The 144,179-nt window shown below is 39.2% G+C and overlaps 1 protein-coding gene across 1 annotated transcript; it reads right to left on the bottom strand.

The window, feature by feature from the left end:
* Nucleotides 1–12,141: 12,141 nt before the first annotated feature.
* LOC111888502 (uncharacterized) lies at nucleotides 12,142–13,065 on the bottom strand. Its single transcript, XM_023884666.1, has 3 exons — nucleotides 12,842–13,065; nucleotides 12,415–12,755; nucleotides 12,142–12,329 (listed from the first exon to the last, which is right to left on the bottom strand). The coding sequence occupies exons 1-3, from the start codon at nucleotides 13,063–13,065 to the stop codon at nucleotides 12,142–12,144; spliced, it is 753 nt and encodes a 250-aa protein (XP_023740434.1).
* Between the last annotated feature and the right edge of the window lie 131,114 nt (nucleotides 13,066–144,179).

The following is a 144,179-nucleotide window of genomic DNA, read 5'->3' as shown; positions in this document are numbered from 1 at the left end:
AATTAATGATTAGAACGAATGAATTTGTCTCGACATTAGAGGTCTGCGCTCGAAAAATTTGATTTTGACTTTTAATAGTCAACAGAGCGTGTTCTTCAGCTTAAACAACCAAGATGGTATAAAATTTTCAAAGTTGGTCCCTATTATTTCAGAATTTAACTGGTTCTACCCTAGTTCCAAATTTCTTTACAATTTTTTCGGTTTTTAACCCCTTTCTTTCAAAATATTTTCATTTCTAATCCTATTCTTTGGTCTTGTTCTTTTCAACCCCTTCTAAATAATTGCTTCTTGTTCTATTCTTTTTTTTCTAAATTTAAAAATCGAAAAATACACAATTAATTTTTGTTATTTTTTCGGTTTTGATTTTTAAGAATTAGGTATATTCCAAAAGGCATTTATTTCATCAAATCTGACAGGTTTTGAAGATTTTTTTGGCAACTCGGGATAGCGGAGTTTGTTGGTGATTCTTCTTAACTTTCCGGATTCTCTCCATGGTATTTGTTGAACATTCAAGGGGAAGTGTTGAGTATTTGAGATATTGAAACTGATTCGACATGTTTGGTTGTTTAGGGAAGCCGTTTTAGGGTTAATCGTTTTATGATTCTCTATGGTGCCTTTATAGTAGAAGTTCTTCATCAAGCTCTTCTAAGGCATTTGTTTTATATTTATGGTAAATATTTTATGTTCTCTGTACATAATCATTAGGTTAGCTTTTGATATATGCTTTTTCCTGATTAGGGTTTTCTTTATACGTTTATGTCATAATCAATATACACAAAACATTTATTCGATTACTTGCATATTATGGTGATTGATTGTTGATTGTTCTTGATATTCTGTATTCGTTATCTCGAATTTTGTTCCTAACATCTTCAAAAAGGATTGCATAGATTTGACATTTGTAAAAAGGGTCTTTTATATGTTTTATAATTGTAGTTTTAAAAACATATGATATCAAGGTTATTACATGAATATAATAAACCATGGTACCAATTTTCAAAAAGAAAATCACTTTTAAAGGTTCTATATAAAAGCTAGTTTTTTATATAATTTTACACTATTCAATTTTAATAACTGGTATTATGTTTGAGTGTATTTGAACCTTTTTATATCTTTAATAAAACTTTATTTTATTACTTATATATTTGGAGTTTGTCTAAGTTATAAAAATCACCATTTTAAAACGTATATTTGAGTATTTCAAAATTTGACGTTATTAACGTTTTTATAAAACCGGATTTTATTTTAAAACAATAACTTGTTAAATCTTATGTCCACATTATAAATTTTGAAAACCAAACTCCATGTGGTGTTTATTTTGTCTAAATTTATTTTAGCATTTGAAAAACCAATTTATCAACCACACATAATAATTGCATAAAATAAACAACACAAACATGCATAAAATTATATGTGCATAAACATAATCAACTAATGACATTTTTTGTGAGCCAACACCAAAAATATCAAGTCCATTCCTAAAGGGACATTTTAAGGGACTAAAAGTTTTCTTGTAATGTTGTTGTAGAAGCTCCCACTTGAATAAACATCATTTGCTTGCAAAAGATTTGAATAACTTCTTGAAAACTAAAATTCAGCAACTGTCGCTAAAAGTCCAACAACTTGTTAGAAAACAGCTTTGGTGACAGTTTTAAGAAGCTGTCACTGAAAATCCTGCATCATTTTAATTTCGAAAATGACTCTTTTGTCTTCAAAAAATGGCTCAAACTTCATCTCTTGTTATATTTTTGTACAAATAAATTAATTTTAAAAATTAATCTATTACTTACAAAAATAAACCAAGAAAACTAGTCTATTTAATTTGTTGCATACCATACGAATAAATAAATTATTACAACTATTTTTATAAAACAACCAACACAACAAACACAATGGTCCTTGGCTAGTTTATCCACATCATACATATAACATACACATTAAACGACATTTGTTTTTCTAAGACCTCTTTAAATAACCAAAGATGCATGAAAACTTTTATCACATAAAATAACAATTATAAAGTTTTCATTGAAAATATGTATGTACTTGTTTTTATACAAAACCAAGTTATCCATATTCTCCAAAAACTAAGATTTCCAAAAATCAAAAAATATAACCAAGATTGCAAGGTTGCTCTAATACCAATTGTTGGGTTTTAATTCAAAAACTAGTTTCAAATACATAATTTTTAGAAACGGAAGACTTGATCATTTTTTAATAACATAAAAAGTTAAACCCACTAAGGATCTACTTGCAAAGTTTGGAAATAAAACAAACACAACCAAAGAAGAAGAATAACAAATAACAACATTTGTAGTTCTTTGGATACTCTTGGGAGGCTTGGAAGTTGATGAAGAATGATGAACTTTAGAGACACCAACAAGAAGCCAATGTAGATGATATTCTAAAACTCTCTACTCTTAAGCTTGTTCACAACCACAGTATGAACTTCAAGAGAGTATAAAAGCAAGTAATATTTTCAAGAGATAATAAAAAGTGAGAGAACATGCATCATAAGATGCATGTTACGGTTTTAAATCTTAAGAACCAAATAAGTGAAAGCCTTTCTTTTATTTATATAGCATGTACAAAATACATTGGTCTTTAACCATTAAACACCCATGCTTCTACTAGCTAGATTTGTCCCCCATGCTTCTTAAGATAAGCCATACATTTATTTAAATAATCAAAGGACATGTCTTTCTTTTGTCCAGCCATATTTTCGAGAATCGAAACAAAGAAAAAGACAAAAGCCTTTTATATTTTATAAACCAAGTTTATAAAATATAAACTTTAACTTTTGGTAAAAGACAATAGAACTTATCTAGTCCAAAATGTTGTGCATGACTTATTAATTCATAAAATTTGAAATAATGTGTTACTTGCTAATGAAAATTATTATTTCCTAGAAATAACTAGTTTCCAGTTAATTCTAAGAGTTTATTGAATATTTATTAAAATAAATTTCTAATAAATAATCAATTATATAAATTTGTTAGTTTGACCCTTTAGTATTATATGTTAATTACCAATATCACTTTAATATGATTCTTGAACATAAAAGATCCTTCAAAACCAAGATAGATCATAGATCTATGCATAAAACTGAATAAAATAGTAAATTTATAGCTTACAATGTAAATGAATAGGATATAAGGTGGATTCTTCTCTGGACAACGATCCTTCAAGCTTCCCTAGCTTTCTTTTCCCTTCAAAAACCTCATAATCATCTCATAACTCTCTCACAAGCACAAAGGGCTAGGGTTTCCGTCTAAGGAGGAGGAAGATAAATATATTTGAAAAACCCTAAAAGTTAACATCATTATATATGGCTTAAAGTCCGAGTACTAGGTTTTGGGCCCTGGTGGCATCACGTCGTAGACCAATAGCCACTGTGTCACTACTTATCGATATGTCACACATCTCGACCATGAAGAAGTCATGGTGCGTCACACCAAAAACCCCAAATCAACAGCTTAGACAAACCACCAAGAATTAATACATACTTGAAAAAAGGGTGTTATAACTACTCATTAGATTTCTTTACTTATCTTTGCAAGCTTTGGCATCCGAATATGTTCATTTTCAATCTTTCATTCTCGTTGAAGATTCGTCAAGTAATTTAATGGTTGTCAATGCTTGTGCTACATAACGGAACCCAACGATTATACAACACTGCAATTTGTTTGAGATTTTGATTGGCCTAATGAAAGCTTGACGCAATAAATGGTGTCTCTTATATATGGAAGAAGGAGATACAATATTGAGAAACCATCCACATTTGTATTGTTAGTTGGTGAAATTTGCTCAAGATTTGGATCAAGAAACAATGTCGAATCGGATGATGCAAGGTGTATGATCAATGTTTGGTTCAGTAAAATATGAAAAGTTTGTTAATCAAGAAAGAATGTCTTACGACCACTTAGTCACCCCACAATTGACCATGCTCATCCAAGAGACACTTCCACTGTTTGTTTTTCATTTTTATTTTTATTCTTATTTATTTATTTTTGACACGTAAGTCATCCTACCCTTATACACGATGCAATTAATACGTAAAATTGACTAAAATGGAAAGATCATGTTTTCAAAAAATTAGAATTCAGAAGAAATTAATATACCATATTTCAACACATTCATGTGACTCATTGGATTTGTACATTTGTGTTAAGGCTAATTTCGCAAACATTACAAATGATGAAATGTACTATTGCATTTGAATTGTTTTGATATCCCCGATATGGAAAAAAGTTATATAAAGTTTTAGATTACATAATAACCACTTATAAAATAAAAAACAAATAATTTTCGATGTCCTTCAATAATACGTCGAATAATGTTGTTAGTTGGACAATTCAAATGTAAATATAAACCGATTTGAAATAACATTTTTCACATACTCTGTTAAAAAGTAATATTATGTGCAAACTTATCATTTGAGTTATTTGTTGTTTGGGTATATTTTGTTGTTTATTATTTTCTAACAGTATTGTGGTATATCTTGTAAATGCAGGTGAAGACTTATGTGCGGGTTACTATGTGCCCTGGGTATTTAATGTTGAGGTGCAGTTCATTTGGAGATAGATTAAAAGCTAAACTCTCGTTGTATTCTCTCTAGATTAGGGTTTCAGTTCAGGTTGATTCAGAGCTTTGATCTTGTATTAACTTGTTATCAAATGTTCATTTGAGAGTGAGGGTGATTGTAGTGAGATTTCTGTTGTATTTGTTTTATGTAAACCAATTGTTTCATAGTGAATGAAATGTTGATGTTGGGAAAATATTGAGTTCATACTTTCGTACATGGTATCAGAGCTGTAGGCTCCGTCATCTTCTTCGTTGGTGTTCTTCGGAGGTTTTATTTTCAGACGATGTCATAAAAGGTTGTTTCTAACCCTTTCCGTGTCTTTTTTCGTCTTTACGAGTTTACGTTGATCTATAGGTTTTATAAATCTTTTAGATCTTTCACTAAAACTGTTTCATTTTAGTTGATTGTTTTGTTTTTTGATTTTGTTCAAGATCCTAGTACCGTGAGGGTTTTTTTTCGTGATCTCTTGCAGAATCGCTTCATCTGTTGGTTGTGTTGATCGCTTGCTTCTTGAAATTCGATTGATTAATCTGTTTGTCTGAAATAACTCTATAGGGGTCGAATTTCATCACCAATAAACCCTAAGTAGAGAACGGACAAATAGAGTTGATCCTTCGTTGCTTCATCTTAATTGCACTGTGAGCGATTTCTTGTTCTTTTTCCCTTTAATTCGTTTCTCATATCTTGTGATTGGGAGATTTCGTTGTCTTGTACACCAGTTATTATTGTTTATTCTTGTTCTCGTTGATTTTAAACTCTTTATTGATTGTCTTGGGCCCCAACAAACGTGGTGACCATCTGGACTTTAAGTCAATACATGAGTTTTTATTTTGTTTATTTTGTTTCATTGAATCTTTCCTTGTTTGACTAGGTTGATTCTTTGTGATTTGCTTGTTGTTATTCTTTGTGAGCCTTGTCTGTGACTTGTAGTTCTTTGTTGTGTTATGGTTGGTCCTACTGATCCTCTAGGAGGAAGTGGAAAGGATGACTCAATTAATTTTGATGATCCTCTCTATGTCCATCCTTCTGATAATGCTACTACAACCATTGTTACTGTGAAACTATCTGGTAATGAAAATTTTCGTATTTGGAGGAGTTCTATGTCTAGGGCCCTTAAAGCTAGAAACAAACTAGGGTTTGTTGATGGCACTTTTAAAAAAGATAAAGTTGAAACTAATAAAGAATCAAAATGGGAAAGGGCTAATGCAGTTGTGTGTTCTTGGTTGTCTTCAATTAGCGATTCAATATATGCTAGCCATGCTTATTCTGATAATGCTCAAGAAATTTGGGAAAATTTATTTGAAACTTATAATAAAACTGATGGATTTGTAGTTTTTAATGTTCATCAAAGAATTAATTATTTAAAACAAAATGGTTTGTCTGTTTCTGATTACTTTAATAAACTAGATACTTTGTGGAATGAAAAATTGTTTTCTTCTCTGTTAGTTTTTGGTTTTGTTCAAAGTATAAGTGATTACTCTTTGTTTGTTAGATCAAAAAAAATACCATTGTTATCTTGCTAGTTTATGTAGATGATATAACTCTGACTGGTAATAGCAATGTGGAAATTAAAAATGTTAAATTGTTTCTTAAATCACAATTTAGGATAAAAGATTTAGGTATATTGAAGTATTTTTTGGGAATTGAAGTATTACCCACAAATAATGGTGTTAGTTTGAATCAAAGGAAACATTGTTTAGAGTTATTACATGAGTTTGGTATGCTGGGCTGTAAACCTGTTAAAACACCTTTGGACGTTAATTTTGTGTTTAATAGAGACTGTGATGATAATTCAGATCTTGTGAGTAATATAACTGAATTTCAAAAACTCATAGGGAAACTGATTTATCTCACAGTTACTAGACCTGATAGTAGTTATGCAGTTCAAGTAGTAAGTCAATTTATGCATAAGCCCAGGAAGTCACATCTAAATGTTGCTTTTCATATTGTTAAGGTATTTAAAAGAGTGTCTTGGAAAAGGTGTTGTGTTTTCTAAGTCTAATGTTTTTGATGTTGTTGGTTATGTGGATGTGATGGGGCCAAGTGTTTGTCAACTAGAAGGTCTGTTTCTGGATATTTGGTATATTTGGGTAGTTCTCTTATTTCTTGGAAAAGTAAAAAGCAAAGCACTGTATCTAGATCCTCAACTGAATATGAATATCGAGCCTTAGGTTCTATTACATGTGAGGTGTTGTGGATCTTAAATTTTTTAAATGATCTTGGATATAAAGATTTAACTCCTGTTAAATTGTTTTGTGATAATGAATCTGCTATTAAGTTAGCATTAAATCCAATTTTTCATGAGAATACAAAACATTTTGAAGTAGATGTTCATTTTGTGAGAGAAAAAAATTGAAAGTGGAGTTTTAAAATTAGTGAAAGTTGATTCTTCTAATCAAAATGCAGATATTTTAACTAAGTCCTTGACTTCATTTCAACATGAGTACTTGTCTGAAAGACTTAGACTTTTAAACTTGTTTTCTGGAAAATAAGTTCTTCAAATGATAACTTTGAAGGGGGTGTTAAAAAGTAATATTATGTGCAAACTTATCATTTGAGGTATTTGGTTGTTTGGGTATATTTTGTTGTTTATTATTGTCTAGGTGTATTGTGTTATATCTTGTAAATGCAGGTGAAGACTTATGCGCGGGTTACTAAACCCGAACCCGTTTCTGATGTGCCCCGGGTATTTAATATTGAGGTGCAGTTCATTTGGAGATAGATTAAAAGCTACACTCTCGTTGTATTCTCTCTAGATTAGGGTTTCATATTAGGGTTTCAGTTCAGGTTGATTCAGAGCTTTGATCTTGTATTAACTTGTTATCAAATGTTCATCTGAGAGTGAGGGTGATTGTAGATTTCTTTTGTAGTTGTTTGATGTAAACCAACTGTTTCATAGTGAATGAAATGTTGATGTTGGGAAAATATTGAGTTCATTCTTTCGTACATACTCGATATGTTGGACACACCATCAGCCTAATCGTGCAAGACATACCTAAATCTATCAAAGATTAAAAAAAAACTTTCAAGCAACTACTACCAAATTTTTTTGTATTAAAAACTTTGGATATCGTAAATATATAAAGTTTTGTAAATACCCATATTCCAGTTAGTTAGATCCGAATTGGGATATACCTACTCGACTAAATTTATCATTTAACATGTTTGAAAATTCTTTATGCAAAAACAAATAATAAAAATAAAAATAAAAACCACCTTGTCGAGCATAAGACGGTTGCACCGGTTTGAGCTAGTTTTTTTTTCTTTTACAACTAACTCACACATTCTAAATTCGATTCTTAAACTAAATATTTATTCATCACTGGACTTGAACACGCATGCACATGGGGAGAGACACCTTAAGAGCACATTTGATACAGCTAGACCAAATGACCTTTGATCCCGAACCTATGTTGATTATTTATCAAACAACTAACCGAGATAATCAGAGTTTTATACAAACAACTATTGTATTGTTTACCAAGTGTTTATTATCCTACAATTAATGTGGTCTCTATACACATCCTCCCTAACAAATAAAGATCTTTTTGCCACATTTACATTCTTATTTAATTTGTCACATGTAATTTTGTGGTTATTTTAAATTAATTTTTATTCTAGATGTCATTTTATGAGTTTTTCATTTTCTTAAATTCTAGATAATATTAAAATACAATAATAAATGCATATCAATTTCATTAATTAATTTTCCTTCTAAAATTAATAAATTAAAGATTCATTAATTTTCTTTATTTATTTATCTAAATTATTTGTTTAAATTTACAAGAGAAAAAAACATTTTAATTTTTATAATTCAATATTTTCTAAATTTTTTTATAAATTTATACTTCTCAAATGTTTAGAATTTTGCATTTAATTTTTCTTTTAAATAAACTCATGTAATACATGAGTCTCACACCTAGTATTTTTAATATATCCAAAATTAAACGGATTTGAGATAAAAAAAAAAAACAAAAGGTTTATGAAATGATAGAACCAATAAATTAAGCGCTTTTGTGAAATTTTTAGAAAATCTTAGCTATTATTACTTGTTCCATCGCATTCAACATGATGATAAATATTTGCGTGGTTGAAACTTTACTTCAAAATATATCTTATGATTTGAGTTCCTTGTATGACGACATAAATGAGCTCAAAACACACAATAAATTTAACAATGTTTTTAATAAATTATTTGAAATTTATATAACGCAATATGGTTAAACGCATATATATATTTATACGTAACTTATAAGAAACACATTAGGTACATCTAGCTTTTGTAATAACAAAACAGTTAGACATAATACTTAACCATAAAGCTACTAATTGGACACGAAGTAACAATCCTAGTAGAGAACTTGGAAGGTATAGTGAAAGTGATTTTTCTATCACATCTAACTATACAACAATTTCGTATGCTCACCCCTAATGGCTTGTGATCTACTAAGTGTCCAACCTTATAGGGTAGCTTCGAAATCCATTTTTTCCCTTGATGGCAGGGTAATATTTCAAAGAATAACAAAGCTTAACTCAATAGGTAGAAGTATGACTTTGCTTGAGCATAATGCATCACCTAAAGGAAAATTGACAAAACATCGAACAACAAATACATGGGGAGAAATAAAAGAATGTTGGTTGAACATACCGCATAAGAACTCACCTTCATAGAAGCATACAATATTGACGACTACACTCTAAACAACGAGCAATCACTACAACTACCACCAAAAACAGCCACATCAACGTCTATTTCTATTAGATATTTTTAGAGTTAAAGAAGTATTCTATTTTTTTATAATGTTTAAAATCACAAAAAAATGCGGTTTTTTGCAATCTGGTTTAAAACTAAGGGTTTTATCATAAAAGCCCCCAAATTTACATAAAAAATCGGTTATGCCCAAAATTGATTTTTTTTTGCCACTGATGACTAACATTTGCCCCTCATGTTTCATTTTAATGTTTTTTACCAGTTCCCCTTTACCAACCAGTTATATCCACCCTTTTAACCCCCAAACATCATCGTCTTCTGTTAACATCGATCCAAAGTCTTTCCCTCCCCTGTCTTCTATTCTCTCCCCCGTCTTCTACCCTAAGTATTTGTAAAATGTCGACTTCGTCTGCCAAATCAAGCTTCCAAGGTGGTCCAACATCGAGATAGAAAAGAATAGTTAGATGTAGCTGTGGAGATGTGTGCAAGATATCTGTTGCTCGAACACCTGAGAACTATGGAAAGAAGTTTTACGGGTTCCCTAATTACAAGGTAAACAATATGCCTTAATTTGTAAATTTCTTGAGAAACCTTGGAAAAAGGTATGTAAGTCATACAAATTATTGTTTTTTCTAGGTGGAAGAAGAAGATTGTGTTTTTTTCAAATGGTACAATGAAGAAGATGGCCACATTATTGACCCAACTCACACAAAGCAGGGGTAGGGGCAGGGGCAGGGGCATGGATAGTGGAAGACTTTGGTAGAAATAATTGTAGGTCTCTTGGTTCGTATTTTTGTAATGGTGATAATAGTTGTTTTGAAGATGTAAATCATTTTGGATTGGCTTTTGGTAGAATGTTTGGATTGATTTTAGTTGCACATGGAAGTACAATGCTGAAATTGGCTAGAAACTATTGTTTTGGATGAAGATTTTAGATACAAATTATTTGTGAAATGCAAATGGTAAACTACAATGATGAAGTGGTACAATGTTGTGAAATGGTAAAGTACAATGAAATGGTACAATGCTATGAAATGGTACAATGCTGTGAAATGGTAAAATACAAATTATCTGTGAAATGCAAATGGTAAACATAACAAACATATGGTTCATAATATAGATTTAAATTGCTAAATGGTAAAGTACAATGCTGAAATTGGGTAACTGTAGTTACACATGATACATAATATAGATGCCAATGGTATGGATCAAAAAAACATAATACATAATATAGATACCAATGGTATGGATATAAAAACATAATATAAAATAACAAACATAACAAACATAACAAACATATTATAACCATAATGAGGGGATTCATTACATCATATTCGTGTACCATTACAAAAGATTACAAAAGATCAACTAACATGTACCATCCATCCATTTGTACCAAATTACCAAAAATATATCCAAAAAAGGCAACCCAAAAGGTACATGAGAACAACTGGATGAAAGGTGCACTTAGTGGGTGTATAAACTAAGATGTACAAAATGTACCAAAAAGGGCTTCCTGTGCAAATGCCCAAGTATACCATCTCCACCTAAATCCACCATATACATAACTAACTACTCCAGATTCACTAGATCTGAACATGTGAAACCACCCCCATCTTTATTAAAAACTGCCTTTTTCAGCTTTAGTTTAGTGATCCTCTCTGGTGGCTTTCTTTTCCTTGTCTTAGGCATTATCAGATGACCTTCATCATCAGCCACATTCCCAACATTAGCAACCTCATTATTTAGAACATCACCAACAACCTCATTCCCATGATTAACACCTTCACCTTCAATCACATCACCATCATCTTGATTTTCAACACATTCAACTTCAATCACATCACCATCATTTAGAAAGTCAGCTTCACCTTCATCTTCAATCACACCACCATCATTTAGAACATCATTTACAAAGTCAGCTTTATCTTCATCAACATCAGGCTCAACCTTATTTAAGTCCTGATGCAAGAAATAACAAGGTTAAGAAAGTACCATATCATATAAAGGGGAAAAACATATATTTAAAATTAAAATTACAAGGTGAATAAATTACTATCTCAACTGGTGGAGTGTCATCAAATTCAATTTCCAACTACCCCATGCTTTCAATTTCAGCCATGGAATATCCAGCTTCAAGTAAATTTACTATTCCTTCAACACTTATCTTGATTTTATTTGGGAGAAAATCTGATGCCTGTCCTTCAGTGAATTCAGGTTCTGCACCACCTTCATTCACCAATAGAACATCATATGCATCTGATGCCTTTCCAAAACCAAGAATTTGATCAATTGCATCTCCAACTTCATCAAGACTTTGCTTTAGATCTTGAGCAACCTTTACTGGAACATCAGCTGCTTCTTCTTCTAGCATCATAACTGCTTCTTCTTCTAGCACCATAATGCCATCTTCCTCTTCATTCACCTCATTCACCAAAGGAACATCATTAACAACAGGAACTTGAGCAACATTATTTGGAATATCAGTAACAACTGGAACTTGGTTATTGACCAAATGAACTTTATTAAAAACTGGCTCTGGCATCTTCACTGACACATCAGTTTCTTCATCTCCTATCATCTCATTCACCAAAGGAACGTCATTAAGAGTATGAGCTTGAGCAACCTCATTCGGAACCTAGTTGTTGACTTCATCCTAAAATTTGGTTGTTGACTTCATATTTAGACTTCTTACAACCAATTTCTTCTTTCTAACATCTGGGAAAGTTACTTCACTTGACTTAGTATCCACAGATGCAATGTCACCAACTCTGAAACTTGGGCCTCTTAAACCTAATTTCCTCATTTTCTTGTCAGTGTTAGAACTTGAAGCATGTAGACTGCCCTATTGACTTGCTTGTTGACTAAGTTGAGTGGTTACAGTTGATGTCACAGGTGGTTGACTGCCCTGTTGACTAGACTGAGTGGGTATAGAAACATGTGGAATGGATCCAGCTACATCATGTTTCCTAGGCCTCCCAATATTCTTTGGTGGCATAGGAATTGGTACCTTTTTTTTTTCATTCTTGCAACCTTTTTTTATTATGCCCATACTCAAGACAATTAGCACATCTTACTGTCCTTGGGGGTTTCACCCTTGAAGTGGAACTAAACTTACTCTCTTTCTCACTTGCATGCCTCCTTCTTTTGGTTCTGGGCCTACCAACAAGTGCCAAAGGCTTGTTGTATCTAGTTAGAGGCCACATATTACTCCCATTCACAAGACTGATGTTTGTAGAGTAGCATTCCCTAAATTTATTCACTGAAAAGTAGTCACTAATATATCCATCTGGAGTTTGATGGATATAATTAATGGCTGTTGTGGCATGGAGACAAGGAATTCCAGAAAAATCCCATAATCTGCAGGAACAAACCCTACCATCCAAATCTACCTTGTAACTAGCACATATTGTTCTCACTTCAAATACATTTCCTAAGCTATGCACTACTAACCAAAGCCTGCATGAAGACAAAGAGTATGTATTAGTCATTATATATCAATTGTAATGATAGTTAGAAAAAGAAACAATTATTTTGTGTCTTACCTAAAGTTCTTTCCAAAAAGATTTATCTTCTTAATCACCTCTGGACATATATTACCTTTCCATTTACTACATTCATCATTCATAAAGGAAAACATGTCCATTATGTATATGCTTATCTCTTCAAGCATTGTAATCAAAGGTTTTTTCCTAGCTTCTACAATTATGGAGTTGAAACACTCTGAAATACCATTCTCCACTGCCTCACAAGCAAACCCTACACTCATGTAAGCTCTGCACCATGTTTTGGGTTCTTTTAACATTAGATACTCATATGAACTAGGGCTTATGGTCTTTTTTTTCCATGTTTCTCAAGAAGTCACCTTCAACACAACTCATTGCACAAGCCCAAAACAGCTTCTTCAACTCCAGTCCAGAGAAAGCTTTATTAAAATTTGCATAAATGTGTCTAGCACATTGCCTGTGCCCCACATGTGCTCCAGAGAAAGATTTATTAAAATTTGCGTAAAAGCTTCTTCAATTCCATTCCAAGCCCAATTAGCATGTAATTAGACCACAAAGGCCCAATAGCTTGTTAGAGGGTAATTTGGGCCCAATAGACATGTATATGCGCCACAAAAGCCCAATAAACATATAGTCCATAACTTAGGCCCAAACATATAGTCCATGTACCGGTGACAACCGATGGGTCCTGCACTGCTTCACCCTGAACCATTGTCAATACTCTCCCTACTGCTCATGTCCCCTGATTGTTCGCGTTGGGGAAGTTTCGCCTAATACTCCCAGTTTTCCCACATCCGTAACAGGTATAGCTAGCTCCAGTATTGGTGTTGTTGTTGTTTGTCATATGGTTCTATTGAAGTTGAGTCCTACAATACTTCATTGTATGGCATTTCCGATTACACCGTGATGGTGGAAGTTGCATTTGTTACACTTGTGGAGATTTCCCGAGTACTGCTTGGAAGCATTTGGCGTGGATAAGGCTAGAGCATGTGGTGTGGCAGTAGCTTGTATTGCAGCATGGATAGACATTGTTTGTTGCTTCCTAGATGATTCCGAGTTTTGCATCCCTTTTCGCTTGTTGTTTTTCCCCTTCTTGTTCTGTTCTTCCTTCTGAAACTCTACATTCACAGTCTTGGCACCCTTCTTACTGCCATGATCTTATAGTTTCTTGGCCAGTCTTTTGGCACTGTCAAACATCTTAGGGTTTGCTGCAATGACATTCCCTTGGGTAGGTTCAGTCAGTCCCCAGATAAACCTTTCAATCTTTTTCTCTTCTTAGGTGATCATTCCGGGACACAAAAGAGATAGTGTAACACCTAGAATCAGGAAGACCAAGAACAGAAAGGAAAAGCTCTAAGTCAAGAGTCAACTCGTCAAGTCTAGAGAGGAACTCAACGAGTCGGAGCGGGATCCGGGGCATAGAGTAAGTAACCAACCCGGCGAGTCGGCTAGTGGACTTGGCGAGTCTGGTCTGGACAAGAAAAACCCTAATCCTGGGGGTTGTGCGCTATTTAAAGAACATTACATCCCTTCCCCAGCCTCTTTACTCCCCTTTTGAGGTCCAAAAACCCTAAATCGTGAGTGAGAGCCCTTGGAAGAAAATTGGGACATAGATAAGGGGGTTTTAAGAAGAGATTATGAAGATCAGGAAGCTTGGAGCAAGGGGATTTGCAGAGATATGGATTATTCTTCAGTGGGAGGTGATCCTTGTGGTAATAAGCTGTTTCTTTGGCTTTATTGCAATTAGATCTATCTTATGTTTGAGATTTGGGACATTTTAGGCATGATTGAGATCCATGTCAAGTTAGAGGCCTAGATCTGAGGTTGCTACCTCAGATCTAGACTTGTGATGGTCCAGAAGGTCATAAAGCTTATGTTAATAAGTTGTTGGTGAAGCCCCTTTGTTAGAAACCCTAGCCCTAGAGTGTTTTGGGCCTATAGCTCCTTGGTTTCACGTAAAGTTTGTCACTTTACGTAAGGGATAGACTGTAGAAGAATGGATCTATGGATTGGAGCCCCTGTATGGCTCGGAAAGCCAATATATGGATTGAGATATGAAGAGACTCGGCGAGTCACATGGGTGTACTCAGCGAGTTTTATGAGCATGAGCATGGACTCGGCGAGTTGGAAGAACAACTCGGCGAGTCTGTTGAAGATTGCCAAGGACTCGGCGAGTCTGTTCTTGGACTCGACGAAGAGTCGAGTCAACTGGAAGGTTGACTTTGACCAGGACTTTGACTTTAACCAGAGTTGGCTTAGTTTGACTTCTAGAGTTCAGTTTGGAACTAAGTGTTATATTGATATTAGTAATTCGGGGAGCTAGTGGAGCAGCGGTTCAGAGAGTTGTTGGACAGCAGCCAGAGGGTTATCAGCAATGTTCAGCAATGCAGGTGAGTTTTCCCTTTTGTGTGAATGGGTCTACGGCTACTATGCCGGCCCATGTAGTTGTGAGTAGGAAGTCCCGGGGGTTAGCCCTAGGCCCAGTATGCTAGTATAGTATTCAAAACCAAGGTCCAATGATAGCAGGCGAGTGCCCAAGGAATGTTTTATATGATAGTTTATACTTTTATCTATGTGATACATGTATGTTCCTGGTAGGGAGGTGAGTGTGGGCGAGGTCTCGTATCTTACCAAAAGCATAGAATGGACAATGTTCCATATCTCCTTAGCAGCAGAGCAGGGGCGAGACACAAGTTAGGAAAGGAGTGAGTGGGGGATGGGCCCGTATCTCACTATTAGAAGGAGTGTAGACGAGGTTCCACGACTCATCAGTAGCAGGACAAGGGCGAGGCCCAAGATATGCGAGGCCTTAGAACAGGATTCAGTAGTATATGTTCAGTTATGTGTTGTGGTATGTTTATGTGTTAGTATATGTTAGCGGGCGGGGCCTAAGAGAAACATATATGTATCCGAGCGGGGCACGAAGCCAGGCAGGGCATGGAGCGGCGGGGCCGTTGTAGCAGGCAAGGCCCGAGGTAGTGGGCGAGGCTCGAAGTAGTGGGCATGGCCCAGTATATACAGTATGTGATTATGCAGGGTATGTCGTAGGTTAGGGAACTCATTATGCGTCCTGCTTCCAGTTTCCAGTTTTAGTTTCAGGTACTTCTGGTAGCGGAGGGAAGAGCTCGGGATGATCGCATGGCACACACCATAGTTAGTCATCCTGGGATGTTTTACTCTGATAATAAGAACATGTTTTGGAATTGATACTCCAAACTTATGTTATGACTTATAATATGGTTTTATAAATATGTTTTTGTAATGTTTTAAAGGAAATTTTTAGTCTTGATTTTTGGGTCGTTACAAGTTGGTATTAGATCCTTGGTTTGAGGGATTCGGACATACTTTCGGGTGTGTCTGAACTCAAACTAAGGAATTGGTATAGAAATTTTCAAAAGGTAAAATCATTTTTATAAAGGAGCTTTGAATAGAGAAAAGAGTTTTAGAAAAAGCAAAAAGAAATTTGATAGAAAAGAACTTTGAAAGGAGAAAAGGGTGTGGTGCATGCAGTCAGCTGAGCTCAAGTAAGTTTGTAACAGCTCAAATTTTCAAATAAAATTTTTTATTTAAAACAAAACATCATTATTCGACAAAAGTGTTTATTCCAAGTTTAATGCAAAAGTATAAATAGTAAATCTCCAAGATCTTCAACAATGGCAGTGTGTACGTGTCACGCCGGCGCCTTTCCACGGTCATCACTAGTACCTGAAAAACATAAACACAACTAGTAAGCATAAATGCTTAGTGAGTTCCCTAGTATACGACTTACCCACATACGCCTTCCGGCCCGGACCTTTCGGTCCACATAACGTTGCCTTCCGGCCCGTAACATAATCGCCTTCCGGCCCATAATATATATCGCCTTCCGGCCCGTATTAGATTGCCTTCCGGCCCATAGTATTTTGCCTTCCGGCCCACGATAGTATAAAACATAACACATGTAACATAATACACATAACACATAAATCATACATCATACCGTCCTTTCTATCACATAGAGTCCCGCCTTCCAGCCCGTATAAGCATACATCATATATAAGCATACATCACATATCAAACATCTACCTCACTAGCCATAGCATAAATATAACACATACGCCCTTCCGGTCTCACAATCAAACCCTTCCGGGTAAAGTATAGTGAGAAGACTCACCTCGAATATGCAAGCTATACCCCTTTGAGCTACTCGCACTCGATCCGCTAATCCGCAGGTTCCCTATAATACCACATACCTCTATTAATGATCTTATCAAACAAGACAATTGACCCTACTAAGTTACATACAGGCCAACGGTCGTTCTTGACCGGACTCGTCGAGTGAAAAGGGCAACTCGGCGAGTATAGACACCCCGACTCCACTCGCCGAGTCTAAAGGACGACTCGACGAGTTCTAATAGATCTTCAAGCTACTCGCCGAGTCTGAAGAACAACTCGGCGAGTCCTAGTGAATCTTCAAGCTACTCGCCGAGTCTGAAGAACAACTCGGCGAGTCCTCGCCATGCAGTCAATCCGCTGCCTCCTGTATTTCGCATGATTTCGAAGTATATAGATATGGGGCTTCCTGGACTTTCACATATACTATTACAGGGGTTTTTTTAACACTTATAACAACAATATAATCCAACAAATCCTTAAATGGGTTTCCTAAACCCTAAACTCGTGTACAACGTAAAAGCTACGGATTTCGATCCGAATATTACCTGGAAACGTGTTCCCTGCGTCTCCAAACCTCCAGTCCTCGATTCCTTTGATCACCACCTTGCTCCTCCTTGTCTAACAATCTCTTCAAGCCTTCTCAAATCCTCTCTCTTGCTCCAGATGCTCACACACTCCCAGGGGATCTTCAACCGGCCAAAAGACGCGACATGACGGCCATAAGATCGTTATATACGGTTCAGAATCGAAACGGCTAGGGTTCAGCTGAACAGCGTCGACTCGCCGAGTCCCTTATTGGACTCGTCGAGTCCAGTCGCGCATCTGCGACCAAGACCATGGCCCTACTCGGCGAGTCGTGCACCAACTCGCCGAGTCCCCTCCTAAATGTGCCCCAAAAATAATTTAAAGAAATACCTGAAATTCCGGGCTGTTACAACTCTCCCCCACTAGAACTAGACTTCGCCCTCGAAGTCTCTCATTCTGCGAATAACTCCGGATGCTGCTCCCGCATTTCTCTTTCCGGCTCCCAAGTCATCTCCGACCCTTTCCGATGTTGCCACTGAACCAACACCAGAGGTATTTCCTTGTTCCGTAGAACCTTGATCTTCCGATCCCTGATAGCTATTGGTCTCTCAGCGTAATTCAGGCTCGCATCTACCTGAATATCTTCTAACGGAACCACAGCTGCCTCATCGGCTATACACTTCCTCAGCTGCGACACGTGGAAGGTATTGTGAATCTGATTCAGCTCCGCTGGCAACTCCAACCGATAAGCTACCCGACCTACCCTTGCAATTACCCGAAATGGACCTATGAACCGAGGCCCCAATTTGCCCCTCTTCCTGAACCGAATCACCCCTTTCCAAGGAGAAACCTTTAGGAGAACGAAGTCGGCGACCTGAAATTCGCGCTCGGACCGGCGTCTGTCCGCATAACTCTTCTGTCGGCTCTGGGCGGTCAATAACCTCTGCCTCACCCGTTGGATCTGTTCAGTCGTTTGAAGTACGATCTCTGTACTGCCCATCACTCTCTGTCCCACTTCTCCCCAACAAATGGGAGTCCGACACCTCCTACCATACAACAACTCAAAAGGTGGCATACCAATGCTCGAATGATGGCTGTTGTTGTAGCAAAACTCAGCCAGCGGCAGATGCGCATCCCAGCTACCCCCGAAGTCTAACACACACGCTCTAAGCATATCTTCCAATGTCTGAATCGTCCGCTCGCTCTGACCGTCGGTCTGGGGATGGTATGCGGTACTAAAATGCAGTTTAGTACCCAACTCCTCATGGAATTTCTTCCAGAACCTGGAAGTGAAACGTACATCGCGGTCCGAAACAATCAAGGTCGGCACTCCATGCCGAGATACTATCTCTCTCACGTATAACTCTGCTAACTTCTCTGCTGATGAACTTTCGCTAATGGCAAGGAAGTGTGCACTCATTGTTAGCCTATCCACAATCACCCAAATTGCATCGACTCCCCTGGCAGTTTTTGGCAATTTGGTGATGAAATCCATCGTGATCTGATCCCACTTCCACTCAGGAACCTCCAAGGGTTGCAACTTACCGTGCGGTCTCTGGTGCTCGGCCTTAACCCTACGGCAGGTCAAACACCTCTCAACGAACCAGGCAACGTCTCTCTTCATGCAAGGCCACTAGTACTCCTTTTTCAAGTCCAAATACATTTTCGTAGCACCGGGATGGATCGAGAATTTTGATCTATGTGCCTCCTCCATCAAAGTAACACGCGTACCTCCCATGAATGGCACCCAGATCCGACCCCGAAATATCAGAAGTCCCCGCCCATCCGTAACAAACTCTGAAATCAACCCGACGACCCGCTCCTGTTTCTGCATCCCAGACTTCACGACCTCGGCCTGTGCCCCACGAATAGCATCTAATACCGGAGTCATCACCGTCAATCTCAAACACACGTCCCGCAATGGAGTACTCTCCGCCCTACGACTCAATGCATCAGCTACCACATTAGCCTTGCCTGGGTGGTATAGGATCTCACAGTCATAATCCTTAACCACGTCTAACCATCTCCTCTGACGCATGTTTAGGTTGGGTTGATCCATCAAATACTTCAAACTCTTATGGTCCGTGTATATGGTACAACGAACCCCGTACAGGTAGTGACGCCAAATTTTGAGGGCGAACACTACTGCCCCCAACTCTAAGTCATGCGTGGGATATCTCGCTTCGTGAGGCTTCAGCTGCCTCGATGCATAGGCTATCACATGGCCCCTCTGCATCAACACTGCACCCAGTCCTGAAATCGATGCGTCGCAAAATACGACAAAGTCCTCCATCCCTTCCGGAAGAGCCAGTACTGGTGCTTCGCACAGTCTCTGACGTAGTGTCTCGAAGGAAGTCTGCTGCTCGGGTCCCCATGAGAATATAACACCCTTTCGGGTCAATTTGGTAAGTGGCACCGCGATCTTGGAGAAGTCCCTAATGAACCGTCGATAGTACCCTGCCAACCCAAGGAAACTCCTGATCTCCGAAGGTGACTTCGGTGCCTCCCAACTCATCACCGCTTCCACCTTGGCCGGATCGACCAATATCCCTGCCTGATTTACAACGTGCCCCAGAAATTGAACTTCCCGCAACCAGAAGTCACATTTGGAGAATTTTGCATATAGCTTCTCCGACCTCAGTACCTCAAGGACCTCCCTCAAATGTCCCTCATGCTGCTCCCTAGACCGTGAATACACCAGAATGTCGTCGATGAATACAATCACAGACCGATCCAGCATCGGCCTGCATACCCTGTTCATGAGATCCATGAACACTGCTGGGGCATTGGTGAGCCCAAAAGGCATCACCACGAACTCGTAATGCCCATACCGCGTCCTAAAGGCTGTCTTCTGGACGTCCTCATCCCGCACTCTCACCTGATGGTACCCTGATCTCAAATCAATCTTGGAAAACCAAGATGCCCCTTGCAACTGATCAAATAGATCATCGATCCTCGGTAACGGATAGCGATTCTTAACTGTCACCTTGTTCAGTTCCCGGTAATCGATACACATCCGGTGTGAACCATCCTTCTTCTTAACGAACAGAATCGGTGCTCCCCACGGCGAGCTACTTGGCCGAATAAACCCCTTCCCCAACAACTCTTGATGTTGCGAGGACAATTCTTGCATCTCTGGAGGTGCAAGACGATAAGGCACCTTCGCAATAGGCGCAGCCCCTGGAACTAGATCGATATCAAACTCCACTTGTCTCGCAGGAGGTATTCCCGGCAAATCCTCGGGAAAAACATCTGGAAACTCGCGCACCACTGGAACCTCCTTCAATGTCTTCGGTCTCTCGGAACTCTCCCGCGTATCCATCACATACGCCACAAAGCCGTTACATCCCCGCTGTAGGCATTGCCTCGCCCTAGCGGCCGAACAAAAAGCTGATCTCGAACGGGTACCCTCGTCGTACACAGTAAGAACTCCCCCACTAGGGTCTCGTATAGTCACCAACTGACGCTCGCAGTCGATGACAGCGCTGAATCGGCTCAACCAGTCCATGCCTACGATGACACAGACATCACCCATCGCAATAGGAATTAGGTCAATCGGAAATGCGACCCCGAAGATCTCTAGCACACATCCCCGAAAAACCTCCGTAGCACAAATCACCCTCTCAGCCGCAATGGAAACGCTCAAAGGCCGACTTAACGGCTCACGACTAATGCCGATGTGCTGACTAAAAGCTAACGATACAAATGATCTACTCGCACCCGAATCAAATAATACTAGAGCAGGCATAGTGTTCACAAGGAAAGTACCTACACATACATTAACATAAGCATAACATTTCGACCTTTAATTAAATACATGAATGATAACATACCTGCCACAACATCGGGCGCAGCGCGGACCTCCTCCGCAGTCAGCTGAAAGGCTCTCCCGCGAGCCCTCGGGGCCTCGACCTTCACCGGTCGGGTCTCAGTAGTCCGGGTAGTAGGTGTAGCTCCCTGACGAAGTTGCGGGCACTCGGCCTTCCGATGGCCTGTCTGGTTGCAGTGAAAGCAAACCATAAACCCCTTAGGGCAATCCCTGGCAATATGTCCCTCTTTGCCACACTTGTAACAACCACCAGCTCGACACGCCCCCTCGTGACTCTTGCCGCACTTCGCGCAAGTGCGACCTTTCGAACCTCCCATCCTCGAATCAGCGAACTTAGTCCGCTTGGATGCCGGCTGAGACTGGGCCGGCCGTCGATCCACCTGCCGAGACTCAGCCTCCTCCCTCGCTTGAGTCTCTAACTCGATCTCGCGCTTCCTGGCGTTCGCCTGAAGCTCAGTGAAAGTACGATAGGTGGAGTTTGACACAAACTCCCGGATCTCCCTCTTCAAAACACCCAAATAGCGGCTCATCCGCGACTGCTCCGTAGATACCAGCTCGGGGCAGAACATTGCCCTCTCATGAAACTTCCGTGTGATCACTGCCACGGAATCAGTACCCTGCTTAAGGGTCAAGAATTCCTGAATCAATCGCTCCCTCTCTACCGGGGGAACGTACTCATCCCTGAACATCTCCGTAAACCTCTCCCATGTCACCGCCGTAATCTCTGCCTGAGTGAAGTTCGCCGTCACGAACTTCCACCAATCCTTCGCTCCCAGACGGAGCTGGTTCAAGGCGAACCGTACCCTCAAGTGCTTCGGGCATGAGCAAGTATAGAAGCACCCCTCGATGTCGGCGATCCACCTCATGGCTGCAATCGGATCCTGCGTCCCATCAAATTCAGGGGGTTTCGTGTTGCTGAATTCCCTGAATAGTAATGAATCACTCCCTTGCGGCCTGGCAGCAGCCACCGCTGCGGTAGCGGCAGTAACTGCAGCTTCAGTAAGTGCGGCGTACCGCTCCTCAAACTCCTCCATCAACGTGGTCTTAATAGACCCAAACATCTCCGGGATCTCAGCCCAGACCGCCGCAGCTACCTCTTCCTGAATAATCTGACGAATCTCCTCGTCACTCGCACCGCTCGAACTCGCCCCATTGCGTGTGATAACCATGATGTCTCTGAAATACAACATAAAATCATCAGAGACTCCACCAGGTACAATTGTACTCGGTACGCGCCCTACCCAGTCTCCGATTTCCAGGGATTCTTACTTGAGTCTTCCACTGATCCGGTGCCTTCGATAGTACGGGCCCAATACTACCGACCACACCGTATCAGTTTTCGTCCCAAATCTTCCTCCCCAAACCCCGAATAATGAGTACTCTACCTCTAGTATGCACTATCTACTTGCACGCTACCAAATATCTCATATAAGCAATCTCCCTAGACTAAGGCATCACAAAACAGGCATTTCTAGTCCTATCATGTACACCTAGTCTTCTAGCATGCATAACAGTTCATAATTCGATGCATAACATAACATTGTAAGGTATTCTGGGGATCTTTACCGTTCGGACGCTGGCTGCTCGTACACACTGTTCCATCCTTGTTTTACCGCCTTACCGTTTATAAAATGTTGTGTCCTTATTATTTAAAAAGGTTTTTCCTCAAATCCCCGGTCTGAGTTCAGTTGCACCCAAAAGTACACCCGAATCCCTCAAACCAAGGCTCTGATACCAATTGTAACAGCTCAAATTTTCAAATAAAATTTTTTATTTAAAACAAAACATCATTATTCGACAAAAGTGTTTATTCCAAGTTTAATGCAAAAGTATAAATAGTAAATCTCCAAGATCTTCAACAATGGCAGTGTGTACGTGTCACGCCGGCGCCTTTCCACGGTCATCACTAGTACCTGAAAAACATAAACACAACTAGTAAGCATAAATGCTTAGTGAGTTCCCCAGTATACGACTTACCCACATACGCCTTCCGGCCCGGACCTTTCGGTCCACATAACGTTGCCTTCCGGCCCGTAACATAATCGCCTTCCGGCCCATAATATATATCGCCTTCCGGCCCGTATTAGATTGCCTTCCGGCCCATAGTATTTTGCCTTCCGGCCCACGATAGTATAAAACATAACACATGTAACATAATACACATAACACATAAATCATACATCATACCGTCCTTTCTATCACATAGAGTCCCGCCTTCCAGCCCGTATAAGCATACATCATATATAAGCATACATCACATATCAAACATCTACCTCACTAGCCATAGCATAAATATAACACATACGACCTTCCGGTCTCACAATCAAACCCTTCCGGGTAAAGTATAGTGAGAAGACTCACCTCGAATATGCAAGCTATACCCCTTTGAGCTACTCGCACTCGATCCGCTAATCCGCAGGTTCCCTATAATACCACATACCTCTATTAATGATCTTATCAAACAAGACAATTGACCCTACTAAGTTACATACAGGCCAACGGTCGTTCTTGACCGGACTCGTCGAGTGAAAAGGGCAACTCGGCGAGTATAGACACCCCGACTCCACTCGCCGAGTCTAAAGGACGACTCGACGAGTTCTAATAGATCTTCAAGCTACTCGCCGAGTCTGAAGAACAACTCGGCGAGTCCTCGCCATGCAGTCAATCCGCTGCCTCCTGTATTTCGCATGATTTCGAAGTATATAGATATGGGGCTTCCTGGACTTTCACATATACTATTACAGGGGTTTTTTTAACACTTATAACAACAATATAATCTAACAAATCCTTAAATGGGTTTCCTAAACCCTAAACTCGTGTACAACGTAAAAGCTACGGATTTCGATCCGAATATTACCTGGAAACGTGTTCCCTGCGTCTCCAAACCTCCAGTCCTCGATTCCTTTGATCACCACCTTGCTCCTCCTTGTCTAACAATCTCTTCAAGCCTTCTCAAATCCTCTCTCTTGCTCCAGATGCTCACACACTCCCAGGGGATCTTCAACCGGCCAAAAGACGCGACATGACGGCCATAAGATCGTTATATACGGTTCAGAATCGAAACGGCTAGGGTTCAGCTGAACAGCGTCGACTCGCCGAGTCCCTTATTGGACTCGTCGAGTCCAGTCGCGCATCTGCGACCAAGACCATGGCCCTACTCGGCGAGTCGTGCACCAACTCGCCGAGTCCCCTCCTAAATGTGCCCCAAAAATAATTTAAAGAAATACCTGAAATTCCGGGCTGTTACAAAGTTCTCCCAAATTACCAATACAAGTTTATGTTATGATATGATTATGTGATCAGCATGCTAGATTTAGGGCTAAGTATCTAGGAGGATGTCTTATGTGCATGTTATATGCGCTTATTGAGCTATATGCTAGCATTGGTTAGATAGTGGTAGGATAGCCTGTTTAGGTGATGCCTGATTATGTGAGCTTATATTGCATGCTAGTACAGATTCTTGTATTTTGATAGAACTGTTTAATTATGTTCTGGTTAGATTTTCCTTTGGTCTGAATGTTGCCTGCTTTGTGGGACTCTGAGTGATGGAAGTTAGCTATTAGGTGAATGCATTAAGTCACATGTGATCAGGGTTGAATAATCTCAGAGTGCTGGATGTGGCCCTATTACACAGCTCTTGTCTGAGTCCACCGTTGTAGGGATGAGTCCTTTACTCAAAGGATTATCTGAGCCTCGTTACATGTGATGGTATTTAGGTGATGGCTAATTGGCATTACAAAGAGACCTTCAGCAGCTGAGGACTGGTTTGGGTCAGAGATTTCCCTACAGTAGGCCTAGGATGAGTTTAGTGCTGGGAGCAGCAGTGGTATTCGTTCAAGGGACTTGGTGGAGTCAAGGAAAATCTTGAGGAAAGTACGGATATATGTGGAATGTAGTAGGGGCCCGTACTACTGAAAGCAGAGGATCCGTACTCGATTCAAGTGGGGGCGAGACAAAACCAGGGAACTTGCGGTGCGTGTGAGGTCCCTCAGTAGTGAGGTGTATTTTGATAGTTATTTTAATATGTTTTTAGCATGGTGACATTGCGTGAGAGACCAGTGGGCGGATTAGGCGCAGGAGAGGGATCAAGCTCGAGTTCAGGGACCGAGCAGCTCGAGGAGCGGATGAGAGAGTTTGTATCAGCTGAGATCATGCGAAGTATCTTAGACCAGACTCCTGTGATCTTTGGGACGGTCAAGGAGGGTATATTAGAGATTTTAGATGAGAGGTTGGGAGCCATTCGCGCTGAGATGGTAGCCATGTTAGGGGTTCCTCTAGGGCCCAATGTTTATGGATCTCGAGGACTCCTCAGAAGGGAGGGTCTTGTTGTTAGCTCTTATCATCAGCGATCGGAGGTGGGTTACACACCTGGTCTTCAGGAGAGTTCACTACATGATTGGATTGCTATGGAGGTTTCGTAAGCCGTACATGAGGAGTTACCCAACATTATTGAGCGTGTTACTGATACGTTAACCGCTAGACTTCTGAGTTAGGCAACGACTATTCAGACCATTGATGGGGTAGTCGGAGTAACTCAGGAGCAAGAGATTGGTTTGGATAGGCAGCTCAGAAAAAGAAAGCGAGCACTTACCTCAGGGCGATCGGAGGAGAGCGGAGAACCTAACTTGGCATATTCGGGTGTTGAGAGTCAGGGAGTAATGGAGGTGTGTGGCAAATGTAGGGGAACCCATGGGTTTGCTTGTCATAAGTTTAGGTGTTTCAAGTGTGGAGAAAGAGGGCATGTACACCAGGAATGTAAGAAGGATCAGATATGTTTTCATTGTCACCAGCCAGGTCATTTCAAGTACCGTTGTCCAATTTTGGAGGTGGAGAGAGTTCGGGCTTCAGTGCCCATGGTCCTGTAGGAAGTTAAGATCGAGCCGCAATAGATCGTTGGTATGAATTCCAAACTCAGTTTCAGTTTATGATTATAATGTTATGGTCCTGCATCGTTATTAGTATAAGTACTTCAGAATTATGTGTGGCCTGCTTGTGATTAAGTTATATGCCATCTACATACCGATGACTTTAGAATGATAGTTAAAGGTTGTTCCTTTCTAGAGCAGGTTACTTAGGATGCAGTAACTGTAGCATGTATGTATGAGACTCGGTAGTGCCTCGCTATTTTCGTGAAAGTGTTGCTTGGGTATAAATTGGTTATATTCCCAATGGTGGTAAGCTTGGGTTTCCAGCAGAGAATCCAGAGGATGGTAGGGAGGATTGGGAATTCTCCCAAGCTGCGAGCGGTAAGGGATTAGCCCGATCAAAGTGGAGGAGAAGCCTTCAAGTATTCAGGGTCGATAGCATGCTAAACTTGTGTTAGGTCCAGTTTAGTGTTGCGTCTTTTGGGCTCGTTAACTAGTCCAAGTTTTGTCTCCGGTATGGGCCTGTCCATCCGTGAGTTTTTATGTAGGGTTTATTATAAATAGATGCTTGCATGCATCCTAGAACGTAACGATTAGATAAGTATTCTCAAGCGTATTCATCTTTCTTATTTTGTAACCCTAGAATCCTCTACAGCGGAAGTTCTTAACCGAGCTCTGTTGAGGATTGAGTTAATCTAATCATTCGACTCATTCAGATCCATACTTGTGTTTTATTTCACTATTCTTACATTCTTTATTTACCTGTTACAAAGATCTAATCGATCATAGAGTTTTTATAACTCATCAATTGGTATCAGAGTAGGAGGCTGTGTAATTCATACACATCTCTTCTGTGAAAGAAGCGATTAGGGTTATTCCGCCTTAACTGATATTTATTGAGCCGTCATTCCATAATTGACGTAATTCAGCATTTATTTGTTTTGCCCTAATATTACATATTACAAGTCTGATCTTTCAAATAGGTTAAACGATCAAGCATGGACGAGTCTCAATCTAATCCTATCAACATCTCAAACAGCATTGGATCAATGACAAAGATTCCTATTCTTTACACCCAAGATTACGAAGTTTGGGCGCATCATTTTGAAGATTATGTCATCGGATCTGAAGATAATGGGTATCTTATTTGGGAAGCAATTGTGTCTGGACCATTTGCTCACTCAGGAACATCTAAAATCGTTAAAACTCAGAAAGAGTATAATGATCTGTTAAAAGATGTAAAAGACGTTGCTCAAGACGAAAAGGAAAAGTTTCAGTGCAACATTAAAGCATAGAGACGGATCCGATTCTCTCTTCAATCTGATACATTTAGGTTGGTGAGTTCCTGCAGTACTGCAAAAGAAATCTGGGATAGGTTGCGAGAGCTTGATTCCACAGATGAAGATTTAGAGCATTCTATTCAGACCTTGCTCTTGTCTGATTTTGGTGAATTTAAGCAGAATTCTGATGAAACTGTCACTCAGACGTTTGATCGCTTCAATCATCTTCTTAGCAAGATGATCAAACATGATACAGAAAGGAAGTTGATTGAACAAAAGGTCACCTTTTTGAATGGCCTAAGATCTAAATGGAGTGCTATCGTGTCTACAATTAAAGCTCATGAGCAGTTCAAGTCATATTCATTGGCAAAGTTGGTGGGAATTCTAAAATCCCAAGAAAAGATTGTCATGCAAGAAAAGAATGTGGTCTCAAGTTTGGGGTCCTTGGCCCTCCTATCAAAAGGCAAGAATGCAGTGGAAGACGATGATCTGAACCTAGAGGACTACGATCTACGTCAGAAGATTATGCTATGATGGTATCCAATCCCAAGAGATTCATCAAGAAGAGGTTTCCTACCAATAAAAACAGAAATTGGCAGGGGAGCTATAGTTCTGAAAAGGTAAGGGAGGAGCCGAAGACTGAGGAACCAAAGAAAGAGGCAAAGGTTGATGGAGATTCTGGTGTGAACTGCTACTACTATGGAGGAAAGAACCATTATGCCAAAGATTGTGTTCTGAAGAAAATGGAAGAGAAGGATGAGGAAAAAGATGAAGAGGCTGTCTTGATGAAAAAGCTGGAAGAGATCAAGAGGAAGAAAGCTGCTACTAACCCTTCTATGAATGCTCTTATTGTATAGGGTTCGGCAGAGGATGACGAGTTCGGTGGTGTGCAGGTGTGGTCAACCGACTCAGAGGATGATGAGGTGAAAAAGCCTTCGCATGGAAAGGCATATGTGGCAAGAGGTGGTGAAAGCGGCGGAAAGTGTTTGATGGTGACTGACATATCTCACATGAGGGGATACAATACAGACGGTGGGAATGAGGACACCAAGGAGCGAGAGGAATTATGCTTCACAACAAAACCTCTTAGTGTGCAGATCAATGAGCTTGATGAATTGATCAAGAAGGTACAATCTCTTTTTATTTCATTCAAAGTCCCATAGAAATCATATGAAAAAGAATTAAATAGCTTAAATTCAAGAATCTCAAATTTGGATAGTTGTTTAACTCAAACACGGGTCACCAGTTCTAACCTAAGTGACCAAATAAGCAGGGTGTCATCCAAGAGTGAGGAGCGAAGGATGTGGATAGAGCAAAAAGAGTCGGAGCTGATTAAGTCTAAGGATGAAAACATTTATTTACAAAGAGACAATTTAAAACTTTTAAAACAGAGAAATGTTTTTTGTTTGATTGCTAAACGTCTTTATGCTAACATCACTTAACTACATCTGAATTGTGAAATAGGGCAGAAAATTCATCGCATGATTTTGCCCTTCCTTGAGTTTAAGGAGGATGAAATCGATGCTGAAGCATATAACTATGAGAGTGTTGTATCGTCTGATGATGTGAATCCCACTTACATGTATGGTCTAGACAAAATAGAATCTTTCATAAAGTCCAAGGACCATAAGGACATGCTGAAAAACCTTTTGGATGAAAACGATAAGCTGAAACTAAGGACCGAAACCATACAAAAATTTGACTCATTGAATGCCATTTTAAGTTCAGAAAATAAAATTGACTTTGAAAACGCATCTGATCTTAATGAGGACGATGATATTATTGTAATTTCTGTAGAAGATGAAGTCGACTGTTCTAAGTTTGTCAAGAGCAAACTCGAAAACCACAAAAAACTTATTTATGAAAATTTTGTGGAGTTTGCTCGATTGTCCCAAAATAAGTCCCTGATTCTAGAAGAAAAAGTTGTTGTGTACCAAAAGGTAAGAACAACACCAAATCAGGTATATAAGGTCACAGGGGTAACCGAGCATCAAACAGCCGAACTCACTGCCATAGTGAATGAAGATAACGCAGATGGCTATGATGAGTTTTTCTGGTCTGTTCCTATAGATAATGCCGACAAAACTGTTGGTCTATCTGAGCGAACGTCCTGGAAAACCAAAGGCAGATATGTACCAGAGCCACTGAACAAGCCTGACAACTTTGACGTGCCAAGCACTAGTGGTACAAAAAAGTTCCTGTAGAAGAAGTCACTTCCACAAGCGAAAAATCATCTGTGAAAAGTGAACCGGCTGACAAGAAGCTGAAGCAAAAGGCTAACATCCACAAACAGCCGAAACAAGTGAAAGATCAAAAGCAACAAAGAAACCTAAGATACAAAAAGAATCTCTCTAAGCGAAAGCAGTTTGGCGCTCTCAAAAAAATCATTTCTCTTATCACGATAAGAATTCAAAGCAAGAGAAAAAGGATTTCAGGCCGCATGAGGAACGGAACCGAAAGGACAGGTTCGGTTCAGAGAGCATAAGCAACCAAAAGGACAGGTTCGGTTCAAACAGCAACCGAAAGGACAGGTTCGGTCCCGAAAGCAATAGCTACCGAACGTCTAGGTTCGATCCCTCCAATGACCAAAAACAAAAGGGTCATATCGATCCGCAAGTCAGAAGAAATTCCCATTCTAATTCTACTAGCTCTCAATTCTCTTCTAAACCTAATTCTATTCCTGCTCAAAATCCAAAATCATCAAAGGATTTAAAAGGAAAAGCGAAGATTTCCTCTGTCAAGAATGACCGAAAGCAGTCTAAGACCCAAACGTCAAAACCTAAAACCAATACGACTATAACTAATCCTAACAAAATCAAAGTATACACCATTAAGAAGAAAGATGAAACAACATTAATAAAAAGAACATATCTTGTTGATGTTTCTCTTACTATTCCTGTTCCTGTGAAAGGCTCACGTGGACCCAAGAAACTTTGGGTTCCTAAATCTGCTTACTTTTTGAAGGTTATAAGTGACGAGCAGTTCGACGAAGAATGGTACATTGACAGTGGATGCTCACGTCACATGACAGGAAGGAAAGAAGAGCTAAGGGAATTTCGATCTCTTCAAAATGGTGGGAATGTCAAGTTTGGCAACAACTCTTATGGAACGATAAAGAGTTATGGGATGATAACCAATGGAGACTTCGCAATTAGAAAGGTGGCGTATGTTGAAGGGCTACATCATAATCTCATCAGTGTATCTCAACTGGTAGGAGGTACTGGTCTCAAAGTTTCATTTGACGATGAGGGTTCAGAAATCATAGAGAAGAAAACAAAAAGGGTGATTCTCAAATTAGAACGCAAAGGCGAAATGTTTCCTCTCAATCTCAAACCTATCAAAGGAAATCTAGCTATATGTCTTTTATCTATAGCACATTCTGACGAAAGCTGGTTGTGGAACCGAAGGCTCTCACATCTCAACTTCAAGGACTTCTACAAGCTTGTCACAGGAGGTCATGTTAGGGGTCTCCCATTGCTCAAGTTTGATCGAGAACATTTGTGTGCTGCGTGTGAAATGGGGAAGCAGAGTCGTCAAAGTCACCCATCCATTATAAACACTAAAGTTGTTGAACCACTTGAGTTGCTTCACATCGACTTATGTGGTCCATCATCAATAGAAAGCATTGGTGGTAGCAAGTATATTTTTATTATTGTTGATGATTTCTCACATTTTACATGGGTGTTCTTTCTGAAGCACAAATCTGAGGCTACTCTTAAGCTAAAGATGTTTATTAAGCAGGTCGAAGTGCAACTGAGAAAAGTCGTTCGCAACATCAGGAGCGACAATGGACTGGAGTTCAAGAACAAAGAATTTGAAGACTTTTTGGCAGAAAAATGAACCAGTCACAACTTCTCAGCTCCCTACACACCTCAACAGAACGGAATTGTCGAAAGACGAAACCGATCCTTGAGTGAGGCGGCCCAAACTCTGCTAAGTTTTGCTTCTCTACCTTTATATTTCTGGGCTGATGCTATTGCTGCAGCATGTTCTACGCAGAAGATGTCTTATCTCAACAAGTGCTTTTCTCTTACTCCTTATTAGATCATCAACAACAGGAAGCCGAACGTAAAATTCTTCCATGTATTTGGCTCACGATGCTTCATCTTCAAGTATAAAGAACATCATAACAAGTTTGACGTTACAGCTGATGAAGGAATTTTTGTGGGATACTCACTTACTTCAAAAGCATATCGGGTTTTGAATAAGCGTTCGATGAGAATCGAAGAAACATATTACGTGACTTTCGATGACAACTACGTCAAAAAGCTAAAGGCTACTGAAGAAGCAATTGGAGAGATTTTTACTCAAACTGGTCAAGTCACGGCTTCGATTTCTAATATGTTCGATCAGTTTGTGGAATTATTCGATGAACCTGAGAAAGCTACTATATCGGAGGCCAAGGCTGCAGACAATAAAGTCGACCATCTGAAGCATATCGTCGAAGATGCCGCCAAAAGAATGAGTGAAGGAGAACAAGTTCCAAACGAACCTCCTCAGCAAGGTGCTTCAGTTGAGGGGGAGAATCCATCTTCTTCAAAACAGCCGAGCTCACAAGTTGAGGGGGAGAACTCTATTCCGGTTGCACCCGAAAGCTCTACCGCACCCGAAGGTACTGTAGCACCCGAAAGCTCAACACCACCCGAAAGCTCAACAGCACCCGAAAGTCCTGTAGCACCAGAAAGTCCAGCTACATCGGAAAGCTCATCAGTCGAGGGGGAGAATGCCGATATGTTCTACGACGACGATAGTCAATCTGAATTGGAAGAAATGGTGAATGCTGAATTGGATCCATCCTATGATCCAAATTACCCTCCTCTTGTTAAATGGACCAGAGATCATCCTGTATCCCAGGTAGTGGGTAATGTCTCTGAAAAGGTCCTGACTCGATCTCAACTGAAGGCAAAGCAAACATCTCTATTTTCCAAAGTAGAGTTCTGCATGTATAACTCTTTCGTATCAAAAGTTGAACCAAAGACAGTTAATACAACTCTTGATCACTTTGACTGGGTTCAAGATATGCAAGATGAACTCAACGAGTTCGAAAGAAATAAGGTTTGGCGCCTCATTCCAACTCCTAAAGACGCCTCAGTTGTTGGTCTCAAATGGGTCTTCAGAAATAAAATGGACAAGGAAGGCAATGTGATTAGAAACAAAGCTCGTCTCATGGTGAAAGGATACTGCCAGGAGGAAGGAATTCATTATGAGGAAACTTTTGCTCCGGTAGCAAGGCTGGAATCTGTTCGAATATTTCTGGCCTATGTTGCACACAGGAACTTTGAGGTCTACCAAATGGACGTGAAATGCGCTTTTCTGAATGGAGAACTTGAAGAAACAGTTTACGTGGAGCAACCTCCTGGATTTGTTAATGAAAAGTACCCAAATCACTGTTATATTCTGGACAAGGCGGTTTACGGTCTGAAACAAGCACCTAGGGCATGGTATGAAGCGCTAACCAAGTTTTTAAAGATGTCAAAATTCAAACAAGGTTCGATTGACCCAACCTTTTTCCGTAAGAAGGAAGGTAACCACCTTATGATTGTTCAAATCTATGTCGATGATATCATCTTTGGCTCAACGAATCCCAACTTAATAGCTGAATTCAGAAAGCTGATGGAGACTAAATTTGAAATGAGCTCAATGGGTCCGATTAACTTTTTCCTTGGTTTAAATATTAGACAGGGACCCGAAGGCATCTTTATCAACCAGGAAGCTTACCCCAAGACTCTTCTTGCAAAATTTGGCATGATGGGAGACTCAAAGGTTAAAGTTCCAATGGCATTCGACACCAAGCTCACACCATCCTTGGAAAAACCGGCAGTCGATATTACGTTATATCGCCAGATGATTGGTTCTTTAATGTACCTTACTGCCAGCAGGCCTAATATAATGTTTTCTGTCTGTTACTGTGCTAGATTTCAGGAGAATCCTCGTGAACCCCATATGCTTGCAGTGAAAAACATACTCCGGTATCTGAAACGAACCACCTCTCTTGGTTTATGGTATCCATCAAACTCAGGTTTCTTCGTTCAAGCCTACTCAGATGCAGACCTTGGAGGTTGTGGTTTAGACAGGAAAAGCACCACTGGAGGCTGGCAATTCCTAGATGGGAAGTTGGTTAGCTGGCAATCAAAGAAACAGACTTGTGTATCTCTGTCTATAGCCGAAGCAGAGTACATCGCAGCTGCCTCCTATACATCTCAAGTTATTTGTATCCAAAGCCAACTCCGGGACTATGGACTCAATATGAAAAAGATCCCACTATATTGCGACTCAGAAAGTGCAATTAGGATCTGTCAGAACCCAGTGCAACATTCCAAGACCAAGCATATAGCACTGAGGTATCACTTCATAAAGGATCATCTAGAAGATGGGAACGTCGAAATTCACTTTGTTCGAACCACTGATCAACTGGCTGACATCTTCACCAAAGCTCTTCCTGAAGCATCTTTCAACAAAATTCTACAAGGGCTAGGAATGATGGAATCAGAGTCAGTACCAAAGACTACTTCTCAAAATTAAAAGTTGGAAGCGAAATAGACCAAATGTTCGGGTTCGGGTCTCATGTGTGCCGAAATGAATCGAACGCTCGGGTTCGGGTCTTGTTCTGGTATACCGAAATGAACCGAACGCTCGGGTTCGGTCCTATTATCTGATGTTCGCTTATCTCTCAAAGGTAGTTTCTTTGGTTGTAAACCTTTTGTATTATTTTCTCAAATTCATTTCTCTTATTTTCAAAGTTCTTTTCTTTTTCAAACTTATTTTTTTTGGCACCCGAAATAGACCGAACGCTCGGGTTCGGTTCCAAATTTTTTTTTAACCGAAATAGACCGACCGCTCGGGTTCGGTTCCAAATTTTTTTTTTAACAGAAATAGACCGAACGCTCGGGTTCGGTTCCAAATTTTTTTTCGGTTCCAAATTTTTTTGTTTCTCATTTTTTTTATTTTATTTTTTTTAATCAAAAATTCCAAAAATATTTTTTTTTTATTTTCTTTTCGTGAATTCATAAACTCCAAAAATATTTTTTTTATTATTATTTTGTTTTGTTTTGTGTCTTATCTTTTTGTGTATCTATTTGTGGGAAATCATTTCACTAGTTAAGTGTCCCTAGAAGCATGTTGTTGTATGTGTCTAAAGCCTCACCTGATTCTGAATAATAGCCTTACTGAATTGGTACATACAAACCTTGTCTTCCCAATTAGGCTTTCATATTTACTCTAATCATGAGCTACCTAACTCTCTTCTCACATGAGATAAGAGTTTTCTGCTTAGTCCCTATTTTAACAGCAGAGGTACTTTGGTTTCATTCCACCATCTACACTACTTTTCTCTATCTCATTCGCTTCACAAACGTAACCCTTGAGACTCTCAGATATTACCACTGAGGTTTATGGTTATATAATTTCTGTGTTTATGGTCTTAGCTTCGTGCCACTACGTGCTAAGTGAAACCCACAATTCAAAACCTACTATGCATTGACGGTGAACAATATATTTGCTCTAGCTTTCACAAATGAATTGACGGGCTTATCCATGGGGATACAATGTGAAATCTCTAATTTTGTTTTGAGTGATTCCTATGAAATTGTTAAATCCCATAACATTTTTTCCCTTGGAATCCAGTTTTTTTTTTTTTTTTTTTGAGATTTTACATACATTATTTTACCTTGCCACTTAAATTATTTCAAACCTACTTGTTCAACAGACTGCATTGGTCTCACAAGTACTTCGTTCGGTTTCTATCTTATATCAAGATCAGGAATTCTGAATTGAAGCGAAAGCCACCCAAATAAGCCTAATTAAAAGAAGCCATTCAACAATTCTCAATAAGTGTCTGATCGTTATTTAACGAGAAACCACACAAACACTTTAAGGTCTCTCTTGACTTTGAATGAAGAGATTCGTGCCCGGGATCCATTGTTTCGTGTCTTTATTGACATCACATAATCCCTCAAATGTGTTGCTTTATTTCTTTTCCTTTTACACACTAAGCACGAAAATCTTTTTGATTTTCCAACATTCTGGTTTCATCATTTACAAGGCAATTTTTTTTTGTTTTTGGATGTGAAGTTATAAAAGGGTTGTGGTTAATATTGATCCACGTGGGCTATTTTGCTTTAAAGATGACGTTAACTCTAAAAGGGTAAGATGATAAGCTGCTGACTCAGGCGGGAGTCCAATCAATTTGATTTTCAAACGGCGCTAGAAGGCTAGGCGTGCGAATTGGAACCGTTTCATTTACAATCGGCGCCTGATGGGAAGGCGTGTAAATCGGGACTGACACTCTCTCTCATGCGGAATCATCGGTGATACCAACTGTCACGCGTCAATCACCTACGAAAAACCCTTCGTTTTTCCCTCGAAGATTTGGGACAAATTCTTCTCTCTCCTCTACCTACAGTATAAAAGGTAACTTCAACCATTGTTTACCTCTTTACTGCACCCAAATTTCAGAGAGTAAGAAAACCTTAAAGTATTCTACTGTTCATCATCTCTCCCAACCTTTTCACAAAAATGGTGGATTCTTCATCAATTCATGCTACTTCACACATCCTGCCGATTCGTCCCCAACAGAGTTTGATCATCGATCTTACTCCCCATGCATATGATGCTTTCATGTTCCCGATAATCGAATGCCTCAAGTACTCGCCAATTGCTCCTGCTCTCACCAAAGTTGAAGCAGTTCCTATGGAGTTCTTATCTCAGATCTTCGCCACTGCTTACTACGACAAGGTCGTCGATCGGATTTTCTTCGACGTGTTCAATCACAAGGCGTCAATTTCCAAGAAGAGATTCTGCTCACTATTAGGGTTTGAACCTGATTCATCTAGGGTTAACCCTGAAACCATTGTCATCTTTTTAATATGTTTTACAACATGGGGTATACTGAGGTGCTAATGACAGTCACGAAATTCAAGAAATCGTACCTGCCTCCTCAGTGGAATGGGTTGTTTACAGTACTGTTCAAGGGGCTGTCTGAACGCAGTGTTGGATCAGACAGAGCGAGTCGTCTGTTCATCTCGATTCTCTACGGGATCTACAACGGTATCAATTTGGACTACGGGTCGGTCCTTTGGCAACAGCTCATTTAGAGTCTATCTTCTACATCTCGTCATTCCGAGATTTCTTAGGCTCATTTCTAGACTCTTGTTACTAAATGGGTGATGGACAAGTACCACATCCCCATTGTTGCCGGTTCTCCAATGTCTTCGATTGGTACTTTCCATACCACGAAGATCATTGTCTCAGATGCCTTAAAATTTCCATTCAACGGTTCAATCCCTGAATCGATGTATGGCGACGTTCCTGCCGACAACCGGATCATTAAAACATACAAGGAGTTTCGACGCTCTGGTTCGAGAGATCTCACTCCTGAGATGCTCAAGTCAATTCACGAGGCTGACAAGCCTGCCCCAAGAGGAAAGAAGACTGACAAGGGCAAAGACAAGCAGGTTGCAAAGGGAGTGAAAGGCCCTTCTCCCAAGAAACGAAAAACCACCAGGGCTGTCCAATCCCCTCCGATGAAGAAGAGAAAAACCCAACCAAGGCGAAAGCTGATCATCGCTTCTTCCTCAAGCGAATCTGAGGAAGAGGGTTTTGATTCTGACGGCTCTCCTCGTGGTAATACTCCACCACGCTCGCCTACACTAGAAGTTCACTTTTCCACTTCTCCAATCTCCTCTCCACCAGTTACCACTCCTATTTCTATTCCCCCCATAACTTCCACCACTGAAATACCACCTACCTCCATCCCAATACCCCCTCCCATATTTACCGAAGCAACCACCACCACCGTAGAAGTAAGAACCAACGTATCTGATACGGGGGCTCATACTGACGCACCCATAGCCACCTCAGCACCCGAACCCACACCAACAACCGAACATACCACCCAACCCGAACCTACCTTTACTACCGAACCTCCGTCTTCACCACCACCATCATCTCTTGCTCATGCAGCAGAGAGTGAAGTACCAATCCTCGGTGGGGAGGACATGACCTTCGATTCGGTCTATTACAGTCCGTTTCAGGTTCAGAGTGACGACGATGATGATGCTCCTGTAACAAAGAGGCATCTCAAGGAGCTTCACGATAAAATAGATTCGCTCATCGCCTCCTCTTCTTCATCCCAGTCCTCCATCTCTAAAGCTGCTATTCAGAAAATTGTTGATGCTTTTTCCAAAGCTCATCAAGTTTCTCTTGACTCCGCCACTACAACCATTGATGCCTCAACCAAAGCCTGTGAGGCAGCGACCGAAAAAGTCGATAAACTACTCACTGATGCTTCTTCTCTGTTACAGTCATTATAGGAAAATGCTGAAGCCACCAAAATAAAGTTGGAACCCATTGTCAACCAAGTGGCTACCTCAGTTGCATCAGAGCTGAAGTCGTTTGCTTCTCTTCGTCAAACTCTATCAGACGACAACTCAGCTTTCAAGACGACCATTGAGGAGCGCCTCACCAAGCTTCAAGAAGATCTAGCTGTTGAGAACTCCCTCATGGATGCTCTTGCGAGGAAGCCCACCGCTCTTAAGGTCAAGAGTATGCAACTCTCCAACTCTCAAAAGGAGATTGAGTCTCTTCTATCTAAAAGAGAGATAATTTCTTCGTGTGTTTTGGACGTCCACTCAGCTATATCCAACATCCTGGAAGCACATGACCCGATACTCAACTATTCAGTGAGGCGTGATCTTGCAGAGAAACTTGCTCCTGCCCTCTCTCTCCTGAGCAAGATTGAAGGGCTCCTTGATTTCGTGTCCATTCCGAAACAAGGGGGAGAAAAAGAGAATGTGTCTCAACTGCCTCCTTCTTCAACAGCAACACACACAACCGAACCTCCTCCTACAGGCCAAGCCTCAGGTTCGGGTGTAAAAGACAAGGGCAAGAAAATTGCTGAGGAGAGTGATGATGATGATAAGGAGACGATTACCGACCTTCTGAAGAAGCAAGGTCGAGATAGAGATGCTGACATCAGCGCTCGTGTGGCTAGAGAGGCTGAAGAAGCCAAAAGAAGACAGAAAGAAGCTCACGACCTTCTCGAGAGCAGGAAAAATCTTTTTGCTCCTTGGACTCTTGAGAAGTTGTTGAAAGAAGCCATCAAAACACCCAGCATCTTGTGGCTAGAACCGGTGATCTCTTTAGATCGTTCTAATACTGTCGATTCTCAGTTCGACATGCCACTGACCCGAAAGGCATTCGTATTCCATGCCTTTGACAACATTGTTGAGTTCCCTCATCCTCATCCAAAGGTTGATAGGGACTTAGTCGATTTCTATCTGAGGGCCGCTCAACCACAGTACCAAACATGGAGCGCTCAGAAGATTATCAATGTTCGGGTTCTAAAGCCGTACAGGGAAGGAAACTTCACCAATGTTCGGTTTAAGGTGCTGAGAGGATCTGCCAAGACCGAACACGCCCTCTCGCTTGCTGATCTTCCCAACTTAAATCCACACGACTGGATCATCTTGCACAACATCCTTCTTACAAACGAAGCAGAATATGGTCTGATCATTGACCACTTTAAGAGGATGCTTATCTGCTATATCATGGAAGTCGCCAAGATGGATCAGGAGGTAGCGAGCGTATTCAAGAAAAATCCTACCATATCTCCTGTTGGCTCAGCAAGTGACCTAAACATGATGCAGATGGGAAAGATAGACCCCAAGAGAAACTCCGTTATGTTTACCAGAAACGAAGGCCAGAAATGTCTTTTCGCTTTGGCAGACAAACATCTCTATACCACTGCATGTCTGGAACATGTCTTAGGGATCATCCATCGGTGGAAGTAGAATTCGGCGGATGATAAGAAGTACTTTGACGATATGATTCAATGGTACTTTCGCTTTAGACAGACAATCCTCGCCCTAATATCGTGTCTGTTTGATACAACCAAGAAGGTTCCAGCAGCTGGTCCAAGCAAGAAGAAATGATAGTCTCGCTCCAAATTGACGCAAAAGGGGAGATTGTTAGGTCCAGTTTAGTGTTGCGTCTTTTGGGCTCATTAGCTAGTCCAAGTTTTGTCTCCTGTATGGGCCTGTCCATCCGTGAGTTTTTATGTAGGGTTTATTATAAATAGATGCTTGCATGCATCCTAGAATGTAACGATTAGATAAGTATTTTCAAGCGTATTCATCGTTCTTATTTTGTAACCCTAGAATCCTCTACAGCGGAAGTTCTTAATCGAGCTCTGCTGAGGATTGACTTAATCTAATCATTCGACTCATTCAGATCCATACTTGTGTTTTATTTCACTACTCTTACGTGCTTTATTTACTTGTTACAAAGATCTAATCGATCAAAGAGTTTTTATACCTCATCAACTTAGAAGGGTTAGCGGCCTTCGTGAATGAAGGGAAAGTAGTCTGAAGGGTGTGTAAGTGGAGGAGTGCAGGAGTTGAGAGTTTGGGAAACTTCCCAACGTTGGGTTCATGTAATAGGGATTAGTAGACGATTGGTTTTGGAAACCAAGTTAAAGATTTTCTCAACAGATCGTGAGTGTATCAAGGATGTAAGGCTACAAGATTGTTGTAGCATTTGATAACTAAGGGCTGGTTTGGGAAATCAGGTTGGAGGATCGTCAGCAGGACTCGAGTGCGTCAGGATGCCTTTAGAATGGTAGTCAGTGGTAGGGGCAGCATTGAGAGAGTGGTAGGACTGCAGGATGGCCGTAGTATTCCCCAGCAGTGAGTTAGTGAGGGAAGTGATGTAAGACTGTGGGTAAGCCGTAGCATTCATTAGCAGTATAGTTCACGGAGTGTGGGCGGAGGCCAGTATCTCCGAGTTAGCAAGGTAGGGATCAGGAAAGGGTAGTTCGTTGAGATTAGTATGGCGTTGGCCTGTGTAGCCCTAGAGAAGTGAGACCTTGGGAGAGGCCACTCCAGGATACAGTTGGGTGAGACCCGTCGGTGAGGCCCGTATGTTAGTAGTAGTATAGATGAGACCTAGGAGCAGGATTGCTCAGTAGTATGGTTTGGGTGAGACCCGTGCGGCAGTAGCTAGGAAAGTGAGACTAGAGGGATAAATCGCTCTAGGATATAGCTGGGTGAGACCCGTAGGCAGGGCCCGTGAGATTATAGCAGCATAGGTGGGACCTAGTAAGGACCTTAGGGTCAAAATAGGGGATCAAGGATCCCAGGACTTGTGGCGCGAGAGTGGAAGAGTAGATGTAAGTCCCCAAATTGCTTGTGTATCAATCAGATCCAATTGATGGTGTGGAATCCCAATCAATTGGATGATGTCAGATCAAATAGAGGAGAAGGAGAAGAAGAATTAAGATGAATCTAATGATGTATTCAAAGATATGAATGATGCTCCTTACAATAGATTCTCTCACACACACTCTTCTTCTCTCTAGCTTTCTCTCTCTACAAGATGCTCTCCTCTCTTTCTTATTACTCTTCTATCCGTACACTCCTCACCCTATATATATGAGACATGGGTCACCAGTAGCAAATGAGTGTACAGTTGCACACGCGTGTGTGGCCGTACACAGGGTGTGCGGCCGCACACACTTGTGCAGCCGTACACCGCCACAAAATTATAGAAAAATATATTTTATTAGAAAAGCAAAGTATAAACCATATTTTTGACCCAACAATCTCCCCATTGGTTTATAGCTTTCTTTTCTAATTGACCCAACAAGCTCCCCCTAAAAAGTAGCTGGCTTTTCTTGTTAACCTTTAGTTGGAGATTGGCTTCAACGTTTATCTTCGATTTCTTCACAGCATTCGGATGAACATATAAATCTTCCATGAATGACTTCATCTTGAACAGTTGGGCATTTCTTCAAGATTTGACTGTAAACGCACATTGGGTGAGGAGGCTTGATGAAAAGATTCTTGAAAGATAGCACTTTCAGCTTGAGAATCTTCAAAGAAAACAACAGAGAGAAATAATCTTCTAGATTACTTCAGCAGGTTTATAGATAGCAGCAGATTGATTGAAGAGGCTTCAATGCAATCTGTCACATAATATTCAAGCGTAGCTTGACCTTGCTTCTGGGGTTGAAGGATTGAATGGTTAAAGAATAATCTTCATTTCTTGCTTCTTCGAATGAAAATTTTTCGATGCTCACGGATGAAGTCTTGGCTTAGAAAATCTTCAATACAGTCTCCACGAGTTTCATCTACGCCTGAAATCAGTTTTCAAAACAAAACTAAAAGAAAAATTAGCACACAAAAAAATAATTTTTGATTGTTGAAATTTTCTGAGAAAAAAATAAAATAGAAATAACAGTATTTTTTTTAATTTTTTAAATTTTCTATTTTTTTGTTTTTTTTTTTTTTGTATTTTTCTGAGAAAAAAATAAAACAGAAATAACACTGTTATTATTTTTTTTTTAATTTTTTTAATTTTTAATTTTTTTGTTTGATTTTTGAATATTTTTTTAATTCTCCCCCTAAATTTGTGCATAGACGAAAACTATGAACAAGTTTAACAAAAACAAAAATATTTGGGATCAAAGTTGTTAGACAGTCTTAATCCGTTTGTCAGTACTTTCCCCTTCATGAATAGATCTGGTCGATCGTCGGTATTGTGGTCCACTTAAACACGAAAAATTGTGACAAATTTTAGACATGCTATAAGTGACAAGACAAGTTGGTCCTATGTTCCTAGATAAAACTTCCTAAGGACCATTCATCTGACGACGACCAAGGATATTGTTGTCCACCTAAATTGAGCTGCGAGATCTACAGACAACCTATAATTATTCAATTTTAGATGTACTAGAACATGTTTCCCGTTTCTTGATATACCCCAATAATCAAGAACTTCCGAGATACTCCTTACTTTAGGTGAGCAGACTATTATTCATAGAGAGGATAGATTTAGATTATGATTAACTATAGCTTTAGAGGGATTGAGAAGTAGAAGGTTGCATATGTTGTGTACCAGGTTGGATTGTTAATCACATAAAGGAGACAACATATGGCTAACAGATAGGAAGAATTTCATAGATATAAGATGCAGAGAAATAGATTTGCATATGTTGCAGTCCAGGTCAGATCTCTTCCAATCACGCAGAGGAGGCAACATATGATTAACAGTAAGAAAGAAAGAAAATAATTTTCTACAGACCTACTTTATCGGAATTCCCCAGTCGCCCTATCAATACCGGAATTAAGGACAGAATCCGTACATCGAGGAAAAGTTAAACCACAGTTCTAGATACGGGATCTCTTAATGTGACTGGTGGATTCTCATGTATATCTCCCTGCTCAACCTATTCGAGCGTCATATTGTCAGGCTAAACGGAACTATCTAGGTCAAGATTTATCAAGTCTCTAGATTCCTTAAGTTCATCTGAACCTAGTCAAGTCCGTTAAACTCTTCGTCCCTACCAGTGCATCGAACACAAAGCCTAGACAATTTAGCTTTGGTACTTTACACAGACTCAGATTGCCCTTTATCACTTGTTGATATCACTTCCCAAACAATACCTACTAAATAAAAACTATAAGAAAATCAAAAATTGTCTTTAAAACAAATCAAAGTAAGATAAACTCAGGAGTATAGAGAAGAAAACGCAAACTGTAATTCACTGATTGAATTTGCATCCAGAAGGTCTGAGAATAACATGCATAATCTAAGAGCATATCTGAAAATTCTTCATGTCATTAAGCACTAACCCTATGTGTGATCCCTTCCTTTCTTCCTTTCCTACAAAGGACATATACTCTCAAACAAAGTTCTGAATGTTGTACAGTTGAGAGATGTCTCCTATCAAGTGCCTGGAACAACCACTATCAACAAACCGAAGTCTGCTGATATGCCTCCATAACTATTCCGACACCGAGCGGGATTAATTGGTCTTTAGAACCCAGTCCATTTTGAAACTGGGTCGACCTTTTTTATCATTGCAGGGTACTCTCTCCCATGACATATCCTGTTTATCACAAACAGACGATGAAGAAATATTAGAGTCGTTAGAAGATTTGGGAGAGTGAGCCTTTGTAACCCATTTGTAGTTGGGTTTAACCCATTTCTTTTTCGATCTGATGGGTGGCTCAGTACTTGTTTTTGATCTAGATGTCGGCCGTTGATATGACTTTGATTTTGGCTTCACGGGAGCTTCTATTGGATTTGGCTTCTTGGCCGACATTCCCTTCTTAACCTTGGGAGTTAGATTCTTGACCTTGTGGGATTGATTTTTGGCCTTCGTGGCATTCCAGTCGCTATTGTCTGAATGTGGCCTCAAAGGGTTTCTTTTGGGGTATCTCCCTCTTGGTGTTTTCTGCCAGCCATGTGCGTAGTAGGGAACATATGCACGATTTGGACAATTTCTGGCAAAGTGTCCAGGTGTTCCACAGTGAAAACATGTTTTTTTCTTCACTGTGGAGTTGTTTCTTCCTACCCCTGGTGGCGTATCTTTGCCTTGTCTCTTGCTTTTCCTACACGCATAGTTGCAACAGGCACTATGTTTAGCTTGAAATGGTGGCCTGTATTTACCAACAGCAGGTTGATTAGAAGCAACTGATTCCGAGTTAAGGGGTCGTTTGTTTATTCAGTAGAACTCTCCTTGTTCTCATCCTCTATTACATTGCCTGCATAAGAAGTAGAAGTATTAGAATCTTTCGTCTCAATACCTTCAGTTAGCCCTGATTGTTCAGTCTTAACTGAAGCTGGAGCAGGGGTTTGGCCATACTGAGCAAACATTTCTTCCTCATTGGTCTCAAGGAGTGGGTTATAGTTATCATTAAAAGGAGGTGACACACTGTGATACCCTAGACCCTTGGTTTGATTATCTTTAAAACTCAATTGATTTTCTACTAAGGACTCGACTGTCTTACTTGATGCAGTATAATTTTTGAAACTAACATCTGTTTTTCCACACTTAATTTTCAAAGCGCCAAGTTCTTCAGTTACAGCAACAAGTTTTTTCTTAATGTGATCGTGATTTTCACACTTGTTGTTGTAATCTTCTTGGAGCTTACGAAAATCCTTAATTTTGGCTTCTAATTGAGCTTTCAGGGGTTTTTGTCCTTTCCTGAGTTGATATCCTTCGTATTTTAAGTCCTCATTCTCTCTCTTGATTAGATCTATTGATTCTCGTAAAAATTTAATAGTTTTAGCACAAGATGGAGAGCAACCGGATTCATTTACCGGAATTGATGCGGAACTCATTTTTTTTATATATATATATATTTTTTAATTTTTTTTATATAATTTGTTTGAATTGCCCTTTGACTTAAGAACCGAGAAAGTCAACCTTAAAAATCAAATTTAAAAAGTCAAACTCAAAAAGTCAAACCGAAAAGATAAATTTGAAGATTTGAAAGATAAATGAAAAGGTCAAAGTTTAAAGTCAAAGGTCAAACTAGAAAAGTCAAAGTCAAAATTTAAGTAAAAAGTCAAAATTAAAAGTCAAAATTAAAAAATTAAAATTTTTGGAAGAAAATGTAATTTGAAAATAAAGGAAATTGATTTTTGGGTAAAATATGTAAAAAAATGTGAAAGAAGGGTCGAAATGAAGATGCCTTATGAATTAAATTGGGAAGGATTGTATCAACTTGAAGCCTAGAATAGTTTGAAGGGTTGTTGGTTGAGTTGGCAGGAGACCCGTGATCGAAACTTTTAATCCTCGAATTTCTTTTGATTTATTTTGTGCTGGGAAGACCTTAAGTTTAAAAGGAACGAGATGTTTAATGAATTCCTTGGTAGATCAACTAGTAAGAGACGCGTTTGATGAAACTGGAGACCCAGGTTCGAAACCTAGCAACCCCAAAACTCTATGAAGTTTTTTAATGAAAGCTGCTGCGAAGACTGAGCTGACCAGGACCTCCGACCGAAGACTCGCACACCGTCCGAAGTTGCTTTAGCCGTGAACACCGTCCGAAGCCGCCTAGCCGTACACGAGACCGAGCCACACACTCCCTGGCCGCACACCTTCAACAAATTCGCGAAAAACGATGTTTTTCACCCTTTTTTGCTCCAAAACTCGATCAAAAACTCGTTTTTATGAAAAATGCAAAGAAGAAACCCCCCTTATTTTTCAGAGATCTATCCAAAAACCCAATTATCTTTTCAAAATAAGATCAAATATGCTCCAGATTTGACAAAATTGACTGATACAATCCAAGCTCTGATACTAATTGTATGTCCCCAAATTGCTTGTGTATCAATCAGATCCAATTGATGGTACGGAATCCCAATCAATTGGATGATGTCAGATCAAATAGAAGAGAAGAAGAAGAAGAATTAAGATGAATCTAATGATGTATTCAAAGATACGAATGATGCTCCTTACAATAGATTCTCTCACACACACTCTTCTTCTCTCTAGCTTTCTCTCTCTACAAGATGCTCTCCTCTCTTTCTTCTTACTCTTCTATCCGTACACTCATCACCCTATATATATGAGACATGGGTCACTAGCAGCACACAAGTGTACAGCTGCACACGCGTGTGCGGTCGTACACAGGGTGTGTGGCCGCACACACACGTGCAGCTGTACACCGCCACAAAATTACAGAAAAATTTATTTTCTTAGAAAAGAAAATTATAAACCATATTTTTAACCCAACAATAGATATAGCAGCTTAGATAGCCGAAGTTTCTCTAGAAGTCGCTGGGAGAGACTAAGAGATTGTGCGGGATGTAGTAACCGGTGGAAGTCCGGTAACCCAAATATTTGCAGATTAGTTGGGACCAGGGTGGTCTCAATTCATCCGGAAGGTGGATAAGGGACAACAAAATTTACAGTTAATGGTGGTAATGATAAGAGAAGTATGGTATGAGACAGTTGGTTGACCGAGGAGCGCTACGCCTCTCGCAGCATGGTTGAATAATATCAGAGGGAAGGATTTGAACCTGTTGCACAGCTCTCGTATGAGTCTAACCGTTGCAGGATGAATCTTTTACTCGAAGAATTATCTGATCCATTTGCCGGGATGGGTACTCAGCACTAAGTTATAGTAGTAAGAAATATTCAGTATGTATCGGCAGTAGTGAACAACACCAGGAGTGATTGGAGTAATGGATACTGAAGGATAGGTCCTTCATAGTAATGGAGGATATGATTAGTTATGGAACGTTGCCTTGGGAAGGCCGGTAAACGCGCAAGGAAAAAGGGGGTGAACCCCTAGGGTGTCCAACATAGGTACTCGGGGTGTACCGGAAGGATTGTCAGTTGAGTAAGTTGTGTTCTCGGGATTAACGGGATCAGAGTACACTTGAGGATTGTTATTTGCAAGGACTAGTGTTAGTCTTAATGACCGGGCGGAAGGTCCATGGACGTGGTCGGACGGAGTTATATTCATCAGGCAAGGGTGATGCGAGCGGATTGCAGGATAGATGGTCGTAGCGAACTTCGAGGACGAAGTCTTGTTTAAGTGTGGGAGAGTTGTAACACCCAGAATCAGGAAGACCAAGAAAAGAAAGGAAAAGCTCTAAGTTAAGAGTTAACTCGTCGAGTCCAGGGAGGAACTCGACGAGTCGGAGTGAGATCCGGGGAATAGAGTAAGTGACCGACCTGGCGAGTCGGATAGTGGACTCGGCGAGTCTGGTCTAGACGAGAAAAACCCTAATCCTGGGGGTTGTGCCCTATTTAAAGAACATTACATCCCTTCCCCAGCCTCTTTACTCCCCTTTAGAGATCCAGAGACCCTAAATCGTGAGTGAGAGCCCTTGGAAGCAAATTGGGACCTAGATAAGGGGGGTTTTGTGAAGAGATACTGAAGATCAGGAAGCTTGGAGCAAGGGGCTTTGCAGAGATTTGGATTATTCTTCAGCGAGAGGTCATCCTTGAGGTAATAAGTTGTTGCTTTGGTTTTATTGCAATTAGATCTATCTTATGATTGAGATTTGGGGCATTTTGGGCATGATTGAGATCTATGTCGAGTTAGAGGCCTAGATCTGAGATTGCTACCTCAGATCTAGACTTGTGATGGTCCAGAAGGTCATAAAGCTTATGTCAATAAGTTGTTGGTGAAGCTCCTTTGTCATAAACCCTAGCCCTAGACTGTTTTGGTCCTATAGCGCCTTGGTTTCATGTAAAGTTTGTCACTTTACGTGAGGGATAGACTATAGAAGACTGAATCTATGGATTGGAGCCCCTGCATGGATCGAAAAGCCACTATGTGGATTGAGATATGAAGAGACACGGTGTGTCACATGGGTGTACTCAGAGAATTTTATGAGCATGAGCATGGACTCGGCGAGTTGGATGAACAACTCGGCGAGTCTGTTGAAGATTGCCAAGGACTCGGTGAGTCTATTCTTGGACTCAACGAGTCAGGTCAGAGAACCCCCAACCTCTTCTGGTTAAGACGCAGATCAGTGAGTTGAGTGGTGACTCAGTAAGTTGGACAGAATGGAACTCAGAGATCGTTAAACTCGACGAGTCTTGGGGTGACTCGGCGAGTTGGGTCGTATTTTGAGAGTGTCTGAGTTTAAGAACTCGGCGAGTCTATGGGTGGACTCGACGAGTCGAGTTAACTGGAAGGTTGACTTTGACCAGGACTTTGACTTTAACCAGAGTTGGCTTAGTTTGACTTCGAGAGTTCAGTTTGGAACTAAGTGTTATATTGATATTAGTAGCTCGGGGAGCTAGTGGAGCAGTGGTTCAGAGAGTTGTCAGACAGCAGCCAGAGGGTTATCAACAAAGTTCAGTAGTGCATTTGAGTTTTCCCTTTTGTTTGAATGGGTCTACGGCCACAATGCCGACCCATGTAGTTATGAGTAGGAAGACTTGGGGGTTAGCCCTAGGCACAGTATGCTAGTATAGTATTCAGAACCAAGGTCTAATGATAGCGGGTGGGTGCCTAAGGAATGGTTTATATGATAGTTTATACTTTTTGTTTGTGTGATACATGTATGTGCCTGGTAGGGAGGTGAGTGTGGGTGAAGTCCCGTATCTCACCAATAGCAGAGTATGAATGGTGTTCCATATCTCCTTAGCAGCAGAGCAGGGTTGAGGCCCAAGTTAGGAATGGAGTAAGTGGGGGCCGGGCCCATATCTCACTATCAGAAGGAGTGTGGACGGGGTTCCACGAATCATCAGTAGCAGGACAAGGGCGAGGCCCAAGATATGCGAGGCCTTAGAACAGGATTCAGTAGTATATGTTCAGTTATGTGTTGTGGTATGTTTATGTGTTAGTATATGTTAGCGGGCGGGGCCCAGAGACAGACGGGGCCTAAGAGAAATAGATATGTACTCGAGCGGGGCTCGAAGCCAGGCAGGGCCTGGAGCGGTGGGGCCGTTGTAGCGGGCGAGGCCCGAGGTAGTGGGCAAGGCCTGAAGTAGTGGCTGTGACCCAGTATATGCAGTATGTGATTATGCATGGTATGTGGTAGGTTGGGGTACTCACTAAGCTTTGTGCTTACAGTTTTCAGTTTTGGTTTCAGGTACTTCCGGTAGCGGAGGGAAGAGCTCGGGATGATCGCATGGCACACACCATAGTTAGTCAGCCTGGGATGTTTTACTCTGATAATAAGAACATGTTATGGAATTGATACTCCGAACTTATGTTATGACTTATAATATGGTTTTATAAATATGGTTTTAGTAATGTTTTAAAGGAAATTTTTAGTCGTGATTTTTGGGTTGTTACAAATAGCTCACTAAACCTGGATATGTATGTGTCGATATTGGAGTTTTGGACCGTGAGGTTCCACAACTCTTGTTCCATCTTATGAATCTCACCTCTAGGACAGTATTCTACTATCATTATCTCCTTAAGCTCTTCCCAGGGTATCGCCTTCGCCACCGAGAGTGTCATGGCCTCTACGTGGCTATTCCACCAGGAGAGAGCTTGGTCAACGAACGTGCAGGCTGCGAACTTGACCTTACACTCATCTAGACACCCGCAGATTTCAAAAACAGACTCTACTTTCTTAATCCATCTCTTCAGGGCTATGACGCCTGCTGTCCCATTAAAGGTCCGAGGTTTGGCGTTGGTGAAATCCTTGTAGGTGCATGATCGTGTAGCTCTGTGATTTGTCCCTTGATTTGTACTTCCGGCTCCCTGCCCATTGCCTTCTTCATTGCTTCCATTGCGAATCTGTGCAAGTGCTGCAATGGCCGTAGCGGACACTACTGCCTGGAATGCAACCGAGTTTATTTTCGGCGAGGTTGGTGTTGCGTTGATTCCACGGTTGGGTCATTGAGGCATCTTTCTATCATGGAACGAAAAGATGTTGAGTGCCTAGGGTATTTGTGAGTTTGTGATCCTATAGACTAGGGGTATAGCATGCACTTAAGTAATTTCACACATTGACATAAAACACAGAGGTAAAACACATAGCATATTTTACAATGTCATGATAAAACATAAAGCATTTTCATTAATACTAATAGTTTTGATACATGAAAATTTTCCACAAGGCATATAGTACATAGAACTATAAAATTCGGTAGTATGACGACCCTATGAGTAGTGTAATGAATTAAACATAGATTCGATAGTACATAGCATAGATCACATAAGCATAATACTAACGATAGATACGGCTAGTCCTAGTCATGGTGGAATGTGTCAGGGGGTGGTGCTAAGGAAGTGGGTGCTCCATGAAGGCGAGCCACCTGTCGCTCCACGTCTCGGAGTTGAGTCTCCCACCTCACTTGTATCATGTGGAACTCTCAGATAACCTCTTGCATTTCCTTCTCCGTCTGCTTAACCCTAGCCCGCATCTGGTGCATCTGATTGGCGGTGCTCTGAGCTAAATCGCCAGTATCCCTCAATCGTCTCACCACGACTGGAAGTGCTCGATCAACCGGTCCTCCCTCTCTCAAGTGATAGAACTCACGTGTCATGCCAAACGGGGGTCGCTGTCCCTGTTGCCTGCTCCATCTCCAAATGTCGATACTCCAGGGAGGTGTAGGGCCACTCGGGCCCATTCTGTGAGCCGACACTCTCACTGGGTATGGTGGTTGATGACTTCGGACTCTGCGTTCGAATCGTCATTGCTATCGCCACCAAACACTTCTTCACCATCTTCTGCCACAGGTTCTGCAGGTCACTCTTCAATTTCTTCTTCCTCAGGGTCCTCTTCAGGTTCCTCGTCGGACTCCTCTAGCCATCCGTTATTTCCCTGATTGGGAAAGTAAGGATCTCCAGGTGGTGGAAACCAGGCATACGGACTACACGAGAGTGCATATATAAGTCATTTTTTAATTACTCTCATAGTATTTTATTATTATTTGTGTTTGGGTTCCCTAGGGTTATTGGAGAGTAGGGTAGGCTTTTGGATTCATTTCCCGTTGAGATTACTCCCGAACACATGTTGGTTATATTCTGAATAAATATAGTTGATCAGGCTATAATTATCCCTAATATGACTACATAACTGCCCAGGTTTAATCATAGTCTTCAATTTCCTCGAGGAGCTTTTATTAGATGTTGTTAGATTATTATCCTACTATGCACACATAAGTGTGAAAATTTTGTTTTGTTCAGAGTTATTTAGTCCCATTGTGTTTATAGTTGCATATCATGTATGGTTAGATATGCTAGTTCACTATAAACATTGCTCTGATACCAACCTGTCACACCCCCAAACCAGACGGTGGAAACGTCCGGGGGCTCGTGTGACTAACAATTGAATAATCATCACAATGAATACACATGAATCATAACACGATTATCACCAACATTACATAACACAACTAGCATTGTTTACATCAATTACATTGTTTAAATACATAAATTCATATTGTTAAAAGTACGATAAGTGCTATTACATAAAACAAAACCCTACACACTTGCAATTCTTCCAGCTTAACGATTACCTGAGAATACAAGTTATTTTGAAAACGGTCAACATATATAATGTTGGTGAGTTCATAAGTATGTTTGAGTAAAAGTCTTTGTATCTTTCAATAAAAACCCAGAAAACCCAATATTTTCTGTAAAATGTCTGAAAATGATATGAAGTCAAGTATAAATGCATGTGTGAATTTCATAGTTATAACTTATATGAGTGTAGTTTAGATTTATTGTGGTTTGAATAAATGATAAGTTCATGTGAATAATTTCCCTAGAAAATCAGATATTTTCTGTTTTATAACCATGTCTTAATTCTTGTATCGTTAAATAAGTTGTTCTGCATTGTCACAATCAAAGAGTTTATATTTAAAAGGTTAAACTTTTGGTATTGAATCCCTATATGAGCCGTTATAACCATGCATGATAATGACTAGGTCGCCTGTCTTGGTATTTTCCAAATGCCGGTCTTGATAAGGATTTTGTTGCCCTAGACTGGCCTAGTCTAGCTATTGCAAACAACTAAAGTGTGGGGGGTCACCCAGTATAGATCTAAACACAAACTGTCGCTTTCCTACCAGGAAACTCTTATTATAACTACAGGCTATGATTGTACACTCAGAGGTGCCAACCGACATGTCTCATTAGATTCTCAACCCCTATTGTACTATGTTTAATGTTTATGGATATGTGGTATGTTTTTGTATTCAAACGATACATATAAGTATATGAAGTTTAATGATTATGCAACGACATATTTATGATCCACTAGCATAAGAATTCCATTCCAAGCCCAATTAGCATGTAATTAGACCACAAAGGCCCTGTTAGGACCAAAAGGTGTTGCATCTTGGGCTCGCTAGTTAGTGCATTTAGACTCCGGTATGGGCCTGTCCATCCAAGAGTTATTTTATAGGGTTTTGTATTTATAGGTGCTTGCATGCATCCTAGTACGTAAGGTTTTTGAGGAGATTTAATCTTCTCTCTTTTGTAACCCTAAATAGCCTCTACAGCGGAAGTTCTTAGTCGAGCTCTGCTGAGGCGTGAATCTATTGAAGCATTCGACATATTTTGATTCATTCTTGTGTTTGATCTTTGTGTTAGTATTTTTCTGATTAACCTATTTGAAGATCTAAACGATCATAGAGTTTTTCAACTCATCAATTGGTATCAGAGCAGGAGGCTGTGTAATTCATACACATCTCTTCTGTGAAAGAAGTGATTAGGGTTTATTCCGCATTTACTGATATTTATTGAGCCGTCACTCCATAATTGACGTATCTCATTATTTATTTGTTTTGCCCTAATATTACGTATTACAAGTCTGATCTTGCAACAGGTTAAAAAATCAAGCATGGACGATTCTCAATCCAATCCTATCAACATCTCAAAAAGTATAGGATCTACAACCAAGATTCCAATTCTCTACACTCAAAATTACAAGGTTTGGACGCATCACTTTGAAGACTACGTCATTGGATCTGAAGATAATGGGTATTTGATATGGGAAGCTATTGTGTCTGGACCATTTGCTCATTCAGGAACATCCAGAATTATTAAAACTCAAAAGGAGTATAATGATTTGTTAAAAGATGTGAAAGATGTTGCTCAGGACGAAAAGGAGAAGTTTCAGTGCAACATCAAAGTATTGAGACTGATTCGATTTGCTCTTCAATCTAACACGTTCAGATTGGTTAGTTCTTGTAGTACTGCTAAAGAAATCTGGGATCGGCTGTGAGAGTTGTATTCTACAGATGAAGATCTGGAGCACTCAATTCAGACCTTACTTCTGTCTGAATTTGGAGAGTTCAAGCAAAAGCCAGAGGAGTTGGTTACACAAACATTCGATCGGTTTAATCATCTTCTTAGTAAGATGATCAAACATGACATTGAAAGAAAGCTGATTGAACAAAAGGTTACCTTTTTAAATGGTCTAAAATCTGAATGGCGGGCGGTCGTATCAATGGTTAAAGCACATGAACAGTTTAAATCTTATTCACTGGCGAAACTAGTGGGAATTCTGAAATCCCAGAAAAAGATGGTGTTGCAAGAGAAGAGTGTGGTCTCAAACTTGGGGTCCTTGGCCCTTTTGTCTAAAAGTAAGAATGCAGTAGAAGACGAAGATCTGAACCTGGGGGACTATGATCTAACTTCAGAAGATTATGCTATGATGGTGTCCAATCCCAAAAGGTTCATCAAGAAGAAGTTTCCTACCAATAAGAATCGAAATTGGCAGGGAAGCTACAATTCTGAAAAAGTGAGGGAGGAGCCGAAGACAGAAGAACCAAAGAAAGAGGCGAAGGTGGAAGCGGATTCTGGTGTCAGCTGTTATTACTGTGGAGGAAAGAATCATTACGCCAAAGATTGTGTTTTTGAAGAAAATGACAGAGAAAGATGAGGAGAAAGATGAAGAGGCAATTCTTATGAAAAAGCTGGAGGAGATTAAAAGGAAGAAAACTGCTACTAATCCTTCTATGAATGCTCCTATTGTACAGGGTTCAGCAGAGGATGACGAGTTCGGTGGCTTACAGGTGTGGTCGACCGACTTAGAAGATGATGAGGTGAGAAAGCCTTCTCATGGAAAGGCTTATGTCGCAAGAGGTGATGAAAGCAGTGGAAAATGTCTGATGGTGACTAACGTATCTCAGATGAGGGGATATAATACTGATGGTGGAAATGAAGAGGCCAAGGAGCGAGAGGACTTATGCTTCACAGCAAAACCTCTAAGTGTGAAGATCAGTGAACTTGATGAACTGATCAAGAAGGTACAATATGTTTTTATTTCATTCAAAATTCCACAAAAATCATATGAAAAGGAATTAAATAACTTGAATTCAAGAATCTCAAATCTAGATAGTTGTTTAACTCAAACACGGGTCACAAATTCTAACCTGACTGACCAAATAAGCAGGGTGTCCTCCAAGAGTGAGGAGCGAAGGATGTGGATTGAGTAGAAGGAGTTGGAGCTAATTAAGACTAGAGATGAAAACATTTATTTGCAAAGAGACAATTTGAAATTGTTAAAACAAAGGAATGTTTTTTTGTTTAATCGCTAAAAGGCTTTATGCTAACATTACTCAACTGCATCTGAATTGTGAAATAGGGCAAAAGATACATCGCATGATTTTACCTTTCCTTGAGTTTAAGGAGGATGAAATCGATGCTGAAGCATACAACTATGAAAGTGTTGTATCTTCTGATGATGTGAATCCTACTTATATGTATGGTCTGGACAAAATAGAATCTTTTATAAAGTCCAAAGACCATAAGTACATGCTTCAAAATCTTCTGGATGAAAATGATAAGCTAAAAGTCAAGACCGAAACCATACAAAAATTTGACTCATTGAGTACCAATTTAAGTTCAGAAAACAAAATTGATGTTGAAAACGCATCTGAACATAATGAGGACGATGATATGAGTGAAATTTCTGTAGAGGATGAAGTCGACTGTTCTGAGTTTGTCAAGAGCGAACCCGAAAACCACAAAAACCTGATTTCTGAAAATTCTATTGAATTCGCTCGCTTGTCCAAAACTAAGTCCCCAGTCCTTAAAGAAAAAGCTGTCGTGTTTCAGAAAGTTAGTACTACTCCCAATCAAGTGTATAAGGTCACAGGAGTAATCGAACATCAAACAGCTGAACTCACTGCCATTGTGAACGAAGACAATGCAGATGGTTGTGATGAGTTTTTCTGGTCAGCTCCTATAGATAATGCAGACGAAACGGTTGGTCTGTCGAAGCGAACATCCTGGAAGACCAAAGGAAGATATGTGCCAGAGCCGCTAAATAAGCCTGCTAACTTTGACGTACCAAGTACAAGTGGCACAAAAGAAATTCCTACAGAAGAAGTCACATCAACAAGTGAAACCTCATCCATGAAGATCGAGCCTATTGCCAAGAAGCTTAAACAAAAAGCTAATATCTACAGACAAATGAAACAGGTGAAAAATCAAAAGCAGCAGAGAAACCTGAGATACAAGAAGAATCTCTCAGAGCGAAAGCAATTTTGGCGCTCTCAAAATCCTCACTTCTCTTACCATGATAAAGATTCTAAGTCAGGGAAAAAGACTTTCAGGCCACATAAAGAACATAACCGAAAGGATAGGTTCGGTCCCGAAAGCAACAACAACCGAAAGGATAGGTTCGGTTCGACGAACAATGGAAGGCAAAGACCTGATTTCGGTCCATCAAGTTTTTATAATAAAAGAACAAGTTTCGAACCACCAGCCAACAACTCTCAAAAATCCAACTTTGGCTCGGCAGCAAGCGGCTATCGAAGGTCCAGGTTCGGTCCCTCTAATGACCATAAACAAAAGGGTCATTTTGAACCTCAAGTCAGGAAAAACTCCCATTCTAAATTCTCTTTTTCTAATTCCTCTCATTCTCAATCCTCTTCTAAACCCAATTCATTTGCTGCACAAAATTCAAAATCATCAACGAACTTGAAAGGAAAAACGAAGATTCCCGCAGCCAAGGAAGACCGAAAGCAGACTAATGCCCAAAAACCAGAATCTGAAACCAAAACGCCTGTGGCTAACCCTAACAAAATCAAAGTATTTACTATTAAAAGAAAAGATGAAACAACCTTAGTAAAACGAACATATCTTGTTGATGTTTCTCTTACTATTCCTATTCCTGTGAAAGACTCACGTGAACCCAAGAAACTTTGGGTTCCTAAATCTGCTTAATTTTTGCAGGTTATTAGTGACGAGCAGTTCGACGAAGAATGGTACATTGACAGTGGCTGCTCACGTCACATGACCGGAAGGAAGGAAGAGCTAAGGGAGTTTCGATCTCTTCAAGATGGTGGCAATGTCAAGTTCGGTAACAACTCCTATGGAACTATAAAGGGTTATGGGATGATAAATAATGGAGACTTTACAATAAGAAAGGTGGCATACGTAGAAGGGTTGCAACATAATCTAATCAGTGTATCTCAACTGGTGGGAGGTACCGGTCTCAAAGTTTCATTTGACGACGAAGGTTCAGAGATTATAGAGAAGAAATCTAACAAGGTCATTCTCAAATCAGATCGTAAAGGCAAAATGTTTCCTCTGAATCTCAGACCAATCAAAGGAAATCCAACAATATTTCTTTTGTCCAAAGGTCATTCTAACGAAAGCTGGTTGTGGCACCGAAGGCTCTCACATCTCAACTTCAAAGACATCAACAAGCTTTTCACCGGAGGTCATGTTCGGGGTCTTCCCTTGCTCAAGTTTGATCGAGAACACTTGTGCGCTGCATGCGAAATGGGGAAACAAAGTCGTCAAAGTCACCCATCAATTATAAACACAAAAGTTGTTGAACCACTTGAGTTGCTTCACATCGACTTGTGTGGTCCATCATCAATCGAAAGCATTGGCGGTAGCAAGTATATTCTTGTTATTGTTGATGATTTCTCACGTCTTACATGGGTGTTCTTTCTGAAGCACAAATCTGAGGCCACTCCTAAGCTAAAGATGTTTATCAAGCAGGTTGAAGTGCAACTGAGAAAAGTTGTTCGAAACATTAGGAGCGACAATGGATTGGAATTCAAGAACAAAGAATTTGAAGACTTTTGGTAGAAAAAAGAACCAGTCACAACTTCTCAGCCCCTTACACGCCTCAACAGAACGGAATTATCGAAAGGCGAAACCGATCCTTGTGTGAGGCGGCCCAAACTATGCTAAGTTTCGCTTCTTTTCCCTTATATTTCTGGGCTAATGCTATTGCAGCAGCATGTTTTATGCAGAATAGGTCTTATCTCAACAAGCGTTTCTCACTCACTCCTTATGAGATCATCAATAACAGGAAGCCAAACGTAAAATTCTTCCATGTGTTCGGTTCACGGTGCTTCATCTTCAACTCCAAAGAACATCGTAACAAGTTTAATGTTAAAGCTAACGAAGGAATTTTTTTGGGATATTCTCTTACCTCAAAAGCATATCGGGTTTTAAATAAGCGTTCTAGAAAGATTGAAGAAACCTATTATGTGACTTTCGATGATAGCTACGTCAAGAAGCTAAAGACTACTGAAGAAGCAATTGGAGAGATTTTCTCTCAAACAGGTCAAGTCACAGCCACGATTGCTAATCTATTCGATCAGTTTATAGACTTATTTGATGAACCTGAGAACGCCACTCTCTCGGAAGCCAAGGCAGCAGACAACAAAATCGATCATCTGAAGCAAATTGTTGAAGATACAACCAAACAAATGGGTGAAGGAGAACAAGTTCCAAACGAACCTCCTCAACACGACACTTCAGTTGAGGGGTAGAATCTATTTTCTTCAAATCAACCGAACTCACACTTTCAGGGGGAGAATTCTATTCTTGTAGCACCCGAAAGTCCTGTAGCACCCGAAAGCCCAGCTACACCCGAAAGTCCTGTAGCACCCGAAAGCTCCGCTACACCTGAGAGTTCTCTTGCACCCGAAGGTCCAAACCAACCTGAAAATCCAAATGATTCATCATCAGTCGAGGGGGAGATTTCCGATGTGTTCTATGATGACGATAGTATTTATGAATTGGAAGAAATGGTGAACGCCGAATTGGATCCATACTATGATCCAATCTATCCTCCCCTCATTAAATGGACCAGAGATCATCCTGTATCTCAGATAGTGGGTAATGTATCTGAAAAGGTCCTGACCAGATCTCAAGTGAAAGCAAAGCAATCCTCCCTATTCTCCAAAGTAGAGTTCTGCATGTATAATTCTTTCGTATCTAAAGTTGAACCGAAGACAGTCAATACTGCTCTTGATCATTCTGACTGGGTTCAGACTATGCAAGATGAACTCAATGAGTTTGAAAGAAACAAGGTATGGCGTCTCATTCCAACACCTAAAGATGCCTCAGTCGTTGGTCTCAAATGGGTACTCAGAAACAAAATGGACAAGGAGGGAAATGTGATTTGAAACAAAGCTCGTCTCGTGGTGAAAGGATACTACCAGGAAGAAGGAATTGATTACGAAGAAACTTTTGCTCCGGTAGCAAGGCTGGAATCTGTTCGAATATTTCTTGCCTACGCTGCACACAAGAACTTCGAGGTCTATCAAATGGATGTGAAATGCGTCTTTCTAAATGGAGAACTTGAAGAAACGGTTTACGTGGAACAACCTCCAGGTTTTGTGAATGAAAAACATCCAAATCACTGTTACATTTTAGACAAGGCAGTTTATGGTCTGACACAAGCACCTAGGGCATGGTATGAAACGCTAACTAAGTTCTTAAAGATGTCTAAATTCAAACAAGGTTCGGTTGACCCAACCTTCTTTCGAAAGAAGGAAGGTAACCACCTTATGATAGTTCAAATCTATGTCGATGATATCATCTTTGGCTCAACGAATCCCAGCTTAACAGCTGAATTCAGAAAGCTGATGGAGACTAAATTTGAAATGAGGTCAATGGGTCCGATTAACTTTTTCCTTGGTTTAAACATTAGATAGGGACCCGAAGGCATCTTTATCAACCAGGAAGCATACACCAAGACTCTTCTTGCTAAATTTGGCATGATGGGAGACTCAAAGGTCAAAGTTTCAATGGCGTTCGGCACCAAACTCACACCATCCTTAGAGAAACCAGCAGTCGATTTACGCTATATCGCCAAATGATTGGTTCCCTGATGTACCTCACAGCTAGCAGGCCCGATATAATGTTTTCTGTGTGTTATTGTGCTAGGTTTCAGGTGAATCCTCATGAGCCACACATGCTAGCAGTGAAAAACATACTCCGGTATCTGAAGCGGACCACCTCCCTTGGTCTGTGGTATCCATCAAACTCAGGTTTCTTTGTTCAAGCCTACTCAGATGCAGACCTTGGAGGATGTGGTTTAGACAGGAAAAGCACTACAGGAGGATGTCAATTCCTCGACGGAAAGTTGGTGTGTTGGCAATCAAAGAAACAAACATGTGTTTCACTATCTACAGCCGAAGCAGAATATATTGCAGCCGCCTCTTGCACATCTCAAGTGATTTGGATCCAAAGCCAACTCCGGGATTATGGACTCAATATGAAAAAGATCCCACTATTTTGTGACTCAGAAAGTGCAATTAGGATCTGTCATAACCCAGTGCAACATTCCAAAACCAAACACATTGCACTGAGGTATCACTTCATTAAAGATCACGTAGAAGACGGAAACGTAGAGATTCATTTTGTTCGAATTACTAATCAACTGGCTTACATCTTCACCAAAGCCCTTCCTGAAGCAAGTTTCAATAAAATTCTACAAGGGCTAGGTATGATGGAATCGGAGTCAGTACCAAAAACTACTTCTCAAAACTAAAAGTTGGAAGCGAAATGAACCGAACGTTCGGGTTCGGTTTACGTAAGTGCCGAAATGTACCGAGCGCTCGGGTTCGGTCCTATTCTCTTATCTTCGCTTATCACTTAAAGGTAGCTTCTTTGGTTGTGAAGTTTTTGTACTATTATTTCTCCTTTTCCAAGTTTTTTTCTTTTCTATCTCTCTCTTTTTCAAAGTTTTTTTAACCGAAATGAACCGAGCGTTCGGTCTATTTCGGGTTCGGTTCCAAAGTTGTTTTTATTTTTTTTCCTTGTCTGCCTTAATTTTTTTTTTATCAAAAACTCCAAAAATACTTTTTTTGTTTTCTTTTAAATCAAAAACGTCAAAAACATTTTTTTTTCTGTTAGTGTTCATTAGTTTTTAATTTTTATTTGTGGGGAAATTCTGGTTCTCACACTTTTATTAGTTAAGTGTCCCTAGAAGCATGCTGATGTATGTGTCCAAAGCCTCATCTGATTCGGAATAATAGCCTTACTGACTTGGTATATACAAACCTTGTCTTCCCAATTAGGCTTTTATATTTATTCTAATCATGAGCTACCTTACACTCTTCTCACATGAGATAGGAGTTTACTGCTTGGTCCTTATTTTAACAGCAGAGGTACTTTGATTTCTTTACACCATCTCTAATACTTTTCTACATCCTATTCGCCTCATACACGTAACCCTTGAGACTCTCAGAAATTACCACTGAGGTTTATGGTTACATAATTTATGTGTTCATGATCTTAGTGTCGTGCCACTACGCGCTAAGTGAAACCCACAATTCAATACCTTCTATGCATTGACGGTGAACAATTAAATTTGCTCTAGTTTTCATTAAAGAATTGACGAATTCACCCATGGGCTGTACCTTGAAATCTCTGAATTTTCTCTTTGTGTGATTCCTATGAAATTGTTAAATCCCAAAACATTTCTTCCCCTGGAATCCAGTTTCAATTTTTTTTCTTGAGATTTCACCTAAAAGTATTTTCAACATGCCACTTAAATTCTCTTCACACCTACTTGTTGAACAGACTACATTGGTCTCACAAGTACTTCAGTCGATTTCTGTCTTATGTCAAGATCAGGAATTCTGCACTGAAGCGAAAACCACCCCAATTAGCCTAATTAAAAGATGCCTTTCAACACTTCTCAATAATTGTCTGATCGTAATTCAACGGGAAACCAAACAAACACTTTAAGGTCTCTCTTGACTTTGAAGGAAGAGATTCGTGCCCGAGATCCATTGTTTCGTGTCTTTACTGACATCACAATTTCCTACATATGTGTTGCTTTATTTCTTTTTCTTTTACACACTAAGCACAAAAATCCTTTTGATTTTCCATAATTCTGGTTTCATTAGATACAAGCTATTTTTCGCTATAGAATTTGAGGTTATACAAGAGATGTGGATCACAATGTTACACGTGGTTATTTTGCTTTATGACGACAACTTACTCTAAAGGGATAAGTTGCTAACTCAGCCGAAAATCCAAACGGTTTGATATATAAAACGGCGCTTGATGGGAAGGCGTGTGAAGTGGAACCGTTTTTGACATTTTAAACGGCGCCTGATGGGAAGGCGTGTGAAACGGGACAGTTCTTCTCTCTCCTACGTAAGCATCGGGGCTCTCCACTGTCACGCGTCAATCACCTAAGGAAACTCTTCGTATTTCCCTTGCAGATTTGGGAACAGATTTTTCTCTCTCTTCTCACAACGGTATAAAAGGTAATTTCTACCATAGTTTACCTCTTTACCGCACCAAATCTTCAGAGAGCAAGAAAAGCTTCGATAGTTCTACTGTTCATCATCTCTCCCAAATTTTTCTCTTCAATGGTGGACTCATCCTCAGTACATGCTACTTCTCACATTCTGCCAATCCGTCCTCAGCAAAGCTTGATTATCGATCTCACTCCTTAAGTTTATGATGCATTCATGTTTCCAATCATGGAATGTCTCAAGTATTCGCCGCTGGTTCAAGCTCTCACCAAGGTCGAAACAGTTCCCATGGAGTGTCTCTCGCAAATCTTCTCCACAGCCCACTATGACAAGTCTGTCGATCGAATCGTCTTCGACATACTTGATCACAAGGCATCCATCTCCAAGCAGCGATTCTGTTCGTTTTTAGGGTTTGAACCCGATGAATCTAGGGTTAATCTTGAATCCATCCCAGTGGGTTAGTTGTTTTCCATGTTTTATAACATGGGATACACTGAGATTCTGACGACGGTCACCAAATTCAAGAAATCTTGTTTGCCTCCTCAGTGGAATGGGTTCTTCACCGTTTAGTTCAAGGGGTTATCGGAACGCAGTGTAGGTTCATACGGGGCGAGTCGTCTGTTTATGACCATTCTTTATGGGGTATACCACGGCATAAACATTGACTATGGGTCGGTTTTGTGGCAGCAGCTGATTCAAAGTCTAGCATCTACATCTCGCCATTCAGAGATCTCCTACGCCCGCTTCTAGACGCTGATCACAAAGTGGGTGATGGACAAGTATCACGTTCCGATTGTTGCTGATTCTCCACTCTCTTCGATAGGTACTTTCCACACTACGAAGATAATCGTCTCTGATTCATCTAAATTTCAGTTCGTTGGCTCAATCCCTGAGTCAATGTATGGAGATGTTCCAAGCGACAGCCGCATCATCAGAACTTACAAGGAGTTTCGTCGCTCTGGTCCTAGAGAGATCACTCCTGACATGATTGAATCAATTCATGATGCTGATCGGCCTGCTCCCAGGGGAAAGAAAAATGACAAGGAAAAAGACAAGAAAGTTGTCAAGGGAGCGAAAGATCCTTCTCCGAAGAAACGAAAACCCTCCAAAGTGGCTCAATCTCCTCCACCAAAGAAGAGGAAGTCTCAAACTAGGCGAAAGCTGATTCTTGCCTCCTCCTCCAGTGAATCTGAGGAAGAGAGTTCAGACTCCGAAGAGTCCCTACGTGGTAACACTCCTCCACGTTCGCCTACCCCTGAGGTACATGTTTCCACTACACCTGTTTCTCCTCCACCAATCTCCATTTATATTTCCATTCCCCCCATAACCTCCACTATTCAAATACCACCCACCTCTATCCCTGTACCACCTCCCATTTTCACTGAAGCTACAACAACAACCACCGCTGAAGTTAGAACCAACGTATCTGATATGGGGGCTCATACTACAGCAACCGAAACCACTCCCACTACCGAACATACATCCGCACCCGAACCTACTTCCACAACCGAGCCTCCACCCTCACACTCTCCCTCATCTCCTACTCACTCGGAAGATAATGAAGAACCTTTTCTTGGTGGAGAAAACATGACATTTGACTCGGTCTATTACAGTCCGTATCAAATGCAAAGTGATGATGACGATGATGCTCCTGTCACCAAGAAGCATCTCAAGGAGCTTCATGACAAAATTGATTCTCTCATTGCTTCCTCCTCTTCTTCCTCACAGTTTACCATCTCCGAGGCTGCTATTCAGGGGATTGTTGATGCGTTTACTAAGGCTCATGAAGCCTCCATCAGCTCAGCCACTGCCGCTATTGACGCCTCGACCAAGGCATGTACTGCTGCGACCGAAAAAGTCGAAAAACTATTTGTTGACGCTACTTCTCTCTTGCAGTCTTTACAGGGAACTGCTGATTCCAACGCAGAGAGGCTTGACTCTCTTGTCAACCAGCTGACTACCTCAGTTGCCTCCGAACTGCAATCGTTCTCCAGTCTTCGTCAAGCTCTCAGTGATGACAACTCATCGTTTAAGGCGACTATTGAGGAGCGCCTAACTAAGCTGCACGAAGACCTAGCTGCCGAGAACTCATTCATGGACGCCCTCGCTTGTAAGACCACCGCTCTCAAGGTCAAGAGTCTTCAGCTTTTCCACTCTCAAAAGGAAGTTGACTCTCTTCGATTTGAGCGAGAGGTTATTTTTTCATGTGTTTTGGATGTCCACGCCGCCCTTTTCAACATCATTGAAGCACATGATCCGATCCTGAATTACTCAGTGAGGCGCACTCTCGCAGAGAAGCTTGCTCCTGCCCTTGCTCTCCTAAGCAAAATTGAAGGGCTCCTTAAGTTCGTGTCCATTCCGAAACAAGGGGGAGAAGATGTATATCAAACGCCTCTCACTTCTACAGCAACTAAAGCAACCGAACCTCCTTCAGCCGGTCAAGCCTCAGGTTCGGGTGTCAAAGACAAAGGAAAGAAGATTGCTGAAGATAGTGATGATGATGATAAAGAGACGATTTCAGATCTCTTAAAGAAACAAGGCCGGGATAAAGATGCTGACATGAGCGCTCGAGTTGCCAGAGAGGCTGAGAAGACTGAAATAAAAATGAAGGAGGCTCATGACCTTCTTGAGAGTAGGAAAACCCTTTTTCCTCCGTGGACTCTTGAGAAGCTTTTGAAAGAAGCGATTGAAACTCCCAGCATTTTGTAGCTCGAACCAGTGATTTCATTGGATCGTATCAACTCTGTCGATTCACAGTTCGACATGCCACTGACCCGAAAAGCCTTTATCTTCCATGCCTTTGATAACGTTGCTGATGTCCCTCATCCTCATCCAAAGGTTGATAGGGAACTCGTCGAATTCTATCTGAAGTCTGCTCAACCACAGTATCAAACTTGGAGCGCTTAGAAGATAGTCAACGTTCGGGTCCTCAAGCCGTTTCGTGAGGGGAACTTCACGAACGTTCAGTTCAAAGTGCTGAGGGGTTCTGCTAAAACCGAACATGCCATATCGCTTGCTGATCTTCCCAACCTGAATCCACATGACTGGATTATTTTGCACAACATCCTCCGCACCAATGAAGCTGAGTATGGTCCGATTATCGATCACTTCAAGAGGATGCCCGTATGCTACATTATGGAAGTTGCCAAGATGGATCAGGAGATCGATAGCATCTTCTAGAAAAAACCCACTATTTCTCTGGTTGGCTCTGCTAGTGATTTGAACATGATGCAAATGGGAAGGATCGACCCGAAACGGAATTATGTCATGTTTACAAGGAACGAAGGCCAAAAATGCTTGTTCGCTTTGGATGAAAAACATCTTTACACCACTGCATGCCTGGAACATGTTTTGGGAATCATTCATCGGTGCAAGCAGAATTCAGCAGACGACAAGAAGTACTTCGATGACATGATCCAGTGGTACATTCGCTTCAGACAGACAATCCTTGCTCTCATCCCACGTCTGTTTGAAACCACTAAGAAAGTTCTTGCAGCTGGACCCAGCAAGAAGAAGTGATAGTCTCGCTCCAAAAGGTGTTGCGTCTTGGGCTCGCTAGTTAGTCCATTTAGACTCCGGTATGGGCCTGTCCATCCGAGAGTTATTTTATAGGGTTTTGTATTTATAGGTGCTTGCATGCATCCTAATACGTAAGGTTTTTTAGGAGATTTAATCTTCTATCTTTTGTAACCCTAAATAGCCTCTACAGCCGAAGTTCTTAGTCGAGCTCTGCTGAGGCGTGAATCTATTGAAGCATTCGACATATTTTGATTCATTCTTGTGTTTGATCTTTCTGTTAGTATTTTTCTGATTAACCTGTTTGATGATCTAAATGATCAAAGAGTTTTTCAACTCATCAGGCTCAATAACATGTAAGAGGGTAATTTGGGCCCAATAGACATGTATATGGGCCACAAAAGCCCAATAAACATATAGTCCATAAATTAGTCCCAAATTAACATGTAAGTGGGTCGCAAGATCCAATAAATACGTCATGGAATACATTGGGCTCAATATACACTTAATTGGGCCCTCAGGGTCCAATGACCAAGTAACATGAATAGTAAGCTCAATAAATAGTTATCGACGTATTTTGTTCATTCGTTTTGTTTTGTTGTTTGCTTTAACTGAAGGTTTACTAAATTGATAATAAGAAGTTTTCTTTTTATAAAAGTGACATTTTTGGCTAATAATCCTCCAATTTTTAATTAAGGCCCAAAGTTTTGTAAAAATGACATTTTAGTCCGTAATTTGTAAAAATTTGCAAGTTTTGTCCCAAATGTCTTAGAATTTATGGTTTTAGCCCAAAAAGTTATATTCTCACATTTAGAACCTTGTTTTGCAGAAAAGTGCATTTTCAGCCCTTTATTTGTAAAAATTTACACTTTTGGCCCAATTTTGGAAAATTTTACATTTTTGGTCCAATTTGAAAATAAATGTTATTTTCACCCCTAAATTTGTTTTATTTAAATTTATGAATCAAACTTTGAGCAAATAACATTTTTAACCCCAAACTTCATTATTTTTCGCAAATTGGGTCCAAAACCGTGAGGCCCAATAGTTTTGGCCCAATAAGCTTAAATTTGCATTTTTTGCCCTTTTTAAAGTATGTTTAACATAAAAATACCTTTTTATACATGTAGGACCTTTTTGGCCCTTATAAAAAAATAAATGTCACTTTTTGCCCGTATCTGTTGTTTTCTTGACAATTTTGAACGTTAACAAAGTTTATGTTGGAATCCTTTGTATCTTAAACATGTAATCATTTTTGGCTTGATCATGTGATGTATATAATGTCATAGTTCATAGATCTTTACTATATAATGTTTAAAATTTCGAGACTTGCTAAGATCTAACACGTTATTACCAAATAAACTAAGAATTCACACAAAACATGCATATAACACATAGATCTACACATTTTACTTGCATTCTCCCCCCAAAATCATATGAAAACCGAAAACAAGGGGGTATAAAATCACCTTTGCTTTATGTTTCGGTTTTTGAAGAAGAAGTGGAAAGAGATGAAGTGATTTTTGGCCCTAGAAAACTCCGTTGAGTAGATCTCAAACTTAAGAAGATTTCTAGGAGTATGATCACCAAAAACTTTGCTTAAAAGAGTGATCTAACATGAGGATGGAGTTATAAACTCGGATGTGTAAACACTTACCAAGAAGTGATGATTATCTTGTGAAAACCTTCTTGAAACACAATCAAATTTCAAGATTTTTGATGGAAGGAGTAGGATGATTCTTGAGAGTGTTTGAGAGAATTTGGTGTAGTGTGTGCATGTGTATGTGTTGTCTTCGGCCGAGATTAGAAGAAGAGAGGGGAGAGAGAGTGGTGAGGTGACTAGCATGGATGTTTGGAGGATCTTAACATTGTTGCATGTTGAATAATATGGAGGTGGCGCCTCCAAAGTCAACCCCCCATTTCACTTATTTCTTTTTTTTTATACATGGGTCGAGATTTTGGGCCAAGAAGAAAGGGTGGAGTAGTTTGGGCCCATTAACTTTAGTTAGGATATTTGGATCCTAAACATAAAATTTTTCGGCCCATTGGGCCCTTGGAAGCATTCACGATCCAAATAGAATAAAAAGAATGGGCTTATGGCTCACTAAGGTTAATTGGATTAGTTATGGCCCAATAAGGCCCATTAGGGTTAGAATGAATCATTCTAGGCCCAAATGGTCCAATTTTTTTTAGATTTATGAATTGGGTCCAATTAGGATCCAACTAGGGCTTCTAAGTCCAATAAAGTTGAATTGGGTGCTTATTGGTCAATTAGGCCCAATAAGGAAATTCTAGTCCAATATGGACTTAAACCGGGATTCTTAGGGTTTTCAGACTCTTTGATGAACATAATTGATGAGTCTATATGAGCATTTTATGAGATCTACTTATAGTATATGATTTACAATAGTTGAATGGTTACACATGAATAGAATTTCCTAGCTAAAATGCTAGTTGTGACAATTTGGTACCCTCCATTTACTGCATAGTTTGTCACATAAAATTTCAGTTATGCAGGTGATTCGAACACGTCCCCTAACTTAGGTTCCATCTTATCCCACCTAACATTTGGATCATGTATTCTGTAATTGTTAGTCACTTTTTCCTCTGCCTCCTCATCATTTTGCAAATCAATACCATGGTCCACTCGATCTTTCACCTCATCAGTCATACTTGCATTTCTAATGTTCGCATCACAAAGTAGAATGTTAAGAAAATGATCCTTACATTTATCAAGCCTTGATTCAAACTCCTGTCGTGGTTCATGATCCATGTAAATCCCATGTAGCTCAAAATCCATCTCATTTAACCCGAAAAATGGCTCGTAAATTCCAGCAAATGGGTCATCTTAACCATCGTCTGAAGAACCCATTTCTAACCCGTGCACAATCGCAACCATTATCATGAAAAGTAAGCAATTAATGGAGATGATTTCTCATAAAAACCATGATCAGACCGTAATTTCTTACTTCTTGAAAAACCCTAGCTTCAGACAATGAGAATGCTTCAACAGATGGAGTTCAACGTTTGAGTTCCTGTTACCTACATCTGAAGAAGTACTAGCATAGGAGGGTGGTAGGTGTCTGTCTCAATGTTGACAGAGTGTTAACGGAGGAGAGGTGCTTAACAGTGTTACCGGTTGCACATGGAGATGTAATTGGTTGGTTAAGTGGAAACAGTAAAAAACATTAAAATGAAACATGAGGGGCAAATGGTAGGCATCTGTGGCAAAAAAAATCGATTTTGGGCATAACCGGTTTTTTATGTAAATTTGGGGGCTTTTATGACAAAAACCCTAAAACTAATTCCAACAACTTTTTTTGAAATGTTCAGATTATTTTGGCAGGAATCCTGTTTGGATCCGATCCGATTTTTATCCGTTTTTACTCCAAACCAAATTGACAATAAAGTGAGTCGGATTTAAACCCTGTCCTTATTGTTTCAAAATCCAGTATATGCATTTCTGGACCTTTATATAGAAAACAAATTTCGGCCCAGTTATAACTTATTGAAGGATTTATTATGCAGCCATTCTAAGTAACTTTTAATTCTTAGATTGGTCTTTTACATTTCTCAGACATCTTGTAAACCATTCCTGCGTTATTGGTGTTTCTGCAACAAGTTTTCTTGAAAGCAACATGACAAATTTCAACGAGTCATTTAAAATCAAATGGACCCAATTTAATTGTTTCAAAGTTATTTTACTTCTAGTGGGTCGAAGTGGCCTACCCTATTATTGATCTTGCCAACTTATATATATATATATATATATATATATATATATATATATATATATATATATATATATATATATATATATATATATATATATATATATATATATATATATATATATATATATATATATATATATATATATATATATATATATATATATATATAATAAATAGCAAATACATTAACATTATAAACCTAAAAGATGCAACATTTTATATCAATTCGTTGAAAAAACAATTGAAAAAAATTTGTTATATATATATATATATATATATATATATATATATATATATATATATATATATATATATATATATATATATATATATAATGAATAGCAAATACATAAACATTATAAACCTAAAAGACGCAACATTTTATATCAATTCGTTGAAAAACCAATTGAACAAAATTTGTTATATATATATATATATATATATATATATATATATATATATATATATATATATATATATATATATATATATATATATATATATACTATCTTATAAAAAAATCTAATTATTTCTAAAAATAGATTGATTATAATAATAATATTTTTTTAGGACGTCCAAATGATGAAGCTGATAGTACAAGTAACCATTAATAAAATAATATTAAATTTTAACCACGTTTTGAATTCAAATATTTCTCATCAAATCTCCTTATATTTCTCAGCAATTTGATATGGTTCCCTCAAATCCCGGATTCATTCAAATTTTGAACCATTTTAGATATCCTTAAATTTAGAATGTTGATTCAAATATCTCTCCCATCGCATATACATATTTGTTCCCTCCCAGCTATAAAGCCCACCGTCCAGGAACAGAAAATGACTTCATCTCCCGTCTTCCACTATCCCCAACCACCGGTTGTATGACACCGCTTTCTAACGTCTTTATTATTATTATTATTATTATTATTATTATTATTATTATTACACTTCTTTTCTCCACCTAATAAAATTAACACCAACACGTAACTAATAAATATTAATCTTAATTATAAATCATATTTGACTATTTATTGTATATTCATTTGAGATATGATATTTTTACGAATGTCCAAATAATTCACAATAATAGATGAATCCTCGAAAGAAAATTATTTAACGTCCGCAAAAGAAGTTATAACTAACTAATATTTTTTTGAAATAAAACAGACAATTTAGTTGCCAAAATGAAACTGAGAATGTACATATATAAGGGAGATAATCATTGCCAAAAGGAAAGTGTTCACTAAAATAAATATATTTAACGTCTGCGGAAAGAAAGCTAATCATCTATTGAAACTAATCGACGATAGTGAAAAAAAAAAACTAGCCGTCATATCCAAATTTATAGCATAAAAGTCCAAAGTTAGTAATAAAATCATAAAGAAGACAAACTTTAAGTTTTTTTTTACATAATATTGTTTTTGCTAGGGACACAAAAGTATTAGTAAAGCCTAACAAAAATTTAAAAGGTGATGAATTTTATACATCAAATGTGGTGTATAAAGAAGTGTTGCACGATTCATAATATATAATTAGTCATGTATTATTACAAATTTTCATATTTTGTGTATTCTTATAATTCTTTATTTTTGTTTGAATGTTTAAGCATTTCATATTTTATGTCATCTTAACCAGTTTGTTTTTATCGGTTATTTGATGTATCATGTAACAAATAACACCATAGTTTGATTATTTTGTCTTCGACATGTCCTTTCTTTTGTAACATAATATATTTGTAGAGGAAACATATCACTGAAAGAATTTACACGCCCCGCCGCTTTGCGAGGGTACACTGCTAATATATATATATATATATATATATATATATATATATATATATATATATATATACAGAGAGAAAGAGAGAGAGAGAGAGGAGGGTTCATGCAAAAATACAAATAATTTGTGAAAACGCAAAAACAAGAAAAATCTATGATATTGTGTCATCTCAACATTATATTTTGGAAAATAATTCATTTAAACTTTGAAATACATTATGATAATCGATGATAAATGATAAATTGTTTCATATTAGCAAAATATGATTTTTAACATTTTTATTATGAAAACATGAATTTAAAAATGATTAAGGACTTTTAAAAAATAATTATTAAAACCGTCTTTAAATCTATATTACCAAAACACCATCCGATGTAAACTTACTATCTTTAACTTTTTGCTAATAAATTTATTCTTGTATAGTACATGTGTTTGATTTTTGTAAGATAAAATCTGTTTTCGCATTTACGCAAGATATTTATGTTTTTGCATGAACCTACTTCTATATATATATATATATATATATATATATATATATATATATATATATATATATATATATATATATATATATATATTCAACGATTTTGAATACAAGGTTGTGATTATTGGGTTTGTAAAGGAAAAAAACGATATCTCAAAGTATTTGTTTGTGCATTTCTAGGGTATCTAGGTGGGAGTTTTTAGGTTTATGAAATTTCTATTGATCCTTCCAATATATATATATATATATATATATATATATATATATATATATATATATATATATATATATATATATATATATATATATATATATATATATATATCACTTATGCGGCTTCAATGGAAAAAACCCGTAACACCACCCCTACGACCTACTATAGCCACCTACATTCGCCAGTTACCTCCAATAATATCCACATCTGTTAGAACAGCCGGTGGCGGCCCTACATATATTAGTCATTTTTTAGGTACATTTATTAATGATATAAATTATTTATTTAAAACAATAGTGGCTCTACGTGGGACGTGGTTAGCCAGTTATGGAGGAGGTAACTCATTAATTGGACACGGGGGCTTAATACATTATGCTCGGCGTAACCGCATATGGTGTTAATCCTAATTTCGGGGTCTTGGACCCTATTTACGGACATTAACCTTCTTGAGGATGTTGTAATCACCAGTCTCCAACCTCTTGAGCAGCTAACATGAAACCCTAATCCCTTAGAGCAAATCTTGGCCCTTTTGTGTGTTATTGGTGTACTTTAAAGAAGAAGAAGGCCAAGCTTGTTGATATTTGAAGCCCATGCTTGTGGATCTAGAACCTTCATTTCGTTACTCAACTATAAGAGGTATAAAGCTCGAATCTTGCGAATTTATATTTTAGATCTCATTAGATTCTTGTTTTGCATGATCTTTTGTCTCATAATCTTGAGTCTTGTGAGTAGAAGTTACTCCAGATCTTAGGCTTGCTAGTTTATGTTGTTTCTAAGGTTGTTAAGATATAAAAATGGAATCTTGGTTGCTGTCTTTTCATCATTGCAAGAGATTACATACATTAGAAGAGGTTCGGAAACTAGGCTTTGACTTTGAGCTCCAAGTAGCCATGCAAAGGCATAAACTCATCAGCTTTATCATTCTAGATGTTTATTGGGACCAAATATGAGAATTTTATGACTTGTCTTTATTAATTCAGAGCTTGAAATAAAAATGACTTAACTGCTCAGTACGCTTTTTGGATTAGACTTTACATCCCGTATTTTCTGACTTGTCTTTATTAATTCAGGCTTTGACTTTGGTCCAGTTTTTGGATTAGAATTTACGTCCTTCATAGAATATGTTTATTAAACTGTTGTTGCACTTGATTTAATTAAATAATAATTTTAATACTTCGTTGCACTAAAGGATAACACAACGAAGTAGTGTTGAATCCTCAGGGACACAACCTAATGGTCGATGCCTCTTTGTGTAGGGAAGATACTAGTTATTCAACAGAAAATAATGAAAGTGAGTTTTTTTATTTAAAACAAAAACTAAAAATTGCAGTGAAGTTAACTAAACGAGATCAGTAATAAAAACAAATTCAGTTCTGCTACGACATTCCTAATCATGCAATCAACTCATATCTTGTTATTTAGAATGGATTCAATCTAAGTTGGTGCTGAGAAAAATTAACAAGCTCTTGTATAATCTTTATTACCTAGTTAAATTAACCAAAACAAGCTCTTCAGGTAACCCTAACTTTTACTATTTAGTTAAAAAAGCTCTTATTTAAGATTAGAAAAATTGCATTAATATATATGTAAAATTCCTAGCAATACGTAATACTTCTCACAAGATCGGATGTGTAAATGTATGAAATTTTAGTTTATTACAGAGTTAAATCCCTAACGTAGAACCAATCTAATACTTGTTATTTATTACCAGTTGACAAACATAATTACAAATTTTATGAACAGATTAACTGGAATGCCTAAACCGTAGCTAGGTGATTAGACTAACTAGAATTAAAAATCAAATGCTCATTAAGCTCAAAAGTGAAAAAACTAGATAGCAGCACACAACAAAAGCCAAATCTGATAACTGATATCATGAAAAGTACTACTGTAATGCAAAACTGAAAACTAGGGTTTTATCTACACATGACTAAAAACGAGTTAAAACTAACAAATAGATAAACTAACTGATTAATCTTGGTAAACTAAATGTAGGAGAAGATCCATAACCTTCAGATCATCAGAAATCGCTGGAATCGGAGAAAAATCGCATTCATAAGGGTTTTTTGTCGTCTGGAATCATCTCTAGTTTCGCTGAGACAACATCTGGTATTTATATAGCATTTTGGGAAGCAAAAAAGGGTTCTGGCAATGAGCATGGCCCGTGCCAGCTCATCGCAACTTGAAAATCCAACAGAAATCAGAAAAAAGAAAAAACGGGATTTTTATGGGAAAGCACGACCCATGCTTGGGAAGCACGAGCTGTGCTTAGGATTTGCAGGTTGAAAAATATCCAAAAATAATGGCATCTGGATGTAGTCACGACCCGTGCTTTCGGATCGAAGTTTGAAATTGCCTTAAAAAATCAGAAATCTTCCGATTATGTTTCGTAAGTGAAGAACGAGCCATGTTTGGTGAGATATGGCTCGTATTTAGTCCTTTGAACATTTTGGCTCTAGATAAGCCCCATATATGCTCCAAATACTTTCAAACTATCGCTCCACTTCAAATTATCTGGAACTACACCAAAACATGATCAATACGAGAATTATTACGAAATACATGAGTTGAACATGATTTAACTAATGATTGTGCAAGGCTACGATCTTGATTCAACCCGAGGGTGTTGATGACTCTGTGGTTTATTGTGATGCTTCTATCATGGGATTAAGGTGCAGTGCGTATGCAACAGGGTCACGTGATCGCTAATGCGTTGGGGTAGCTAAAGCCTCATGAGGCAACTTATCCAACGCATGATATGGAGCTGCGGGTTATGCTTTTCACCCTCACGATTTGGCAACATTACCTTTATGTGGTCTGCTAAACCATCTATACAGACCATAAGAGCTTGAGGTACTTGATGGATTAACCGATTTCGAATATATGGCAATGTAGGTGGCTTCATGTAGTGAAGGACTACGATTGTGAGATTTTATACCACCCGGGAAGGCCAATGTGGTGGCTGATGCACTGAGTCACAATGTGACTAGCGTAACTATTTGCGATCTATGTTTAAGGATGATGGTGGTTACCCCATTGCTAGAGTAGATTCATGAGGCTCAGGTTGAGGAAATAAAAGAGGAGAACCACAAGAGTGACTGCATCGTGGTTCAGGTGTCCTCTTTTGATTACAATAGGAGGGGATTGTTGACCTTGCATCGAAGGGTTTGGGTTCCATATTGGAGCGGTGCGTGAAAGACACTGATAGAGGACACACATAAGTCAAAGTTTTCTATTCATTCGAGTGTGAAAAAGATGTATAGAGACCTCCAAATTGATTATTGGTGGCCCTGCATGAAGTGGGACATGGCTTGGTATGTGGAGAGGTACTTGACTTGCAGGAAAGTCAAGGCCGATCATCAAGGACCCCATAGCAAGATGGAGCTTTTAGGTATTCCCGTTTGGAAATGGGAAGAGATCACGATAGACGTTATCATGAAGTTACCACAGACAACATGAAAAGTGGATTCGATTTGGGTCATCATTGACTAATTGACCAAAATTACACATTTTATGCCCATTCAGGAGAGAATCTCTACAGAGAAATTGCCAGATAGTTATATCTGAAACTTTGTGGCACGTCATGGAGTTCCAGTATCAATGGTTTTGGATAGGGATGTCCGGTTCACTTCCTAGTTTGGAAGATATTCCATGAGGAGTTGCGTACTTGACTGCACTTTAGCATGACTTTCCACCCACATAATGATGGTCAAAGTGAGCGAACTATCCTGAAACTGGAGGATATGCTTCAGGCATGCATGTTAGATTTTGGTGGGAGATGGGATACATATATTTCATTAGTTGAGTTCTCCTACAACAACAATTATCACCTAGCAACGACCGACCTCCTTTCGAGATGCTTTATGGGTGGATATGTTGGACCCCGATTTATTGGGGAGATGTTTATCAGGGAGTCATGAGGAGTAATGAACTGGTATTCAAGATTACCAAGTTGATTCAACAGGTATACGGGAGACTCCAGACCACGTAGAGTCGTCAAAGGAGCTATGCAGACAGACGCCTTTCGGACCCTGAGTTTTAGGTCAACGATTTTGTGCTCTGGAATTTGTCGCCTTATAAAGGTGTTATTCGGTTCAGGAAACAGGGTAAGTTGGGCCCTAGAGTCATTGGTCCTTTCAGGATCCGTGCCTGGGTAGGCAAGGTTAAATATTGGTTAGATTTACCAGTCGAGCTAAGCCAGATCCACAATATGTTCCATGTCTCTCAGTTACGGAAGTATCTAGCTGATGATTCCACAGTCGTACCATTGGATGCTATTCATGTGAATGAGTGTCTGAACTATGTGGAGACACACGTTGATATTCTTCATAGGAATAACAAGACGTTGTGCAACAAGGTAGTGGAGTCAGTGAAGGTGCAATGGTAACACCAGAAGGATTCTAAGTGGACATGGGAACCCGATGAGGATGAAGTCTGATTCAAGTGGAGAGTTGTAACACCCGGTTAGTCACATTTCATCATGATTTAAAAATTATTTATTTAAAAAAAGCTGTGTCTCTACTTGGGATGTAGTTAGCCAGTTATGCAGGGCATAACTCATTAATTAGACATAGGCACTTAATGGCCTCCGCACGGCATAACCCATGTTACATAAGGCATAACTGTGCAGTATGCAAGCGATAATTTCGGGGTCTTGGACCCTATTTAAGGACATTCACCTCCTTGAGGCTCTTCTTATAACCAACCTCCACCCACTTAAGCATCTAACACGAAACCCTAATCCCTTAGAGCAAATCTTGACCCTTTAGTTTGTTTTTGGTGTACTTTGAAGAAGGAGAAGTCCAAACTTGTTGGTAGTTGAACCCCAATCTTGTGGTTCTAGAACCTACATTGCATTTCTCAACTCCAAGAGGTATAAAGCTTGAATCTTGCTAATCTAGGTGTTAGATTTCATTAGATTCTTGTTTTGCATGATCTTTTGTCCCATAATCTTGAGTCTTGTGACAAAAAGTTACTCCAAACCTTAGGGTTGCTAGTTTCTGTTGTCTTAAGGTTATTAAGACATAAAAATGAAATCTTGGTTGCTATCATTCATCCATGCAAGAGATTTTGGACATTAGAAGAGGATAGAAAACTAGGGTTTGACTTTGAGCTCCATGTTGCCACATAAAGGCATAAAGTCATAAACTTTATCGTACCTAACTACTCAATATGCAAGGCATAATTTGAGCGACGCTCAATGTAGCTCAATTTTGACCTGCTTTCTAGATTAAATTGTACACCCTGCATAAAGTATGTTATACGTAGCGCGTAAGTTAACGAATGGTTGACCGTTGACTTTGACTAGTTCCACTTTTTTTCAAATGTGAGGTGTTGAGGACTAAGAAGGGAAAATGGTCTTTTGCCCAAATAAGGATTTATCTTGATATTTAGGCTTGATAAGTTAAAGAATTAATTTAATAGCTAATTAGGATTTTGTTTTTCGATATGTCTAGTGGGAGAGACGTCAACACTGGAGGCTCGTGTGTAAGATCTGTTTGTTGACCGATTGAGGTGAGTCTCTTTACTATACTCATGGGTCGAAGGTACTAATGTCATCCTATTGGATTATATTTGTAGGATGATAATGGTCTTTGTGACACTTGATTATATGTTCTTTTGTGCTTGTTGTCTTTTGTGACTCTTATATGTGTATGTATGTTTTCTATATCTTTTGGGCGAGTCCCGTTATACTTTGGGCAGGGCTCGTATGCAATTTAGTTGGGGCCCGTTATGCTGTACACAGGGCTCGTATGCACTTTGGTCGAGGCCCGTTTATATATATATATATATATATATATATATATATATATATATATATATATATATATATATATATATGTGGTATATGGTATTTTACAGGACTCACTAAGCTTTGTGGTTACAGTTTTGTGGTTTAATGTTTTTAGGTACCTCTTGCTCGAAAGGGAAGGGCCTTGCAGGATCGCACAATATCCACTAGTATTCAAGATTCTATGATTTTGTTTTGTACTCTGATGACATTTGATACATTTTCCATAAACTTGACTTGGGTATTTGAAATGAACGAATGGTTGTTTCTGGTTGACCTAAAGAAAAATTTCAGTTCGTATTTTTGGGATGTTACACTACCTCTGAGAAAACCACCTTCAACAATCTCCATTGGATAACCTACTGCGCCCACATCCTGCTACCGTCGCTGCTACCATTGTCTCACACACACACACACACACACACACACATATATATATATATATATATATATATATATATATATATATATAAGTGTAGGTACCTAAACCCATCATAATATGTATGGGAAAAGTGAATACACCCTTAAAGGTATATAAGTGTAGGTACCTAAACCCATCATAATATGTCATTTTGTATTATATATGGATTATAATATTCTTAAATTTTAACCCCTAACTTGATTTACTTTCAACATTTTCAAAATTTCACTATTTTTTCCCTCTTACATGACATCTTTATGTCGAACACCTATGTAACGTCCATAACCCTAATGTACTAAATTAATTCTTTATTTGCATTATGAGGGTCCTCACGACGCGAGATCTTCAGGATCATGTCGTGATTGACCATTGACTTGTTGACTCACGTTTCTGGAAACTCGAGACGTGAGGCATAAGGTCTAACGACGTGAGCGTGGCTTAATGACCCAAAACCCTACTTTTAGGGTATTTAAGTGAATAAGAGGCTAGTGTTATCCATCCTCGGCCTTTCTCACCCTCTAAGCCTCTGGAAAACCCTAATCTCAACCCTTTTGAAGCTCTTAGCCATTCTTGAGATCTTTGAAGCATTCTTTGGTGTTTTTTAGCTACTTGAAGTGGAAGAAGACCTTGGTTGAGCAACCTCTTGGCGTTTTGGCTTCCACCTTGCAATCTCTTGGAGCTATTCGACCATTGTAAGTCATTAAGCTTGGACCTTTGTACCTATTTTATTCTAGATCTAAGTTATGAGTTCCTTTTTTCATATTCGGGTGGGATTGCTTGCATGGGGTCCGTAAAGTTGGCACCTTTATGAATCATTGACTCATTCTCTTCAACATAGTTGTTGGATCAGAGCTTTGGTGTAGTTTGGAACTACAAGTTTGAATCTAGATCTCACTTTCCCCAATTTTGGTCTAGTAAGAGTTTGAGCAATGCAACAGACATGTATCATTGAAAAGCCACAATTTTTATCACCCTTTTCGATTAAGGAAGAACCTTTGGAAAGTCCCAAGTTATGGCTGTAAGGATTAAGAGCTTAATGTTTTAAGCTCGTCAGTACATATCTTCTGACGTGAGGTTTAGGACTATCACAACATGAGAATGTTGGCCATCCCATCTATTTTGTATGGATTAGGCCACGATGTGACTCAAGGTTGGGTCACGATGTGAAGGGGACTAGAATCTTTTGAGGGGTTGAGTTGAATCGTTGATTCAGAACTAATTCGAGTTGGTCCCCATGACGCGACCAAGATCTGGTCACGACGTGAGGACCTGTTGTTAGGATTGGACCGTTGGTTTTAGGCCAATGATGGGTTTCGGTCTAATTTGGAAAATTGGGCCATGTTTCGGCTTAGGGAGACCATTTTGGACTTTAGGCCTTTTGGATAGTTGGGTTGGACCTTTGCTTTGTGCCAATTTAGGTAAGGAGTAAAAATGGTCTTTTACCCTGGTTTGGACTCTTAGTGTGAGTCGGGATCCAATTATTAATTGGATGTTATTTTTTATAGCATGGGGATTTCAACGGACTATCAGCTAGAGTTTTATCTGTGAGATTCAGCATTTGAGGTGAGTCTTCCTCGCTGTGCTTAGCGGGTTGAAGGCACCAATGACGACCCATGATTTGTTATGCTAGGGTGCTAGACGTCTGCATGACTCTTGCATGTGTATGTATGCTTAGTGGGTAGGGCCCAATTGGTAATTTGTATGCCTTACTTGTAGGGTACTAGATGTTTGTATGCTGGGCGGGTCCTGTTGTGAGAGTTAGGGAGGGGCCCCATTATACTCAGTGGGTGGGGCCCATTATGCGAGTTAGGGCGAGGCCCGTTATACTCAGTGGGCGGGGCCCGTTACACTCATCGGGCGGGGCCTATTACATGTTTGATGTGTGTGGTTTGTGGTATTTCGGGGAAACTCACTATGCTTCATGCTTATAGTTTTTAGTTTATGTTTTTGGTACTTTTGGTGCAAAAGGGAAGAGCTTAGGGTGATTGCAGTGCACAGAGGATATAGTTCCGAAATTTCATGAAAACTCTAATAACTTGTGATGTTTTGATACATTTGATCTTATTGAGAATTATGTTGATGTTTTTGGATAATTATTTATTAATTGAAAAATGAAAGTTTTGAGTCTTATTTTTGGGACGTTTCAACCTACCAGGCTATATATTGTAATTGAAAATGAAAAATTTTGTAAGAGGAAGATAATGATGAAATTTATAAAAATTTTGTAAGCAAATCAACTTAGGAGTTATATTTTAAGAAATTTAGATACGTACTATAATGAGATTGGGTAGCTAAGCTTATATACCATTTAACGTATATTCACTTTTCCATATATATATATATATATATATATATATATATATATATATATATATATATATATATATATATATAGTCGCTCAAATGAGAACCATAAAAAATTAATAACCCTAAGAACCCCCATTTCATAAGTAAATATGCGTTGTGGATACTTATTAAATATGTTTAAAATCATGATATTTTTCTTTTTTAAGAAAAGGGCAAAATCATAATTTTTATAGTCTAATGTTTTCATTTGTACATTCATTCATATTATAACACACAGCTGATATAAAAATATATGTGTTTATACAGTCCATTTTTAGTGATTATACGGAATTCACAACTTAATACAATCTATTTTATACAAATTCACATATTTAGGGAAGTTAGACCAAAACTTTATCACCACCACTACACGCTAACATCAACCATTTGTGCCACCGTCGCAGACACCATTCATTTAAAATCATATATGTATATAAAGTCATGCATTTACAACTTAAATAATATAGTCAATGTTTAATAAACATATTAAATCACTCACTTTGAATTTAGTGGAAAACAATTACCAAAAAACTACTACATTCTTAAATACTTATACAACATAAAAATAAATATATTTACAATAAAATTAATACAAAAATTCATACATAAATCATTAATTATAAGTATAAAGTTGTATAAAAAATTCCTAACTTCATACAGTTAAATCACAACATAATATAGTAAATTACAGTTTAACACACAAAACTCATAACTTAATATAACAAATTCATAATTTAATATATAGAAATTTTATATATTCTTAACTTAAACTTATATTTATAACTTCAGATAAACATTCACTGTTTAATATAGTCAATTCACAGTTTAATATACAAAATTGATAGTTTAATACACAAAAATTATATATTCACAGCCATATTCTCGACTTAAAACTTATATTTATAGGTTCATATCTGTAGGCATTTCTGTGTATTAAAATGTGAATAAGATTCACAGCTTAATATACAAATCTCATAGTTTAATACATTACATTCATAGCTTATTTACATGTATAAAATTCAGATTTGGATAAAAAAAATTCATAATTCACAGTTTAATAAAACATTTCAGATACTAATTCACATCTTAATTTAATATTTCAAAGACTACAATTCACAACTTAATGCATAAAAAAAATCAGAATTAATAGTATAATACACACTCCATGCACTAACTCACAACTTAATATAAAATTTTAAACAGTTAATCATAACTTAAAAACTTACAAATATCATTAAAGCATTTCATGAAACACCTTATGTGTATATTGGTTTTAGATTTGATGTGATTTACAGACCTGAGATTGTCATGTTCCTTAGAGTCTCCAAATATTCCAGATATTTGCAAATCTAACCAGATCTGAGAAATCATTGTTGCTTTGACTTTAGATCTAAATCGTTGATGGCAACAAGTGAGTTTTTCGGAAATCTGAGGTGAGGAGATGGTGATGGTGGAACATATCTAACATGGTAGTGGAACCACCGGCGACCACCATGAAATGCTTCATACATACAAGATTTATGCCTTAAATTACACCAAACACATCAGATCTGAGTAGAACTAACAAAATCTAAGAAATTGGTATGTTTTTGCTTCAGACCTAAAAGCTTGATCGCGCTTGGTAACATTTTTGGCGTCTTTGGCTTCAGATTTGAATAGTTGAGAGATGTGACACAATATTTTCCGGTTCTTTGGAGAGTTCAAAGGTCGGGAATGAATTAGAAGTCACAGATATGAAGGTATAAAAGGCTGACATCGATGGTGATGTCAACTTTTCGATTGTAATGGCAGTGACTGATAATGATGATTACAAACCCGATGGTGGTTTAACGTTGTCGGCCACAAGGGTTCACCAGAGCAGCGACTATGGTGGTTGTCTAAGGTCGTATCGTCATTGTCGGCGGTAGTGGCGGCGGTTGAGGTATAATTGGTGGTAGAAATCAAAAGGAGACATTACTTGACTTATTAAAGCTTTTTGAGAGAGAGAGAGAGAGAGAGAGGGAGATAGATAGATAGATAGATAGAGAGATAGATAGATAGATAGAGAGAGAGAGAGAGATCAAATCCAAATCTATATTTGATTTTGAATATAATGATTATTTTGTAAAATTGGGTTAAATAAAGCTACTAGTGGAATAGACAAAAATACCATTAATCAGAATGGTTCTTAGATGGTGCTGAACCTTTAGGGGTTCTCATTTGATCTTTTACACATGCACACAAACAAATATATATATATATATATATATATATATATATATATATATATATATATATATATATAAATAATAAAAGTATTATCCAAAACATCATCCTAGAAATCATGGTGAATCAAAGTGTATCAATAACATCCAACTACATCAGAGTAATATAAAATGTGGAACGAGGTGGTGTGTCTACTGCAATCATCCCAGGCTCTTCCCGTTCGAACCAGAAGTACCTAAAAACATAAACTGAACACCGTAAGCACACAGATTAGTGAGCTCCACAAATTACCACATACCATAATAAAAAAACGTAATGGGCCCAGCCTGACATCAAGCCCCGTTTGGTATACAAGTCTGTCAGTCATTGGGCCCCGCCCAGTATACATATAAGCATATAACAGATAAACACATACCACATGCAATAATCACAAAGATAAATAGCATACCGAATGCTCATATAAGCATATAACATACAAACACATACATATGAAAGAGTCGTGTAGACATCTAGCATCATAAACATAATAAACCACATGCCAACATTGGTGCCTTCGACCCACTAAACACAACGAGGAAACTCACATCTAGCTACTGAAACATTCAAATGAATCTTCGTTGGCTGGTCTGGAAAAATCCACGCACTATCATTATCAAAACAATATCTAATTAATAATTGGATCTCGACCCATAACTAAGGTGTTGTTTGTCTTTTTGAAGAAAAAATGCATAAAGTCCGCGGACCACCTCTGCAACCCTCTACAGTAGGAGAGGTGGACCAAACGGCTGCAGACTATAATAAGAAGCGTGTTTTTTTTTTTTTTTTTTTTTTTTTTTTTTTTTTTTTTTTTTAATATCTGCATGCTGCAGCAAATATTAAAAAATTAAAATAAACTGATTTTATAATCCAAAAGTAGTTTTTTAATACAGAAAATTTAATAATATATGGCATTTCGGCAAGAATTTATGACATTTCAGCAAAAAATAATGATATTTTAACAAAAAATAAAGATATTTTAGCATAAAATAATGATATTTCATCAACAAATTATGATTATTCAATTAAAAAAAAAAGAAAAAAAAAATTCAACAAGAATAAACAAAAAAAACGAAAAAAAAATGTAAAATAAGGTATCAGCAATATATAATCATTATTTTAGCAAGAAAAAAAGAAGAATAAGAGGTTGGAAGAGGCAAAACAAGTTCTGCGCCAAGAAGAACACACGCAGAGGTTTTTTAATCTGACGACTTTTGAAAAAAAAAAACAGCTGCGAGATGAAAAGTGTCGTGTGTGCTGCGCCGTGCAACAAGATGAGGTCTGAAGAGGCTTTTTGCGAAAAACAAACAACACCTAAGACTCTAAGCTATTTAGCCCACAACCAGGGTGCAAGACCATTTTACCTTTTTTCTTACTTGCCCAAAACCAAGGTCCAACCCAACTATTTCAAAAGGCCCAAATCCTAAATAGCAACCCAAAGCCCAATATGGCCCAATATTCCAAATTGGGCCTAAATCACGTCATGGGCCTAAATCCAAAGAAGTCTAAAATGCTTGAAAAATCCCAAAATCAGAAGTATAATGGTCCAAAAAGGCCCAATCTTAAAAGTCCCAAGCATGGCCCAACACCAAGAATCGCCATGCCCAACGGTCCATCTGCTGAGTACGCATGGCGTACTCAGCTGGTATGCTTAGTGTACTCCGTCCAGGGTTAGTACGTGCATCGTACTAGCTGGGTATGCCCAGACTTCCAACTCACTTCATTAAGCACTTAAAAAATTAAGACCTTTTGCCAAACTCCTAGAGCTTGTCCCCAAGGGTGACTTAATACTTAATGTTGACACCTGTACACCCATGCATGGCTTCATTGGACCCAACACTCAAAAAGAAGCTTAATAAAGCTCTTAAAACTTGCATGGACCAATATATTTCATAAAGTTTGCATTTTTATCATAAAGTTTGCATTTTTATGAACAAGGGACCTCCATGAAGCTATGATCTAACATCCATTGCTTTTGGAGTAGAACAAAAGCTCAACTTTAACTCAGAATAATCAAAAGTACATAAAAACACTAAAAAAATTGATCTAGCAAAAATGACCATCAAGGTGAGAGATTTTTACCTCAAAGGATTGCAAATGTGAAGGTAACTCTCGATCTTCAAGCTTAAGTTATGTCTCTAAATGTTCCCCTTCTTCCGCTTCACAACAAAACACCAAAAAACTCGCTTTCAAGATCAAATCTCACCAAATGTACTTATAGTTTGTTTTTCAGGGTATAAGGAGATGGTGGCTGGTCAATAAACGTCCAAGGGGTGGTTTAAGTTGTTTAAATAGGATGAAAACCCTAAAAATTATGGTTTGACCCTGCACCACTTATGCCATGCATACTCCACGTACGCCTCGCCTACATGGATGAAACTCGTGATCAACTAAGAGCTAGTATGCTAAGCGTACTCATAGAGTACGAATCGTGTACTAGCCAAGGACCAAAATCTTAACAATTTTGCATAATGGGCTAAAAAGAAACTTATCGTATTCCGAGTGTTACAAATCTCCCCCACTTTAATCAAACTTCATCCTCAAAGTGGGACGCCCCAAACAACTATGGGTAATGTTGCCTCATATCGCCCTCTGAGTCCGACATCCATCTTGAACCCTTGCGATGTTGCCACTGGACTTTCACCAACTCAAGAACCTTGTTCCTCAAGGTTTCCATCTTCTGGTTAAGAATCACCACCGGTTTCTCGATAAAATTCAGGTGATCATCCACCTGAATAACCTCCAATGGAACCACCACATAATCATCTACAAGTCATTTCTGTAACTAAGAAACATGGAATGTGCTATGGATATGACTAAGCTCCTCAGGAAGATCCCAGGCCAAAACTGTCACACCCCCGAACCAGACGGCGGAAACGTCCGGGGGTTGTCGTGACTCAATTGAATACCATAACATTGAATATATATGAAACAAAACAACATTCGTCACCATTCATCAACATAATACAACCAGTAGTGTTTACATGTCATACATTGTTTAAGACATTACATTTCCAAAAATTAATATTGTTTGGTTCATTCAAAAATAAACTGCAACCGTCACTGAGCATGATTTCCCTTGACTCACTGGTTTCCTGAGAATACAAGTATTTTGAAAAACGTCAACATATGAAATGTTGGTGAGTTCATAAGTAGTGTTTGAAATCGAATGTTTATATTGTTTGAAAAACCACCAGAAAATCCGATATTTTCTGAAAAGAAAAGCTTTCAAAAACGTTTGTGAAGATCCATAGGTATGCTTGTTTGTTTCTATACTTGTAAAAAAAAATGTTCGTTGAAGATGTATGCGTTTAAAATCTGTATGTGATAAAAACCCTAGGGAAACCCGATGTTCCCCTAGTTCTTTTGAAATCCATTGAGTTGCGTTGAAACCATTACAAAAATAGTAGTATCGGTCCCAAGCGACGTTGGAAGGTTCTCGAGCATTGATTATTTACTACAAACCCGCATTACACAAATACCCGGTTTATAGATATACCAACGATTCCCGAAGGCGTCGTCAGTACTAATCACGTTATCCAACCGCCCGGACAAGGTGTAGTCCCACATCCGAAGAGAAAGAGGTCACGAAGACCCCGGTAACTCTATTAACCGGCTGGGGAAAATATGTGTGCGAGGGGTCCCCGACCCGCCTCGTAAAATGTGTAGACTTTTCTAGCAATACCATGGCCCTTGGGGTCCAATGATACAAGCCATTGAAAGTCACCCTACGTTGTGCCAAGTCGGTAAAACTCAACACTTCGTAGAAAAAAAATGTCTTCGGGCCTTAAGATCAGGTCATTGGGCTAGCTAGGCCCAACAAACAAGATTTTACACTTTTGGGGCCCGAAGATGGTGCGTAGACGTCTGTGCACACTCGTATGTATGTGTATTACCAATCGTTATTTGTATGTATCAAAGAGTTAGTAGTTGTAGATTTCCATTGGCTCGAGACCGAGCCAATTCGTTTAGCAACGATTTTTGGTATTGTAATGAGTTGTATTTCGTTGGTAGTCGAGGTATCGTTATTTGATCAAATTGTACATAATGAATCAGCCTTGAAATATTTCTGTTTTCAGCCCCTCATTATTTGTAAAATTTACATTTTCAACCCTTTTATTTAAATATTTCCCGGTTTGGTCCTTAAATTATTTTTCTTGACATTTTAACACCAAAAATTATTGAAATTAATATTTTCCAGCATATTTTTCAAAGAAAACAGTTTAAGTCCCTGAAAATGCAGTTTTTCTCGGTTTAGTCCATCTTTTCGCAATTTTGACAATTTTGGCCCAAAATGGAAAATTTTTGCAACTTTGGTCCTTTTTAAATTTAAAAAGCATTTTAAACCTTTGAAAAGGATTTGGAACACTTATAGTCCACTGTTTTACAGAAAGTTACAGTTTTGGCCCTCCAAAACAGAAAAATTCGCATAATGGGCCTTATTGGGCCGAAATTTTCATTTTTAGCCCAATAGGCTTGAAATTTATGTTTTTAATCCATCAATTGAATAGAATTCCAGGAATAGTCTTATGAAAACTGTTTTGGCACATTCCAACCATCAGAATCTGTAAAATGTCAATTTGGGCCCTTAATTTTGTATTTTTCACATTTTTGGCCCAAAATGTGTGTTTTTAGCTTAAAGAAAATTGTGGCTAACCACTTGGCTATTTATCTAGTATCACTTATTATGTAGGAACATATTTGAAGCTAATATCATAAAACATGAGTTATATCTCGGTTTTGAGGGGTTTAATGGCTAGATCCAACATTAAAACACATATAAGCATACATATAAGCATGGAAATCATACAAGGCATACAAATACATATAGATCTACACTTTCACTTGTATTCCCCCCCACAAAAACTCTTAAAAACAGAAAATAGGGGTATGAATCTCACCTTGGGTGTGTAGTTTCGGTTCTTGAAGAAAAATTGGAAGAAATGAAGTGATTTTTGGCCCTTGCACTCCTTGATGAATTTTTCGAGATTATGGGGTTTCTAGAGTGCAAGATCATGGTTTTTACATGGATTAGGAAGAGATTTTTAATAACAAAAGAATTTAAACCATAGATCCATGAATAATCTTACCTTAGGTGATGATTTACTTGCAAAATCCTCTTGGAAGGTCCCTAAATTTCGAGATCTTGGATGGAGAAGAGGAAGAAGTCTTGAGTGTATTTTAGAGAGAGTTTGTGAGTGTTTTGTGTGTGTGTGTGCAAACTCTCGGCCAAACAAGAAGAAAGAGAAGAGAAAGAGTTTGAGTTGACATTCCTTGGTACATGTTGGTCCATGCATGGAGATATGTGGGATAATAGTGAGGTGGCAAGTGTTAAGTCAACCCTTCTTCTTGGGCTTTTCTTTTGGGCCGAAAATGGGAAGGAAAAAAAAAGGTTTTTGGGCTTTTTGCTCCTAAGCCCAACATTAGTGTTGATTAGGGTATTTATTGGACTTATAAAATAAAATTGTGATTTTTGTGCTTTATTAAGCTAGGTTAGGTTTAATTATGGATCAAAACTTGTGTTTTATTTCCTTCTAGGTTCTACCTAGCCCAAAATATTGAAATAAACGAATGTGGGTCCAATTAGAGCCCAATTAGGGTTCTAAGCCCATGATAGTCTAATTGGAAGCTTATTGGCCCATTTGGATCCAATAAGGAAGTTCTAGTCTAAATTAGACTTAACAAGAACTTCTAGGGTCTCCAATTGTTTGATGACTATTTGTAGTACTTGTATCTTGTATTTGATTAAAGTTTTTGATTCTCATTAACTTGAATGTATAGATTACATAGCTTAAAATTTACAGTTGTGACATCATCCCCCCGTTAGAGGGAATTTCGTCCCGAAATTCTGTTTGAAAGCTAGATTTGAGAAAACTAGAATAGGTGAGGGTACTTCTGCTTCATTTGATCTTCGCGTTCCCACGTGAATTCTGGCCCACGCTTTGCGTTCCACCGTACCTTCACGATCGGGATGCGACTCTGCTTAGTACGCTTCACCTCCCTGTCCATGATTTCGATTGGTTCTTCGACGAACAGGAGGTTCTCATTGATTTCGATTTCGTCAAGAGGAATGATAAGGGTTTCATCTGATAGGCACTTTTTCAGGTTAGAAACATGAAACACGGGGTGCACACCGTTTAGCTCCGCGGGTAGTTGTAGTCTGTAGGCTACCGGACCTATTCGGGCGACGATTTCGAAAGGTCCAATGTACCGTGTGTTTAGCTTTCCTCGTTTTCCGAAACGTATAACTCCTTTCCAGGGTGAGACCTTCAACAATACTCGATCACCGACCTGGAACTCTAAGGGCTTTCGCCGTTTATCAGCGTAGCTCTTCTGCCGGTCGCGCGATGCCTGTAATCGAGCTTTGATCTGGACAATCTTTTCTGTGGTCTCGCGAATGATTTCCGGTCCTGTCATTGCCCTATCCGACGTATGTGTTCCTGCTAGCTGGGTGTCACCTACTTCAGCCCAACATAACGGTGATCTACATTTACGCCCGTACATTGCTTCGAAAGGGGCCACCTTAATGCTCGAATGATAACTATTGTTATATGAAAACTCGATCAACGGTAGGTGGGTATCCCAAGACTTTCCGAAGTCTATCACACATGCACGAAGCATGTCTTCAAGCGTCTGAATGGTTCGTTCGCTTTGACCGTCCGTTTGTGGGTGATACGCGGTGCTCATATCAAGATGAGTTCCCATTGCCTTGTGGAGCGACTGCCAAAAGCGTGACGTGAATCTACTGTCCCTATCCGAGATGATAGATTTTGGCACTCCATGAAGTCTTACAATCTCTCGTAGGTACAAACGCGTCAGCCTCTCCATCTTGTAGGACTCTTTGATGGGCAGGAAATGGGCAGATTTCGTCAGTCGGTCGATTATTACCCATATGGTGTCCAATCCGTCCGACGTCTTGGGCAGCTTGGTCACGAAATCCATAGAAATCCCCTCCCATTTCCACTCAGGGATTGCCGGTTGCTGTAACAATCCGGAAGGTTTCTGGTATTCCACTTTCACTTTGGCACACGTAAGGCACTTACTAACATAAGTTGCGATTTCCGCCTTCATGTTAGGCCACCAATAGTGCTGCTTAATGTCCAAATACATCTTGTCCGAACCAGGATGAATGGAGTATCGTGTCTTGTGGGCTTCCTTCATAACGATCTCCCTGAATCCTCCGATTTTTGGAACCCAAATACGGTTCATGAAGTAGTATACCCCATTCTCTTTGACTTCCAGGTTCTTCTCCATTCCGCGTAATGCCTCGCTAGTTTTGTTTTCCGTTTTCATAGCCTCTGCCTGGGCTGATGCAATTTGAGTGGTCAAATGAGACTGAATGGTTATCGAGTGCGTTTTCGTACGTCGATTTGTGTATTCCTTCCGACTTAATGCGTCAGCTACCACGTTGGCCTTGCCTGGATGGTACTTGATCTCGCATTCGTAGTCGTTTAACAATTCCACCCATCTTCGTTGTCTCATGTTCAGCTCCTTCTGATTCAAGATGTGCTGGAGGCTCTTGTGGTCCGTAAAGATGGTGCACTTTGTACCGTACAGGTAGTGCCTCCAAATTTTTAGAGCGAAGACCACAGCTCCCAGTTCTAGGTCATGGGTTGTGTAATTTACTTCATGCGCCTTTAGTTGACGGGACGCATACGCTATCACTCTTCCACGTTGCATGAGAACGCAACCTAAGCCTTGATTTGACGCGTCACAGTAAACTACAAAATCTTCCGTTCCTTCAGGTAGAGATAGTACAGGAGCGCTGCAAAGAGCTTGCTTCAAGGTTCGAAACGCAATCTCTTGTTGGTCTGTCCACTTGAACGGCACACTCTTTTGCGTAAGCAAGGTAAGTGGCTTGGCGATTTTTGAGAAGTTTTGGATGAATCTTCTATAGTAGCCTGCTAGGCCTAAGAACTGACGAATTTCTGTGGGCGTAGTCGGAGTTGCCCATCCTTCCACAGCTTTGACCTTAGAAGGATCCACATGAATCCCGTCTTGGCTAACTACGTGGCCTAAGAAATTCACACTCCGAAGCCAGAACTCGCACTTGGAGAGTTTGGCGTAAAGCTTTTCCGTGCTCAGAGTCTCTAAAATTTGTCGGAGATGTCGGCCATGCTCCTCTTTGCTTCGAGAATAGACGAGGATGTCATCGATAAACACAATGACGAAGTTGTCCAGGAACGGTCGACAGATTCGATTCATTAGGTCCATAAATGCGGCGGGTGCATTTGTTAGACCGAAGGGCATTACGACGAATTCGTAATGTCCATAGCGGGTTCGGAAAGCGGTTTTAGGAATATCTTCTTCTCGGACCTTGAGTTGATGGTATCCGGACCGTAGATCTATTTTAGAAAAATAGCTAGCTCCTTGGAGCTGGTCGAATAGATCATCGATTCGCGGGAGTGGGTAGCGGTTTTTGACAGTGAGTTTATTCAACTCTCTGTAATCGATGCACATTCTGAAAGATCCGTCCTTCTTTTTGACAAAGAGCACCGGAGCTCCCCATGGCGAGTAGCTAGGTCGGATAAATCCCTTGTCCAGAAGCTCACTGAGTTGGCTGGATAATTCCTGCATTTCAGCAGGTGCCAACCGATATGGTGATTTAGCGAGGGGAGTTGCTCCCGGAACGAGGTCGATTCGGAATTCAACCTGTCTCTCTGGGGGTACTCCTGGAAGATCTTCAGGGAACACGTCCGGATATTCACATGCTACCGGAATGTCTTGGATGTTAGTTTCTTCCTTTGTCTTGTCCACTATGTGGGCCAAGAACGCTAAGTTGTTCTTTCGCAGATGTTTTTGTGCTTTGATGCACGAGATAAGGCGGAGATTCGTGCTAGGTTTGTCTCCGTAAATTACTAGGGTTTCGTGATTCGGGAGACGAAGGCGAACGGCCTTCTCGTGGCACAAAATCTCGGCATGGTGGGGGCTTAACCAATCCATGCCGATAATCACATCGAAACTCCTAATTGATACTGGCATTAGGTCTATTTGAAAGACGTGCTGGTTAAGGGTTAGGGTACATCCGATGTAGATCTCCCTAGTGGATTCGGTCTTCCCATTGGCCATTTCCACCGTATAGGTTTCACTTAGCTTTTGGGGTTGTTGTTTTAGTAAATGTTTAAACTTCTCGCTTACGAAACTTCGCTCCGCTCCGGTATCAAATAAGATGCATGCATAAGTGTGGTTTAGGAGAAACGTACCGGTCACAACTGCGGGATCTTGAACTGCATCACTCTGACCCATAGTCAGCATTCTTCCTGTTCCTCTGTCTCCGGAGTTGTTGTTGTTGTTAGGGCAATCTCGACGGAAATGTCCCGTCCTTCCACACCCGAAACAGGTGTGGCTAGGCCCTGCGTTGTTGCCGCCGGCATTGGTGTTGTTGGTGTTGCGGTGATTGCTGTTGTTGTTCTGGTTGTTTCCCTGACTCTGGTTCTGAGAAGGATAAGTCCTGCAGAACTTTGCAGTGTGTCCCCTTCGATTGCAACTGGTGCAATGGAACTCCCTACATTCTCCTTGGTGATGGAAACCGCACTTGTTGCATTTGGGATGAGTGCCGGAATAGGGTCTTGAAGTATTTGAAGTAGCTGAGGCTGGAGCATGTGATGTGACTGGTACCGGCGCAGTGACAGCGTGAACTGCCACCGTTTGCTGCTTTTTAGAGGTCTCGGGACCTTGACGCCCCTTCCTCTTGTTGTTCCATCCCTTCTTACCATCGCTCTCCTTTTTCTTCTCAGTCTCTACCGGTTTCTCGCCCTTTTTGTGGTTATGATCATACAGTCTCTTTGCCAATCTCTTCGCGCTGTCAAACGTTTCAGGGTTAGCAGCTATCACGTTCCCTTGAATGGGGGATGTCAATCCCCAAATGAATCGTTCAATCTTCTTCCCCTCTGATGTGATCATACCCGGGCACAACAGAGATAGTTCGCTGAATCTCGATATGTAAGCATCGATGTTCCCATTCTGCACCGTGAGATTCCATAGTTCCTGCTCCATCTTCTGTATTTCGCCCCGGGGGCAGTACTCAGCCGTCAACATCTCTTTCATCTCTGCCCAGGGAATAGAGTTGGCGACAGGAAGTGTCATAGCTTCCACATGACCATTCCACCAAGTGAGCGCTTGGTCCACAAAAGTGCAGGCCGCAAACTTCACTTTCATCTGCTCGGGGCACTCGCATATCTCGAATACCGACTCTACTTTCTCGATCCATCGCTTTAGGGCGATTACTCCTCCGGTACCGTTGAAAGTTCGGGGTTTAGCGTTCGCAAAATCCTTGTAGGTGCACGTTTTAGTGAGTCCTTGGTTCGTCCCGTTGTTCGAACTTCCGGATCCTTGCCCGTTACCTCCTCCGTTGTTCCCTCGGTGAAGATGTGCCATAGCTGCCGTGACCGCAGCAGACACGGCTGCCTGGAAAGCGGTGGAGTCAACTTCCGGCGGGGTTGGTTCAGGATTTCCGCGAGTAGCTGGGCGAGGCATCTTTCTGTCATGAGACGGAAAGATGTTGAGTGTACGTGGTTTCGGTGAGGTTATGATCCTACTAACTAGGTGTAGGGTACGAACCTAAGCATTACTATCATCAAGCATACAATCATAACACCTCAACACGTAACAACTGAGAATATCATAGCAAAACACACAAAAGTTTATTAATATTATCCGCATTTAGTACAAGAAAATTTGCTCGTAGGAGCATACATAAGTAACGCTAATCCGACAGCATAACGGCTCCATGAGTAGTGTAGTCACTTAAACATAGAGCCGGAGTACATAACATAGTTACTAATATTCTACTACGATAGGTATATCCCTAACCGCGATGAGCTGTGTCAGGAGGTGGTGCCGAAGATGTGGACGCTCCCTGAAAACGAGTCACCAAGCGTTCTACATCCTGAAGTCGAGATTCCCACCTTACCTGCCTCATGTGAAACTCCCGGAGGGCGTCACGCGTCTCCTGTTCCGCACGCTCGACCCTAGTCCACAGCTGGCGTACTTGATCAGCAGTGTCCTGAGCAAGGTCGCCGGTCTCCCGTAACCGTCTCACCATGACCGGTAGGGCTTGGTCGGCCGGTCCTCCGTCCCTCAAGTCAAAGAACTCACGTGACATGCCAAACGGGGGTCGCTGTCCCTGATGTCTGCTCCATCTCCAAAGATCAATGCCCCAAGGAGGGGTAGGTCCAGTGGGTCCCACACGATAAGCAGGCACCCTGATCGGGTAAGGGGGATCGATGACCTCGGACTCTGCGTCCGAATCACCCCCTTCGCTGTCCTCAAGCTCCTCTCCGAAAGGTTCTTCGTCTTCCTCGGGTTCGGCAGGCTCGCCCTCGACTTCTGCCTCCGGTTCCCCGTCTGATTCCTCTTCGGGGTCCTCCTCAGGTTCTTCTTCAGGCTCTTCCTCAGGCTCCTCCTCTAGCCACCCGTTGTTTCCCTGATTAGGGAAGTAGGGGTCTCCAGGGTGGTGAAAACCAGCCATGCTGTCTGCGCGAGTACGTAATTATGCTACATTATTCCTAGGGTACTATGACTATTACACAGACTAAGCAAATATTCTCTTTTTGGGTGATATAGGGTATAGTTTTTTTTTAGGTTCCCTGGCTATTCCGATCTCATCAAGACATGTGTTAGTTTTACCTTGGAGAGAATGTAGTTGATCAGGCTACATTCACTCCTTGGTATCACTAAGAACAGTCCCGAATTAACCGAGATACCAGTATTATGGTGTTTGATTCAGCGTTAGGTCCTTACTCCTAATACAAGCAAGTGTATTTTATTCATTTGTTTTGTTCAGAGTTATGTTAGTCCCTCTTTTTGGTTTATAGTTGCATATCAATGTATGGCTCGACATGCTAGTTCACTATAAACAAAGCTCTGATACCAACCTGTCACACCCCCGAACCAGACGGCGGAAACGTCCGGGGGCTGTCGTGACTCAATTGAATACCATAACATTGAATATATATGAAACAAAACAACATTCGTCACCATTCATCAACATAATACAACCAGTAGTGTTTACATGTCATACATTGTTTAAGACATTACATTTCCAAAAATTAATATTGTTTGGTTCATTCAAAAATAAACTGCAACCGTCACTGAGCATGATTTCCCTTGACTCACTGGTTTCCTGAGAATACAAGTATTTTGAAAAACGTCAACATATGAAATGTTGGTGAGTTCATAAGTAGTGTTTGAAATCGAATGTTTATATTGTTTGAAAAACCACCAGAAAATCCGATATTTTCTGAAAAGAAAAGCTTTCAAAAACGTTTGTGAAGATCCATAGGTATGCTTGTTTGTTTCTATACTTGTAAAAAAAAATGTTCGTTGAAGATGTATGCGTTTAAAATCTGTATGTGATAAAAACCCTAGGGAAACCCGATGTTCCCCTAGTTCTTTTGAAATCCATTGAGTTGCGTTGAAACCATTACAAAAATAGTAGTATCGGTCCCAAGCGACGTTGGAAGGTTCTCGAGCATTGATTATTTACTACAAACCCGCATTACACAAATACCCGGTTTATAGATATACCAACGATTCCCGAAGGCGTCGTCAGTACTAATCACGTTATCCAACCGCCCGGACAAGGTGTAGTCCCACATCCGAAGAGAAAGAGGTCACGAAGACCCCGGTAACTCTATTAACCGGCTGGGGAAAATATGTGTGCGAGGGGTCCCCGACCCGCCTCGTAAAATGTGTAGACTTTTCTAGCAATACCATGGCCCTTGGGGTCCAATGATACAAGCCATTGAAAGTCACCCTACGTTGTGCCAAGTCGGTAAAACTCAACACTTCGTAGAAAAAAAATGTCTTCGGGCCTTAAGATCAGGTCATTGGGCTAGCTAGGCCCAACAAACAAGATTTTACACTTTTGGGGCCCGAAGATGGTGCGTAGACGTCTGTGCACACTCGTATGTATGTGTATTACCAATCGTTATTTGTATGTATCAAAGAGTTAGTAGTTGTAGATTTCCATTGGCTCGAGACCGAGCCAATTCGTTTAGCAACGACTTTTGGTATTGTAATGAGTTGTATTTCGTTGGTAGTCGAGGTATCGTTATTTGATCAAATTGTACATAATGAATCAGCCTTGAAATATTTCTGTTTTCAGCCCCTCATTATTTGTAAAATTTACATTTTCAACCCTTTTATTTAAATATTTCCCGGTTTGGTCCTTAAATTATTTTTCTTGACATTTTAACACCAAAAATTATTGAAATTAATATTTTCCAGCATATTTTTCAAAGAAAACAGTTTAAGTCCCTGAAAATGCAGTTTTTCTCGGTTTAGTCCATCTTTTCGCAATTTTGACAATTTTGGCCCAAAATGGAAAATTTTTGCAACTTTGGTCCTTTTTAAATTTAAAAAGCATTTTAAACCTTTGAAAAGGATTTGGAACACTTATAGTCCACTGTTTTACAGAAAGTTACAGTTTTGGCCCTCCAAAACAGAAAAATTCGCATAATGGGCCTTATTGGGCCGAAATTTTCATTTTTAGCCCAATAGGCTTGAAATTTATGTTTTTAATCCATCAATTGAATAGAATTCCAGGAATAGTCTTATGAAAACTGTTTTGGCACATTCCAACCATCAGAATCTGTAAAATGTCAATTTGGGCCCTTAATTTTGTATTTTTCACATTTTTGGCCCAAAATGTGTGTTTTTAGCTTAAAGAAAATTGTGGCTAACCACTTGGCTATTTATCTAGTATCACTTATTATGTAGGAACATATTTGAAGCTAATATCATAAAACATGAGTTATATCTCGGTTTTGAGGGGTTTAATGGCTAGATCCAACATTAAAACACATATAAGCATACATATAAGCATGGAAATCATACAAGGCATACAAATACATATAGATCTACACTTTCACTTGTATTCCCCCCCACAAAAACTCTTAAAAACAGAAAATAGGGGTATGAATCTCACCTTGGGTGTGTAGTTTCGGTTCTTGAAGAAAAATTGGAAGAAATGAAGTGATTTTTGGCCCTTGCACTCCTTGATGAATTTTTCGAGATTATGGGGTTTCTAGAGTGCAAGATCATGGTTTTTACATGGATTAGGAAGAGATTTTTAATAACAAAAGAATTTAAACCATAGATCCATGAATAATCTTACCTTAGGTGATGATTTACTTGCAAAATCCTCTTGGAAGGTCCCTAAATTTCGAGATCTTGGATGGAGAAGAGGAAGAAGTCTTGAGTGTATTTTAGAGAGAGTTTGTGAGTGTTTTGTGTGTGTGTGTGCAAACTCTCGGCCAAACAAGAAGAAAGAGAAGAGAAAGAGTTTGAGTTGACATTCCTTGGTACATGTTGGTCCATGCATGGAGATATGTGGGATAATAGTGAGGTGGCAAGTGTTAAGTCAACCCTTCTTCTTGGGCTTTTCTTTTGGGCCGAAAATGGGAAGGAAAAAAAAAGGTTTTTGGGCTTTTTGCTCCTAAGCCCAACATTAGTGTTGATTAGGGTATTTATTGGACTTATAAAATAAAATTGTGATTTTTGTGCTTTATTAAGCTAGGTTAGGTTTAATTATGGATCAAAACTTGTGTTTTATTTCCTTCTAGGTTCTACCTAGCCCAAAATATTGAAATAAACGAATGTGGGTCCAATTAGAGCCCAATTAGGGTTCTAAGCCCATGATAGTCTAATTGGAAGCTTATTGGCCCATTTGGATCCAATAAGGAAGTTCTAGTCTAAATTAGACTTAACAAGAACTTCTAGGGTCTCCAATTGTTTGATGACTATTTGTAGTACTTGTATCTTGTATTTGATTAAAGTTTTTGATTCTCATTAACTTGAATGTATAGATTACATAGCTTAAAATTTACAGTTGTGACAAAAACCGTAAAAGGACCGATGTACCAGGAACCCAACTTGCCGCTCTTCCTAAATTGGATGACACCTTTCCAAGGTGACACCTTCAGAGAACCATATCCCCAACCTGGAACTCTAGATCTAATCGGCGTTTTTAGGCATAGCTCTTCTGCCAAATCTAAGCTGTCTGGAGCCCACTCCAAACCTACTCAATCAACTCACTAGTCTAAAGTACCATTGCGGTACTCCCCATGACTCTCTGATCGAATTCACCCCAACAAATTAGTGTCCTACACTTCCTCCCACATATATATATATATATATATATATATATATATATATATATATATATCCTATCACTGAATGATCAGTACTAGCATACAAGTCTACAAGCTCATACAGTAGGCATATAAGACATCTCTCCTGCATTCTATCATGAAAAATCCTGAGTAGATCCTTAGCCCTAACTAGCATGTGATTCACAGATTCACAATTCAAAGTGTATCATAAAACATGTATGTGTATTTTGGGAAAACTTACTTAAGCTCGGTCCATTGCATGCACCACACCTTTTTCTTTTATTTGAAAACCCTTTTTAACAACCATTTCATTTTGAAAATTTTACCAAACCCTTAGTTTAAGTGCAGACACCCCCAAGAGTATGTCTGAATCCCTCAAACTAAGGCTTTGATACCAACTTGTAATATCCTAAAACTTAAGACTAACATTTTGTTATGATTAAAATCCTTAATGATCGTTTAGATTCAAAACAAGTAAAAGCAAGAACACAATGATTTTCTAAATAATGTTGAATGATTAAGTGTCACGCCTCAGAAGAACTCGATAAGGAATTGCTAGTGTAGAGGCATGATTACGGTTACAGAAAAATTATCAGTGATGTGTAAATTCGATGCATGCATGCATCTTAAATACTCTAACCCTAGAATTAAATACGGGAGGACAGGCCCAACCCGTTTACATAAAAGACTAAACAAAAAAAGCCCAATGACGCAACATCTAATCCCCAACAATCTCCCCCTTTGCGTCAATTGAAGCAAGAATCTATTAGCCTTGAATTCGCTTCTGCACTTCGTAAACCTTTGGAATGAAGCCCAAAAGTACCTTGCGAACTTGAATGTACCACAAGACCATATCAGAGAAGCACTTGAGGTTATCCTTACTGTTGCCCTTGAATTTCTTCACCAAGTCCAATATAAACTCAAGAAAGGATGTAGTGTACAAATGTTTGTCAGCAAGGAAGAAGCAGTCCTTGCGAAAGTCTGCACCTATTCATTCCCTAGCTTGATACACCATGAACCATCCCTCGTTGTAAATCTTCCATGGCTTCAGCCTTTCAAAGTCTTTTGGAGTTTACTTATGAACAACAAAAGGCTTCTTTCGCAACACCGCGTCTATCTCCATGTCCATTTCCCTAATCTCTTGAATGTAAGACTTTATCATCGACTTGAGATGGGTGATGACAGGCTTGTATTTCTCTTGATCTTTCAGTAGCATGTTGTAGAGTACGATCCGGTCATAAGGGTTAAGACAAGGCAAGTCTTCGAGAGTGAATTCGTAGACCTGACTGTCTGAACCTCTCGCCATCTTGAACTTCGCGTTTGGGAAGCTATTAGTTTCAATTGGTCTTGTGACTTTCATGACATTTATTATTCTTACAGACCATGTTTCATATTGCGGCTTCATGTGCTTCATATAAAACGACAAAAACATGTGATCAGCACTGGTATCTGTGGACGGAGCAATTTTAATTTTCATAAAAGAACGAAACTTGAAGGCTTTTGGAGTGATTGATAGATCCAGTTGTGAATCTTGTGTGTTCTGAAGATCAAACGACACAACTGGCTCTAACCAATACTGTTAGGTAAATCAACAACATCATGCTAGATTTTCTTCAAAGTCCACGTATGAAATAAAAGATTTTTTCTTTGAAGATTGGCTTGAGCTTCTTTCTTAGCTTTATCCTTTTCTTCAGCCTCTCAGATGATTCGTTGGTGCTATTCCATTGCAGCCTCACGAGCCTTTTTCCTTTTAAGCTCAACTTCATCCAGCTCTTCGTCTTCACTGTTATCAATGATGGGATCATCACTGAAAAGGTTTTCTTTACCCTTAGGCTCAGCTTCCTTTTTGACAGCAAGTTTAGTTGGAGCCTCAGGCTCATCTTTCCGTGACACACCTTCTCCCCCTTGTTTTGGAAGAATGCCTATTTCCGGAACACCCTCCATCATGAAAAGCATTGCGAAGACTGGCCTGAACTTCTTAGCAAGATGTTTTCTCATTGAAATTGTGATCGTCAAGTACCTAGTCTCAATGATATCCAAAAGTAAACCTGTAACATCAGAGATACAGTTGCACATAACAACCCTTTCAGACAACAAATCCTTGACCTGTTTCTCAGAAGCTGTCAGTTTAACATTGAGAGCTTTGAGCTTCTTAGTTTTGATGGCAAGAGAGTCCATGATTTTTCTCTCCATTGCGAGGTCATCCTGAAGATTTGTAAGTTGAGAAGAGATAGAGGTTTGGAAAGCTTCATGATCAGATTTGAGACCATCACGAACCTCTTGAATTTTTGCCTTTTCTACCTTCAAAGTGGAGTTTAGGCCATGAATGACTTCACTACCGTTGCAGTATTGGACTCGGAAGAAGTTTGGAACTTTTCGATAAAGACAGTAGCATCTGAAATTAGTTTATCGACTTTTTGGTTGTGGTTGTACAAATAGAAGCAGATTCTTCATCTGCTTTGTTCATCCTATTAATGTTATTAGAATGCTCCTTCGTTACTCTTTCAAAAAGAGACTCGACTGCCGCTTTGAAGAAAGCCTCAGAAGAAGAGGCATTGGAAAAAGAAGCAGTTGGTCAAGTTTATCATGGATAGATTGGAGTTGCCTTTTCGTAACTGGGGTCTCGACTTCACTGTCAGTCCTTATTTGAAAGGGACTATAAGTGAAACCTACAAGATCTTCATCTTCAACATCACCAAAAATCATGTCCGGATCATCTTGGAGAATGGGAGAAATGGGTGGTGAGACATGAGTAGAGAAACCTGAAGTTTTAGCCCTCGTATCAGATACGTTGACTGAAACTGAAGGTTCGGCTGAGGTGGTTGGTGGAATTGTGGAATAAGAAAATAGTGGAGTAGATAGTGGAATGGTGCTGTGAGGTTGTGAGGAAAGTGGTGGAAGGAAAAGTGCAATGGTGATTGGTATTATGGTGGTTATAGGTGAAGGATGAGGAGAAGGAACATGATAAATATGAGCTTGAGTTACCTAAGGATTAGAAGAAAACTTGTCATTGCGAGCAGACTCTCCCTCCTCGTTACGAATAGGTGGTTCTTTCTTATTATGAACATCTAATTGTGATTCAGACTCCGAACTTTCACTTTTGCTTGGAGTGGGGGACTTGGCTTGCAAGCAGGTTGCTTTTTCCTTTTAGGAGCAGCAATAGAAGAAGCAACTTTCACCTTTCTCTTTGTAGGCGATTTCACAACTGCTAAAAGTCCTTCCTTATCAGTTGTTTTCTTATCTCCCTTCTTCACACCATATTGTCCCCCTTTCTTGGGTTTGTCTGCATCAACTATAATTGCTACCATTTCTGGAGTTAATGGACGAAACATCGAAGCAGTCAATTTCCTGTATCCCTCCAAGATTTTCCTAGACACAGGAACATCACAAAACATTTCCTCTGGAATTGAACCAATGAAAGAGAACTTTGAAGTATTAGAAACAATAATGCTAGTGGTTTGAAAGGTAGAGTGGGTGCTCTGAACAACTTGAGCCCATAAAACAGACCCATAAGCGACATTTAAACCTGTGTAGAGACCATAGAGAATCGCCATGAAAATCTTACTAACACAATCGGAGGCAGATTTGGTGACCTAAACTTTGAGACGATGCTTATGGTTTCTTTAAAGCCCATTTGGTAAAACATATCTAGAAGGGGCGCATTAGACACTGTTTCAGGGTTGATCATGTCGTCTGTCTGTAGAAGCCTTAGAAGCGAACATAATCGAGTCTTGGTGATGGAAGTTGTGTGGTTGTCAATTTCAAAAGAAATCCTCTGTTCTTCCTTGATGTAATTGACAAAAGAGTAATCTATAGATAAAATCGACATCGGAACATTCTCCATCTTGGTGAGTGCAACAGTCAATGGAGAATACTTGAGACATTCAATGATCGAGGCATTAAACTATCGTACTTGCACTGCTCGAGATTGATTACCAAGTTCTGATGTTGCCTGATGGCTAGTAGGGAGGAGTGTGCGGTTTGATCATGAACAGAGAAATTTTTAAAGGAACCCGCCATTGTTGAAGCTTGAGAAGGAAGATGAACAGTAAACTGTGTTGATCATAGGAAATCTTTTACAGAAATATGGAAGTGGTAATGAGATATGAAGCGACAAAATCCCTTTATAGAGTTGGGTTGGTGAGAGAAATCAGGAGAGAGAAAGTCTCTGTTACAGAAATGGCGACTGAAAAAGCACGATTTGACAACTATTGACGCTAGAAACGTGTCTCAGGCATCACAAAAGTAGCTGCCCATTTAAATCTTCACGCACCATTTGAATTCTTATTGACAGGAATTGTTGCGTAAGCATTGACCTTTTCGTAGTTATAATTTGCTAGTCTCTTATGAATACGAATTTCGTTTTTAGAGAACATAAGTTGAACTGCAAACCTGAAAGTGAATATAATTACCACAAACTAGACTTGTTGAAAATCACAAAGATTTTCGTGCAAGAGTGTTAAGATAAAACAATAAAACAACTCTTTTATGTGGGATTTTGTGATGTCGAAATTAAGACACGGAACTGTGGATCCCGGGCAAAGATCTCTTTCTTCGAAGTGAAGAGAGACTAAGAAGTGTCTATGTGGTTTCTCGTTGAAATACGATCATGCTTTTGATAAGAAACATTGAAATTCATCTTTTAATTAGGCTAAATGGGTGGCTTAACCTTCAACCAAATAGCAAAGTTGATATAAGTATGAATGTTTGATGAAGTACTCATGTGACCAGTTTAGTCAGTTGAACGAGTAGGTTTGGAATAATTTTGGTGACAAGATTAAATCCTGAAATATCAAAAAAATAAAAATAAAACTATAGCTTATGGGAAGAAGTGTCTTGGGATAAGAACACATCATAAAGATCTCGAAAAAGAAAAAGAGATTTCTTGGTACAAGCCACAAAAGTGGCTTTCATTAATTCCATGGTGAAAAACTTGAACATTTAATTATTCACTGTCAATTCAGTTAAGTGTGTTGGATTTTGGGTTTCACTCAGTTCGTGGTGGACGAAGCTAACATAATTAACACAGATGTTGTGTAACCATAAGCCTCAGTGGTATAGCTGAGAGTCTCAAGGGTTATATTCATGAGTGTGAAGGCAATGGAGAAGTATGAAGGTGGTTCCAAAGAAGTGAATGTACCGTTGCTATATGAAAGTGACTAAACGGATAACTCTTAACTCATAGTGAGAAGAGTAAGGTAGCTCATGACCAATGTGAATTTAATAGCCTAGTTGGGATGAAATGATTGGTAGAATCGGTTCATTAGGGCTTCACAATGAGTCCATTGAGGCTTTGGGCAACATACAACACCATACTTCGACGGGCATTTAGCTGATACATAGATAAAGAGATTTATACCTACCCCATCACACAAATTGAGATATGATATGAATCTGTGCCTCCATGATCTTCTTAAGACATTTTTGGTGTTTTTGAGATTTGTGAAAAAAAATTAAAAAAATAACACAAATAAAATATTTTTGTATTTTGAGATTTTATGAAAAAGAATTAAAAACATAAAAAATGAAAAATGAAATAAAGATAAGAAATAATATACATAAAGTACAAAAGGATATTGGAAAATATGAACCACGAATGAAGAGTTGACTGCGAATTATTGTGAGCGTTCTCATCGATTCGCAGTATTAAAGAAGACTGCGAATGAACAGTGTACTACGAACTACTGCGAACGTTCACAACAATTCGCAGTGTAAACATTCTATATGCGAAAGTGGCTTTGGAACAGACTCCACTTCCATTATTCCTAGGCCTTGAAGAATTCTATTAAAGGTTGTTTCATGCAAGGATTTTGTGAATATATCAGCTAACTGATCATAGGATCTTAAGAAGTGAATTTCAACGTTGCCATCTTCTATGTGATCCTTAATGAAATGATACATCAGTGCTATGTGTTTCGTATTTGAGTATTGCACTGGGTTGTGACAAATGCGAATGACACTTTTGGAGTCACAATATAGTGAGATTCGTTTCATGCTCAAGCCATAATCACGAAGTTGGCTTTGAATCCAAATGACCTGGGATGTACATGAGGCAGCAACTATATATTCAACTTCAGCTATTGACAGGGATACACACGTTCGCTTCTTTGATTTCCAACTGACAAGTTTGCCATCGAGAAATTGGCATCCTCCAGTTGTGCTCTTTCTATCTAATCCACATCCCCCAAAATCAGCATCCGAAAATGCTTGTACGAAGAAGCCTGAGTTCGCGGGATACCATATGCCAAGTGATGAAGTTCGTTTCAAGTATCGAAGACTTCAGGAAATCCTTCATCATCAGAATTTTGTTGATACCAATTGTAAGGTTCTAAAAAGGGATCTTTACCAATGATCAAGCAATCACACAATCAAATAGAATGAGAAACAAAGAAGAAACACAACTGAAACAAGTTTGCCCAAGCTTATATTGCATAAAATGTCTGGTACAACTTGCTCCTGTGACCGTGAACTATTGTGGCCTCAACAACCATTAATGACCTACATAACCCCTATATATAGTGGACTTGGGCCGGACACTAGGTTCACGACCGTAAAATCACTGCTTGGCCGTAAACAAACAAACAACCTACCAAAACTACATAAAGACTCAAAAGAACTTATTACAATGAAATCCTAGACCAAACCATTAACTAGACCCTTCAATCTCCCCCTTGGTTTGGTGCTAGCTTGAGCTCAGTCTTTGTCGACCACCAGCACATCTGACTTCCCCATCGCTCCGTTCCATATCCGTTTGTCAATCATCTCCGCAGCCATAGTTGTAAACTCTTTGGCAGGTGGCTCAAATATGTCTTCGGCAACTTTAATTTGATGATAGCTCAGCTAAGGTATATCCCAATTTCCAAATTGAAGCCGGTCTCGTTTGTCGTACAAGCGGATGCATCCTTTCTTAAGCTTGATGATAGCAGATGTTGTGGTTTCATCAAACACCCAGTACTCCATGGTTCACAGAGAACCATCTGGATGATCCTCAAGAATAGGAATCTGCTTCACTTTTGTAGTAGCTCTCCACATGTGACAACCCGAAATTTTCTATCCTGTATAGTCAAACACTTCATTGAAAATCAAACTCACTTCTGCAAACTTTTAAGCTGTTTAAAGTCAGTGTGAGTGTTCTAAAGCCTAGTGCTTCAAGAGGTAAACATAGGAAGTATACTCCAGGGTAAAATGTGGAACATTTAAGTCCCAAAGCTCCAAGAGTGTGGAGTTTACGGCCTAAACATGGAGTTTACGGCCGTAAACTCTTAAGGGTATAAATATGACACTTAGTCATTTTTGCCTCATTTCTCACTTTCCAAGCTAGAGAAAACCCGATTTCTCTCTCAACTATCATCCCAATCTTCACCTTAGATCTTCAAAACTAGTAAGTATTCTTCCTTGAATTGTTGATACACCTCTTAATCTAGCATTCTCTCATGATTCCAGCCATGAAAATCATGTTTTCATAGATCATCAACTTTCACCAAGAACACCAATAACACACACTAGTGTTCTTGACCATAATCGGCCATTTCAAGCTCCTATATCGTAAGTACTCTTGCCCTAGCTTGTTTGTCACACCCCGAACCAGACGGCGGAAATGTCTGAGGGCTCGCGTGACTTAAATTGAATATCGTCATAGTGAATATACATGAATCATAACATAAACGTCACCATGCATCAATATATTACAACTGAAATTGTTCACACCAAGTACATTGTTTTACATTACACATTCATAACATAAATAGTTCGAGTGTTTTTAACAACATAACATCTAACATTACTTCATAATACTCTTCCGTTTACCTGTTACCTGAGAATACAAGTTATTTTGGAAAAACGTCAACATATGAAGTGTTGGTGAGTTCATAAGCAATGTTGTGATAAAATGATTTGTGTAGTTTGTAAAAACCCAGAAAATCCGATATTGTCTTAAAAGACTTTTGTTTATCAAAGTGTGAGATCCATAAGTTGATGCATGAATGATTTTAAAAACACACACACACACACACAGATATATATATATATATATATATATATATATATATATATATATATGAAGGGTATTTTGCATTATAGTTATAGTATTTCGAACGAGTAGTATTGAATTCCCCAGAAAACCCGATGTTTCCTGATGCTGAAATGTATTTGTGATTACTGATTTTTGTATTGTCTTAATGAATGAATATTGAATTAATCCATATTGTATATCGTCCTAATTTTGTTTACTTTGATTTCTCGTAAGCCTTAACAAATGAGGAGAAGGGGAGTATTATGTTCCACTACTATCGTAAGTTCCTTAGGCTGTCGTGGATGCGAAAGACACGATGGTCCAACTCGCATTTGATTACTGTGACCTTACTAGCTTTTCTAGCGGGACACTTTGGCCCACTAGCACATAAAGCTATTGAAAGTCCTTTTATAAAATATTGGGTCATTGAAGGCCCAATAACATATAAGCGTTATCCCTTTGGGTCCAAAGATCATGTTGGTGGGCTTGCAAGGCCTAACAAGCATAATTTGAAACTCATAAGCCCAAAGTTTGTAGATTTACTCATTGTAGTCATCATGTATCTACTAAAGTGTTTTGAGTTAACGTTTGTTGTTTTATATTGGTTCGAGACCGAATCAATTCGTTTATAACGATTTTTGGTATTGAAGGTGTATTCGTTTTCTGTTTTATCGTTAGTTGGGTATCTTGTATTTTTGCCTTAATGAGTTAATTTGTTTAAAAGTAGGATTTGACCTTTTTACTACCTTCCTTTTATAAAAATGACACTTTTAGTTCTTTATACATAGGAATTTCATTTTTAGTCCTTAAAACATTTTCTTGACACTTTTGTATCATAAACTTGTTGAAAAGACATTTTTAACCCAAAATTTATTTAGTAAACAATTTTAGCCCTTCCAGAATGGTGTTTCTCAGTTAGAACCCCAAATTTCGCAATTTTTACAGTTTTGGCCCTTTTTGGAGTTTAAAAGCATTTTTGACCTTAGAAATAGTTTTATCTCACTTCATGTCCCCTGTTTTACAGAATGTTACAATTCAGCCCCTTAAAAACTTCAATTTTCGCAATTTTGGGCTTGTTGGGCCGAAAAGCCCATATTTAGCCCAATAACTTAAATTTTTGCATTTTAAGTCCTTTGAAAATTCTAATATTCAGAAAAATGATTATAAAAACTGTTTTGACTCTTTTGACCCTCAAGAAACCGTGACTGGACAATTTTTACCCCGAGTTTTGTATTTTTAACATTTTAAGTCCTAAAATGGGTTTTATGTTAAAGTATGTTCCTCATAACCTTATAAGCTATTTTTCTTAACTAGCTTAGTGTAAAAGAACTTAGTTTTTGTTTGTTTCTTTTCTCATGTCATAAATCTCGAATTATCACCCATTTTTGTTACATATTTATCACAAAAACACATAACATCACACACATGCATGCATAAAATCACACATAGCATACACATACACATATATCTACACATTTTCTTGTATTCTCCCCATAAAACATATGAAAACCGAAAATAGAGGGGTATGAAGCTCACCTTAAGTTGTAGTTTCGGTTTTGAAGAAGACTAGAAGAAGAAATTTCGATCCTAACAAGCCTTCTTGGAGGATCTCGAGTTTAAATGATTTCTAAGAGTGTGATCATGATTTTGCATGAGTTAAGGAAGATTGTTGGTAAGATAAAGAAGATATGTTATGAATCAAAGAAATAACTTACCAAAGATGTGAACTACTTGATGAAAATCCTTAGATTTCAAGCCAAAATTTCGAGATATGTGTGTGTGTGTGTGTTTGGGTTCAGTCGAGAGGAAGAAAGAGAGAAGAAGAAGAGAGAGAGTGAGTTAGGTGATGGTTGTATAGAAGCATGAGATTTTGCATGGAAACCCAACAAGTAATAGTGAGGTGGCAAATGAAAAGTCAACTCTTTCTTCTTGGGTTGTTGGGCCGGGAATGGAGAGGAGAAAGGAAGAAAATTGGGCCTTGTATGCTTAAGCCTATTATATGGTTATGTTAGATGATTTTTGGCCCAATAAAAATCAATGAATGATTTTTATGACCTATTAGGGCTAATATAAATTTGTTTTGGTCCAATAAGGCCCATTAAAGTTAATCTTGTTTATTTTGGGTTCATAAGGCCCAAAAATGTTAAGTTTCATGTATATGGGTCCAATTAGGGCCCATTTGAGAGTTCTAGGTTCAAGATAGTTAAATTGGAAGCTCATTGGTCCATTAGGTACAATAAGGAAGTCCTACTTCAAAGTGAACTCAAATTGGAATTTCAAACGTTTCCAATTCTTTGTTGACCATTTGTAGGGCTAGAATGAAGTATTTGATGAAGTTTTGTTGTTACAGAATAAGCATCATGCATGCTTTCATGTTATTGATTCATAGTTGTTATAAGTGTTGTAGTTACAAGGCACCAAAATTTCTAGTTGTGACATTGTTATATACTCGATTGAACTTGTTTAGACTTAAGAAACATCAATAAATCCGAGTTGGAAGAGAGTTTACGGCCAAGGATCTCCCAAGGCCGTAAACTCCATTTAATGGCGCCATGTTGCCCTAATTTCCTTCCTCATGCTTAGAACTTGGACTAGAACCCTCCACCATTGAACTAGGGACCTTAAAATTTGAGTTGGTATATAATGCCATAAGTTTACGGCCGTAAACACATGGAGAAATGGTCCCTAGGCCGTAAACTCCAATTAAGGTCAAGCCTTGGACCTTAAACTCATATAGACTCTTGTTTAGACTTAGAACACTTAAACCGTTGAGACTCCCTACATTTAAGATCCTAAGTATGACCATTTAGAGAGTTTACGGCCAGGAGTAAACTCCCCTGGGCCGTAAACTCCTCAACACTCTCCATTGAGTGGGTCTTTCACTTCCTTGGGTAAAGCAAAATTCCCTCAAGCTTCCCTAGCCTTTCAAACCCACACTTATGCATCTATGACCATGAGTTTACGGCCGTGAACTCCTTGGGGCCGTAAACCCATGGTAGTAAACTCCATGGAGAGTGGTCCTTCGGCCATAAACTCAATAACAATGCCTTACAACCCTTAGATGCAACCCTAAGTTCTTATAACACTTAAATCCAAGTGTTTTTCTTATTCTAAGGTGTTTATACTTGTCTAATTAGTGTTATAATCACTAATTATATACACATATTTGTCTTTATATGTTCAATAGGATCATTGTGTGTGTTCAAGTCTTCACTTGACACCTAGAACATTATCCAACACTTCCATCCTATCCACTCATTACAGGTGAGTTCATAACCCTTAATTAATCTTTTAAATGTTTTAAAATGCTTTTATGGTGGGGGGGGGATACAAGTTGAATCATACTAATTATTATATCAATCACATGTGATTAATAACTAGTACACAAATGGATTTACTACGCTCTTAGCTGTTTTACCAAGCATACTACTTTAAAATGACCTTCTAAATTTTTTTTACATGTTAAAATCTTTATCAAACTGTCTTACATACTGTATCTTTCCTTTCAAACCCTATGACAACTGTGTTTCAGACAAAGATTTCGTATATTTCAAACTATTTATATCAAACAAACTGTTTTTAAACCGTTTTATAATTTGACATCAAGTCATCAATTCTTATTATTTAAACTTTTCAAATGTGTTACAAAACTTCTTTTAAACTTTTATATTGTCAAATACATGCCTATATATGTATAGTTAGATAAGTAATGTTTAAAGGACATAGGACCGCTAGCTCGCTTTAATTCCTTTTCCTTGTTTGGATGTGGCCTTAGGTTATCGGTTATTTGTCCGAATGTCATCTAAATATTAGTTATATATTATGCATACATATATAGACATAAAAGTTCTATCAAGTCAATTGAGTCCCTTTGGGAAGCAAAGGGATACTTTCAGTTATACACGTACATTACTAGTAACTATAATAGGTATAGTTAGGAGATACTAATTACTATTCCAAGTACAAGAAATCATACTAAGATCCAATTCATACATGAGTCAATGCATACTATAAACAATACATACACTACACTAATACATACACAACACTAATACATCCACTATACTAATACATACACTACTCTAATACATACACTACACTATACAATTGAGCGTACTATATGAAGAGACACTACTACATACTATATGAAGAGACACTACTACATACTATATGAAGAGATACTTCTACACAGTACTGGACTGACCATCCTACACCTGGCTACTCGCCACAACAGGTGTGTTCATCCACGGATGTTCTCGGTTGTACTATTCGACAATTTACCGCGCCGTGTTTATCCTAGACAAATGGATACGAATTCAAGGATTATACAATTTTCCTTATTACCTTTACTTTGTATCACACTCACATAAATGATGAGGTAGATTATATTTTGATATGATATCAATAAGTATAAATTTTTCCCTATTACTTTTATCTTGTGACTATATTTTGATAATAATAGTTATACAGGGGAAAAACCTTCATTTTTACAGAGGTTCAAACCTTCAAAACAGTCGGGTCTTGGTAGAAGACTACTTTTTCTACTAATAGGAAATATGAGATTTTCTCGGGTTTCATACTCATACAAACTTTTCCTCAAACAATTACAAGTCTTTCATTACAAGTTTTTAAAAATAAATGACACTAAAATACTTATGAATTCACTAGCTTTATGCTGATAAACTCTTTCAAAATAACTTGTTTTCTTAGCTCACTAGTAGACAGGTACGATGATTAGGTTTCGAGAAGACGTAGCATTCAAGACTCGTCTTGTATTTTGATTACTTATTTTCATGTCTCAATCTATGAAAGAACACACTTGTATTAAAAATTGTACTATTAATGCAATGGATGATGTTGTTGCTTGTTTACTACTTTACACTGTTGTGACACATTACATGACGTCCTCCGCCCAGAACGTTTCCGCCCTTCTTAGTTTTTGGGTGTGACAGATTGGTATCCGAGCATTTTGTATAGTGAATTGAGTATATCAACCCAGAAAAGATATATACAGAATATCAATACAATGGAATTAAAATACTCTGACTAAGATTTTATACTTTTAAATAATAAAATATTTAAATAAGTATACATGCCTGCATTCATACTAAAATCAGTGTCACAATGACAAAAACAAAAGTATTACGAGTGTTGAATATCACAAGTAAGCTCGGGGATGTATGGTCAGTCCTGGGAGTGGCATAGCCTGATCAACTATGCTGCTCCGAGGAGTGATTAGCATATGTTCAAGAATGGTTGTGATATGGCAACAAGTCTAAAAACATACCAACACTACCACCATGAAGACATTAGGAGTATTTGTGTTACTATAATTACTTAGTTGAGAACTAAAGATCTTCATTAGTAAGTTAATATTTGCTAAGTGGATACACTAAGGTTACATGTAACTAGGATGACATAGACTTAGAATCTGTGAAATTTTGCTTTACCCCGGTTCCTTGTGAATTTGGAGTTAAGGTAACCTATTCGAAGGCCTATCCTGTTTTGATTACATATAACCGGTATGCACTTTACAAGTATTGAAGTAACTAATGAAGATTATCTTATAATTATCTAGTTAGTACGTCTAGTAATTATTTCTTTATCCCCATTTCTCATGTAGATAACATGGTTGGACCCCTTCCCCACGGCGACCCATACTTCTCGAACGAAGACAACGATGGATGGTTTGAAGAAGAGATAGAAGATGATCATCCAATCCCTTTGGATGATGACCATGCTGAAGGCTTTTCGGATGGTGCTAACTTCGAGCCCGAGGTTGAGAACCTACCCCGGTAGCTCCCAACCCAATTCCTAACCCTCGTCCGACTTTTCAAGGTCCGACGCCCCCTTGGGTTGAATGCTTGGAGACATGGATTGAAGTGCAAGATCAGCCCATGCCATTCAAAGGAGACTGAAGCTTCTATAACCTGAGCGAGGGAAGCTCAGCAGACCGGGTTCTACCAATCCTGGTCCATAGGGTTGCCCGAAACAAAATCAAGGGCATAACAACCCTCCAACGTATCACAGAGGTTGATGCTAATGCAGGAATGCATACCATCCATACCAATCTCCTTGAAAATGATCATGAGAGATCTGAGAGAGACCATGAGGCCCTGCTGCAAGCACTAGCTGAAACATGAGCCGAAGTCATAGAGCTCCCGGTACGCCAGAGGGTGTACGAAAAACACATGCTCGATATGGAGCGTCAACTGGCTGAACTAAGGGTTCACCAGAGGGATGACCGTCACCAGTAGGAGATGTTTTTATATTTCCTTCCTTGTTTTAAGGATTTGTTTTTCTATCTATTCCCTATGTAGCACTTTTCTACATAAGTACCCCAGTACTGTAAGTACTTTGAGTTAGGCCTTGGTGCTGTCAAAAACTTTTCTACTCCGGATATGATGTAAGACCTACTACAAGGTCAATTGTTCCAAACCGATTACATCATAAATATCAATGATATTGATAGTCGGCTAAATTCTATGTCACTCTTTGTTCAAATACTTTCATCATACTATCGTTGGAGTCTATTTGAAACTCACTCTAGTCAAGATATTGGACTATGGTAATTTAACCCCGAGATCATTTCCAATTCTCTTTCAAAGTTTGGATCATGTTTTCCACCAACCAATGGTACCCCCGTTTGAACGACAAACATCTTGTGACCATTTTATGAACATACTTCTACTCTTTACTAGGACTGCATCATAGGTATGCAGGTCAAACCCTCGAGAACATACTTCTACTCTTTACATGAACGATCATAATACATCTAGGTTCAACCTTAATCACACACGAACTCCTTTTCTTTCATATAATAGAATCTTGTCGTCACCCACAAATAGTCAACCGAGCAACGAAACCCCTATCCTTCATATCGACGCCGCTACATTCCAAGCCGCGGTAACAGCTGCCGTGACAGCTGTACTTGCAAACCTCAACTGGGCAATGCAAACAAAAATGGCAAAGGGGTTGAAAACTCCGATTGTTGTATCAATCGGGGAAGCCAACAAATAATAACAGTCACAAACACCCAGATCCACAACTCTGAGTTTAAGAAACGAAAGTGTCAAGCCCAAAAGGAACGCAAGCGATTTCAAAGGCTTGCCATGCAACAACAACCAGTGGCGACCCCTGCCACCTCAGCACCGGTCAAGCGATATGGGGGGACACTCCCGAAGTGTAACAAGTGTAACTATCATCATAATGGAGCTTGGCGGGTATTGCAATTCATCAGTTGCAACAAAATGTGGCACATTGCTCGTTTCTGTAGAACCACCTCCACCACCGGAGCCAGCTAGGTTTTCTATAGTTGTGGTGAGACAGGACACTATTATAGGAATTGTCCAAAAGGGAAGAACAAAGAAAGCACCCGCGTCCACATAACTCCGACCCGATACATCACTTCTACCATCGATGCTGGTGTAACCTAGATATGTCACCAATGCGGTGAGATAGGACACCTCAAGAAGGATTATCTAATATCAAAGAACTCTGGCGCAGACGGGAAGATACTTAGGATCACTGCTATAGGAGAGACTACTCCAAACCCACATTAAAATACTAGGGCGTTTCGGTTTAATAGACTTATAAACTGTTAAACAATAGGGCAAGTAGAGTCTTATCTATTGCGGGATTCCGCCAGTCAAGGGGTCCTCGTGTAGCGTATACTTGCTTTTATAGTATACCTTGTTCGCAGCAGTAGTCTTGTAGTTAATCTAAAGTACTGAAACTCTGTTAGAAGTTTCATTGTTGTGTTGTTTGTAACACCGTTTATGATCTAAGTCTAATGCCTCTTAGTCTGAGTAGTCCGATATTTTCATACAACTTGAGTTAATTCGATCCTCATCATACCAGTTTCGTGCGTACATCTATGTCTCTGTAATCACCTCTCTAGCGAAGCCGTCGTTCCAGAACTCCTAAGTACTCATGCATAGAGTACCTTATGCTTCGTGTCCTTCCCAAAAATTACTCAACAAACCTCCCCAGAGTACCACTCGTTCCGTACGTCAAGTTCAACCCGAAGACCCATACGGTTGATCTATCGCTGAAGACAGTATACGCAAGGGTGGTATATAATCAAGGTTCTATAGGCTTAGAATTGATGATTCCGCTTTAACTTATTTTCCTTGTTTGGATCTGAGCTTAAAGAAAAATCCTTTATTCAACTGCCTTTTCAATATTAATTATATACGACTCGTATACACGAAGCTGCGATTGATGAACCAAATATGACTTCTAATATGAAATCCAGGACGGAGACTGCTCAAGACTACAAATGATCGAGCTATCATGCGGATAAACTTAGAATATAATCAAATGCTACCCCTGTAACCAAAACGCCCTACAGTCTAGCACCTACAAAGATGCAAGACTTGTCCGGTCAACTTAACGAACTGCTCAACAATGGCTTTATAAGACCGAGCTTCTCACCATGGGGAACTCCAGTCAGGTTAGACAAGAAGAAGGATAGATTAGTTAGTATGTGCATCGACTAATGGAGACCTCGACAAGATTTCCATTAGAAATCGTTACCCTCTGCCTCACATAGATGAATTGGTTGATCAACCACAAGGAACGAATTACCTTTCGGGGATGGATCAGAGATCCGAGTATCACCAAATACAAGTGATAGAGAAGGATGTTCTAAGGAAAACCTTACGAACTTGATACAGACGCTACGAGTTCGTAGTGATACCTCTCGGATAAGACCAATGCGCCGCAATATTCATGGACTTAATTAATAGAGTATGCCGTCTTTACTTGGATCAGTTCATCATTGTCCTTGTAAATGACCTACTTATCTACTCTCGTAGTAAGAAAGAGCATAGAAAGGATCTACAACCGATTTTGGAAAACATTTCAATCAGAGAAGCTATACGCGAAGTTCTCTAAATGCGAGTTTTGGATTCGAAGAGCCGAATTCCTAAGGCATACTGTTAGTGAAGTAGGAATTCATGTGGACCCTTCCAAGAACCAAGGCCATTAAGAGCTGGTCAGCACCAAAGACACCTACGAAAATTCGCAAATTTCTAGGTCTTGTTGACTACTGTTGTAGGTTCATTCAGAATTTCTCTCGAATTATGAAGCCTCTTACGACTTCGACCCAGAAGGGAGTGGCCCTTGACTGGGAAGAAAAACAAGAGAAAGAAACCTTGGGAATTCCAAGTGTGAGGCCATTTTCTATTAAAAGTCACACCCTGGAAAGGCTCCATACGCTTCGAAAAGCGTGGAAAGCTAAATCCAAGGTACATAGGGCTTTTCGAGATTCTTGCTAGAATCGGCCCTGTAACTTACAGACTCAACCTACCCTGTGAACTTAACAACGTACTTTCCACTTCCACGTGTCGAACTTTAAAAAGTGTCTTTCCGACGAGACTCTTATAATCCCACACCATGAGATCGAGATCAACAAGAGCCACAACTTCATGGAAGAACCGTAGTGACCATGGACCGAGAGGTCAAGCAGACGAAGCAAAGCCGCTTCCCAATAGTGAAGGTTCGCTGGAACGCCAAGCGAGGACCTAAATTCACTTGGGAGTGCGAGGATCAATCGAATAGGAAGTATCCTCATCTCTTTACTTGATTATTCATACCCACTCCTTTGCCTAAACTCTAATTTCGGGACGAAATTCCCTCTAACGGGGGGATGATGTGACAACCCGAAATTTTCTATCCTGTGCAGTCAAACACTTCATTGAAAGTCAAACTCACTTCTGCTAACTTTTAAGCTGTTTAGAGTCAATGTGAGTGTTCTAAAGCCTAGTTCTTCAAGAGGTAAACATAGGAAGTATACTCCAGAGTAAAATGTGCAACATTTAAGTCCCAAAGCTCCAAGAGTGTGGAGTTTACGGCCTAAACATGAAGCTTACGGCCATAAACTCTAAAAGGTATAAATATGACACTTAGTCATTTTTGCCTCATTTCTCACTTTCCAAGCTAGAGAAAACCCGATTTCTCTCTCAACTATCATCCCAATCTTCACATTAGATCTTCAAAAATAGTAAGTATTCTTCCTTGACTTATTGATACACCTCTTAATCTAGCATTCTTTCATGATTCCATCAATGAAAATCATGTTTTCATAGATCATCAATTTTCACCAAGAACACCAAGAACACACACTAGTGTTCTTGGCCATAATCGGCCATTTCAAGCGCCTATATCGTAAGTACTCTTGCCCTAGCTTGTTATATACTAGATTGAACTTGTTTAGACTTAAGAAACATCAATAAATCTAAGTTGGAAGAGAGTTTACGGCCAAGGATCTCCCAAGGCCGTAAACTCCATTTAAGGGCGCAATGTTGCCCTAATTTCCTTCCTCATGCTTAGAACTTGGACTAGAACCCTCCACCATTGAACTAGGGACCTTAAACTTCGAGTTGGTACATAATTCCATATGTTTACGGCCGTAATCTCATGGAGAAATGGTCCCTAGGCCATAAACTCCAATTAATGTGAAGTCTTGGTCCTTAAACTCATATAAACTCTTGTTTAGCCTTAGAACACTTAAACCGTTGAGACTCCCTACCTTTAAGACCCTAAGTATGACGATTTAGAGAGTTTACAGCGAGGAATAGACTCCCCTGGGCCGTAAACTCCTCAACGCTCTCCTTTGAGTGGGTCTTTCACTTCCTTGGGCAAAGCAAAATTCCCTCAAGCTTCCCTAGCCTTTCAAACTCACACTTATGCATCTATGACCATGAGTTTACGACCATGAACTCCTTGGGGCCGTAAACCCATGGTAGTAAACTCCATGGAGAGTGGTCCTTGGGAAATAAACTCAATAGCAATGCCTTACAACCCTTAGATGTAACCCTAAGTTCTTATAACACTTGAATCCAAGTGTTTTCCTTGTTCTAGGGTGTTCATACTTGTCTAATTAGTGTTATAATCACTAATTATATACACATATGTGTCTTTATATGTTCATTAGGATCATTGTGTGTGTTCAAGTCTTCACTTGAGACCTAGCACATTATTCAACACTTCCATCCAATCCACTCACTACAGGTGAGTTCATACCCCTTAATTAACCTTTTAAATGTTTTTAAATGCTTTTATGGGGGGATATAAGTTGAATAATACTAGTTAATATATCAATCACATGTGATTAATAACTAATACACAAATGGATTTACTATGCTTTTAGCTGTTTTACAAAGTATACTACTTTAAAATGACCTTCTCAAACATTTTTACATGTTAAACTCTTTATAGAACTATCTTACGTACTGCATCTTTCCATTCAAACCCTGTTAAAATTGTGTTTCAGACAAAGATTTCGTATACTTTAAACTATTTATATCAAACAAACTGTTTTTAAACCGTTTTATAATTTGACACCAAGTCATCAATTCTTATTATTTAATGTTTTCAAATGTGTTACAAAACATCTTTTAAACTTTTATGTTGTTAAATGCATGCGTATATATGTATAGTTATATAAGTAATGTTTAAAGGACTTAGGGACTGCTAGCTCGCTTTAATTCCTTTTCCTTGTTTGGATGTGGCCTTAAGGTATCGGTTATTTGTCTGAATGTCGTCTAAATATTAGTTATATATTATATATACATATATAGACATAAAAGTTCTATCAAGTCAATTCAGTACCTTTGGGTAGAAAAGGCATACTTTCAGTTACACACATACATTACTGGTAACTCTAATAGGTATAGTTAGAAGATACTAATTACTATTCCTAGTACAAGAAATCATACTAAGAGTCAGTTCATACATGAGTCAACGCATACTATAAACAGTACATAGACAACACTAATACATAAACCACACTAATACATACACTATAGTAATACATACACTACTCTAATACATACACTAGACTATACAATTGAACGTACTATATGATGAGACACTACTACATACTATATGAAGAGATACTTTTACACACTACTAGACTGACCATGCTACACCTGGCTGCTCGCTACAACCGGTGTGTTCATCTACGGATGTTCTCGGTTGTTCTGTTCGGCAATTTACCGCGCCGTGTTTATCCTAGACAAATGGATACGAATTCAAGGATTATACAATTTTCCTTATTACCTTTACTTTGTGTCACACTCATACAAACGATGAGTTAGATTATATTTTGATATAATATCAATAAGTATAAAATTTTCCTTATTACTTTTATCTTGTGACTATATTTTGATAATAATAATAGTTATATAGGGGAAAAACCTTCATTTTTACAGAGGTTCAAACCTTCAAAACAGTCGGGTCTTGGTAGAAGACTACTTTTTATACTAATAGGAAATATGGGATTTGCTAGGGTTTTCATACTCATACAAACTTTTCCTCAAACAATTACAAGTCTTTCATTACAAGTTCTTACAAATCAATAACACTAAAGTACTTATGAATTCACCAGCTTTATGCTGATAAACTCTTTCAAAATAACTTGTATTCTCAGGTCACCAGTAAACAGGTACGATGATCAGGTTTCGAGAAGACGGAGCTGTCAAGACTTGTCTTTTATTTTGATTACTTATTTTCATGTCTTAATCTATGAAAGAACACACTTTTATTAAAATTTATACTATTAATGTAATGGATGATGTTGTTGCTTGTTTACTACTTTACACTGTTGTGATACTTTACATGACGTCCTCCGCCCCAGAACGTTTCCGCCGTTCTTGGTTTTGGGGTGTGACAAATTGATATCAGAGCATTGTTTATAGTGAATTGAGTATATCAACCCATAAAAGATATACAAAATATAAATACAATGGGATTAAAATACTCTGACCAAGAGTTTATACTTTTAAATAATAAAATATTTAACTAAGTTTACATGCCTGCATTCATACTAAAATCAGTGTCACAATGTCAAAAACAAAAGTATTACGATTGTTGAATATCACATGTAAGCTCGGGGATGTATGGTCAGCCTTGGGAGTGGCATAGCCTGATCAACTATGCTAGTCCGAGGAGTGATTAGCATACGCCCTAGAATGGTTGTGATATGGCAAAAAGTCTAAAAACATACCAACACTACCACCATGAAGACATTAGGAGTATTTGTGTTACTATAATTACTTAGTTGAGAACTAAAGATCTTTATTAGTAAGGTAATAGTTGCTAAGTGGATACACTAAGGTTATACGTAACTAGGATGACATAGACTTAGAATCTGTGAAATTTTGCTTTACCCCGGTTTCTTGTGAATATGGAGTTAAGTTCACCTACTCGAAGGCCTATCCTGTTTTGATTACATATAACCAGTATGCACTTTGCAAGTATTGTAGTAACTGATGAAGATTATCTTATAACTATCTAGTTAGTACGCCTAGTAATTATTCCTTTATCCCCATTTCTCGCGTAGATAACATGGCTAGACCCCTTCACCACGGCGACCCATAATTCCCGAACAAAGACAATGATGGATGGTTTGAAGAAGAGCCACAAGATGATCATCTAATCCCTTTGGATGATCACCATGCTAAAGGCTTTTCGGATGGTGCTAACTCCGAGCCCGAGGTTGAGAACCTACCCCCGGTAGCTCCCAAGTCAATTCCTAACCCTCGTCCGACTTTTCAAGGCCTGACGCCCCCTTGGGTAGAATGCTTGGAGACCTAGAGTGAAGAGCAAGATCAACCCAAGCCATTCAACGGAGACCGAAGCTTCTATAACCTGAGCGAGGGAAGCTCAGCAGACCGGGTTCTGCCAATCCTGGTCCGCAGGGTTGCCCGAAACGAAATCCATGGCAGAACAGCCCTCAAATGTATCGCAGAGGTTGATACTAATGCAGGAATGCATACCATCCACACCAATCGCCTTGAAAATACTCGTGAGAGATCGGAGAAGGACCTTGAGGCCCTACTGCAAGAACTAGCTGAAACATGAGCCGAAGTCATAGAGCTCCGGGTACGCCAGAGGGTTTACGAAAAACACTTGCTCGATATGGAACGTCAACTGGCTGAACTAAGGGTTCACTAGAGGGATAACTGTCACCAGTAGGAGATGTTTTATCTTTCCTTCCTTGTTTTAAGGATTCATTTTCCTGTGTATTCCCTATGTAGCACTTTTCTATGTAAGTACCCCAGTACTTAAGTACTTTGAGTTAGGCCTTTGTGTTGTCAAAAACTTTTATACTCTGGATATGATGTAAGTGCTACTACAAGGTCAATTTTCCCAAACTTATTACATCATAAATATCAATGATATCGACAGTCGGCTAAATTCTGTGTCACTCTTTGTTGAAATACCTTCATCATACTATCGTTGGAGTCTATCTGAAACTCTCTCTAGTCAAGATATTGGACTATGGTAATTTAGCCCTGGGATCATTTCCAATTCTGTTTCAATGGTTGGATCATATTATCCACCAACCAATGGTACCCCGATTTGAATGACAAACGTCTTGTGACCATTCTATGAACTTACTTGTACTCTTTACTAGGACCGCATCATAGGTATGCAGGTCAAACCCTCGAGAACATACTTCTACTCTTTACATGAACGATCATAATACATCTAGGTTCAAACTTAATCACTCACGAACTCCTTTTCTTTCAGATAACAGAATCATGTCGTCACCCAAAAATAGTCAACCGAGCAACGAAACTCCTATCCTTCATATCGATGCCGCTACCTTCCAAGCCACGGTAACAGCTGTCGTGACAGCTGTCCTTGCAAACCTCAGCTCGGACAATGCAAACAAAATTGGCAAAGGGTTTAACAACTCCGATCGTTGTATCAAACCGAGAAGGCAACAAATAATAATAGTCACAAACACCCAGAGCCACAACTCAGAGTTTAAGAAACGAATTCGTCAAGCCCAAAAGGAACGCAAGCAATTTCAAAGGCTTGCCATGCAACAACAACCAGTGGCGAACCCTGCCACCTCAGCACCTGTCAAGCGATATGAGAGGACACTCCCGAAGTGTAACAAGTGTAACTATCATTATAATGGAGCTTGCCGGGTATTGCAATGCATCAATTGCAACCAAATGTGGCACATTGCTCATTTCTGTAGAACCACCTCCACCATTGGAGCCAGCCAGGTTTGCTATAGTTGTGGTAAGACATGACACTATTATAGGAATTGTCCAAAAGGGAAGAACAACGAAAGCACCCACATCCACATAACTTCGACCCGACACATCACTTCCACCACCGATGCTGGAGCAAGTCAGATTTGTCACCAATGTAGTGAGATAGGACACCTCAAGAAGGATTGTCCAATATCAAGGAACTTTGGCGCAGACGGGAAGATACTAAGGATCACTGCTGCAGGAGAGTCTATTCCGAACCCACGTTGAAATACTAATAGGAAATATGGGATTTTCTAGGGTTTTCATACTCATACAAACTTTTCCTTAAACAATTACAAGTCTTTCATTACAAGTTTTTACAAATCAATGACACTAAAATACTTATGAATTCACTAGCTATATGTTGATAAACTCTTTCAAAATAACTTGTATTCTCAAGTCACCAGTAGACAAGTACAATGATTAGGTATCGAGAAGACGGAGCAGTCAAGAATCGTCTTTTATTTTGATTACTTATTTTCATGACTCGATCTATGAAAGAACACACTTGTATTAAAAACTATACTATTAATGCAATGGATGATGTTGTTGCTTGTTTACTACTTTGCACTGTTGTGATACTTTACATGACGTCCTCCGCCCTAGAACATTTCCGTCATTCTTGGTTTTGGGGTGTGACACCACACCATAGCTCGAAGAGGTTGATTAGTTTTAGGATCAATTACACTTGGTTATATCTTAATGATTGACTCTGCAGTCTTCATGGAAGGAAAACCCTTGTGTACTTGATCTTCCAAGAAATGCTTGAATTGTGTAGCATGGGGATTTTGTGAGACATTTGAAAAGGGGGCCTTTGACAGCTCTGAAAGATCAACCCTGGTCCAGGAGTTGAAGTCATGAGCATCTTTATATAGTTCAATTTTACCACTCTTCAGTTTCACGATCCACATGTTCAGAGTGTCTGTGAAGGTGATAGTAGGCTGATCTGCAGGAGTATTCTGATATGAGCTCCTTTTAAAAAAGTATTGACCTTTTTCAGCAGATTTTGCCAGTTTGGCACATTTTAAGGCCACAACACTTGGAGCTTGAGCTGACTCTTTTTCAAACCTATCAACAATACGTGATGTCGGAGCAGATGTCACAATGGGATGAGCATGGATGTGCATATTAATCCTTGACTCATTAGCATATGTCTTGAACTTGTCACCAAGTTCCTCATCTAACTTCCTGTTCAAATCAAAGTAACTTGAAGTGAGAAGATTAAAGTGCTTCTGCAAGTCAGAAATCTGCTTGGTCTTCAATGCTTTATCCTCTTGAAGATTAGAAACTTGAATCTTCAGATTTGCATTCTCACTCAAAAGATCATTAACTTGAATACTGAGCTCTATATTCTTTTGATCAAGCACATTTACTCTCTTTTGAAGCTCATCAATGACTGAATCATCTTCTCCTAAATGACCTTCTCTAAAAGAAATTCCTTTAGCTCTAGAAGAAGGTATTGAAGTTTGTTCCTGGGCTAGATGCATGGCTAGCTGTACAGAGGCATCATCAAGATCTACCCTAGGAGAAGAAAATCCTTCTTGAGCAGAGCAACCACCAACCTCAAAGATGGTGCTAGGACCTCCACTAAAGGGTTTTGTTGAGATGATGGCAAGGGTAGTTTTTGGTGTAATTGGCCGGCCTTAAGATAAGTCAGAATCCAGAAGCCCATATCTAGGATCACGTCTTCTTCTCATTGACGGAGGTTGTAAGGTCTGGATTGTTGCATCATCACTCTGAAGTGGTTTAGTTGTAGGTGAAACAACATCAAAGGGGAGGAATCCCTGGCACTGTCACCATTGGATTTGTCGTATCAACCACTTGATTGGTAGTAGCAGGTGTTGACTCGACAACGTCATCAGATTCCCTTATCTCCGTTGCTAGGTGAGGAACATCACTGATATTGTCATGTAGTGTGTTGAGATTGACATTTGACAAAAAGTCTTCGTTACTTCCAAAGTTAGTCGGAATCTCATCTTTATCAAAGCCTATAAGATCAAGGTCTTCATACTGATCAGTCTCAGTTGCATTCTTAGATGACCCTTCATTGTAGTCACTTTCGACTTGGACTGATTGCAGGTCATGCTCCTCAACTACAGAAACATTGGGAGCAACTATCTCTTCTCCTTCCTAATTTGACACAGTGATCACATCTCCTTCCGAGATCACCTTCTGATGAAGTAGGCTCAGAAGATATTTTGTCAGAGGATCCATGAGACTCGGACGCCTCACTTGGCTCAACAAATCTTCCGAATTTTACGAGCGGATATAGTACTTGAAAGACGACTTTTCCTTGCGATTTTGCTTGATGAGCCCAACAGTGTGAGGGACTAAGGACTTCATATCAAGTGTATCTCCCTCCTTGACCATATCAGGAAGTTTTCTGTTGATGAATAGCTGAATGAAGTTGGGATACATCAAGAAGGTATCCCGTGTGATAACGATGATGTTGACCACAAACTCGTCCAGGATAAACCTCGAAAAGTTGAAGCGAATCCCTACAGTAAGAGAAACAATAGCTGTAGTGTTCCTCAGAGATATTTCATCCGCACCAGACCTCCTTCCGGAGATGCAGCTCACGAACACATGAGCTAGGAATCTCCAATAAGGTGGTAGAAGCTCTTCACTGTAGGAGGAGAGTCGCCTTCGTACCCCATCTTCTTCAAAATTTTCTCAGCGTCTTCAATCCCGATCTCAGTGGGAAAACTAGGTAAGTCATTGATCAGCAACATTTCTCTAATAAGTTGCTCGGTGATCACAACCTTGCATCCTTTAACGATTGCATCCATAGTCACTGCTCCATCGTCATCTCTTTTCATCTTGGCAGTCTGCCAGAACTCCCTTATGATGTTCTCATAGACCACAGTGTTCATGGTGACGGCAGAGGCCAGACAACATTCTTTCAGTCCGTGAATCATTGACCTGAATTCTCCATGTGGCACTGGAGAATCTGCCAGTACAATCGCCAGGTTGTGCATGTCTGCGAATTTTAAGCTTGTCATTTGATCTGCACTAAACATACCAAGTAAGAAAAAAAATACTTGAGCAAATAATATTTCAATTGATTTAAATTTAGCCCAAAAATTAATTATTTTGTTCAAAATTTGAGTTCAAGGTCAACCAGGAGTTTACAGTCAACTTGGAGTTTACGGCCGTAAACCCATGGCCGTAGGCTTAGGGCCGCAAACGGATTTTATGGCCGTAAGCTCCTTGGTCGTAAGCTTGGGACGTAAGCTCCGACAGACTCATTTTTGTCGATTTTAGGTTCAAAACTCAACAATTTCGTGAAGCAAATACATATCCATGGTCAGAATCTTACTGTTGGATTAATGTCTAAGTCCATAACTATATTTGGTATGTACTTGACCCGACCTGGCATGGTCCATTTGGGTTGCACTTCACCGACACAATTTATATGGATAATCTTTTGAGAATAGTATGTTTATGATTAATATTAATATATTATAAGTTCTAATATATTAATATGGAATCATATTATTTAATTAGTATTGATCAAGAGTTAATTTATAATTAATTAAGTGATCAAAAGGAACTAATTAAATATGGACTCTTATATATATGGAATGGGCCAAGTTCATTTAGGTTGGGCTAAGCTTTCATGGATAGTCCATGGAGTGTTTAACCCATGGATCATATGAAATGAAAGGTCATGGGTTTAACCCTAGTTTCCATACTATATAAAGATGTCCTTGGTTGGTGAAATTGGTACTAGTGTGGTACACTAAGAAGGGCTAGCCGATTTCACTAGAGAGAACCAAGTATCTATATTCTCTAAAGTCTTCCAAGGTGTTTTGGTGATTTGTGATTCCATTTAAGGCTTCCACACTATTAGGGCTAAGCTCTTAAAGCTTGAAGACATCAAGCTACATCAAAAGGTATGTCATCTAACTAGTACTTTGTAGTATAAGTGCTTCATAATATGCTAGTAAGGATTAGAGCCTTGGAACGTTCTTATTTGAATGTATAATAGAGAAAACATAGATCCAAGGTTTATAGGGTTGCATGTACACCATAGGAGTGTTAGAATGCTCAAAAACCCAACAGTGGTGTCAGAGCCAGGTTTGTTTTCTTGTTATACTTGCAAAACTGCTTAAGAAAAATCGAAATTGTTGCTGTCTGATCATCAGACTCGACGAGTCCATCAGGAGACTCGACGAGTCCATGCCTAAAAAGTGATCAATTCGATCCAACTCGCCGAGTTGGTTCATGCACTCGACGAGTTGAACCCCCAGACAGCATAAATTCGACTTTTTTTTGGCTGGAATTGGACTAGGAACATTACCCTAAGAGTTTTTTGAACTTATAAACTTGTTTTTGATGTGGTAATGTTCATGCTAATCCAATTTTAAAGATAATTGTCAATAGATTCATGTTTTGAATTAGTTTATGGTTTAGACTAATTACATGAAAAAGTTTGATTTGAATTATCTTGTTCTTATGAGTTGCTTAGATTAATAGAAAAGTTAATTGATTATGTGTTTTCAATCCAAATTAATCTAAGAGTTGATTCTAAAATGTGTTTTTTGTAACTTGTCCTCAAGTTATATGAAAAGTCACATTTAAGTTTCATAAAACTCATAAAAGTTGGCAATGGTTACAAAAGATGAAGAGTCTTGTCCTTAAGTTATGGAGGTTCAAGAGTCACTTCATTAAGTAATAAAATATGTAACCATAATTAAATCCATAAGTTATAAAATAAAGAAAAGTTAATTCTTTTATTAGTTTAAAGTCTTCCATAACTTGTCCTCAAGTTATCGAACTTGAAGAGTTTTTGGATTAAAACTACTTTAAACACATAAGTTATGGAATTAATTAGTTTTGAATAGTTTCAAAACTTGCCCTCAAGTTTTGGAATTTGAAAAAGTTTTCACTTATGAATACTTTAATTCCAAGTTAGCCCTTAGAATTTTAAAGAGTTAAAATTCAACCCTTATACTTTATAATATTATAAGTTAATAATATATATATATATATATATATATATATATATATATATATATATATATATATATATATATATATATATATATATGTATGTATGTATAAGAGTAAAGTCAGTCTTACCGCTAGTATGCCTCATTCATTAAGCCGATCTATAAGGTGGGTATAAGGTTGTTGCCTATAAAATGGCAACTTAATGGGTGTCCACTCTCACCCACCGCTTGCTTGACTGGTGGAGGGTCGTTAGCCGAACGGGTTTGACAAGACTATAATTCTCCCTTCATTAAAAGTATTAATGATAAATACTAAGTAACTAAACTCTTAATAATACCCAATCTTAGTTACTTAGGGAAAATGTGAATAAGGTGCTAATCCATGAAATTACACTTTACACTTTGTCTAAGTCGTTAGTGGAGCGTGTGTGGTTAACCGGCACACTAACTTGGACTTAACAAGGTAGGTAAAGGGTGACTTAATATTTATCATAGTACGATGGAGCGTGTGTGGTTAACCGGCACATCGATTGAGGGGTAAGCACTTAAGGGTACCAAGTAATTTGCATGGTTACTTCACACCTTGTTTTGTGATCCTCGGCATCCCAGTCACAAAACCTGAAGGGCACACTCGAGATTGAAACATGCCATTGAACAGTTCATTGAATCTCAAAGATCTAGGAGTTTCAAGAACAATTAAAACCTAATAATACATTTCGTTTATCTTGGTGGGAATTGGTGAATCGTCATTCACCTACCTTCAAATATTTTATAGCCTGGATTACGGCATACCTCTTCTATGTTATGAAATAGTTTGTTGGGTCCTAGCCTTAATATTTCATATTGGGTGTCATATTAAGGACTTAAGATCAACTATCTTGAATATCTCCCAAAAACATGTCTGGTTTAGACATTTATGATCTTCCCAAATCTCTTGAAAGAAGCTTTCCTAAATGAAGACGATGTCCATGGAAATCATACTTCTTTCACCTTCTCCAGTTATTCTCTCTAACCCACAAGTTCAAGGTCACTCAAGCCCATCTGGCAAGGCAAGGTCTAGGTGTGGTCACATCTGGGAGATGTAGTCACATATTGACAAGCCGGGAGAGTTGGGTGTCAAAGTCTTGAGAAAGTTGGTGGTTCAATCACTTTCTAAGTCACATAGTGAGTTCCCTTGGGACACCTATGAAACAGACTATGACAAGACCCTTAATGATCTTATCTATTTGTTAAGATCAACTTCCTTAAAACTTTATGGACATTGACAATGGTGACACAGGAAATCCAGGAAAGCATTCTCTTCCCAATGGAAAGGGATCGGCCATAGTCAACTCGGTTGACCAAATGGTAAAGAGAAAAATTAAGTCTGTGATAGTCCCGTGTACCTTTATCAAAGGGTCCATATGTTTATAATGCCAAACAAAGGGGCATTGGTTGCGAAGCTGCCAAATTTACCTAAGGATGTTAAAGTCAATAAGTTTGACTCTACTTCAGGTAAAGTCCACTATCTAACTCTGTTAAGGTTCTATTCTAAGATTCTTGATACATGATGTGACTGGGTCACATGGTGATGGTTTAAGAATCAAAGGAAAAGTGAAGAAACTTAAAGAAAATAATATGTTGAATCTGATTGCATAGATGGATTTCTGTCGCGTAGTTTTGAAGATCGGATTCTTAAGCTACTTCTTAGGAGTTATGAGATATTGCTTAGGAATAGATAACAACAAGTTTTCATATGGATTGTAAGGATATCTCTTTCGCAAAGTTTTAAAATAGAAGAAAATTTTTGATTTTTTTTATTTTAAAATATCCTTACAATGGCATTTGAGGAAAAATTGTTGCTTATATAGTTCCATTAATAGCAAGAGTGGAAATATGAAATTGATTCTTTCATTGGTGGTAATGTCTAAATTTACCAAATAAGGAAAGATTCTCATCACCCAAGTTTCAATTGGACCGAAACTTGGAATCATGCAAGTTGTATAGCAAGATGAATGAGAACTTTCAAGTATTGGAAAATTAAGACTAATTACTTATTCACATGGATGTGTGAATCAAGTAATGGACTAAGGGATCGAGTACATAGTCTTGTGCACTGATTAACTCCACCACAAAGATTATTCGTCATAGTTTACTAAAGCTCAGTAAATATGATTATACATACAAGCTTAAGTGTAACTCTGAGACATTGGAAAAGGTTCCATTGTATGGCAGAGCAAATAAGAAGAATCAAATTAGGCAGAAGGATAAAAGTTTCTCAAATCTGAAAAGATGGGAGAGTACTTTAGTATCAGTTTTTGTGATCATCTTAATGATTAAGAAACCATATCAAAATTAGTTCTCTAAGGAAATCTTAGTGCATTATTGTGACTAAGAAGAGGGATCTTGAATTGTTGAAATGGTTAAATCAAGAAGATGAGTCATACTTCGTGCCAATACAAGTCTTATAGTCATACTCCAAGATTGTAACTTGAGTGACATGTCTTAAAGAAGGTTTAAAACACTTGTCAAATGTAAGAGTAAAAGTTTGTGATGTTTTGGATAAAACAAAGACCAACTAAGGCCAATTGTGTGAAGTGTTTGTCTTGATTAGAATCCGCTCTATCTCTTGAATATCTGACAAGAAAGTCTTATATGTCAAGAGGACAGTGGGAGTCTTAAAGGTCTTGAAAGTCATAAGAACTAATCAAGAATAAAACCTGAAGTTCTTCACTAGCACACGACTTGAGGTTTATAACCTATCGTGTTGACATATTCTATGCCCATTCCATTTAAAGTTGGCTTTGCATATGAGTTCTTAGAGTTCTCAATTTGTTGCACAACAACTTGGAAGCAATGGCAAACCCTTGAGCTGCCAGGTGGCAAGAAATTAAGATTGAGTTCAGTCCATATGAGTTTGGATTTTTCATTATCCTTGTCTTGTGACCCTGGTTTTTGACAATTCAAATGGATAAGAACACATACACCATTAAATCTAAGTGTCATAAGGTTTCTCTCCGATTCATGAAAATGATGGTGAGGAAACTCTTTCACTAAGTAGATTTTAGCTAGATAGCAATTGTGATATTTGCATTCTCAAAGTCGTTAGTGGAGCGTGTGTGGTTTACCGGCACACTAACCTGGACTTGTGAGAAGTGGCAAAAAGGTCTAACCATTATGATTACGGAATCCCTCTTCATAATTGTTTAGACACATAAGTGTGCTATCTAAGGGAAGGTGTATGATTTTGATAAAGTCTTATCAAAACAATCTAGTATCAGAAATCTGAACTTTGGTAAGAAAGTCAGCTGATTTTTGAGTACATGTCAAAGCTAGTGGGAGCATAAGTGTTATGCGAATAATCATCATGTTAGTGGGAGCATGATAATTATGATAAGTATTGCAAGTTAGCAATGTTGATTATAGAAAACAAAAGGTTTCAATTGGGAAAGAGTTGAATTGCTATAATTAAGGGAGGGGAAATTATACTTCATCTCAAATCTATAAGCTTAGATTGTGAGGTTTTAATCATTCAGTCAAGGATATATATGAATTTCATGTTGGAATGGCTCAACATAAGGAAATTTTGTATATGAGTCCATTATTTGCGTTCTAAAATTCGATTATGATTACGGTATCCCTTTTCATAATCTGAATTATGAGAACTTGGCAAATAGAAATGGAAATGTTATAGCAAAAGACTGGTTTAGTCTTTATGTGAGACATCATGAATCGTGTCCCATATGCTTCGGATATAGGATCGATTACATGTGCTATATTCATCCTTTCTAAAATTTTCCAAATGCCTAGGGCATTAAGAAGGGAAAAGATTTAGAACTGGATATGACTAAAAGGATTAAACAATTGTCGAGGACAATCTAAGGTTTACCAAAGATTGGTTGCTCAAGGACAGTTGGAAGTATAGTGATAATTCTGGAAGGACCATATTGACATAATCTGTAAAGAGGCAACTCTTGTTCAGAAGTGATAAGTCAAAATGGAATCTGGAAATGTTTCAAAGTTAGAAATTATTCAATCTGTGTAAGATTAGGAAACTTAATGCAAGAAGGATGTTTCTAAGGAGCTGATCTCCCTTAGAATGCTCTGTAATGATTGTTGTCAAGTCTTTCTGACTTTGTGCATAATCGTTACAAGAGGATCAATGCATATAAGTTTAGAATCTAACAGATTTTAGTAAATGGCATGAATTTGGAATTCTTGCATTTGCAGTAAGGATTTGGGAGTGTGAAAAGAGAATCATTGAAGTTATGTTCAATTGACCTAGTTCACAAAGTAAAGATCATAGACAAACATAGTATGCATACTTGGTGTATGGCATGACTAGTGTTTAGAAAACATAGTGTACATGCTTAGAGCATGGGACAACTATTGTTTTAAATTCAAGAATAAAGTTGATAGCTGAAACAATATACAATGAATAATGTGTAATCATATAGTGATAAATAAAAGGTGTTTTATTTATGTTCATAGGTTTTGATACCATATTGGATTCAATTATTATTGTGTTTCACTTTGCATGTTTTGACTTCCCGAATAAACTAGGTTATTCTTCCGGAATGACTAAGTTATTCAAACCATCCACAGTCGGTCATATGTTGGAAGTAGGTATGAATTAAGACTGTCATGGGCTGGCTTGTAGAGGTCTAAGGTATTGGACAATGGGCTACAACACTCATGAGTGCTCATAAGTTCTGAGTATTGGATTCAACCCGCGCTCATTGGAATCACTTCATGGATTTTATCACGAGTGATCATGAGACGATAATTGTAACACCCAGATTTCCAAAAATATAATTTTCATTTAATTAATCACTTTAATATTAAAAACACTTGTTTAAAACCTTATTCACATTCAAATTACAAAACGTAGTTTCATTTTCATTATAAAAGAAGACCAGGATCCTCCAAAAACTCAACTCTTTCTTCGGTGTGTACAATCGAACCGTTGCCATTCCGCGTTACTGTAAGAACCTGAAACAACGTAACATAAACAACGTAAGCACGAAGCTTAGTGAGTTCCCCAATATACCTTACGCACATACGCCATCCGGCCCGGACCGTTCGGTCCACATAATATCGCCTTCCGGCCCAGATCTTTCGATCCACATAATATCGCCTTCCGGCCCGGATCTTTAGATCCACATAACATTGCCTTCCGGCCCGTACACATATATAACACACAATACCAATACTCTAACACATAAAGCACATATATCACATATCATACCTGACCTTTCTGTCACATAATACCTTGCCTTCCGGCCCATATATAAGCATGTATATCACACGTAGCAGCTAACTTCCCATTCATAGCATATAAACATAACACATAACATACTTGACCTTCCGGTCACACAATCAAACCCTTCCGGGTGAGGTATAGTGAGAAGACTCACCTCGTAGTACGCAGGCTATAACCTCTTCGAGCTACTCGCACACAATCCGCTAGTTCCGCAGGTTCCCTATAATACCACAGCCTTAGTTAATGATCTTATCAAACAAGGCAACTGACCCCTCTAATATATATACAGGTCAACGGTCAATCCTGACTGGACTCGTCGAGTGCAAAGGGTAACTCGACGAGTATAAGCATCCTGACACCACTCGCCGAGTCTGAAGAACGACTCGACGAGTTCCAGTAGATCTTCAAGCTACTCGCCGAGTCTGAAGATCAACTCGGCGAGTCCTAGTGAATCTTCAAGCTACTCGCCGAGTCTGATCATCCGACTCGGCGAGTCCACGCCATGCAGTCAAACGAACTGCTTCCTGAGATACGTTTTCCCGAGATACACACTCATGGGACTTCTGGACCTCTAATCATCCTATTACTAGGGTATAAACTCTTGTATAACAACATACTAATCCATCAAATCACCAAATGGGTTTCATAAACCCTAATTCCATAACACATCAACATAGCAGAGGATAATTCGAAATATTACCTGAATAACACCCTCTCTGTGCCTCCAAACCCCAGAACTCGATCCTCTTGACATTCCTTTGGCCAAAACTCTTCTTCTTCTTGCCTAACAACTTCTTCAAGGTCAATAATGGTCTTCAAGCTTGTTCTAGATGCCACAGACGTCTAAGGATCTCCACAATCGGCCAAAAGACATGAAATGACGACATAACAACCCTTAAATACGACCCAATACGAAACGGCTAGGGTTTCTGCTGAACAGCGTCGACTCGCCGAGTCCACACCTGGACTCGTCGAGTCCAGTCGCGAACCCGCGACCAACTCTGCGACCCTACTCGGTGAGTCTGGCTCCAACTCGCCGAGTCCCCCTTTTAAAACACCCCAAAATGCAATTTAACAATACTTAAGATTTTGGGCTGTTACAATTCTCCCCCACTAGAATTAGACTTCGCCCTCGAAGTCTCACTCTGAAAGTAGTTCTGGTTGCTGCTCCCGCATCACACGTTTCGGCTTCCCTAAACACTTCCGATATCTTCCGAGGTCGCTACTGAACCAATACCAGAGGTACCTCCTTGTTCTTCAGAACCTTGATCTTCCGATCTCCGACGGCCACTGGTCTCTCGACGTAACACAGGCTCGCATCCACCTAATCGTTCTCTAGCAGAACCACTGCTGACTCATCCGCTATACACCTCTTCAACTGCGACACCTACCAGTGTCATGGATCTGTCCCAATTCCGTTGACAGCTCCAAACGATAGGCCACCCTTCCTACCTTCGCACCTTCACGAAAAGACCCAACATACCGGGGCCCCCCATTTACCCCTCTTCCTACATCGAAGCACCCTGTCAGAAATACGAAGTCGCTGACCTGAATCACATACTCGTAACGGCGTCTGCCTGCATAACTTTCCTGTTAACTCTAGACGATCATTAACTCTCTTTAACCTGCTGAGTCTGCTTTGCCAACCAAAGCCCGATCTCCGTACTGCACATCACTCCCTGCAACCGAAAATTACCCAAGATGCAACTCTGCTCTAAATCTCGACGATCACTCGACCCTTAAGGGTTAGGAAACCATGAACCACCGGATTCCCGATCCAAAGCCCACTTTGCCCATTCCGAACCGACTGAGAGATCCATTCTCCCTCTCAGATCAACTCTCACAAATTCCCTCTTGCCATCACATACACATACTGAACCAGTTCCAACACTCGCAGGTTGAAAAACCCGACACACTGATGATATTCTCGAACATCTTACAAGATGAACCACTACATCCACCCTACACTCTGACCAGATTCACACTGAGAATTTAAAATTTTCTCTCTCCATGCATCCCTTCTGAGCCTCAACAGACATCCCAACCGGATGGGTTCTTACTCCACTGCCGCGAACACGATGCTCAAAACCATACTCGAAATACTCTAACCATAACTCTGCTCTGCAGCTTTCACTTTCGTGAACTTGCACCCCCTTCAAAGTTACATACCCTCCTCTTTTCCTTTTCCACAGAACTCTCTTGATCCTAATGCCACTCCAACCGGTGCCACGGTGCTCGCCCCAAGCGACACCACCCTTTTTGCGTAACTGCTATTCACATACTCTGGTTCTCATTGCAGGGGCTCTCAATCCCATGCACTCTCTCCACTCATCAAAATCACTGCCTCCGCTAAACAAGATCAACAACCCAGGGCCAGACCTTCCAATGCAATCACACTGCAACATATGTGATCCGCAAATCTCAAACTAATCCATCAATACCAACAGAGTCTCCAGTATGACTGGACCGACTCTCATAACACATACTAGCCACTCGAGGCTATATCTCTGTGGGTCCGTACACCCAAACTCTGCGAACCCTCAGGTTCTAACTCTGGGAACCTTCCGGTTCCAGCTCTAGAAACATGCACAACACAATCCCGTGGGATTAATGCAGTACCACCCATCACGTACCTCAAACGTACCAATACTCTGATCGCGACATTCTGATTACCTACTCAAGCTTGATCCCGACCTCCTCTCAGGCCTCCACAAACAAATGCCCTAGGTCTGTATCTCGCCCCGCATACCCAACACTCGCTCTCGTCGGCCTATACTTTGCGCTGACAAACACTGCTGAATCCCAACAGCTAAGCACCCTTACATACCCATCGATCTCCCGGAGAATTTTACAATTCTCCCCCACTAAAGCACTGACTAACTGCCACCGATCGTCATTAACGACCGTTCGGAACTATCCTGCACAAAGAGAACATTTACCCTCTGTCTGCTTCCCACAAGCATAAGCAACCCTCAGCAAAACATCTCTCCTCCCTGGTCAATCCGCTCAAAAGAATCCGATCTTTCAATTGTCCACTCCACAACTGCAGATGCTACCCATCATTCAACCCAGTGCCGCATCTCCACTAACAACCCCCACCAACGATAACCAACGAAATTCTCAACAATAATCCGTAACCAAAACCCGCAATCTGCCAAAGGATGGATACCACGTCGAAAACCGCACAAAGCTACCGGCACTAAAACACCAGACTATAACCATACCAAACCATCAGGGAACAACGAATGCCAAAACGAAACCTGAAGCACCAATCCCATAACCATGCCAATTCCGCGAGACAACGACTACCGCATCGAAACCCACACTACCCGCACAAACAATACGCCACAAACAACGCAAGCTAATCAAGACATAAAGACAGCATCATACCCGCAGCTACCTCCGGCACTGCTCCGTCTCCCTCTGCCGCAAGTCGATAAGCACAACCCTGAGCCCTTGGGCTCTACTCCATCCTGTCCTCCTCCTGAACTCCTCAAGGTGGCCGGTGCTAGAGCCTGCACCGATCCTGCAAAAGCTGTGGACAGTTGACCCTCAAATGTCCAACCTGCCGACACTGATAACAAATCCTGGAATCCCGATTTGGCACTGACTGCCGACAACCCCGTGCACCATGCCCCTCCTTTCCGCACTCGCGGCATGCACCATTGGGCCAACAAGCTCCGGTGCCATCTCTCTCACACTTCCCACAAGTGTGACCGCTCCGGTCCCCCATTTCAACGTCTACGATCCTGAACCGTTTCGGCGCCGACTGCGACTGCATCGGGGCCTGTTCCAGCTCACGCAACTGCAACTTAACCTCTAACTCACGCCACATGGCGGCCTTCTGCAACTCCAACAGGGTCTCGCGCCTCCGCGCAGACACGAACTGTCTGATACCCCCTTGAGCTTACCCGAATATCGGGCATCTGAGCCTGCTCCGAAGCGAACTCAGGGCAAAACATCGCCCTCACAACAAACATTCCGGTGCTCTCAGTCACCGACTCCAAATCCTGCCTCAGCTTAGCGAACTTCCGAGCCAATTTCTCCTGTTCATCCCGCGGAACATAGCGAGTACTAAACATCCCTCTGAATTGATCCCATGAAACCGCAGCTCTCTGCGCATCAGAAAATGACCTCGTGGACAATCTCCACTAATCCTTCGCCCCGAGCCTCAACAGGTTCAGAGCACACCCCACCCTCTGATCAGTAGGGCATAAACTCGTGGAGAAACACCCCTCCATGTCTGATAACCATCTCATAGCAACAATTGAGTCCTGAACTCCATCGAATGTGGGAGGCTTCGCATAATAGAAGTCCCGATACTGAAAACCCCGACTAGTCCCTTTCTTTGCCGTTGCTACAGCCGCTGTAACCGCCGCGGCAGCCACTTCTGCGAAAGCCGCATATCGCTCATCAAACTACTTCAATCATAGTGGTCCTGATCGACCCAAACAATTCTAGCGACTCAACCCGCAACAATGCAGCAACCTCATCACGCCGGATCTCGCGAATCCTCGCATCCCGCTCGCTTGTGCTCGTCCGATCGGTAACCGGATAACAAGATAGCCACAAGCATCATCCACTACGAACCATGGTACTCATCCCATGACATCCTTCCTCAACATGCTTCGGTGTATGGTACCTGAACCATAGCACCATTCCTCAACCTGCTCCAATGTATAGCACTCGAACCACAACATCTATCTCAATCTGTTCCGATGTATGGTGCCCTGACCATAACATCACTCTGTACCCGCTCCGATGTATGGTATCCGAACCATAACATCACCCCTCAATCTGTTCCTTAGGACCTTCAGAATGCCCCCTGTATCAAGTATGGGTCCTCTGCTTTCAGTAGTACGGGCCCATACTACCTGCCACATCTACCCATACTTTCCACACGGACCATTCCAGAGTTCCTAAGTAGCTGATAAACCCGCTCTTTCACCAATCTCATCGCGCGTGCTCGCTTTCCAGCGAAATCCTCTACTCTACCAGCGCACTCATCTGGCTAGGTTTACTCCCTAGTCCCTTCCGCTGTCCCCTCACTTCTTTGCTATCAGCTGCTGAAGAGTTCCCAATGATGCCAGCCCTCTACCTCCTGAGTATCGTCATACTCACTTGGTAGCTGACTCCCATCATCGATAACTCCACAAAGCACAAAGCAAGCAGCATTCGAGCATTGAAGCATACATAGGACTCCCCATCTGTGGTAGCTCCACCTTCTCGATTCCTCCTCGGAAGTACCTCTGTACTCCGTAGCCTTACCCCTTGTGCGTTCTAACTAGATACTCTCACTCATCACATACACATAAGAGTATAACGCACATATAACAGCAACCCTAGACTAAGGCATCACAAATCAGGCCACTCTAGTCCTAAGATGTGAAATACCTAGCCTGTCTCTAGCATGCAATAATATCTCATAAAGTGCATAATAGATATCTCATAATACAAAAGTAAGAGTATTTTGGGAAATCACCGTTTGGCTCTGGCTGATTGTACACACTGCTCTTTCTTGCTTTCTCTTTGAACTCTTATTCACTTTTAGTAAACCATTTATTTGGAAAACTTTTTCTTACTTCCTCAGTTTGAGTCCAGATTTACCCGTAGGCGCGTCCGAATCCCTCAAACCAAGGCTCTGATACCAATTTGTAACACCCAGATTTCCAAAAATATAATTTTCATTTAATTAATCACTTTAATATTAAAAACACTTGTTTAAAACCTTATTCACATTCAAATTACAAAACGTAGTTTCATTTTCATTATAAAAGAAGACCAGGATCCTCCAAAAACTCAACTCTTTCTTCGGTGTGTACAATCGAACCGTTGCCATTCCGCGTTACTGTAAGAACCTGAAACAACGTAACATAAACAACGTAAGCACGAAGCTTAGTGAGTTCCCCAATATACCTTACGCACATACGCCATCCGGCCCGGACCGTTCGGTCCACATAATATCGCCTTCCGGCCCGGATCTTTAGATCCACATAACATTGCCTTCCGGCCCGTACACATATATAACACACAATACCAATACTCTAACACATAAAGCACATATATCACATATCATACCTGACCTTTCTGTCACATAATACCTTGCCTTCCGGCCCATATATAAGCATGTATATCACACGTAGCAGCTAACTTCCCATTCATAGCATATAAACATAACACATAACATACTTGACCTTCCGGTCACACAATCAAACCCTTCCGGGTGAGGTATAGTGAGAAGACTCACCTCGTAGTACGCAGGCTATAACCTCTTCGAGCTACTCGCACACAATCCGCTAGTTCCGCAGGTTCCCTATAATACCACAGCCTTAGTTAATGATCTTATCAAACAAGGCAACTGACCCCTCTAATATATATACAGGTCAACGGTCAATCCTGACTGGACTCGTCGAGTGCAAAGGGTAACTCGACGAGTATAAGCATCCTGACACCACTCGCCGAGTCTGAAGAACGACTCGACGAGTTCCAGTAGATCTTCAAGCTACTCGCCGAGTCTGAAGATCAACTCGGCGAGTCCTAGTGAATCTTCAAGCTACTCGCCGAGTCTGATCATCCGACTCGGCGAGTCCACGCCATGCAGTCAAACGAACTGCTTCCTGAGATACGTTTTCCCGAGATACACACTCATGGGACTTCTGGACCTCTAATCATCCTATTACTAGGGTATAAACTCTTGTATAACAACATACTAATCCATCAAATCACCAAATGGGTTTCATAAACCCTAATTCCATAACACATCAACATAGCAGAGGATAATTCGAAATATTACCTGAATAACACCCTCTCTGTGCCTCCAAACCCCAGAACTCGATCCTCTTGACATTCCTTTGGCCAAAACTCTTCTTCTTCTTGCCTAACAACTTCTTCAAGGTCAATAATGGTCTTCAAGCTTGTTCTAGATGCCACAGACGTCTAAGGATCTCCACAATCGGCCAAAAGACGTGAAATGACGACATAACAACCCTTAAATACGACCCAATACGAAACGGCTAGGGTTTCTGCTGAACAGCGTCGACTCGCCGAGTCCACACCTGGACTCGTCGAGTCCAGTCGCGAACCCGCGACCAACTCTGCGACCCTACTCGGCGAGTCTGGCTCCAACTCGCCGAGTCCCCCTTTTAAAACACCCCAAAATGCAATTTAACAATACTTAAGATTTTGGGCTGTTACAATAATATCTTATATTCTTCAAACCTAGAGATATGAGTTGTTACTATGAGTTGATAGTACATTGATTGCACGAAAACGCATTTGGTAACTCGGTGCTATAAAACGTGCCTTTGTGTATGATTCAACAAGTAGTAGAACAAGCCATATGAGTCGAAGTTTATCCATTCCTTTTAGCTTCGGGATAAAAGCGATATCTGTGGGCCCCTCGATGATTTGATGATGATAAATGGAAGTGCTCGGCCGGGCCAGGACTGATTTGATTTGTTCAATTAGTCAGTCGTCATAAATCGGAAATCGGGAAACAACAAATGGACAAAGAGAATGATTATAATCCATGTCTCAGTCCATATGATATCTAAAATGGAGGAATATATGATCCCTTATCTAATGGACAAGTTCGTTGACAAGATCAGAGTTCGACAACGGCTTTAAGAGCTATGATTGCCAGTTAGGTTTGAAGTCATACGTAATAATAGTTTTAGACTTATCCAAGTGGGAGAATATTGGATTAATGTCTAAGTCCATAACTATATTTGGTATGTACTTGACCCGACCCGGCATGGTCCATTTGGGTTGCACTTCACCGACACAATTTATATGGATAATCTTTTGAGAATAGTATGTTTATGATTAATATTAATATATTATAAGTTCTAATATATTAATATGAATCATATTATTTAATTAGTATTGATCAAGAGTTAATTTATAATTAATTAAGTGATCAAAAGGAACTAATTAAATATGGACTCTTATATATATGGAATGGGCCAAGTTCATTTAGGTTGGGCTAAGCTTTCATGGATAGTCCATGGAGTGTTTAACCCATGGATCATATGAAATGAAAGGTCATGGTTTTAACCCTAGTTTCCATACTATATAAAGATGTCCTTGGTTGGTGAAATTGGTACTAGTGTGGTACACTAAGAAGGGCTAGCCGATTTCACTAGAGAGAACCAAGTATCTATATTCTCTAAAGTCTTCCAAGGTATTTTGGTGATTTGTGATTCCATTTGAGGCTTCCACACTATTGGGGCTAAGCTCTTACAGCTTGAAGACATCAAGCTACATCAAAAGGTATGTCATCTAACTAGTACTTTGTAGTATAAGTGCTTCATAATATGCTAGTAAGGATTAAAGCCTTGGAAAGTTCTTATTTGAATGTATGATAGAGAAAACATAGATCCAAGGTTTATAGGGTTGCATGTACACCATAGGAGTGTTAGAATGTTCAAAAACCCAACACTGACTACCTTTGAGGTGATCGAAGCATTTTCACAGAAAAACGAGAAATTTTTTTCGAAGATGAGAGAGAAAGGGAGAGACTTTGCGGCCGGAAGCTGAAAAGTGAGAGAGTTTCCGGCTGTAAACTCTCTTATATACCCTTGACCTTTTTACCAGTTGTCCACATAGTGTAAGGCACAGTCGAATATTTCAAATAATTTTCAAAAATAAAACTTTTGAGGAGTTAAAAAATTAAAATAAAAATTTCTAAAGTTTAAAAAATAAAAATAAAAAGTAAAAAAAAATTAAAAAACTTTGACAACTTTTAACAATAAAAATTAAAATTAACATAGACAAAAATAAAATTAACGATAACATAAAATAAAACAAAATAAAATTAAAATAACACAATTTCCAAAAATTAAAATTTTTAAAATTTTGATAATTACAAAATAAAATTAAAATGAAACAAAAATAAAAATAAAAATAAAATAAAATAAACTAAACTTATCTAAGCAAACACTGAATATAATTTTGTGACTTAAGGATCAAAGTTGTTAGACAACCTTGGTCCACTTAAACACGAGAAATTGTGATAAATTTTGGACAAGCTAACAAAGACAAGACCCTTTTGATTCTATATTGTTAAATAAATTTCCTAGGGACCATTTATCTGACGACGACCAGGGATATTGTTGTCCACCTAAATTGAGCAACGAGATCTACAGACAATCTGTAAGTGTTCAATTTTTAATTGTACTAGAACATGTTTCCCGCTTCCTGATATGCTCTAGTAATCAAGAACGTCCAGAATACTCCTTACATCGGGTGAGAAGACAATTATTAAGAGAGAAGATAGATTTAGAATGCATATGTTATACACCCAGGTCGGATCTCTTCCAATCACGCAGAGGATGAAACATATGACTAACTGAAGTTTTACATGGATTAAGACAAAGAATGATGCATATACTATGTACGAGGTCAGATTGTAAGTCACGCAAAGGAGACAATATATGGCTAACAGATAGAAAGAATTGCATACAGAGAAGATGCAGAGAGATAATTGCATATGTTACAGTCCAGGTCAGATCTCTCGATCATGCAGAGCAGGCAACATATGACTAACAGACAGAAAGAAAGAAAATAACCTTCTACAGACGTAATTTATCAGAATTCGCCAGTCACCCTATCAATACCGGAATTAAGGACAAAATCTGCATATCAAGGAAGAGTTAATCCACAGTTCTAGATACAGGTTCTTTTAATGTGACCAGTAGATTCCCATGTATATCTCCCTGCTCAAACTATCTTAGCGTCGTATTATCAGGCTAAACGGATCTAACAAGTTCAAGATTTGTTAAGTCCTTGAATTCCTTAAGTTCAAATCTTCCTATTCAAGTCCATTTAGAATCTTTCGTGCCTACCAGCACATTGAACACAAAGCGAAGACAATTTAGTTTTGGTACGTTATGCAGATTCAAATTGCCTGTTATCACTTGATAATATCACTTCCCAACACATCACCTACAAGAAAGACTAGCAGCAACATATTCTTTTGATTTTCTGATTTTTATTGTTTATGGATTTTTGAAATTTTTTGTTTTTATTTATTTCTCCCCCTAAATTTGTGCATGGGTGAGAATAAAATCACTAAAATGCACAAATTTAAACTACGCTAACCAAAAATAAAATTGAAAATAAAAATTACGAAAAATAAAAATAAAAATAACTTAAACTAAGAAAAAATAGAAAAATAAAATTAATCCTCAAAACGAATCATTTTCTAAAATCCCACAAGCACATCGAATTGAGCTTTGTTAAACAGCTTGGTGAACAGATCTGCCACATTATTGGAAGTGGGAACCTGTTCCAGCCGGATGAGTGAAAGTTCAAAATAGTCTCTTATAAAATGAATTTTAATATCCATGTGTTTGGTTTTGGAATGTTGGACATGATTTTTACCAATTTGAATCGCGGCCTCATTATCACAGTAAATGAGGGTTTATAGATAATTCAAACTGTAATGCAATAGCTGATGTTGGATCCAGATAACTTGAGAGCAAAAACCAGATGCAACAACGTATTCCGCTTCGGCTGTTGAAGTTGAGACGATGTGTTGCTTCTTGCACTGCCACGACACTAGCCGATCTCCAAGATATTGACACCCTCCTGAAGTGGATTTCCTATCAAGCTTACAGCCTCAATAATTACTGTCAGCAAAAGTGTATAAATCAAATTCGGAATTTTTCAGATACCAAAGACCCAATTTTGGGCTGCCTTTGATATACCGAAAATTCTTTTGACAGCAATAAGATGTGAAAATTTTGGATTAGCCTGATAACGTACGTATTGACAAACTACAAAGATGATGTCTGGACGGCTTGCAGTAAGATACATCAACGATCCGATCATCGATCTGTAGTGTGTCTGATCTACGGATTCGCCATCAGTATTTGGAGTCAGCAGAGGTCTTTCGGCCATTGGTGTCGATGCAGGTTTAGCGTCTTGAAACCCGAACTTCTCAAGAATATCCTCCACATACTTGGCTTGATGTAGCAGGATTCCAGTTGAATTTTGTTTGATTTGAAGCCCTAGAAACATGGTCATTTCTCCCAACGAACTCATCTCGAACCGCTTTTTCATAACGCCTTCAAACTCCTTGCATAGCAACAGACTAGTAGACCCGAGATAAAATCGTCAACGTAGATTTGAACCAGAATCTGATCATTACCCACATGATTGATAAACAAAGTTTGATCGATAGTGCCACGAGAGTATCCATGTTCGAGAAAATGCTTTGTAAGGGTCGCATACCACACTCGAGGAGCTTGATGTAACCCATACAATGCCTTGTCCAACTTGTAAACATGATTAGGAAACTTCGAGTTAACAAACCCAGGGGGCTGATCAACTTAGATTTCTTCCTTCACCTTGCCATACAAGAAGGCTATCTTGACGTCTATTTGATAAACCGTGAAGTTCATGTAGGAGGCATATACAAGGAAGATACAAATAGCCTCCAAGCGAGCTACTAGAGCATAAACCTCAGTATAATCAAGACCCTCGACTTGTCGAAACCTGCGAACCACCAATCTAGCTTTATTTGGCACTATAACCCCTGAATCATCCTGCTTGTTTCGATAAACCCATCGTGTGTCGAAAGACTTTTTCCCTTTGGTAACTCAACCAATTTCCAAACCCCGCGCTTTTCAAACTGATTCAACTCTTCATGCATAGCATCTACCTAGCTGGGCTCATTCAGAGCCATTTCAACATTCTTGGGCTCTATTTGAGAGATAAAGCAAGAGTAGAGACATGTATTCACATTTCCACTCTAACTTCTGGTGTTAACTCCATCTCCCAGATGACCAATGATGTTCTCGATCAGATGATCGCGTTGAATTCTTGAGGGTATCTCCTAGGTGATATCATTAAGCGAGACGGGAAGATTGTGAATATTGACACCTCTTTCATTTGCTGACTGTTCCACACTAGATGACTCTGCAACAAACTTACTAGAAATGTCTTCATGAAAGAGTAGTTCAATAAAAGTTGAAGTGACAGTGGAAGCATCTATATACATGATCTCTCTTTCAACAGGAGTGAGCGGTGTAGCCTCAATATCAGGAGTATCATTCTGAACTTGAGATTTTGGACTATCAGGTGGTACAGATGACTCCCCCTCAGATGGTGAAGAGGATACTGTTGGGGGTTTGTAGACAACTTCTTGATCTTCGTCTTCAAAAACATTCTTCGAACCAGAGAAAGACCCAGATGAACTATCCGAAGACACATTTATAGACTTGAAAAGCGATGTGTAATCAAATATCCAATCCGGACCCACTCGAGCAACTGTTTCATTCTCCTCCAACCAGCGCACGTCATAGGATTCCACAATCTGTTTTGTCTTTTCATTGTAGAACCTATATGCGGTGCGTGCGGCATACCCTACGAAGTAATAATTATGGGCTTTGGCATTAAACTTAGGGTTGGACTCTAGGTGAAGAAGGGTGCAAGTCCAACTAAATACACGAAAATGACTGACTGATGGCTTGTGACCATATAGAATCTCATACGGTGTCTTCATCTGAGCTTTGTTGATTAACACACGATTCTAAACGTAGTAAGCAGTGTTAATCACCTCGGCCCAAAAGAAAACCGGTAACTTGGAGTCACACAGCATCGTCCTTGCAGTGTCTTTTAAAGTTCTATTTCTCCTTTTAACATCACCATTTTGTTGAGGTGTGTGAGCGGAGCTGTATTGAAGCATAATCCCCTTTTCTGCGCAAAAATGATCTAGAATAGAATTCTTGAACTTTGTGTCGTTGTCAGTACGAAGCGCCTTCACCCGATTATCGGTTTGGTTCTCAATCAACACTATGAACTTCTTTATCAGATCTGCAACCCCAAATTTGTTGGATAAGAAGAAGACGCATGTAAAACAAGAGAAATCATCAATCACAACAAGACAGTATGAACTTCTGTTGATGCTTAGGACGTTGACTGGACCGAACAAGTCCATATGTAATAATTGGAGCACCTGACTGATTGAGTTAACCTGTTTTGGCAGGTCTGGTTTTCTATGATTTTTACCCTGGGCATATGACACACTTCTCAAACGTTATAAAATCTCTAACAGGTAAACCACGAACCATCTCATTCTTTGCAAGACAATTTAGGTTTTTGGCGTTAGCATGACTGAGTCTTCGGTGCCACAACATTGCATTTTGTTCTGAGACGTTTGAAAAGAGGCAAGTAACTTGTTCGGGAAGGTTGCTATTCATATCAATAATGTAAGCATTTCCATCCCTCTTAGATTTGACAATAATCCAATCTTCCGGGATGACAATGCCTGGCTTGAGAATCATACATTCATTGTCAATGAAATGTGTAGAATAGCTTTTGTCGCATATCTGAGACACACTCAACAAACTATGCTTTTACTCGGGAGCAAAGTTGACATTCTCGAAACTTAACACTCCATTTGTAACGGTTCCTCTCTGAGTAATCTTGCCACCTTCTCCACCCGCAAAGGAAACATATCCCCCATTAAAAGATTGAATGTTGTTCAGTTGGGAGATATCTCTTGTCATATGTCGGGAGCAGCCACTGTCGACGAACCAAGGTCTGACGACATTCCACCGCAACTGTCCCTGCAAAATATGCGGATTCATTCAGATTTTGGAACCCAGGTCATCATTTTCCTGGGTTGACCCTTCACTTTTTTAGATTTATCTTTACTTTCTAAGTTTTCAGAGGATGCTGATGATAGATTGGAGTTTATTTTGGACATCCATTGGTAATTAGGTTTCCTAACAGTCACCAATAGTCTTGAAATAGGTTTCTTATCAACTTGCATTGAGCACTTAGATTTTCTACCAGAAGTGGTTGAAGACCCATAGCTACTCCTTGACGAAACCAATCTTGGCGGAGCCGTGTTCAGTTTTGGCAAACTGTTTGGGACTTTGTTACGAAAAACCTTTTTATTATTTTGAAAAACTACCCTTTTCTACTACGATCATTTTTCCAATCGTCATTCCGAGAACGAGCTCTAGAGGAATTTCTAGTTAAAGACCTTCCTCTAAATTCGTTCTCTCCTCTTTGTGACGTATAATGTACACACATTCTATTTAGTCAATTCCTAGCTATATGACCACCAATACCACAATTAAAACAAATCTGTTTGTTATTATTAAAGCATGTACTGCC

The sequence above is a fragment of the Lactuca sativa genome, chromosome 5, assembly GCF_002870075.4.
Source record: "Lactuca sativa cultivar Salinas chromosome 5, Lsat_Salinas_v11, whole genome shotgun sequence".
NCBI lineage: Eukaryota > Viridiplantae > Streptophyta > Magnoliopsida > Asterales > Asteraceae > Lactuca > Lactuca sativa.
Note: the sequence above shows the minus strand (reverse complement) of the source record. Positions and strands in the feature narration are given on the sequence as shown.

Bases quoted from the DNA above. Each gene is read 5' to 3' on its own strand.
- LOC111888502 (XM_023884666.1), bottom strand. From the start codon at position 13,065: ATGAGTGTAGGGTTTGCTTGTGAGGCAGTGGAGAATGGTATTTCAGAG. The intron at 12,756-12,841 runs GTAAGACACAAA...GTCTTCATGCAG, and splicing joins CTTTTTGGAAAGAACTTTAG to GCTTTGGTTAGTAGTGCATA. The intron at 12,330-12,414 runs GTAAGTTTAGTT...TAATAAAAAAAG, and splicing joins GCATGCAAGTGAGAAAGAGA to GTTGCAAGAATGAAAAAAAA.